General features: G+C 43.1%; 5 protein-coding genes across 10 annotated transcripts in view; 1 reads left to right on the top strand and 4 right to left on the bottom strand.

The window, feature by feature from the left end:
* Positions 1-3,870, bottom strand: part of LOC124004362 (interferon-induced GTP-binding protein Mx3) — a 4,665-nt gene extending 795 nt beyond the window's left edge. Inside the window, exons 1-11 of the mRNA XM_046313204.1 lie at positions 3,498-3,870; positions 2,566-2,703; positions 2,206-2,360; positions 1,959-2,097; positions 1,664-1,862; positions 1,399-1,477; positions 1,177-1,299; positions 820-961; positions 483-641; positions 205-281; positions 1-54 (exon numbers count right to left, since the gene is read on the bottom strand). The exon at positions 1-54 is cut by the window's left edge and continues 192 nt beyond it. Of these exons, the coding sequence (XP_046169160.1) occupies positions 1-54; positions 205-281; positions 483-641; positions 820-961; positions 1,177-1,299; positions 1,399-1,477; positions 1,664-1,862; positions 1,959-2,097; positions 2,206-2,360; positions 2,566-2,703; positions 3,498-3,687 (1,455 nt within the window). The 5' untranslated portion in view covers positions 3,688-3,870. The remainder of the gene's footprint in view (positions 55-204; positions 282-482; positions 642-819; positions 962-1,176; positions 1,300-1,398; positions 1,478-1,663; positions 1,863-1,958; positions 2,098-2,205; positions 2,361-2,565; positions 2,704-3,497) is intronic.
* Positions 3,871-17,387: 13,517 nt separating this feature from the next.
* Positions 17,388-28,866, bottom strand: LOC124004361 (interferon-induced GTP-binding protein Mx2). The gene is made up of 12 exons (XM_046313203.1): positions 28,588-28,866; positions 24,941-25,078; positions 24,612-24,766; positions 24,320-24,458; positions 23,997-24,195; positions 21,019-21,097; positions 20,779-20,901; positions 20,556-20,694; positions 20,083-20,241; positions 19,499-19,575; positions 19,082-19,366; positions 17,388-18,982 (listed from the first exon to the last, which is right to left on the bottom strand). The coding sequence occupies exons 1-12, from the start codon at positions 28,775-28,777 to the stop codon at positions 18,758-18,760; spliced, it is 1,908 nt and encodes a 635-aa protein (XP_046169159.1). The 5' UTR covers positions 28,778-28,866; the 3' UTR covers positions 17,388-18,757.
* Positions 28,867-37,161: 8,295 nt separating this feature from the next.
* synpra (synaptoporin a) lies at positions 37,162-84,279 on the bottom strand. The gene is made up of 6 exons (XM_046312238.1): positions 84,145-84,279; positions 83,917-83,982; positions 40,017-40,144; positions 39,274-39,472; positions 38,881-39,072; positions 37,162-38,787 (listed from the first exon to the last, which is right to left on the bottom strand). Exons 1-6 carry the CDS (start codon positions 84,160-84,162, stop codon positions 38,530-38,532), a joined length of 861 nt encoding a protein of 286 aa, XP_046168194.1. The 5' UTR covers positions 84,163-84,279; the 3' UTR covers positions 37,162-38,529.
* A 16,247-nt stretch (positions 84,280-100,526) lies between these two features.
* On the bottom strand, positions 100,527-119,696 carry nampt2 (nicotinamide phosphoribosyltransferase 2). Its single transcript, XM_046312195.1, has 11 exons — positions 119,438-119,696; positions 115,937-116,075; positions 113,787-113,890; positions 113,495-113,623; positions 111,243-111,401; positions 109,383-109,513; positions 108,975-109,200; positions 106,737-106,856; positions 106,500-106,640; positions 101,075-101,200; positions 100,527-100,911 (listed from the first exon to the last, which is right to left on the bottom strand). The coding sequence occupies exons 1-11, from the start codon at positions 119,483-119,485 to the stop codon at positions 100,738-100,740; spliced, it is 1,497 nt and encodes a 498-aa protein (XP_046168151.1). The 5' UTR covers positions 119,486-119,696; the 3' UTR covers positions 100,527-100,737.
* Positions 119,697-141,117: 21,421 nt separating this feature from the next.
* Positions 141,118-144,179, top strand: part of cadpsa (Ca2+-dependent activator protein for secretion a) — a 150,755-nt gene continuing 147,693 nt past the window's right edge. For 5 of the 6 annotated variants that reach the window (XM_046311415.1, XM_046311414.1, XM_046311413.1 and 2 more), the window contains exons 1-2: positions 141,118-141,252; positions 141,540-141,903. In XM_046311415.1, the coding sequence (XP_046167371.1) occupies positions 141,565-141,903 (339 nt within the window). In that variant the 5' untranslated portion in view covers positions 141,118-141,252; positions 141,540-141,564. The remainder of the gene's footprint in view (positions 141,253-141,539; positions 141,904-144,179) is intronic. The other variant, XM_046311411.1, reaches the window with a different exon arrangement.

Below are 144,179 nucleotides of genomic sequence, written 5' to 3'. Positions count from 1 at the left end.
CAACATGGACTCAGCTGTAGACTCATTCACCTGCTTAATGGCCTCAATCTTTGTCTGTAGTTAACAAAATACAACTCAGTCATTCAAAAGAAGATAAATATAGTTGGTGCATGTCAGCCATCTCATTCACATACAGTTTGATGACCAACTGTGGGAATATCAGGGATAAATGGTGACATTAATATTGCATGGTGTGAGATAAACCTTCGCTGATTTCAGGAGGTTAGGAAATCCAGTGAAGCTGCTCTGAGCCAGCAGTAAGAACACCTTCCTAACGGCATCTAGAGAAGGGAAGAAACACCATAACATCACTCTGACACAGGACTCACAGATAGATTACATTCTTGGATTGAAAATATACATAAAGCATCTTGGCTTTATAGTTTTGCAAATAGGCTCCCATATTAAATAATATACTTGGTTTTAGTATATGTAAAAAAAAGTGGGAAAAAAAGAAGAACCTTCTCAAAAATATACTATACCTGAAATCTCCTTCAGTTTCTTGACTGCTGGTTCCTCCAGTTGTTTGATCTGGTCTTTCACCATCACCTCAAAGGTCTTGTAGTTGATGAACCCTGGGAGCTCCCTTCCACGGTACGTCTTCTCATAATCAGCCACTTCTCCCTCAATCCTCTGGTTAACTGCAATATACAAAAGGATGTCATTATGTTGCATTACACTAAATAAGCAAGTGTGTGAGCCTTCCATGTCAAATAAAAATTTTGTACATCAATCTCAATTCACATAGCTATTATTTGTTATCTAGCACGCTGAAATGAGCCATTGTTTTCAATGGGTGTGTGATAATAGTACACTCACAGTTTTCTCCAGAGCGATCCAGGTGTAGCTTCCATTTCCCAAACTCTTGCCTGAGTGTGGAAAAGACATTGAGACGAACTCCGCTTTTCAGCTCCTCCCCGGTGCTCAGGTTGATGGCATCCTGGGTGAATGCAGTCACTTTCTGAGACACAGAAAGAGAAGTTATTAGATACTTGGGAGGGGTAGATGTGTAAAGAGAAACAGCTATGGATAAGATTTCATCAACTTTCAAATGCTTTCCTGAATTGACAAGTTTTGCTAACAAAGACAAACATGGCTGTTGTGAGTTTGGGTCAAGGCCAGAGCTGAGTGAAGGAGAGGGTAACTAAATCATCTGTTGCAGGCTGGGGAGCTCACATCGATCAGGAAGTACATCCTTTCTGCCGAGTCCTCAGGGGGTCCGGTACCATATCTTTCCAGCTCGGCATGTGTCTCTGCCAGCTTTGCCTCAATCTGCTCTTCTAGACGAGGCAGGGATTTCTAAAGGGCACAACGCAGAGTCATGGCTTATAGCAACAGTCACTCAGTAACAAATGTATAGGATTTTGTGCAGTAACATGTAATGGAAGAAGAATTTACCTCGATATGATGCACCAGTTCAAGAGTTAATTTCTCTGCCAGTTTAGGGATGGTGGCATGGCCCTCATCATAAAGTGTGCTGCAGAAAGGTTAGAAAAAACAGGTGTTCACAACATACCAAGAAGTTTGGTTACCACACAGGTACACAATTCAATTAAAAACTAACACACTTTGAGTGTTTAAAATGGGCACTGGATCAAATTTGCTTCATGCTTTCCAAGACAGCTTTTAAAATCTGAGGCACACTTCAACCCAGAGGACCAACCTGAGATGAGCGTGCTCTTTGAAGAAAGCCTTCTCCCTCTCTGTGGCCTCGGTCAGTGAGACCCGCTCCATGATCTCTTTCTGTCCCCTGCACTTGACTATCATGTAGCCCTTAGTCAGGTGGATAACCTCATTATGAATTATGTCCACCACCGTCTCCTCTGTGCCTTTGTCTACCAGGTCAGGCTTGGTCAGGATGCCTGTTCAATGGGAAACGCACACAAGACTAACTCATTAAAGTCAACACAAGTCAACATGGTCCATAATAGTTGAGTAAATAATAAAAGGGGGATTACCTAATGTCCTTTCCCCTTCAGGGTCCACCTCTTGTGCCATCTGCAAAGCTTCTGTGGTTGCAATGTCAACGTTGCATGGCACAACCACCAAGTTGATTGTTTCTTGCTTCATGATGAACTTCCGTATCAGTCTCTTAATCTGAAAATGTCATATATTATACATAACATGTCGTGGGGGGACTTGGTTTCTGGGTTAAAAAATGCAGTGTATTCCCACTAACATTGTGGGTGGGGTGGAGGTATTTACCTGTTCACCAATGTTCTCAGGTTGACCTTTGACAGCTACCCGGGCGATGCCTGGCAGGTCGATGAGTGTGAGGTCTGGGACGTCAGGGGAGCCAATCTCTAGGCTGATGAGGTCATCACTGATACCCACCCCCACACCTGCCATTTCATCCTGGGCTGAAGGGAGGAATAAGAATACAGAACACCGTTGCTAGAAACAACCAGGGTTCCAACAGCACAATAGTAAAGTGGATCAAGTTATCTTTTTTATTGGCATTTGGGTATTTAGTACTTATAGGTGTGCTCTCTTATGGATTGGAGAACATAGTTTAGACTTTAGAGACTTTCATCTTTGCCATGATCAGCAGACCAATGACCACACCTTCACGAATTTTCTTCTCCACATCAGAGGGGTCCTCAATCTCCTCCTCATGGTCTTGGTAGCTGATTTTTCCATGCCATTCTTCTCCTTCTTTCTTCCTCTTCATCTTCAGCTCGAGAGGGCATCGTGTTACAATACCTGTCAGAGTTGACAGAGGAATTAGAAACCATGAAAGAGATTAAATTAAACTGTAAGAAACACAGAAAAAACAGTCCATATACAACATTTTCCCAGTACAATCATATTAAATTGTGAAATATTCTATCTTTCTGTGCTTGTAGTTGATCCCCAAAAACATTTGACATCTTGTTTTAAAGAAAATTGGTAGTCACATTTTGCTCAGTCATCAATCATTGATCATAATGCATTATGAAAATGTATCGAAAGCATGTTAGAAAACGCTCCAAACCAATTCTGAATGATGTCTCGGCACAAAAAATATAAATACTGTATAATGTTCCACTGTCCCATAAATCCATATTTGTGTTGCTGTTGTAAAGAGCATCATTCAAACATGGATTCATGGCACAGTTGATTTATTTTGTATTTTTATGAGTGCAGAGACATCATTCAAACTCAGAATGGGATTTTGATGTAATAGTTGGTGTGGAGTGTTTTAGTGTTTTCTAATATGCGTTACACATATTTGCATATTGCAATACAGTCAATGGCAAGTGATGACTCAGCAAAATGGGAAGTATAATTCTCTGTAATAAAAAAATAAATATATATAATACAAAAAAACATTGGGGAATCAATCACAGAAAATGTTAAAATAAAGCCACATATAAAATGGGTGAACTTCCTCTTTAACATGTTAAATTAAGAGATCAAATGATAACCAAATCAATACAGATTCACTTGTTAAACCTCCCTGAGACATTGATAGATGATAAATACTTGTTACCTCAATTCATCAAACTATCACTCACCACTCCCCCTTGGCAAAGCCACCCCAGACAACGCCTCCAGCACCGAGCTCTTTCCCGAACTCTGGTCCCCTATCACGGCGATGGCAGGCAGCGCAAGGTCCTTCTCCACACCAAGGGAGCGCAGGGAGTCGATAAGGTCGATACAGGGCCGCACCTTCTCCTCATAATGTTGGTTTAGAGTGTTATTCATGGTGTATTATTATTTAGTGATAACATTAAATAAAAAGCTACGTGTTCTGCTCTCTGATGACCACTGCGTGTCCCTTTTCTCCGATACAGGAGATTTTACGTCTCGATACGTTTTATAATGGGTGAAACAACCGGTTCCGTGTGTTCAGTGTCATCCCTGGGAATCGAATCTTAAGCGGTTGTTCCCACTTTCATTTCTTCATCGAAAGTTAGTGCGGAAGCTGGAAGCTGCACCCAAACTGAACCAAACGACATGTGAGACATGGCGTCATTTATAGGCTACACCATTAGATGTCCCTGTCTCACTAGATAAGTTATAGACTATTTTATGTTTCTTGTGTGGCCTGCCTGACGTGGACTGATAAAGAGCGCAATGCATTTGACAGCTCAAAACGGTTTTTAATTTTCACATCTTTTTAATTTTGACAATAGATTAAACAATTGGTTTAACACTCCAACTAAATCCAAATAGGTCAACCTAAACTGTGAGGCCATTCCAACTGGGCACCGACGTAATTTCAACGTCTAGTTTTGATGTAGTTTTGGTTGCGTTGTCAACTAACGTGAATTCAACTTGAAATCAAGAAAAATTATCACCCCTTCATTGGATTTAAGCTATTTTTCACCATAGAAATTCAACTTTATAATAAAGGATTGAATGCCTCTATCATCACCTTTTCAGGCTAATGCAAGCCTACCATTCCTAATGTGATTATTAGATTGGATAGTGGTAATTTAGGCTATTAACCCACATAGGTTTATAAGCTACAGTTGAAGTCTGAGGTTTACATAAACTTAGGTTGGAGTCTTGTTTTTCAACCAGTCCACAAATTTCTTGTTAACAAAATATAGTTTTGGCAAGTCGGTTAGGACAGACAGATTATTTAACTTATAATTCACTGTATCGCCTACCTTCAAACTCGGGGCCTCTTTGCTTGACATCATTGTAAAATCAAAATAAATAATCCAAGACCTAAACAAAAAAAAATTGTAGACCTCCACAAGTCTGGTTCATCCTTCGGAGCAATTTCCAAACGCCTGAAGGTACCACGTTCATCTGTACAAACAATAGTACGAAAGTATAAACACCATGGCCGTAATACTGCTCAGGAAGGAGACACGTTTTTTTCTCCTAGAGATGAACTTACTTTGGTGCGAAAAGTGAAAATCAATCCCAGAACAACAGCAAAGTCCTTGTGAAGATGCTGGAGGAAACAGATACAAAAGTATCTATATCCACAGTAAAACGAGTCCTATATCAACATAACCTGAAAGGCTGCTCAGCAAGGAAGAAGCAACTGCTCCAAAACCGCCATAAAAAAAGACAGACTACGGTTTGCAACTGCACATGGGGACAAGATTGTACTTTTTGGAGAAAGGTCCTCTGGCCTGATGAAACAAAAATAGAATTGTTTGGCCATAATGACCATCGTTATGTTTGGAAGGTAAAGGGGGGAGGCTTGCAAGCCGAAGAACACCATCCCAACTGTGAAGCATGGGGTTGGCAGCATCATGTTGTGGGGGTGCTTTGCTACAGGAGGGACTAGTGCACTTCCCAAAATAGATGACATCATGAGGAGGGAAAATTATGTGGATGTACAGAAGCAACATCTCAAGATATCAGTCAGGAAGTTAAAGCTTGGTCGCAAATGGGTCTTCCAAATGGACATTGACCCCAAGCATACTTCCAAAGTTGGCGCAAAATGGCTTAAGGACAACAAAGTCACGGTATTGGAGTAGCCATCACAAAGCCCTTTGAGGGCAGAACTGAAAAAGCATGTGCGAGCAAGGAGACCTACAAACCTGACTCAGTTACACCAGCTCTGTCAGGAGGAATGGGCCAAAATTCACCCAAGTTATTGTGGGCTACCCGAAACGTTTGACCCAAGTTAAACAATTTAAAGGTAATGCTACCAAATACTAATTGAGTGTATGTAAACTTCTGACTCACTGGGAATGTGATCTGAGAAATAAAAGCTGAAATAAATCATTCTCTCTACTTTTATTCTGACATTTAACATTCTTTAAATAAAGTGGTGATCCTAACTGACCTAAGACAGGGAATTTTTACTAGGATTAAATGTCAGGAATTGTGAAACTGAGTTTAAATCTATTTGGCTAAGGTGTATGTAAACCTCCGACTTCAACTGTATATCAGAGACGTTTCCTTTGAGCGTGAAAAATATGTCCCTTGATAAACATTTCATGCAATTCTACTACACTTTATATGACAGAATAATGGTAGCCTAGGCCTTCTCTACTGACAACAGATCCCCAAAAAATACTTGTATTGAATGCAGCCATGTAATCTAGGTCTATGAAAAAGGGCTTGGCTAAAAGGGATCCAGCTTTTGTCAAATTGTCATAAGTAAAATAATAATAATAATTGCGTTTTAGCTAACCCTAACTCTTTTCCTAAAATTAACACAATTCTCCTAACCTGCTACGAAATGTAAAATATGACGTTAATTTGACAAAAGCTGGATTCCTTCTAGCCATGACCATGAAAAGGGGGAAACGCAACATTGTTGTCCAAAAAAACTCCAGTGGTATCATTATTGTAATGACATGGCTAGATCATAAATGAACAAATGAGTTTACGAATTCCCGGTTTATAAACAGCCTACTGTTTGGCCGTAGCCCACGCCAAATAAATCAAGGATCACATTATAAAATAACAGTGACCATCTCTTCATAAGACAAAACCTAAGAGAGAGAACAATAGCTAAGCATGGTCTTAAACTTGCGGCAAAGATGTTCTAAGATTGGATGTGGTCTATCGTTTCCTATGGAAGCAAGTGAGCCGAGTCGGTGGGATCGTGTGTCGAGATGGGTTCTTCAAAGTCACGTTGTTAGTCTATCAGATGTCAGTCAGTTGGCTTAGTGACGTCAATAAAAACATCGTCATCATATTCGAATTAGGTTTATGAGATGCAGACGTTGGACTGGAGATTTGGAGAAGAGGGACTTCAACATATGTTTTGATGTATCTAACGTTAAGTAACTATTCGTTGTTGAGCCTTTTATAATGCCACCAAGATAGAAAAGTAAGTTAAAAATATATAGTTTCATGTTATACAAGTTATATAAATTATTACTTAAACTTTTTGTAGTGGGCGTTAACTGTTTGGCTAGCTATTTTCCGGTAACATGCTGAGGGACAGTAACGGTAAATTAGCTAACAGTTATTAACGTTAAATTAGCTGGGCTCCGAACATGCAAGAAACTAGCTGAGGACTAGTTAACAGTTGTCATTTTGCTAACCAATACTGAAGATTATTGGTAAAATATAATTGAGTGAGGTTATTAATAGCTAACCTGTTACTCTTCTCTTAAAACTTGTTGAGGATAGGGGGCAGTATTTTCACTTTGGATGAATTGCGTGCCCATAGTGAACTGCATCAAACTCTGTCCTAGATTGCTAATATATGCACATTATTATTACTATTGGATGGAAAACACTCTGAAGTTTCTAAAACTGTTTGAATTATGTCTGTGAGTATAACAGAACTCATAGGGCAGGCAATCTTCCAAACAAGGAGTGAAATTCTGAAAGTTGGAGCAACTTTGACGTCATCGCCCCCTCCTTTCCCAACAAGATATGGATCTGGAAGCACTTCATACGCCTTCCACTATATGTCCTCATTCAGTAGAAAGTGTAATGGAGCACTTGCTGTGAACTTTGACTTAATGGGAGGGAAAATAGTCAGTGTCGCAACAAAATGCCATTTTGCTGTGGCGCATTTCTCTGTGGCTGCTACAGCTGTTCCATTCAGCCCCAGATGAAAACGTATGATCCGGTTGGAACGATATTGGATATATATGATAATAACATCCTGAAGATTGATTCTCTACTTAGTTTGACCAGTTTATTCGACCTGGAATATATCTTTTGGAAGTTTTCGTGCGAGTTATCTTGGACCAGCAGTCAGTTTTTGGGCACGTGAGCTGAAAGTGATCGCAAATGCAGCTACTTGGACACTAGTATTGGACATTATGGAACAAAACAATGATTTATTGTGGAACTAGGACTCCTTGCACTACATTCTGATGAAAGATCATCAAAGGTAAGGGAATATTTATGTTGTAATTTTGTATTTCTGTTGACTCCAACATGGCGGTTACGTCTGAGCGCCGTCTCAGATTATTGCAATGTTAGGCTTTTTCCATAACGTTTACAAAACATCTGACACAGCGGTTGCATTAAGAACCAGTGTATCTTTAGTTATATGTAGAACATGTATCTTTAGTCAAAGTTTATGATGAGTATTTCTGTTATCTGGCGTAGCTTTCTATAATTCCTCCGGATATTTTGGAGGAATTTCTGAACAAGGTGTCAATGTAAACCGAGATTTGTGGATATAAATCTGATGAAGATTTTCAAGAGGTTAGGCAGAGGTTAGGCAGGCCTCGAACGCTTGACCTTCTAGTCCGAAGTCCAGCGCGCTATCAACTGTGCCGCAAAAAGCATGCTCGAAAACTAGCTAGTTTAGCTAGCTAATCATTCAGGACCGCACATCAGAGTGAACAGAACGTAAGTTATTTGTTTACTCAAAGAGCTAGGAACAGCTAGAACATAGAGGTTGATGAAATCCGAGCAAGGGTAGCATTCCAGAGAGACATCAGAGACTGTAACGTTCTTTGCTTCACGGAAACATGGAAACATGGCTCACTCGAGAGACGATAACGGAATCAGTGCAGCCAGCTGGTTTCTTCACGCATCGCGCCGACAGAAACAAACATCTTTCTGGAAAGAAGAGGGGCGGGGGTGTATGCCTTATGATTAACGAGACGTGGTGTGATCACAACAACATACAGGAACTCAAGTCCTTCAGTTCACCTGATTTAGAATTCCTCACAATCAAATGTCGACCGCAATATCTACCAAGGGAACTCTCTTCGATTATAATCACAGCCGTATGTATTCCCCCCAAGCAGACACATCGATGGCCCTGAACAAACTTTATTTGACTCTTTGCAAACTGGAAACCACATATCCTGAGGCTGCATTCATTGGAGCTGGGGATTTTAACAAGGCTAATCTGAAAACAAGACTCCCTAAATTGTATCAGCATATCGATTGCGCAACCAGGGCTGGTAAAACCTTGGATTATTGCTATTCTAACTTCCGCAACGCATTTAAGGCCCTCCCCCTCCCTCCTTTCGGAACAGCTGACCACGACTCCATTTCTTTTGCTCTCTGCCTACAGACAGAAACTAAAACAAGAAGCTCCCGCGCTCAGGTCTGTTCAACGCTGGTCCGACCAATCTGATTCCACGCTTCAAGACTGCTTCGGTCACGTAGACTGGGATATGTTCCGCATTGCTTCCAACAACAACATTGACAAATATGCTGATTAGGTGAGCGAGTTCATTAGAAAGTGCATTGACAATGGCGTTCCCATAGCAACGATTAAAACATTCCCAAACCAGAAACAGTGGAATTTAACCAGGGAAAGGTGACCGGAAACATGACCGAATACAAACAGTGTAGTTATTCCCTCCGCAAGGCAATCAAACAAGCTAAGCGTCAGTATAGAGACAAAGTAGAGTCACAATTCAACGGCTCAGACACAAGAGGTATGTGGCAGGGTCTATAGTCAATCATGGATTACAAAAAGAAAACCAGCCCCGTCACGGACCAGGATGTCTTGCTCCCAGGCAGACTAAATAACTTTTTTGCCTGCTCTGTGGACAATACAGTGCCACTGGCACGGCCCGCAACCAAAACCTGCTGACTCTCCTTCACTGCAGCAGACGTGAGTAAAACATTTAAACGTGTTAACCCTCGCAAGGCTGGAGGCCCAGACGGCATCTCCAGCCGCGTCCTCAGAGCATGCGCAGACCAGCTTACGGACATATTCAATCAATCCTTATCCCAGTCTGCTGTTCCCACATGCTTCAAGAGGGCCACTATTGTCCCTGTTCCCAAGAAAGCTAAGGTAACTGAGCTAAACGACTACCGCCCCGTAGCACTCACTTCCATCATCATGAAGTGATTTGAGAGACTAGTCAAGGACCATATGACCTCCACCCTACCTGACACCCTAGACCCACTCCAATTTGCTTACCGCCCAAATAGGTCCACAGACGATGCAATCTTCCAGTTGAAGCTCGCATCCGCTACAAGACCATGGTGCTTGCCTACGGAGCTGTGAGGGGAACGGCACCTCAGTACACCTCCAGGCTCTGATCAGGCCCTACACCCAAACAAGGGCACTGCGTTCATCCACCTCTGGCCTGCTCGCCTCCCTACCACTGAGGAAGTACAGTTCCCGCTCAGCCCAGTCAAAACTGTTCGCTGCTCTGGCCCCCCAATGGTGGAACAAACTCCCTCACGACGCCAGGACAGCGGAGTCAATCACCACCTTCCGGAGACACCTGAAACCCCACCTCTTTAAGGAATACCTAGGATAGGATAAGTAATCCTTCTCACCCCCCCCTTTAAGATTTAGATGCACTATTGTAAAGTGACTGTTCCACTGGATGTCATAAGGTGAATGCACCAATTTGTAAGTCGCTCTGGATAAGAGCGTCTGCTAAATAACTTAAATGTAAATGTAAATCTCAACCACACTGTACACTGCCCTAACCCATCTGGAAAGAGGAATACCTATATGAGAATGCTGTTCATCGACTACAGCTCAGCATTTAACACCATAGTGCCCTCCAAACTCGTCATCAAGCTCGAGACCCTGGGTTTCGACCCTGCCCTGTGCAACTGGGTACTGGACTTCCTGACGGGCCGCCCCCAGGTGGTGAGGGTAGGTAACAACATCTCCACCCCGCTGATTCTCAACACTGGAGACCCACAAGGGTGCGTTCTGAGCCCTCTCCTGTACTCCCTGTTCACCCACGACTGCGTGGCCATGCACGCCTCCAACTCAATCATCAAGTTTGCGGACGACACTACAGTGGTAGGCTTGATTACCAACAATGACGAGACGGCCTACAGGGAGGAGGTGACATACACTCCAAAACTGACACTCCTCTGTGAGACACCACCTTAACAACCATCACCTGATTAGCAACACCTCCAAAAGTACATATTATAGAATAAAGACCCACACATTATCCTGTCCTATGAAACATTAGAATAAAGACCCACACTTTATCCTATGAAGCATTTTCAATTGCTGCCCTCTTAAACCGGATTGATCTTTTGAAGCTCTGCTCTCGTGGAACTTGTTCAGTTTGTCTCAGTTGTTGAAACGTATGTTCATACAAATATTTACACATGTTAAGTTTGAAAATAAACGCAGTTGACAGTGAGAGGATGTTTCTTCTTCTTTTTTGCTGAGTTTATATAGCTATATCCTATTATAATCTATATTTTGTTCTCTCCTATTGCAACCGAAAATACAAGGATAAAGTTCACATTATCATAGGAGAGTTTGATGGTTACCTGCTCGGTGACAGAGGGTACCCCTGCCAGCCCTATTTGCTGACCCCTTACCCTGAGCCCGGCCTGCAGCAAAGTTATAACTTGGCTCACTGCAGGACACGAGCCAGGGTAGAGGACCATTGGAATGCTCAAGGCCCTGTTCCAGTGCCTTCATAGGCTCTGGGTCACCCCAGAAAGGGCACGTGACATTATTTTGGCATGTGTGATTCGCCACAACATTGCCACAATTAGAGGAGAACAATGTCCTACTCAACCAGTGAACGGTCTTGATAATGATCCTGACCACCCCGCTGACACACGAGATGGAAGAGCATTCAGAGATACAATATGCTACCATCATTTCTGATTGACCCATCACCTCCCCAATGTCAAATAAAGACAATATGCCTTTCTTTTTATGAAGTCTTTATTTCCTGCTAGTACAAATGCAGTATAGTAGTTCATAGTTTTGTTGTTCAAACAAGTAAAATCATTTACCTGTGGGCACCTCACTCACCTTTAACTGATGTTCTACCTGTGGACACCTCACCACCTTTAACTGATGTTCTGCCTGTGGACACCTCACCACCTTTAACTGATGTTCTACCTGTGGACACGTCACCACCTTTAACTAATGTTCTACCTGTGGACATGTCACCACCTTTAACTGATGTTCTACCTGTGGACACCTCACCCACCTTTACTGATGTTCTGCCTGTGGACACGTCACCACCTTTAACTGATGTTCTACCTGTGGACACCTCACCCACCTTTACTGATGTTCTGCCTGTGGACACGTCACCACCTTTACTGATGTTCTGCCTGTGGACACCTCCCCACCTTTACTGATGTTCTGCCTGTGGACACGTCACCACCTTTACTGATGTTCTGCCTGTGGACACCTCACCACCTTTACTGATGTTCTGCCTGTGGACACCTCACCACCTTTAACTGATGTTCTACCTGTGGACACCTCACCACCTTTAACTGATGTTCTGCCTGTGGACACGTCACCACCTTTAACTGATGTTCCAGCAGTTGTATTTCTATTTTTATCTTTTGCATCTGCAGCCTCATGTGGTCAATTTCTAAATGACATTTTCCAATTTGTTCCTCTAAGTACAACTTGTACAGCTGTTTCACAGGGAGCTATAGTAACACAAAAGAAATACATTGAATTTCACAGTGCCAGGTCTACTTAGTTTCATTGTAAGTCATGGGCCAATGCTGAACAACATCTTAATGAGGTAAGTTCTGCTGTGGAGCTGGATGGACCCTCTTCCTCATTGTAATTTCCAGCATTGCTCTGTTAGAGAAAAAGAATGTGCAAGTTTTATTATGGTACAACACTATCATCAACTGTTAGATGTGATTTTTAAGGCATAACCCTCAATAGGCCTCTCTGTATCTTCCCTCTCTGTGGCAGCTGACAAGGTGTCTTCATCATCATCCTGTTATGAAAATTTACAATTTTGGTGTTCTACTGTAACCATTATGAAAAATATGTGGAGTATTAAGAGTACTTACAACTGCATGGAGGTCTGTTATGGCAGAAGGCTCCACCAGACAGATGACACCATCAGTAACTGGTAGAAGATTAAACAGTTAAATTATAACTTCCCCCAGAAAAGTGCCCCGCCTAATTTGAAGTTGTGTCTAAGATGGATGGGTGGGAGTCACTGAGGTAACACTGGCAAAAGGATGAATGTAAATACATAATTAATTTGGATAACTAACCTCTTATGTAGACACTTGTGTCCTGTGGGGTGGTTGGGTCAGATGAGCTTCTTCTAGAGATGCCTTCAGCAATAGGTTGCCCATTGTTTTGACTGAGAGCCATCTCTTCAGCCTCTGTGAGTGGTGGTGGTGGACCCCCCGCACCTGTTTTTCGGCCCTCAGCCTTTTTTCTATTGGCTATAATGGAGGTCCAATTTGAACGTGTCCAGTAAGCACAAATTTGGAGACTGGTATGTATGAAGGGATTTAGGTGTTACTTTCAAAGAAACAGTATTTAATCCTGGCAGTGTTGGGATGGCTGAAAATTGTACTTTTTTTTGCTTCAAAAATGTCACTAACTACTTAAATATATCACATGTTGAATGTAGCCACTTAATGCTGTTTAATTAGGAAGGGTAGGCTAAACAACATCACAATGTAATGAAATTATACCTCACCTGTTTGAAGTATATTTTTATACTTCATCTTCAGTTGCTGACAAGTACATTTTGTGGCTGTTGGGTTGCACCTGCATATATATATATATATATATATATATATATATATATATATATATATATATATATATATATATATATATATATACATATGCGCACGCACACACACAAAAATAGATATGTGTGTGTGTTGAATAAGTGGAACACTCGAGATAACTTTTTTTCATTTTTTTCAGTTAATACTCATACATTGACTCGGTCAGCAATCTTCTGCCATGCCAGTCCACATTCTTTTGCTGCTGCTAATGTATTGCTTTTTTTCTTAAATATATACTCATATTTGCTTTGCTTTATCTTGGCTAGGTCGCAGTTGTAAATGAGAACGTGTTCTCAACTAGCTTACCTGGTTAAATAAAGGTGGAAGAAAAATAATATATAGATATATTCTGCATATGCGTTCATTAAGATTTCTTACTCCACTGGTGAGAAGTAGGAGGTTTGAGCCCTTTTTTCTCCTGTTGCCATGATGAATCATGTTCTCTGCATTCCATTGATGAGGGCTTTTTATCTCCCCATGCACATGCTTTACTCAGGGTTAACTTAACTCAGAGTTGATTGAACTAATTGTTATCACCTGTTCTGAAACTGAAAACTCTGAGTTTGACAGCTCAGACAGAGTTAGTTAACTTAGAGTTCAGGTTTAAACTCAGAGTTTGTTAAACCTGCTTTCTGAAACAGGGCCCAGGTGAAATATTTAGTCAGATTGGCTAGTTACTTGTCATTAAAAGCCTAAAGGGGATATCAGCAGTTTCTAGATCCATCTTTGGACTGTTAAATTAATGATATGTACCCATTGATTCTTGAAGATATAACTTATAAAATACCTTATGAGCTTAGTTCAACCGTCATTCAACCGCCACTAGAACCCCAAATAAAAGCTTGTTTTACTCCAATGTTTGTAAACAAAGTAAGTGTAAACAAACACAGTATAGCCTCAAACTATAGCATGGATGGTCAGTCCTTGCATCCATAGCTCTGGCTATGAATTTGAGAGTGGTAACATTTCTCCAGCCCCGTCCCATAGCTTTTTACCCAAACTGGAACATGGAAGATGCTTTACTGTTTCTACTGCTGATTGCAGCTTCAAGTGCTTTTCATTTGCTTCATATTGTAACCTGCAATAGGCTCGATGTGAGTGCAGTATAATGAAAAGACTGGCTCCTACTACACTGACCAAGGGCTTTTGGTCTTGCTGGCAAAGGCTAATTACCTTTCAGTTAGACCAAAAGGCCTGACGGCTCTTATTCATAGCGCAACAGTTTGTCCGAGAATTTGGTCTTTCCTTTGCAGGTAAAGTACTATTGAAAAACAGATTAAAAGTAGACAATACGGTTGCTGTGTTTCTTGTTTTCCTAAGCATATTTACCATAAATACCAATAATAATAATTAGGTGGGCGCTTATACTTGTCGTATATTGTGTCATTCTGCACCATGTTATTTTAATTGTTCATAGGTATAAACACAACTGGACCACAGAAGGGTGGGAGGAGCCCAGCAGATCTAATTCTGGCAGTTAAAGACGTCTTCAATTCTAAATGTAATATGTTTTAGTTTAAAGTGATTTCCTTTCTGACAATAGCAAACAGCAGATTCATTTAGTCACATCAATAGATTATAGATACATTTTGTCACATCAATAGATACCAGATACATTTGGTCACATCAATTATTGCAGACTAAACGTAATTGTATTGTTTAGTGTTACCAATAATGTAGTATATAACATTTGATGTTTGATATCTACAGTATGTATGTATGTATGTATGTTATCCATGCCAAGTTCTCTGTATCTACCCTGTTAGATGAATGTGGTGGAAAAGATCAGGTTCCCCTACCGCTCTTTTGAGGGGATCATCGTCATGTCTGGGGCATGAGTTTACCATCAAGAGACCGTGATCTTTTGGAAAGAAGCAGCTGGAAGACATACTGGCAAAGGGCAGGGGACTTCAAATTTGAAATTAGTAGGTGTAAATTAGTTATAATAAAACATTTATTATAACACGAAGAGAGCGGTATGAGATCTCTCTCAACAATGGACAACAGAGTGCAGCAGGAAATGTCAAGGTAACAGACGTCTAAACCCCTTCACTGCCTGGGTTCCTATCTGGTGTATTTGGAATGGTATGTGTGTGTGCGTACTTTCCCCAAATCTTCCCGTACCTTCCTAACATTCCCTTTCCCTCACAATTTCCTGTACAAAGTCGACAACATGTCGATAAATGACTCAGAATGGCCTTTAGGGTTTATAGCAGCAGTCATCATTTCGTTGTCACTTAGGTTACAGGCAAGTGCTGGAAATTGCACCCCAGTGCTGATGTCTAATGGAAGCTCTCTGCTTGCCCAGTTGAAGTCAGTGCCCTTTAATGAGGCAGGTTGCTTGAATAAAACACAAAATGTATGTATTAAAAAAATATCTTTGTGTGTTGTATGAATTACCTCCATATCGCACATTACCAATTTCCCACAACTGGTTGGGAGTGCAGTTCTGCTCAGTGCTCTGTGGATGGTAGTTCCATCCCTCTGTGAATGAGTACAGGTCTGTCTGAAGGCGTGACAAGTACACATACTCTTTACGTTATAATAAAAGTTTTAACCAAGCATGTTTTTATTGAAATTACACATTGAATAACACTGCAATCAATCGAAGCTGTTGTTGTCAACATATTTTCCACTCCATTGTTACATTTTGCAATTTAGCTAAGCCTAACAAATAACACATTTATCACAGCCTTTAACATGTTTGTAATTATTTACAACCAGCAAATTATACAAACAACCTTTGCGGTGAGCTTTAACTCTGATTTAATAGATTGTACTACAAAACTGACTCCTAGTTTAGTCTCTTAACTTCTTCAAAAAAAAAATTAACCACACAGGACACCCACTTCGACATTGGCCCCTTTCAGCCTGGATGAAAATTGGCGTTCTGCAATCAAATAACTTTTTCTGAAAATGTAAAAGATATTTGAGCTGTGTTCTGGTGAGAGAAACCAAAATCGCATTGGCCAGCACACAAACAGTAAGTGTGTGTCATATACTAACAATTACTTGTTTCCATCACAGACTCTCAGAGCTCTTTGGCTGTGGCAGGATCTGGTGCCAAGACAGCCTGCTGTTGATAGGGAGGCTGTGAAGGCTGGGCCTGCTGGATGGCAGTCAGCAGAGAGGGAAACCAGATAAGCGTGTCCATCTTCACATAAAATGAATGACCTTAAGTGACTGATTAGATAGAGGACTATTAAGGATGATCTGAAAGGTGCCTCACTAAGGACTTTTGCAACAGGAACAGGGACGTAAGGGTAATAGGATGCCACAGCTGGGACAGAGGAGTGTTGGCAGCTGTGTAAACAATTAAAACAATTACATTTCTACACTAAACTTGAGAAGAAAATCAACACTTTCATGTAATTTCAGTGTACAAGTAAGCTAACTCATATTGTAACGGCTTTCCTCCTCCTCTTCTGAGGAGGAGTAGCAAGGATCGGACCAAGACGCAGCGTGGTAAGTGTCCATGATACTTTAATAATAATAATAATAATAATAAGTATGATTCTCAATCAGAGACATCTAATGACACCTGCTTCTGATTGAGAACCATACCAGGCCAAACACAAAACACAACATAGAAAAACGAACATATTACAACCCACCCAACTCACGCCCTGACAATACTAAAATAAAAACATAAGACCCCACTCCATCATACTCTTTACCCGCTTCTTAACCCGCCTCCGTGGTGCCTTTCGAGCTGCGACCCTTGCCGCCGACCTCAGACTGGGGACCCTGGCAACAGCTCTGGTGGACATTCCTGCAGTCAGCATGTCTATTGCACACTCCCTCAAAACTTGAGACATCTGTGGCAATGTGCTGTGTGACAAAACTGCTAATTTTAGAGTGGCCTTTTATTTTCCCCAGCACAAGGTGCACCTGTGTAATGATCATGCTGTTTAATCAGCTTCTTGATATGCCACAACTGTCAGGTGAATAGATTATCTTGGCAAATGAGAAATTATCGCTAACAGGGATGGAAACCAATTTGTGCACAACATTTGAGAGAAATAAGCTTTTAGCGCATATGGAACATTTCTGCGATCTTTTATTTCAGCTCATGAAACAAACACTTTACATGTTGCGTTTATATTTTTGTTCCGTGTATAATCCATGGTATACAATGATGTACCCTTATTATATTGGGACATTCGTTGGGACCTCTTCATCTGCAGACAGGTTTAAAATATAAAAAAATCCATCTGTCTCCATATATCAAGAGATGGCATATGATGTTTCTGTGAGATACCCGATTGGTTGGATGATGCTGTTCTTGTCAATTATCCTGAAAAAACAATCAATCCTGCATCGTTAACACTATGGAAAGGTCAAATACTTTATTATCTAATCAAATCAAATTGTATTTGTCACATGTTTAGCAGATGTGTAGCTAAATACTTGTAATCTAAATGTTGAAAGAGTGTGGGCGACAGAGAGAAACAAAATGGTGCCATTTGAGGTGGGCGCTGGAGATGAGGGTGTGAACAGGTGAGTGGGGTGATGTGAATATTTGTGAGTCCGAATGTTTTTGTTTGTTTGTGGATGTTTTGTATTGTTAGAAAAAACAATGGGAAAAAAACTAGTCCAATATAGGATTCCAATAGGATTCTGGTAGAGGTGATACAAAATCATATAGGACTGCAATAATTGTATAGGGTCTGATAGGATTACTTTTGATTCCCAATAGGAAAAAACAGTCCAATATAATTCCAATAGGATTCTGAATGCACCAATTTGTAAGTCGCTCTGGATAAGAGCGTCTGCTAAATGACTTAAATGTAAAATGTAAATTCTAATACAGGTGACACAACATCCTATAGGACTGTGAGAATCCTATAGAATCCAATATGATTACTTGTTTATTTCCAATAGATTCTAATAGGATTCTAAAAGGATTCTGATAGAGGTGACGAGATTCTATTGAAAAAAATCACTAATCCTATAGGATTTTTTTCACAAGGGCTGAAATGATGTAGAAACAATGTTGATTCAAACAGTTTTTGCCCAGTGGGTAAGTTGATGTTCTGTGATCCCCACAGGCCCATCCAAACATGATAAAGAGGAAGCACGTTAAATAATTAAACATATTTTTTCAGAAATATAAACTATAAAACACAAGTGAAAATATCAGAAATAAATTATACATTGCCTATTAATAAAAAGATTGCACTTCCTTCTCTGTTCCGAAATGCTATCAGGCAGCTTTCCACTCCACCAGGTAGGCTAGCTGCATTTGAGTTTAATATTATAATCCAAAAAACGATAACAAAGAACTTGACTGCATAGTAACTTTATTATAACTTAGATAACAGAATCTACCCCAAACCTCAATGCCTACCTCCATTAACCAACCTATCTGAAGTTAGACAAGACCATCCTAAATGTTAACAAGCAGCTGTCCATACTAGAACTCCACTAGATAGTTGCGTGCCCTCTTCAGGCGTTTGAGCTTGCTCTGCAGTGCAGCCCTCTTGCTGCCGATGTCGATGTCCTCCTTCAGCAGCTGCTCAATGTTGTCCTTCTCCTGCAGAGTCTGAAGCATCTCCCTCTGCAGCTGGGAAGCAAACTCCTGCAGCACCAGGTAGCGGATCACCATGGGAATCTGATCAGCCAGACGCTGACTGGCAATCTGGCAAAGAAAAAAAAAAGAACAGGAGTGTATCAGCTCTTGGGCATGAGACAATGAACTTCTTTTAACAGTAGCCTGCTGTAAATCCTCCTGACTTACATGATAATAGGACTTGAGGTGCAGCATCATCTCCCGTAGGGTAGCATGGGTGTCAAGGCCGTTGACAGTACTCCTTACAGAGACAACAGAGAACCCTTTCTGACTCCCTAAATGATTTTTAACTAACTCTCCCTCCTCCAATTCTTCCTCCTCCCTTTTCCTCTTCTTCAGGCTGGAGCTGTAGGTGCTGTCCTGTGTGTACACTATCAGCTCCATCTTGAACTGAGTCCTCAACGTGGACTCAGCCATAGACTCCTTCTCCTGCTTGATGGTCTCGATCTTAGTCTGAAGGCCCAAGAACGAGTTATTCAATGTGTTATCTCCGCATCTTGTTTAGGTTTAACTTGATGGCCAGCTGTGGCAATATATATGGAAAAGTATGGGAAAGTATATAGAAACAGTTATGAAAACAGTTACCTTTGCTGTTTTCAGAAGGATAGGGAAACCTGTGAAGCTGTTCTGAGCCAGCAGTATGAACGCTTTCCTAGCAGCATCTAGAAAAGGTAAGAAACACCACTGTGATACATACAGATGTAGGATCTTAATTTGATCACTCTTTTGTTGCTAAGAATTTTCCTGCACTGCAGGAAATGCAGATGAGCTTCATGATTTACATAAATCCACTGAAAACACACAATAACACAAGGTTATATTAACCGTATTGCATACACACACATAATTGTTTAATTGTATTGTTTGTATATTGTTGTATTTAACATTTCTGTGACTGTCCTTGTTTATCAGTGTATCACTATTTTGTTACTTGTCATATTATGTGTTTCTTATGGACTGCAGGAACATTTTGCTGCGACAATACTGGTCAAACTAAGATCTGACATCAGTAGGACTCAAAACTACTACCAAACTCAAAGATAGACTACATTCTTGGATGTAAATCATTTTGGTGGCTTCATGGTTGAATCAAACCCAATGACTGGGTTTCAGGATAAGTTAAAAAATATATATATATTTTTAAAAGATCTATGTACTCAATACTATACCTGAAATCTCCTTCAGTTTCTTGACTGCTGGTTCCTCCAGTTGTTTGATCTGGTCTTTCACCATCACCTCAAAGGTCTTGTAGTTGATGAACCCTGGCAGCTCCCTTCCACGGTACTTCTTCTCATAATCATCCACTTCTTTTTCAATCTTCTTTTTAACTGCAATATGAGGCATCCACATTATCCTGTTGTTTAACCTAAACGTGTGAGTGTCAGCATTCAATGTGATTTTAGATTCACAAGAAAGATGCTATGAGGCTACATTATTTTTATACATCTATGTTTACAATCTACAACTTTGATATGATATTTTGTTTGTCTTGAAATATCTGGGCACTACATTTGACATTTTGATGATGGATAACACAGGAAAAGAAAACATTTTGATATAAATGGCAACTCTCGGTTCCCAAACTTCCTGACCCAGTGTTTATGGCCAATGTTTGATTGGTGTATGAGAATTGTGTACTCACAGTTCTTTCCAGAGCGATCCACGTGTGCCTTCCATTTCCCGAACTCTGTTCTGAGTGTGGAGAAGACATTGATGTCTCCACTTTTCAGCTCCTCCCCAGTGCTCAGGTTAATGGCATCCTGGGTGAACAAAGTCACTTTCTGCCACACGGAAAGAGGAAGTATCACGTGTCAGTGTATCCTAAGAATGAGGAACTATGATTGCTTTGAGCTTCAGGGACTCACATCGATCAGAAAATACAGCCGTTCTTTTGGGTCTTCAGGGGGTCCGGTACCACATTTCTCCAGAGTGGTGCGTGTCTCCTCCAGCTTTTCCTCAATCTGCTCTTTTAGACGAGGCATGGATTTCTAAACACAAAGAAAGACATTCAAACAAGCATATAACAATACACCCTGCAAATAATCACGGTATATTCACATAAAGCCAGAGAGGTACAGGGACATCATAATGTAAGAATAATTCACCTCGATATGTTGCACTAGTTCAAGAGTTAATTTCTCCGCCAGTTTAGGGATGGTGGCATGCCCCTCATCATAAAGTGTGCTACATAAAGGATAGAGAAAATGTGAAAAAACAATGCAAACCTTTCAGAAAATGTTGATGCATTTGTCAGACAATAAGACAACAACAACAACAACAACAACAACCACACAGATCTGAAAATTATAGGGGAGACAGCCTAAAAACACACCGGTAGGATTGTCAGACGTTTTCCATCAACAATACTTAGCAACTCTGAACATAATGTCACAGTCAATCTCTTTTGTGCTCACACAGCAAAGACCTTGAAGTCATTAACCAGTCAGAATTGTTCAAATAACTCAAACCAGAAGGCGGCAATAGTGTTGCTTGGAAATGCATGTCTGTGTGTGTTGCTTTATGGTCTAGTCCAGGTATTCCCAAACTGGGGTACGCGCAATGCCGTTGGGGGTACGCCAAATAAAAATGATTGATTAAAAAATATATATATAATTCTTCACATTTTTAAACAGTTATATTTTCCAACAGGGCTATACATTTGGGTAAGGTTTTTTTCTCGCCTGAGTAGCCTCATTTCACTGCCAAAAATTTAATTAAACCATCTAGTAAACCATCTAGTTTAACTTTGTTAAAGCAAGGCCCCTGAACTCTCATGTGTTTTCTGCACAATGCAATGATATGGGCAGCGACCATGTAACGCTTTTACAATGTAAAAGTGTGCTGGTTATCAAGGGGCAAAGTATTGACACGTTATTTTGAATTGAGAGACGAGCTTAAAGTTTTCTTTACTGACCGCTTGCATGATGTTGAGTTTCTCACACGACTGGTCTATCTGGGTGATATTTTTTCGCCTCAATGATCTGAATCTAGGATTACAAGGACTCTCCACAACTATATTCAATGTGCAGGACAAAATTGAGGCTATGATTAAGAAGTTGGAGCTCTTCTCTGTCTGCATTAACAAGGACAACACACAGGTCTTTCCATCATTCTATGATTTGTTTGTGTGCAAATGAACTCAAGCTCACAGACAATGTCAAATGTGATATAGAGAAACACCTGAGTGAGTTGGGTGCGCAATTACGCAGGTACTTTCCCGAAACGGATGACACAAAAAACTGGACTCGTTATCCCTTTTATGCCCTGCATCCAGTCTACTTACCGAGACGTGAACAAGAGAGCCTCATCGAAATTTCAACATGCGGTTCTGTGAAAATGTAATTTAATCAGAAGCCACCACCAGATTTCTGGATTGGGCTGCGCTCAGAGTATCCTGCCTTGGCAAATCGTGCTGTTAAGACACTGATGCCCTTTGCAACCACATACCTATGTAAGAGTGGATTCTCGGCCCTCACTAGCATGAAAACTAAATACAGGCACAGACTGTGTGTGGAAAATTATTTAAGATGGAGACTCTCTCCAATACAACCCAACATTGCAGAGTTATGTGTATCCTTACAAGCACACCCTTCTCATTAACTTGTGGTGAGTTGTTCACAATTTTCAATTAACAAATAAGGTTTTATATGTAAGATGGTGAAATAAAGAGAAAAATTATTGATTATTATTATTTGTGCCCTGGTCCTATAAAAGCTCTTTGTCACTTCCCACGAGCCGAGTTGTGACAAAAATTCACACTCATTCTTATGTTTAATAAATGTATAACATATTGTGTGTGTGGCAGGCTTACAATGATGGCAAAAAAACAACATTTGAGAGTGCGCTGACCCTGGTGCTAGATGGGGTACGTAGCCGGAGGTTGAATGTTTGAAGGGGTACAGGACTATAAAAAGTTTGGGAACCACTGGTCTAGTCAATAGCTAGCTGCGCTAATGTTGCTATTGTTGTAGAAAGCCCTTGTTGATACTAGCCAGATGGCACCAGCTAGATAACTAGCTAGCAATATTTTAATTCACTCTCCATAATTGCATAGTGCCCATAGATACATTTTTAGCTACCTGGCTAACGTTAGCTAAATTGTTAGCATGATTCGCTCGCTACCTGTTGTGCTAGCTAGGTAAAGTAATGACACTGCATTGATATTCGGCATCCAGCTACAGGCAGCTGCTTCATGGAAACATATCCATTGTGATTTAATTATAATGTTACTGACTATAGTGGCCAGATAGCTAGCTTGGTAAAGCATTTAGTGTTATGCGCATTGTGCTGCACTTATTACCACTCCCTTAATTTCATATGAGGTGTGTGTGACTGCCTTTCTCAGTTAGGAAGCTAACTAATAAGCTAGTGCACATTGTCAAACCTAACAACAACAACAAAACTCCTTTGTTTTTTGTGCTTGAAGAACAATTCTCATGAAAAGGGTGGATGAGACTGGAAAAATTGCCCTATTTTTTCTTTTTTTCTTGTCACTCCCCTCACAAGAAACTATAGCAGTTTTGAAACGGCAGTAAAAGTGCAGTAACTGTAGTATTTTGGACGCAGTCGTTACAGAATAACTGCAGTGTACTGCACTGTAACTGCAGCTGCATTGAAAAATTACTGCAGTAAAAAAACGGGGTTATTTTGAACGCAGTATTTGCAGCATACTGAAGTTATACTGCACTCTGACTACAATCGTTCTTCGTAAGGGTCCAGTCGCCTCCCCCACGTGGAGGTCTGTGCTCTCTGATTGGCTCAAAGTCAAGCTGTTGGCCACAGCTGAGCATTGCAATTCTACAAGTAGAAACTGCAGTTTCATCGGTACCAGGTCGGTACACAGCAGGTACGAATTTTATTCTAGCAAGAGAAGGAAAGGCCTCATACTGTGATCAGTACCTATCGGCAGTCTCAGATTCTCAGTGTGTTTCATGCTTAAGATGGTCTGGCTCGATGGCTGGAATCTTTGGTAAATCTTGTTATCTCGTGGGGTAAAGAGCAATAATTGGCCACAGAATGTTCATGACTAATTGTCAGCCCTCTGTATACCAGACTTAAGCACACTTCAACCCAGAGGACCAACCTGAGATGAGCGTGGTCTTTGAAGAAAGCCTTCTCCCTCTCTGTGGCCTCGGTCAGTGAGACACGCTCCATGATCTCTTTCTGTCCCCTGCACTTGACTATCATGTAGCCCTTTTTCAGGTGGATAACCTCATTATGAACTATGTCCACCACCGTCTCCTCTGTGCCTTTGTCTACCAGGTCAGGCTTGGTCAGGATGCCTGTTCAATGGGAAACACACACAAATCTCACTCATTAAAGTCAACACAAGTCAACATGGTTTATAATCACCATTACACAAGAGCTTGCTTCATAATAGTTGAGTAAATAATAAAGGGGGATTACCTAATGTCCTTCCACCTTGAGGGTCCACCTCTTGTGCCATCTTCAAAGCCTCTGTGGTTGCAATGTCAACGTTGCATGGCACAACCACCAAGTTGATTGTTTCTTGCTTTGTGATGAACTTCCGTATCAGTATCTTAATCTGGAAATGCCAAAGATTATTATACTGTACATAACGTGTGGTGGTGGGGGGGGGGGGGTACGTGTCATTTTGGCTTCTGCTCTAAAACTGGGGTGACAAATGAACAGTGTATTCCCACTAACATTGGGGGTGGGGTGGAGGTACTGTATGTACCTGTTCCCCAATGTTCTCAGGTTGACCCTTGACAGCTACCCGGGCGATGCCTGGCAAGTCGATGAGTGTGAGGTCTGGGATGTCAGGGGAGCCAATCTCTAGGCTGATGAGGTCATCACTGATACCCACCCCCACACCTGCCATTTCATCCTGGGCTGGAGGGGGGGAATAAGAATACAGGTGCCTTAGAACTAGTTTACTGTACTAACAGTTAATGATATTTTGAATGGTTTTAGGTATACATGAAAAGAGTATGTTAGTGAAGAATAATGACTCAGTTTAGACGCTTGAAGTAATGAGATTGGGTCAATGACAGTGACCACACCCACCTTTCCGAATTTTGTTCTCCACATCAGAGGGATCCTCAATCTCCTCCTCATGGTCTTGGTAGCTGATTTTTCCGTGCCATTCCTCTCCTTCTTTCTTCCTCTTCATCTTCAGCTCGAGAGGGCATCGTGTTACAATACCTGTCAGAGTTGACAGAGGAGGAGTGTAAAAGAGATTAGATGACTCTGCATGAAACCCAGAGAAAAACAGCCCATATACATCACCCTGTCAGAGAGTTCATTGGAAGAAGAGGAGTGAGAGAGAGAAGAACAAAAAGAATATCAACTTACAGTGCCTTCGGTGTTGATATGTTACAGCCTTACACTAAAATGAATTACATTTTTTTTAAATCCTCAGAAATCTACACACAATAACCGAAATGACAAAGCGAAAACAGGTTTTTAGACATTTTTGCAAATGCATTGAAAATAAAAAACAGAAATAGCTTATTTACGTAAGTATTCAGACCCTTTGCTATGAGGCTCGAAATTGAGCTCAGGTTCATCCTGTTTCCATTGATCATCCTTGAGATGTTTCTACAACTTGATTGGAGTCCACCTATGGTAAATTTGATTGATTGGACATGATTTGGAAAGGCACACACCTGTCTATATAAAGTCCCACAGTTGACAGTGTATGTCAGAGCAAAAACCAAATGATCAGGTCGAAGGAATTGTCCGAAGAGCTTCGAGACTGTATTGTGTCGTAGGCACAGGTCTGGGGAAGGGTACCAAAAAGTGTCTGAGCATTGAAGGTCCCCAAGAACACAGTGGCCTCCATCATTCTTAAAATGGTAGAAGTTTGGAACCACCAAGCCTCTTCCTAGAGCTGGCCGCCCGGTAAAACTGAGCAATCGGGGAGATCAGGCCTTTATAGTAGAGTGGCCAGACGGAAGCCACTCCTCAGTAAGGCACATGACAGCACTCTTGGAGTTTGCCAAAAGGCACCTACAGACTCTCAGACGATGATAAAAATATTCTATGGTCTTACGAAACTGAGATTGAACTCTTTGGCCTGAATGCAAAGCGTCAGATCTGGGGGAAACCTGGGACCATCCCTAAGGTTAAGCATGGTGGTGGCAGCATCATGCTGTGAGGATGTTTTTCAGTGGTAGGGACTGGGAGACTAGTCAGGATCAAGGCAAAGATGAACGGAACAAAATACAGAGAGATCCTTGATGAAAACCTGCTCCAGAGCACTCAGGACCTCAGACTGGGGAGAAGGTTCACCTTCAAACAGGACAATGACCCTAAGCACACAGCCAAGACAATGCAGGAGTGGCTTCGGGACAAGTCCCTGAATGACATTGAGTGGCCCAGCCAGAGCCCAGACTTGAACCTGATCTAACATTTTTGGAGAGACCTGAAAATAGCTGTGCAGCGATGCTCCCCATCCAACTTGACAGAATCTGCAGAGAAGAATGGCAGAAACTCCCCAAATACAGGTGTGCCAAATTTGTAGCATTATACCCAAGAAGACTCGAGGCTGTAACCACTGCCAAAGGTGCTTCAACCAAGTACTGAGTAAAGGGTCAGGATACTTATGTAAATGTGATACTTCAGTTTTTATTTTTAATACATTAGCAAACATTTATAAAAACCTGTTTTTGCTTTGTCATTATGGAGTAATGTGTGTAGATTGATGAGAGAAAAAAACGATTTAATCAATTTTATAAATGGCTGTAATCTAACAAAATGTGGAAAAAGTCTAGGGGTCTGAATACTTTCCAAAGGCACTGTACATATAAACTATAACATCAGAAACTAAAACATAGAAACTAGCAAACACAATTGCATTTTATCGATGGCAAATTTAATGCACAAAAATACAGTGATGAGATCCTGTATCTGTGACCAACAGATGCATATCTTTATTCCTAGTCATGTGAAATCCATAGATTTGGACCTAATTTATTTATTTCAATTGACTGATTTCCTCATTCGAACTGTAACCCAGTAAAAATCAATGAAATTGTTGCATGTTGCATTTATATTTTTGCTCAGTAAAGTTGATTGCAACATACTGGCTGCGTACTCATAGTATTTATTGGATTACATGCCATTTAGGGACCTACTTTCCCACTGCCCTCATCTCTTTTTTTATATATTTTTTATTAACAACAATAACAATACAGAGGGAACACAAGAGGGAACACAAGTATATATAGATTATATACAATGGACAATTGAGCTAGGGGGTACAATATCACATTACACAAAGACCTTTAATCAGGGACATACATACACTTATAATTCTAACAGCTTTTTTTTAATAGAGTATTTCATTGTCTTAAAATACAGTTCAATTTATTTTTGTAGGGTAAGAAAATGTGTTTTTTTGTTTGTAAATTTACATTTGTGAATATGAAATTTGCCCAAAAGAATAATGAAATGAATTACATAAAAATGTTTCAGCTTATTCCCATCGTAGGTAAAGAATCCAAGCAGTACATCTCTCCACAATAGTGTGAGACCTTCATAAACGTGTTCAATTATAAATCTACTGATGTCTTGCCACCGTTTTCTTACATGAATACAATGACAAAAAAGATGCAACACTGTTACTGGGTGGTTACTACAAAAGGAGCAATTTGAGCAATTCTTCATATAGTGGTTGGCAGGATAATATTTATTAATAATTTTAAAGGAAACTTCCTTAATTCTGTTAACAAGTGTGTGTGTGTGGCAACGTCCTTGGGGCGGCAGGGTAGCCTAGTGGTTAGAGCAAGTTCAAACCCCCAAACTGACAAGGTACAAATCTGTCGTTCTGTCCCTGAACAGGCAGTTAACCCACTGTTCCTAGGTCGTCATTGAAAATAAAAATGTGCTCTTAACTGACTTGCCTCGTTAAATAAAGATAAAAATCCAAACTTTTTTCCAACAGATACTATCAATAAATCCAGTCCAATAAGTCATGACATAAGGTCCTGACATACAACATCCTGCTGAAACAAGGTTGGTATTGCTCTGTTATTGAATGGACCAAAAGAGAAAAACACATATTTCCTACTGATGAGTCAACAGGGACAATAGAAGGCTGGCTCCGAGGGTCAGGTCTTGACACGTTCCTGAATAATAGAGCAACACCTGAGGGAATGGCATCTAAAACAATTGCAAGATCTTTAGGTGTTACACGGACCTTGTAAAGTGATATGAATTCCTTATAACTGAGTAAAATAACCTCCGCATTCACCAGTTGGCTCACCAATATGATATTATTTTGGAACCAATATTCTAAAAACCACTGCCCTCATCTCACCTGTTTCATCAGAATCTAAGTAACTTTTATTCGCCAAGTACACTTACATGGGGCGGCAGGGTAGCCTAGTGGTTAGAGCGTTGGAGGTTGCTATATCAAATTCCCGAGCTGACAAGGTTAAGAAAAATCTGTCTTCTGCCACTGAACAAGGCAGTTAACCCACTGTGCCTAGACGTCATTGAAAATAAGAATTTGTTCGTAACTGACTTGCCTAGTTAAAAAAAGGTACAAAAAATTTGACACGATGAAGCCACAATAAACACATAATTTATAATAATTTACACTATCAACATGTACACTACGTAGAAAAACAACAACTACAGGCACTGTTAACACTATAAACTACACGATAAATTATGCACGTACAGAATGTTCATGAATTATCACTCACCACTACCCCTTGGCAAAGCCACCCCAGACAGCGCCTCCAGCACCGAGCTCTTTCCCGAACTCTGGTCCCCTATCACGGCGATAGCTGGCAGCGCAAGGTCCTTCTCTACGCCAAGGGAGCGTAGAGAGTCGATGAGGTCAATACTAGGACGCACCTTCTCCTCATAATGTTGGTTCAGCGTATAATTCATGATTTGCGATTAATACACTGAAACTGACTACACTGCAACTGACTACTGACTGTACAGGATCTGTAGAAATAGTAATCCCCGGGAAACGATTCTTAACCATAATAGAGTTTCACTTTCAGTTCTTCAACACCGAGGTAACCTGAGTTTCATCTCACTCGATTTTACATACATTTTTTCAAATTTCCTCTGGAGGTGCAGGTGTAGAGGGACCTCGAACTGATGCTAAAGTTCGCACCGGACAGACGCGGGAGTCTATCCAAATCTTGTGTCATTAGTAAGCATTTGAAATAATCAATCATATATTTTTTTAGTTTTAATGGAAATGTAGGTAACAAAAAGTGTCTTTTATGGTCGTCACAATTGTGACCAGTGGGATAATGTGATGTATACTGAATTAACATATTTCTCCTATGCAGTCATGAACATGCTTATATATCCCAGCTGTCACGCCCTTGCAATAGAGAGGCTTTTTATTCTCTATTTTGGTTAGGCCAGGGTGTGACTAATGTGGGCATTCTATGTCCTTTTTTTCTATGTTTTGTATTTCTAGGTCTTGGCTTGGTATGGTTCTCAATCAGGGACAGCTGTCTATCGTTGTCTCTGATTGAGAACCATACTTAGGTACCCTTTTCCCCCACTTGTTTTGTGGGAAGTTAACTTTGTCGTTGTTCAGGGCACATAGCCCAAAGTGTCACGGTTTGGTTTATGGTCTTCATTTGTCGGCGTCATTTTGAATAAAGAACAAATGTATGCTTACCATGCTGCACCTTGGTCCAGTCCTTCAGCCAGCAGTTTTTGATGTCCCATTGGTAGGATATTCATGATCGTACCTTGTCTAATTTATTGTCCAATGATTGCATGTTGGTGAGTAGTATTGACGGTAATGGCAGCTTTCCCATTCGCCTTCTCCAGGTCCTGACCAGGCATCCAGCTTTATTCTCTGTACTTCCTCTTGCAAATAACGGGGATATCGGCCCTTAGGGTTGTTTGGAGAATGTCTTGTGCGTCCTCCTTGTTGTAGAAAAAATCTTTGTCTAATCCAAGGTGAGTGATCGCTGTCCTGATATCCAGAAGCTCTATTTGCCGTGAGATACGTTTGCAGAAACATTATGTACAAAATAAGTTACAAATAACGCAACCCCCCCCCACACACACACGCACACACATAATCGCAAAATTGGTTGGGCGCCCGTAAAACTGCTGCCATTTCTTCGAGCGCCATTTTGAGCTTGATCTTGCTTGATCTTGAGTTTCAGTATGAATACAACTGCTCTGCTCCCCTCAATGCTCTGAAGAAGAAGGATGTGTCTTGGGCTTTTGAAGACTTGAAAGAGGCCCTAACCAAAGCACCAATGGTACTCTCCCATGGCTTCTGCCTGCCCAAAGTACAAACAGATGCCAGTGACATCGGACCTGGTGCTGTTTTGACAAGAGATTGATGGCAATGAGTGAGTTATCGCCTATGGATCAAGACTGTTGAACTCTGCCGAGAATAATTACTCTTGTCTCTGAGCGAGAGTGCCTAGCAGTCATTTGGGCGGTGGAAAAGTGGCAGTCTTTTCTTGAAGGGAGGAAATTCAAGGTCATTACTGACTACTCAGCCCTGGCCTGGATGTTCCACCATCCAAAGCCCAATTCAAGACTGATAGATGGATGATAATACTACATTTTGACTTCCATGTCACCTACAGAAAAGGACAGTGCAACATTGTTCCGGATACTCTCTCCTGCACCCCGGGTTGGGAGGCAGAAGCATGCTGGGACTGGATATCATGGGCCCTTGACTATTGTAGCAAATGGGTTGAATTGTTCCCCATGCGAGAGGCGAAGACCTCGAAGATAGCCTCCATTCTCACTGATGAAATATTCACCAGATGGGGAACGCCAGCATATCTCGTCTCGGACAGAGGAGCACAGTTCACCTCCATTCTTCTCAAACAGGTTTGCCAGCAATGGGGTGTTGTCCAAAAGCTCACTACACTGTACCATCCATAAACAAATCTGTCAGAACACATCAATCGCACATTGAAGACCATGATCACAACCTTCGTGAAGGACAAGCACAACACTTGGGACAGCTGGTTGCCTGAGTTCCGCTTCTCCATCAACACTGCCTGGCAGGAGTCAACAGGTTTCACACCTGCAGAAATTGCTCTCGGGCCGAAGCTGAAAGGTCCGCATGAAAGGCTCATCAGCAAGTCAGCTGATCCTGACCAGAATGCCTACTCACTGCTCGAGAGGCAACAGCTAATGCTGAAATAGGTTAAACGCAATGTCTCTAAATGTCTCCATAAATTGTGAAGCTGTGGAACCAAACCCGAAGTGTTACTGGTTTTCATTAGTAGTTCAATTATTTGTTGAATAAAGCGCTAAAGAAGAAAAGTAGCATTATAACAACTGCAGGCTCAAGGGATTCACCTTGGGTGGCTTGCTGCCAGACCATATAGTGGGCTCGAAACAGGAAACCACAGGGGAGCTCGAGGGTAACTGTGTAAAAAGCACACAAAAGGAGTACTAAGTATCTATAGTTTGTTCTTACTCAGACGAAGTGCCAAACCCCTGCTTTCAGCAAATAATTTATTTCAAGAAATGTGTTTTAGTTTAAATCCTATACCCAGGACTTAACGAATGTGACTCACACATAAGGGTGTTTTCCGGTCAACTAGAAAGAGAGGACCAGCCGCTAGCAGGAGTGTCTGAGATTATGCTGCGTTTATAAAAAATGGTTTAACCCCGTGGCTGAACGTATTCAGCGTGAACAGCGAGATAACACGCAGTAAGAGCCAGGCCACGCCAAAATAGTACAGAGCGGAATATAAATAAATATTACATTTACATTTACATTTAAGTCATTTAGCAGACGCTCTTATCCAGAGCGACTTACAAATTGCTGCATTCACCCCATGACATCCAGTGGAACAGTCACTTTACAATAGTGCATCTAAAACTTAAGGGGGGGGGTGAGAGGGATTACTTATCCTATCCTAGGTATTCCTTAAAGAGGTGGGGTTTCAGGTGTCTCCGGAAGGTGGTGATTGACTCCGCTGTCCTGGCGTCGTGAGGGAGTTTGTTCCACCATTGGGGGGCCAGGGCAGCGAACAGTTTTGACTGGGCTGAGCGGGAGCTGTACTTCCTCAGTGGTAGGGAGGCGAGCAGGCCAGAGGTGGATGAACGCAGTGCCCTTGTTTGGGTGTAGGGCCTGATCAGAGCCTGGAGGTTAGATTGCTCGTTGGTGTTGTACACAAAAATAGCCCCCTCTGACATGTAGTGTACCGTGTCACAAATGACCCGCAGTGTTAACAGTAGAAAGAAGTGAGCTAATTTATGTGGTAAGCAGGGATAGACCAAGAGGGGTGACCCGAGTTGATAAAGTGAGGGCTCCACTGCTAACTCAGCTTAGGATAGGAAGACAGGGAGGCCCCCTCACTGGGAAAGAGGCTCATACTGCAGGATAATCCAGGCTTACAACATGTGATGGGAGTTGACCCACCCTGTGTGGTCAAGAGAAGATCCACAAGCAAAGACAACTGGTGCATGAGTGAACCTAGTAGGTGAACCTAGTAGGACCGTCTGGGAGACGGACCACACTAGTTGGTTTGATTTTGTATGCCATCTGTTTTATTTGTTAAATGTGCAAAAAAATCCTTCTATTAGCGGCGTTGGATTTAGTGCTTACCAACTGTTAGAACCATACCAAACGTAACTTATCATACTAATTTGAGTCTTTTATTTTAATTTGACTTAACCTTTATTTAAATAGGCAAGTCAGTTGAGAACCAATTCTTATTTACAATGACTGCCTACCGAAAGGCAAAAGGCCTCCTGCGGGGACGGGGGCTGGGACAAATAAAAATATAAAAATATAGGACAAAACACACATCACGATAAGAGAGAAAAACACAACCCTACATAAAGAGACCTAAGACAACAACATAGCAAAATTATAATAATAATATGCCATTTAGCAGACTCTTTTATCCAAAGCGACTTACAGTCATGTGTGCATACATTCTACGTATGGCAAGGCAGCAACACATGACAACACAGCATGGTAGCAACACAAAATGACAAAAAATATGGTAGCAACACAACATGACAAAAGCACAACATGGTAGCAGCACAAAACATGGTACAAACATTATTGGGTACAGACAACAGCACAAAGGTGCCTGGATATACTTTTACTATATTACGTCTAGTCTATGAGACCAGGCTGCAATAACCAACAGGTTTTTAGGTAGGCTGTCCTCCTTTTATACCTCTAGATGTGCCTATCTCAATAAATAAGGGACAAGTCTGGTTTTTCTATCAGTAGAATAGCCTGGACTGGAACAGATACAATATATATTTAAATGGGTGATCAAGAAAATACATAGCCTTTTATTCTTTAATTTAGGTCCTGCTGCTGAAAAGTGTAATATCTTGCAATTGGATGTCTAAAGTTGTCTTGTATGTAGACAAATCAGTATAAGGATGAAAAATAGTATTTATACTTGAATGGTGTATTTTCATCAACTATTAAATACATTTCCATTGCTTTTTATGGATTTTGTGTCCATGACTCGTGTGCAAAACAAATTCCCATTAAGGGCATACAGGTTTCATTAACATTCATTTATTTAAAGGGATTACTTTTATGTATACTGAACTAAAATAGGAACACAATTTGTAAAATGTTGGTCCCATGTTTCATGAGCTGCAATAATAGATCTCAGTGCTGAGGAGTATTTTTGTCTGTAATAAAGTCCTTTTGTGGGGAAAAACTCATTCTGATTGGCTGGGCCTGGCTCCACAGTGGGTGGACCTGGCTCCCAAGTGGTGGGGTCTATAGATTAGGGCCTAATGAATTTACATTGACTGATTTCCTTCTATGAAATGTAACTCAGTAAAATCTTTGAAATTGTTACATGTTGCGTTTATATTTATGTTCAGTATATATCAGCCACCCCTGGCACTGAATATCATTATTGTCCCTGAATAGCGTTAGAATAGCATTTGCTTCTGTTGAGTAAGGGGGGGGGAGAGGGTGGCTGTATGATTCACTTGATGTCATTATAAGACAGTTCCATTGAGTCACACTGTAGAGACAATTGGGAGCACCCTGCTGCCTGGAAATTGACTGAGATGCCGTGTCTTCAAAGGAAAGAACATTGGCAAGTTAATGAGCTATAGAGATGAAGCATAATTTACTAGTGCGTGCACCACACTCAATCAACTGACTGCATATCACTGTCTTGTCTCTATTGTGTAAAGCAGCATATTGCTTCATAAAATGCAGTCTTTTGTCATTGTAACTTTATTTATTTTCATGTTTGCCTGTCTTGGACCTATTGAGCAAATACTGCATGTTGTTTATACAGTAGGGTATGTTGGTTGTGTAGTAACCTTGACTACAGTGTAGCTGTCCGGATCTCTGGCAGCAGATCTGAAGTGACAGACACGCTGATGATGAGGAGCAGAACGTCTTTGAGTGCTATCCTCCGCTCCCTATCTTCCTCCAGTTCATCATCAATCTCTTGTACTTTGGCTTCAACTCTTGACTGTGCAAGAGACGACACAATGCTAACATTATTGAACATGCTGGAACCCCCTCTGTCGTAAATAAATCAATGATGTTCCTTGAGTGAATTTAGGAGATTAGGCCTATATGATTTGCTACGTTTCTGTCCAGTCATTACAGTGTTTACACTGTCACAGATGTCTCTCTGGATATAATTATTTTACCCTGAAACAGACACACCCTGACATCGGAGAATATACATGTTCTATTCTATACATATTCTATTCAGAATCTCAGATGTCAGGGTGTGTTGGGATAAAAGAGTGATATCCAGAGAGAGACATCAGTCTTGTGAAGAGAAGAGATTGCAGAGAGGAGTTAACGCCTCTTGGCTGGTGTGCATTGGTCCTGTTTTTAATGGCCACAGCCTGTTGGAGCAGGGAGACAGGCACAGATACAGCACCACACTGCATTTAGGCAGAAAGGCCTCGCTACTAGCTCAGTGTTCCCTTTTCCCTCCCCCCAAAAACTCCAGAGATGCAGTGCACCTCCACAACCACAGCAGGGCACTCGGATGCCTTGATGATGATGGTGGTCAGAGGGTAGTCACTCCATGACCATGCTAGAATGGACCTAAGACTTAGTATAGTAGTCTGAACTGATGAGAAAATACAGGTGCTCAACTGGAGTCACATTCTTTTGAGTCAATATTTTTTGTTCAGTATAGATGTACTCACACAGTTTCAGGCTTTTACCAGGGTAAGAGAAGTTACTCACAGTTTCATGCTTTTAACGGGGTAAGAAAACAGAGGGCACATGACTACAGCCCTTCACTCTCACTGCACTAAAGTGCTTTTACCAGTTTCTTGAATTTCTCTAGACACATTCTCTTTGGGAAAGCTTTTCTTCCTTTATTTCATATTCGTACCATTCAATTTCTTAACGCAACATGTAACAATTTCATCCATTTTCTGTTACATTTCATATGAGCAAATCAGTCAACTGAAATGAATACATTTGGCCTTTATCTATGGATTTCTTATGACTGGGAATACAGATATGCATTTGTTGGTCACAGATACATTAAAATATATGGGCCTCACAATGGACCTCAGGATCTCGTCACGATATTTATGTGCATTCAAATTGCCATCAATAATATCAATTGTGTTCGTTGTCCGTAGTTTATGCCTGCTCATACCATAACCCAAACGCCACCATGGGGCACTCTGTTCACAACATCAGCAAAACATTCGCCCACACGACACCATACATGTGGACTGCAGTTGTACGTATTGCCAAATTCTGTAAAAGGACATTGGAGGCGGCTTATGGTGGATAAATTAACATTCAATTCTCTCTTAAATTCTTCCTGCAGTCAGCATGCCAATTGCATGCTCCCTCAAAACTTGAGACATGACAAAATTGCACATTTTAGAATGTCCTTTTATTCTCACCAGAACAAGGTGCACCTATGTAATGGTCATGCTGTTTAATCAGCTTCTTGATATGCCATTACCTTGGCAAAAGAGAAATGCTCACTAACAGGGATGCAATCAAATGTGTGCACAACATTTGAGAGAAATTGTTCATGCGATTTTTGTGTGTATAGAAAATATCAGGGATTTTTATTTCAACTCATGAAACATGAGACCAACACTTTACATTTTGTGTTAAGTGTAATTACCCTGGTAAAAGCCTGAAACTGTGAGTAACTTCTCTTGCCCTGGTAAAAGCCTGAAACTTGGTGAGTAACATCTCCCTGACCACTCCTCTGTTGACCCGGGAGAGCTGTAAAAAGAGCAGCACAGAGAGAGAGACCCCCAATCAAACAATTGTTTGATTTCAGATGCAGCAATAAAAACACATAAGCTTACAGTAGCTGAGTGACAACGAGGCAGCGACCATACTGTACCTACCTTCAGTGGAGGACAGCTGTTTGGACACTTTAACCCTGTTTCAAAGAACCAGGAACAGATAGCAAACTGATAGCAATGGCACAATCCCACATAGTCCGACATGGACACTGGTATGGAAAGTTGAACATGTAATGGTACAATAGGTTCACTTACCTGTTTGACACCTTGGAAGCTGTATTGACTAATGCTTGAAATCCTATTTTACTTGTGTTCTTTGGTTTAATGTTGAACCACCCAAATTAACAGGAATCTTTAGTGTAGAACAGGTAACTTGGCAACAGGTGTTCTTAGGCAAACATTAGCCTTACTGTGACCAAGCCCGCTTAGGTGCTGTTTGTTAGGGCCAAAGTAATAGTCAATCTGAGCTCCAGAGTGGATCATCTTAAATACGTAAATTCTGTTCCCTGAGAATAGCAATAAGGAATCTCTGTTGTCAGGTCAGATGCTCATTGTTAGATTCCCAAGTGAAACTAATACATTCAGCCAGATACCTTTCATTCCAAAGCTTGGGGACAGATGACTGCTGGACTCATTACCCAGGGATTCCTGTCTGCTGATTCAGGTTTACTGGATACGGATCATTTTCTTTATTGAGACATAAAGTCTGGGATTAGGTTTGTTTGTTTGCTAGTAGAATTCCTTCAGTCTGGTAATGGTAAACAAAGGGCCACAGACTTAACTGCCTGCCTCTCTCTGGGAAAGGCTGTTTCTGCTCAACAATCTGACAGACATTCATTGCCCATCCTCCCATCCCTATGGTAACCAAGCTGAGGTGTGTTTAAAGGTGGTGCTCTACCTGGGGCATTGGGTCAGGGCAGGGTAAGGGGTGAATCAGGTACCTCAGGTACCTCTGTGCTGGAGTCAGCCTGGCCCATTAGGGATACTGGCCTGTCTACCCATGTCCCCTAAGACACTCTTTGTGCAACTGTCTGAGAGAGAGAAAGAGAACATACCATGAATGGATTTGTCCAACATCTTTATTAGCATTATTTGAAATGCTTGTAAAATATCCTCCACCCTCAGTAATCATAAACAGATTACAAATACTGGTAAATGGTTTTGAAATTGTTCAAATTATAATGTTACACGGACAGAAGAGCAAGTACATACATGGAGTTTTTTTACCACATGCTTTGACACTCAAGACACATAGTTAATTCATTATGATCATCAATATCAGACACCATCTCATTAGACTTATTTTTATTCATTGCACAAACTTTCCAAAAGTTGTACAAACCTGAATGACTTTGTTTATAGAATTCAAGACAGAGAAAACATGACAGATAACATGGAGGGTGTTCAGGAATGGTTATACAGACAAGCTTGGCTGAGCTCACTGTTTTAATAGTTTTATTCTGGCCCTTTTTCACTGGGGCCTAGCTAGCTAGCTCCAGGATGTGTATGAAATTATTCTTTCATTTAAATCAAGAGCAACCATTTGTAAACAGAGCGGGTACAAACACTTTTCCATTTACAATTGTTAACAACAACATCAAAAACTCCCCACAAATCAATACATAAAACCCATTTATGATCAAGGGCATCTTGTGTTTTCATGGCAGACAGCGAACAATTCTTCCTTAGTGCAGTGAAATAAAAATTGATACAATTTAAATAATCATTCTAAATATATAAAATAAAAACACATGTATTAAAATATAGTGTATACTATAAAGGATGTCTTGAAAAAATATAAATAAATACAAGCAATGAAATAAAATTCTAATAATGAGGAATAAACTGCTACTGTTACCTTGCTGTAACGCTGGGATTAAATCCTGCCAGTTTCATAATTAGAATGTGCACAAACAAGCATAGAAACACATAGCACAACTTCATGCACTTTGTCAAGACTATATAGGAAACTTCAAGAATTATACAATTGTAGACCACATTTCTCTTCCACGACAGTACAAACCAGTTTGAAAAAGATGTCTCGTTAAAAAGGTCTGTGGCATTGCACCGAGCACAGAAAAAGATAAACTGTAAACAGACTCAAGCCACAGGCAATACAACATTCACGAAAACAACATCTAAAAACGTAACTAAAATCTAGATTTGTACAATACTTCAAAATACAACGCGTGGAACTGTATCAAATTGACAATTTACCTTTTCTGGCACCAGAATATTCTTACCTAAGAACTGCATGTAGGTCATTTGGACACATTTTTTAAATGTTTTTGCACAAACAGGACACCAACAACGTGATGCATCAGAGGATCAAACTGAGCTAGCCCCTCATGACCCCCCCCTTCAACCCTTTCCTTCCTTAACCCCTGATTGAATTTGCCCTTATAGAACACTGATGTGCCAATCAGACTGAAAGGCTACATCTGATTGGAGTAGGAGGTGGGTTCACCCACAGGACTGTATTCTGATGCCTGCTCCCGGTCTCCCTGGCCGCTGTAGCCTCCGGACTGGTCGAAGCTGCCCTGGTTGTAGGGCTGCTGCTGGCTGAAGGTCGCGGCCTGTTTTTCGGGTGGCGCTCCAGCGTACCGAGCAGGTCCTCCCTTATGCCAGCCAGTCTCCTTGAAAACAAACCAGATGTTTCCTGCCCACAGGACGAAGTTTAGGAAGCCAAACACCTGGGGAGAGACAGAGTATATCACAACAAAACAAACCATACATGTGGTGTGTGTGTTGTGGTGTGGTAGTGTGTGGTTCACAGTCTCTCGTACCACAGAGGTGTTAAGGCCTGACCAACGGGGTCCTTGCACTGAGCCACACTTGTTGGTCATGACCTTACAGGCAGATATGAGCTCCTGCACCTCATCTGGATCTGTGGCGACCTTGACGTCTGACAAGGCCTGGGCCCAGGCCGAAGAACTGACCAGCCACATGAAGGCGAACACTACGGTCACTATGAAGTCCTGAAAGGGGAGGGGGACATGTTACTGAATAGTGATCAAGTTGCTGTTGGCACAACCAACAGATGTGAAAGGTGCAGGGACTGGGTACATTATACAAAATATATTGCAGCATGGAAGCAGTACAAACACATAGCATACTATCTTATTCAAAAGGAAATATAATCAGTGGAGGTTTGAACATGGAAAAGGTGAGCAGCTCACGATGAGAGGGCCTCGGTTGTTCTCTCGGTACTCGTTCTGGAAGAAGATGTAGACTATGGTGGCCATGAGGGAGTAGAGGAAGGCGAACACAGCAATGGTGACGAAGAACTCAGCTGAGGAAGAATAGTCCCCAATGAGGAAGAGACTCTCCCTCCTCCTCCCATCACACAGCGGAGCCTCAAAGGACACCTGGTGCAACCTGCCACAGAGTGGAGAAAAGAGGAGTCTAAAACACCTGTAGCCACTCTTTAAACAATGGAGAGATTAAGTCTGTTAAAAGACATCAACAGACTGCTGATGACCTTATTTTGTGTGTCTTGAGTGAATATTAGCAAAGCCACCACTGAAAGCATTTTAGACATCTTGTCTGGTGCTCATCACTACCCCTTTGTTTGGTTGCATAATAGCTTTCAGAGTGCCACACAGATGGATCTTAATTGGCTCGACTAAATCTTGCATATGGTGTTAGAAATTACATCTCAAATTGTCTCAAATATTATCCCGCTAGGCTGGTGTTGAAAAACACATGTGTGCACACACACACATACACACAGAAACACAGACAGCAAAGGAATTTGAATGAGGAGCAACAGAGTTGGAGATGGCTCCTAATTTCTTTGTGTTCATTAAACATTCATGGGGCTGCGCTGGAAATTGAGAAAAAAATGTGCTTGTCCTCGAGTTGCATTACTATTATTTATGTGTCTTAAATGTTACTAGAAAGTGTCTAGAAAGGGTCTTACCTAAAAGGATAGGCAAAATTGATGCCAATACTGAGGTTGCTGCTGGCCTTGTCAAGCTGACAGTCAACGCTAACCCGCAGCTGTCCACTGTAGCCTCCACATGTTGCAAATGCAAAAATGGCAAAAAGCTGTTGAGAGACAAACAAACAAAAACAACAAAATTATTGAATTGGATTAGTAGTTCAGGAGTAATTAGCCTGATTATTTAAAGGCCCAATGCATCTGTTTTTTTTATTATCTCAATATCAAATAATTTCTGGTTAACAATTATATACATGTACCTTACTGTAATAGTTTTCCATTAAAATAGTCAAAAATAAATAAATAAATAAAATATTAGCTGTTTAGCAGAGGCTTGGCAGAGGCTTGGAACTGTCTTTATTGGTCCATTAAAGGCCTAGTGCAGTCAAAGATGTTTCCTGTGTGTTATATATATTTCCACATTGAGGTTGGAATAATACTGTGAAATTGGGAAAATGATGGTAATGTTTTTTTGTGTAAGAGCTGTTTGAAAAGACCACCTGAAATGTCAGCCTGTTTTGGTGGGATGGAGTTTTGGCCTGGATGGTGACATCACCGGGCGGGAAATTAGTTAGACCAATAAGACAGAGATCCAAACCTCTCTGGCAATAACAGCTGATTTTCAGTTTTCCCCTAACTAGTGTTTGCGCAATGATTGGAAGTCTATGAATATCTGCATGCTGCAAACGCTAGTTAGCATTGGCTCGTGAAACTCCACGACTTCATCTTATTCTGGGGAAGTAGATAATGGGCCTCAGTGCCAAAATCCCGAAGTATGCCTTTAACTGAAAATGATTTGATATGGAGATTAAAATAGCTGCATGGCAAGACAAAACTCCAACCATGCAAAACCTGCTGGTTAGAAGGTCCTGTGTAAATTGTACTTTCTACCAGCAACTATGAGGACATAACACTGATCAAATGTTCACACTTTTACAATGTTAGTTTCATCAGCCGTTGTACAATATGATACAGAACACAGGAAAAACAGCATTTTGAATGCAATGGGCTTAATGACTCATCTGTTGAAAGTCTGAGAGCGTATTGTGATCACTAAGAACACAAGGGCCTTGTTGTAATTTCCTCCCAATTATTTATGCATCCATCAGTTGTTAAGTCAAAGATAAACAAGAACACCAAAGCGTGCAGGTCTAATCCCTCCCAAGGATTTTGTTGGTCTTCCAGCAGGCAAAGCAGTGCTCAATTTCAATTAGGCCCCCTCCCACACATACAGGTAATTCATATCCATATGGATTCTCACTGCAGTTAGACAAAGAGGCAGTGACATGGCTACGGCTACTGACAGCAATGTCTGGAGTACCCACCCACCAAAGAGCGAGACAGGTTGAGAAATAGGGAGAGAGAGAGAAAATAAACCATTTTCAACGTGAACGACCTCTGTAAGTTACAGGCCTGATGAAGTATATTAGCCGAGCACTGAGAACAGAATGGGCTCATACTGAGAGGTTAGGACTCTCACCGCCTGCTTGCAAAACTAATACAAAAGCAAAGTCTCATCATGAGTGGGAATTAGATTTCAGTAGATGACTCAGATGCCAATGTTCCGTTATGAAACAAACAGACACAGAAGAATTATTAACACTTGGACCTGGACTATTCCAGCAAGGATAATAGGGTAACAACATGCGGCATAAAAAACAGCTGACAATATCAATCGCTCAAATCAGCTATCTGCTCCTTCAACCTGTAGCTACAGCTATAGTTCCAGACACGTCAGGTGTCTGGACACATAACATGCAATAACAAAATACATTAGGTTTCTTTCACAAGACACCCATATAGCAGACGGCAGTCATTAGTACTGTACTGACAGACTGGAGAGAGAGAGCAGTCAGCGTGACAGAGACATCCTCTGTAGTCCTCTTGCGCCCAATGATGACCTCATCACCCGCAGACTCAAGAGAAATTCCTGGACATCATTAGACTTCCGCTCCACTTGGCATGCCCACAATAGGACCACAACTTCTCCTCTCCCAGGGGTGGCTGCAGAGACTGTAGATCTATCTCTGAAAAACGACTAGTGCTATGGAGACATGCATACACGGCCACACATACACATGACATAACATGCATATACACACACACACACACACACACACACACACACACACACACACACACACACACACACACACACACACACACACACACACACACACACACACACACACACACACACACACACACACACACACACACACACACACACACACACACACACACACACACACACACACACACACACACACACACACACACTTGTCCAGTCTGTTGGCTGAAATATATATCAGGTTTGTTTCTATGGGGATCCTCCAAACAGAGCCTGAGAAATAATTCCCATGCTGCAAATGAGCCAAACACTCAACTACCATGAGAACTAGGAAACTTAGATTCACATGTATAAGCACTACTCATCCATAGTCTCATTTTCAGCCCTGCATCCAGAGCTCTGGGAGCAGTAATAGTTATCATTAGCAAGCTCATAATATAATTTGTCTGCGCAGACTGAATGATCCTCTATGTCTAACGTTTTGTTAAAATGAACCCACCAGTAGTAGAGCAGAGGAAAGGAGAGAAGGGAAGGATTGAGAGAGGCTCACTGTAAAGGGCGGCAGGGTAGCCTAGTGGTTAAGAGCATTGGACTAGTAACTGAAAGGTTGCAAGTTCATTTCCCCGAGCTGACAAGGTACAAATCTGTCGCTCTGCCCCTGAACAGGCAGCACTGTTCCTAGGCCGTCATTGAAAATAAGAATTTGTTCTTAACTGACTTGCCTACTTAAATAAAGGTTAAAAAAATAAATATTATCTTGGTCAGAATGGATGAGTAAAGGCACTGATGAGAGTTTATAGGCTGTAATTAGGCTAGAGCAGGGTTTCCCCCCCACTAGGTGCACATTTGTTTTTTTTGCCCTAGCACTACACAGCTGATTGAAATAATCAAAGCTTGAATTTGTAATTATTTTACCTTTATTTAACTAGGCAAGTTAGTTAAGAACAAATTCTTATTTTTAATGACGGCCTAGGAACAGTGGGTTAACTGCCTGTTCAGGGACAGAATGACAGATTTGTATCTTGTCAGCTCGGGGATTTGAACTTTCAACCTTCCGGTTACTAGTCCAACGACGGTTACTAACCACTAGGCTACCCTGCCGCCCCAGCTGTGTAGTGCTAGGGCAAAAACCAAAATGTGCACCTAGGGGGCCCAGGAGTTTGGGAAACCCTGGGCTAGAGAGAGCAAGTCATGATGGAAAAGCTCATCACTGCCTGCACTGAGAGAGGGTTATTAGTAAGCTCTCATATCTAGTCACTTCAAAGGACAACACAGGCATTTCTCCTCAGAAAGCCATGTAGTGGGACAGCAAGTCAAACCAGGAAGATAATGTAACAAACGGCAGTCAGGGAAGTGAACCCAGGTCTCTGGCGTGAAAGGCAAACACCCTAAACATCACGTCAATAGGGTTAACACACCTGGTGGGAATTGTAATGTGGCTCATATAGCGAGGATCGCTACAATATCTTACAGACCAATGTGAAACTGATGCTGGATTGAACAGAAGTGTCGCACTAAGAATTACACATCTCCATTTACATTGCACCAACTTTAGTTGATCATGCAGAACATTACACAGCCTAATCACTCTGTCAACTTATCTAAATCTCAACAATTTTGCAATTATTTCTTAAGGGAGAGGCATGGTATTCTCTTATCATTAGGACCTCAATGCTGAAATACATTTGTTGAATTTCATTAAACATTTTGTAACTGAATATCTGACCACACCTAATCAACTGCAGTATGTAGAGTGTATGAAAATGTAACTTACCGGTGCAAATATAACCATACACATTTGAAAAGAAAATTACAATCCAACTTTGTTACACAAAATGTTTTCTAGTAGCTCTCACTCTCATCCCGTGAAACCGAAGAAGATGCTCCCCAGAGACTGAGCAGGGTTGTGTGTTTTCTACCTCTCTCTCTTTCTCCCTCCCTCCCTTTTTCATAAAGTAAAACAACGAATATTGTGAGAGAGAAAAGTGATATGAAAAAAGCGAGACACGGGATAAAAAGAGAGAGATATGGATATGATGTCACACCTATCAGTTTCTTTATTCAGTGTGTTCTCTTCTTATCCCAGCTGAAGATAGGACTCCACACACACACACACACACACACACACACACACACACACACACACACACACACACACACACACACACACACACACACACACACACACACACACACACACACACACACACACACACACACACACACACACACACACACACACACACACACACACACACACACACACACACACACACACACACACACACACACACACACCTAGCTATAATGTACACAAAACCATACCACAGGAAACCCCAGAACATGCCATAAACAACCTCACAACATCGATAACCTACACAACTACAACATTCTGAGCACCACCAGCTAACGTTCTCTTCCAATGACATTGATGTACAGTACCAGTCAAAAGTTTGGACCCACCCTACTCATTCAAGGTTTTTCTTTACATATTTTGATTTGTTTAACACTTTTTTGGTTACTAAATGATTCCATGTGTTATTTCATAGTGTTGATGTCTTCACTAATAATCTACAATGTTGAAAATAGTACAAATAAAGAAAAACCCTGGAATGAGTAGGCGTGTTCAAACTTATGACTGGTACTGTAAGTGCACAGAAACACCACTCAAACCAGACCTAAATGAGTCTGAGGAAATGCTGCCATTAGAGAAAACAATATCCGTAATCACAGACCCAACAGGGTGAGTTTCATTAGGCAAGAATTATAATTCTGTAGCAGTTGAGGAAGACCAGCTAGAGTGGGGCTTGACCCAGCAACCCTGCAGTAACAGGGCAATCACACAACCTACGCCATAAAGATCCAGACCTCTTGCCAGCGGCTGTACTACGCTTACGTACTTAGGTGTTACAAAACTGTGATGTCTAAGATTGAATCATTGAGGGAGATATGAGAGTTAGTAGGGAGTGGGGAAAGAAGCCATTTTTTTACAGGGAAATATAGTATTCTTTCTAACAAAGATGTCTCCATATACACTACATGGCCAAAATTATGTGGAGACCTGCTCAATGAACTTCTCATTCCAAAATCATGGGCATTAATATGGAGTTGGTCCACCCTTTGCTGCTCAAACAGCCTCCACTCTTCTGGGAAGGCTTTCCACTAGATGTTGGAACATTGTTGCGATGACCTGCTTCCATTCAGCCACAAGTGCATTTGTGAGGTTGGGCACTGATGTTGGATGATTAGGCCTGGCTCGCAGTCTGTGTTCCAATGAATCCCAAAGGTGTTTGATGGAGTTGAGGGCAGGGCTATGTGCAGGCCAGTCAATTTCGTCCCCACCGATCTCGACAAACCATTTCTATATAGACCTCACTTTGTGCATGGGGACATTGTCATGCTGAAACAGGAAAGGTCCTTCCCCAAACTGTTGCAACAAAGTTGGACGCACAAAATCATCTAAAATATAATTGTATGCTGCAATTCCCTTCACTGGAACTATAGGGCCTAGTCAGAACCACGAAAAACAGCCCTTGACCATTATTCCACCTCCAACAAACTTTACAGTTGGCACTATGCATTGGGGCAGATAGCATTCTCCTGGCATCCTCCAAACTCACATTCTTCCGTCGGACTGCCAGATGGTGAAGCGTGATTCATCACTCCAGAGAACGAGTTTCCACTGCTCCAGAGTCCAATGATGGTGAGCTTTACACCACTCCAGCCGACGCTTGGCATTGCACATGGAGATCTTAGGCTTTTATGTGCCTGCTCGGCCATGAAAACACATTTCATGAAGCTCCCGACAAACACTTATTGTGCTGACGTTGCTTCCAGAGGCTGTTTGGAACTCGGTAGTGAGTGTTGCAACAGAGGACAGACGATTTTTACTCGCTACAGCACTTCAGCACTCGGCGGTCCCATTCTGTGAGCTTGTCTGTCCTACTACTTCGCGGCTGAGCTGTTGTTGCTCCTCAACGTTTCCACTTCACAATAACAGCACATACAGTTGACCGGGGCAGCTCTAGTAGGGCAGAAATTTGACGAACTAAATTGTTGGAAAGGTGGCATCCTATGACGGTGTCACGTTAAAAGTCACTGAGCTCTTCAGTAGGGGCCTACTGCCAATGTTTGTCTATGGAGATTGCATGGCTGTGTGGTCAGTAACGGGTATGGCTCGAATAGTCAAATCCACTAATTTGAAGAGGTGTCCACATACTTTTGGTCATATAGTGTATTTCAGGATGTTGTGTATCCCTGAAAATAATCAGAATTAATGTTAACAATACAGTTTTGAAAACATAGCTTGTCCAAAGAAAGAGGTCTCTTGGCACAACTTACCTCAGGCAATGGGGCAAATTAAGCTGCAGGACAGGGTAAGTTACACTGCCTACACATTTCTGTAATGAATGAAATTGTAGGGACCGACACTGGAGATGAGAAGCAGGTACGGGAAGTCAAACATTTAATCAGGAACAGACATGAAACAAGACAGGAGCAGGTCCCAGCTTTGATGCACCTGTACTGACCTTGCCTTCTGGATGATAACGGGGTGAACAGGCAGTGGCTCGGGTGGTTGTTGTCCTTGATGATCTTTATGGCCTTCCTGTAACATTGGGTGGTGTAGGTGTCCTGGAGGGCAGGTAGTTTGCCCCCGGTGATGCGTTGTGCAGAGCTCACTACCCTCTGGAGAGCCTTACGGTTGTGGGCGGAGCAGTTGCCGTACCAGGCGGTGATACAGCCCGCCAGGATGCTCTCAATTGTGCATCTGTAGAAGTTTGTGAGTGCTTTTGGTGACAAGCCAAATTTCTTCAGCCTCCTGAGGTGGAAGAGGCGCTGCTGCGCCTTCTTCACGATGCTGTCTATGTGGGTGGACCAATTCAGTTTGTCTGTGATGTGTATGCCGAGGAACTTAAAACTTGCTACCCTCTCCACTACTGTTTCATCGATGTGGATAGGGGGTGTTCCCTCTGCTGTTTCCTGAAGTCCACAATCATCTCCTTAGTTTTGTTGACGTTGAGTGTGAGGTTATTTTCCTGACACCACACTCCGAGGGCCCTCACCTCCTCCCTGTAGGCCGTCTCGTCGTTGTTGGTAATCAAGCCTACCACTGTTGTGTCGTCCGCAAACTTGATGATTGAGTTGGAGGCGTGCGTGGCCACACAGTCGTGGGTGAACAGGGAGTACAGGAGAGGGCTCAGAACGCACCCTTGTGGGGCCCCAGTGTTGAGGATCAGTGGGGTGGAGATGTTGTTGCCTACCCTCACCACCTGGGGGCGGCCCGTCAGGAAGTCCAGTACCCAGTTGCACAGGACGGGGTCGAGACCCAGGGTCTCGAGCTTGATGACGAGCTTGGAGGGTACTATGGTGTTAAATGCCGAGCTGTAGTTGATGAACAGCATTCTCACATAGGTATTCCTCTTGTCCAGATGGGTTAGGGCAGTGTGCAGTGTGGTTGAGATTGCATCGTCTGTGGACCTATTTGGGCGGTAAGCAAATTGGAGTGGGTCTAGGGTGTCAGGTAGGGTGGAGGTGATATGGTCCTTGACTAGTCTCTCAAAGCACTTCATGATGACGGTAGTCGTTTAGCTCAGTTACCTTAGCTTTCTTGGGAACCTGTGTTTGAGACCAGGTGAGTCCAATAATCGCTGATGCGTGTGATGGGGGGGAAGGCAGGTCTGCGTAATGATGATGGCAGGAGTGCGTAATGCTGGGGAGCCTGGCGCTCAAGCGGGAGCAGGCATGACAGAAATATTACCAGTAGCTTTTAAAAACCATGTCTCTCCTTATTTCCCAAACACAATTCAACACAATCACAATAGTTTTTGTCTTAATCATATTAAGCATATTTTAACACAGGCTTAACACCTAGCAATCACTTTGTACTTTTGTTTTTACACTTGTAACTTAGGCCCTGTTGTTACCTCATATCCTAGCGATAATGCCTAGAATTACGCCTTGGAAGAAAACACTTCAATTTTCTTAACTTGCCATTGGCGCAACATACCCCATACCATTGGCTCAGTTTACCCCAAGGCAAAGATTTTGAGTATATTAGCCCACACAGCTACAATGATGCACTTTCATGCTAGGTTCAGGACCTCATATTGAAGCTTATAGAAACTCCAACTGCTAAATAGAACACTCTTATCTACTTTGGTTTATACACAAGCATCATGAAACCTCTAACACAATCAATTAATTTGACTTGGTGAAAATACTTTTTTGGGACCTTGCTTACCACTTTTTCCATGTGGTTTTCTTCCTTCACAGACTCCATTAAATGATGACTTCTTCCTAAATATTTGGTCAAATTATAAATTTTTGTGTATGGTTTCCGAGAAGCAACTTCCCCCTTTTGCTCAACTTACCACACTCTCCCCTATTGGAGTACCTTAATATTCATCATCATCATCATAATAATAATATAACCTAAGGGAGTTGTTGGTAGAATGAGAAACAATAACATTTAATGTGATTTAGCACACATCCTGTCCTTATAGTAGTAATGCAATAGCTTTTTGTGCTCCCAAACCCTACGGCCCAGGGGACTGCAGCAGAGGAGGCTGGTGGGATGAGCTAGAGGAGGACGGACTCTTTGTAATGGCTGGAATGGAATTAACGGAATGGAGTCAAACGTGGTTTCCATATGTTTGATGTATTTGATTCCGTTCCAATGATACTTCAGCCATTCCAATGAGTCCATCCTCCTATAGCTCCCCCCACCAGCCTCCACTGGATTTCAGATATAAAAGGGTGGCTGAATCTGCTTTAAAAAGAACAAAGAAAGTTTCAGGAAACTAAAAATTGTCCTTCATCTGAGGCCAGGACTAATGGGGTGTTACCAACTCTATCTGGGACTATAGGGAGAAATCACAGGCTGTGACAAATGCAGGTCTGCAGTTTAATATCACATAGGTTATCATTGCCATTGTAAAAATACAAACCCTCTGTGGCAATGGTAGAAGAGAATCCTACAGCTATAGGGGAAAAACTGTGGTTCCATGTATTGATTGGTATCGGGTATATTTCATGACGTAATGACAACTATATTAAAGACAGAAAGAAAGCAAAAGCCCCCCTCCAACATCACAAGACCATCTCTTTCCTAGAACCAACGAGGGAAACTGAAAAAAAAGGGCATCCACGGAACACATGTTGATGGAAACTTGAATCAGGCATCAACAAATCAGACATAGGATGGAAGAAATCAGAGAGAACTGCCCAGAACAGAGTGTGATGGACACTCGTTGAATTATTACTTTGTTTCTGCCTCCATGGTTTGAAGAAAGTATATTGTACTACTTCAGATATGCACTGCCCAAAAAAACGTTGATTTCATGTATTCATTTGTATCTGGTATATTTCATGACAACAAAATGAAAGACAGAAAGCAAAACATCAAACATCCCTTTGAAGGAACATCTCTCTTTCTGTAGTTCTCCAGTGAGATGCTTTTTAATACCTATGAAAAGGTATATAGAAGTTAAACCTCACGAGACAGATTAGTGTTAAAAAAATTGGACTTGGCAGCTTGAAGGAAGTTATATCACTACCTAGTAGTCTACACCACTGCACACAGAAGCTCTGCTCCAAACTCAGCCTTGAACATCATCTATCATCTCACGATCTGTCTCAGACCAGGTACAGTATATGTATCCAGATCCAATGATAAATTATGTAACACATTTCCTCTGCCATCACATTACAATCTACCTCCCATGAAAGTACAGAAGAGAATGACCATTAGCTGCTGTGGGCCTGCAGGTCTGGAATTGGAGGTGAGGGCCGAGGGCTGAGGGCAAAAGATATGGAGCCTGGGGAAAGAAAGTGTGTCAAGCTCTCCTCCTACAAAGATATTGATCTTGAAGAAAGTTTTTCACAATGTATAATGAACAAGGAGATTTTCTTGGTTTAGAGTAACAGGTGAGTACAATATATTGTAAACAGAAGGAGAACTAGCTACATCCCAAACATCCCATTTTACTTCACCCTGGCTGCCTCTTCTAATTGAAAAACGTATCTTCGAGGATGTCAGGGGGAGAACATGTGTCACGGATCAGACATACTCTCCAAAAGCCCCCCTCCAACATCACAAGACCATAACTTACTTGGAATCCACAAGGGGAATGGAAAAAGAGGCCGCCCACGGAACACATGTTGATGAAAGGTGGAATCGGGCATCAACAAAACAGACATAGGATGGAAGAAATCAGAGAGAAATTCCCAGAACAGAGTGGGATGGACAGTAGTGGTCCATGGCCTATGTTCCCTGAGGAGCAATGGGCCTATAACTTGTTGGATTATTACTTTGTTTTTGCCTCCGTGGTTTGAAGAAAGTGTGTTGTACTACTTCAGATATGCACTACAAAGACGCATCTCAATAGTTCTTTCCTTGTATCCTCTCCTTCATACACACTGATCTGAAAACGTATGACTGCATCAACTGCTCGCTGAAGGAGGGAAAGAGGTACAGTGCCTTCAGTAAGTATTCAGACCCCTTGACTTTTTCCACATTTTGTTACGTTACAGCCTTAACCTTAAGATGCACTAAATAAATAAAAGTAATCAGCAATCTACACACAATACCCCATAATGTATTGTCCTGAATCTTCGTCATAGGAATCACTCGGATTGCCTGCTTCTGGAGAGGGGACGATATTTCCTGCATCAAAATGGGCGCTCAGGTCTTGGGATCAGTCGATGTGATGACGCTGCAGAAGCGTGGGGGACACACAACAAATTGCAGCCTGTACCAATGTTCGCTCTAATTCTTTTCGGCACTGAGCAAATTTCAGGTCCGCTGAGCGCAAACTTGAACATTGTGAAAATTTTGTGAACACTGTGGCTGTAACCACCTTATGTTCCAGTTTTAACAGTGGCCAAGTAGGCTACTATGGCTATTTAATCATAATGTAGGCCTACCAGAGTGGCCAGTAGTGAAAAGTACTAAAGGAAAAATACTTTAAAGTAGTACCTAAGTAGTTTTTTGGGGTTAATTTACTTTACTATTTATATTTTTTACAACTTTTACTTCACTACATAACTAAAGAAAATGATTTACTTTCTACGCCTTACATTTTTCCTGACACCCAAAAGCACTCGTGACATTTTGAATGCTTAGCAGGACAGGAAAATGGTCCAATTCCCCCACTTATCAAGAGAACATCCCTGGTCATGCCTACTGCCTCTGATCTGGCAGACTCATAAAACACAAATAAGGTCACAGTTATAAAAACTAAGGACACTAAAGAGGCCTTTCTAATGACTCTGAAAAACCCCAAAAGAAAGATGCCCAGGGTCCCTGCTCATCTGCGTGAATGTGCCTTAGGCATGCTGCAAGGAGGCATGAGGACTGCAGATGTGGCCAGGGCAATAAATTGTAATGTCCGTACTGTGAGACGCCTAGGACAGAGCTACAGGGAGACAGGACGGACAGCTGTTTGTGTAACAACACCTGCACAGGATTGGTAGATCCGAACATCACACCTGCGGGACAGGTACAGGATTGCAACAACAACTGCCTGAGTTACACCAGGAAAGCACAATCTCTCCATCAGTGCTCAGACTGTCTGCAATAGGCTGAGAGAGGCTGGACTGAGGGCTTGTAGGCCTGTTGTAAGGCAGGTCCTCACAAGACATCACCGGCAACAACGTAGCCTATGGGCACAAACCCACCGTTGCTGGACCAAACAGGCAAAAGGTACTCTTCATTGACGAGTCGCGGTTTTGTCTCACCATGTGTGATGGTCAGATTGCGCGTTTATCGTCGAAGGAAAGAGCGTTACGCCGAGGCCTGTACTCTGGATCGGGATCGATTTGGAGGTGGAGAGTCCGGTGGAGAGTCCGTCATGGTCTGGGGTGGTGTGTCACAGCATCATCGGACTGAGCTTGTTGTCATTGCAGGCAATCTCAATGCAGTGCGTTTACAGATAAGACATATTCCTCCCTCATGTGGTACCCTTCCTGCAGGCTCATCCTGACATGACCCTCCAGCATGACAATGCCACCAGCCATATTGCTCGTTCTATGCGTGTTTTCCTGCAAGACAGGAATGTCAGTGTTCTGCCATGGCCAGCGAAAAGCCCGGATCTCAATCCCATTGAGCATGTCTGGGACCTGTTGGATCGGAGGGCGAGGGCTAGGGCCATTCCCCCAGAAATGTCCGGGTACTTGCAGGTGCTTTGGTGGAAGAGTGGGGTAACATTTCACAGTAAGAACTGGAAAATCTGGTGCAGTCCATGAGGAGGAGATGCAAAGCAGTACTTAATGCAGCTGGTGGCCACACCATTTACTGACTGTTACTTGATTTTGATTTTGACCCCCCTTTTGTTCAGGGACACATTATTCCATTTCTGTTAGTCACATGTCTGTGGAACTTGTTCAGTTTATGTCTCAGTTGTTGAATCTTGTTATGTTCATAGAAATATTAACACACGTTAAGTTTGCTGGAAATAAGCGCAGATGACATTGAGAGGATGTTTAAGGAATTTGAAATGAATTATACTTTAACTTTTGATACTTAAGTATAATTTAGCAATTACATTTACTTTTGATATTTAAGTATATTGAAAATCAAATAATTGATTCTGTTCTGTGAAAATGTAATCAGAAGCCACTGACAGACTTCTGGATTGGGCTGTGCTCAGAGTATTCCGCTGTTAAGACACTGATGCCCTTTGCAACCACATACCTATGTGAAAGTGGATTCTTGGCCCTCACTAGCATGAAAACTAAATACAGGCACAGACTGTGTGTGGAAAATGAATACAACCCAACATTGCAGAGTTATGTGCATCCTTTCAAGCACACCCTTCTCATTAACCTGTGGTGAGTTATTCACAATTTTCGATGAACAAATAAATATGTAAGATGGTTAAATAAAGAGCAAAATGATTGATTATTATTATATTATTATTTGTGCCCCCGTCCTATAGCTCTTTTTCACTTCATACGAGCCGGGTAGTGACAAAAACTCACAGTCATTCTTATGTTTAATAAATGTATCTTATAGTGTGTGTGTGGCAGGCTTACAATGATGGCAAAAAACAACATTTGAGAGTGAGCTGACCCTGATGCTAGAGGCGGTACGTAGCTGGAGGTTGAATGTTTGAAGGGGTACAGGACTATAAAAGGTTTGGTAACTACTGCTCTACACTACACTAGTTTGTTTAGTCACATAAAACTGAAATTAGGCAGTTTTAGCAACCAGGAAATGGTGGACCGATTTCTGCATAGTGTCACTTTAACAAAACGGGAAAACTCTAGAAAGTTGAGTGAAGTTCAATCTTGTGCTTCTCTGAGCAGGCTGATATTTATTCTGCACGGCAGTCCGAGGGAAGAGGAACATTGGCCCTGTACCCTGATGTCATTGTTTGCATGGCAACACTGTGCATGCGCACCATTGGTCGGAGCAGACAGCAAGCCTTCCGTGAAGGGGCGGGACGTTACCTTATGGACTGGGAGAGATTGGTTCTTCTTCCATTTCCCCCACTCTTGACAACCATGTGTCTAAATGTGGAGAAGGGACAACTTTCATCAAACTCACATACGGGAGACACAACACTTTTGACACCCGTGAAGACTGCTTCAAATAATAAGCTGCATGGATTTACTCTGTGTGCAATAATAGTGTTTAACATGATTTTTGAATGACTACCTCATCTCTGTACCCCACACATACAATTATATGTAAGGTTCCTCAGTCAAACAGTGAATTTCAAACACAGATTCAACCACAAAGACTAGGGAGATTTTCCAATGCCTCGCAAAGAAAGGCACCTACAGTACTGGTAGATTTCTTAAAAGAATAGCAGATATTTAATATACCTTTGAGCATGGTGAAGTTATTAATTACACTTTGGATGGTGTATCAATCCACCTAGTCACTACAAAGATACAGGCCTCCTTCCTAACTCAGTTGCCGAAGAGGAAGGAAGCCGCTCAGGGATTTCACCAATGGTGACTTTAAAACAGATACAGAGTTTGTGGTCCTTCTGTAAGTAGAGCATGGCGCTGTATAGTGGGTTCGATCCCGGGAAAACTGTATGCACACATGACTGTAAGTCGATAAACAAATGGCATTATAGTTTAATAGCTGTGATAGGAGAAAACTGAGGATGGATCAACAACATTATAGTTACTCCACAATACTCACCTAATTGACAGAGTGACAAGAAGGAAGCCTGTACAGAATATAAATGTTCCAAAATATGCATCCTGTTCACAATAAGGCACTAAAGTAATACTGCAAAATATTTGGCAAAGTGCTTAACTTTTTGTCCTGAATATAAAGGGTTATGTTTGTGGCAAATCCAATATAACACATTACTGAGTATCATGTTATGGCTATGCTTGTAGTCATTAAGGACTGCGGAGTATTTCAGAATAAAAAAGAAACAGAATGGAGATAAGCACAGGCAAAATCCTAGAGGAAACCCGGTTCAGTCTGCTTTCCACCAGACCCTTTCAGCAGGACAATAACCTAAAACACAAGGTCAAATCTACACTGGAATTGCTTACCAAGACAGTGAATGTTCTTGAGTGGCTGAGTTTTGACTTAAATCTACTTAAAAATCTATGGCAAGACCTGAAAATGGTTGTCTAGTAATGATCAACAACCAATTTGACAGAAATTGAGAATTTTTAAAAGAATAGAGGGAAAATGTTGCACAATCCAGGTGTGGAAAGCTCTTAGAGACTTACCCAGAAAGACTCTGTAATTGCAGCCAAAGGTGCTTCTACAAAGTATTGACTCAAGGGTGTGAATTCTTATGTAAATGAGATATTTCTGTATTTCAATTTCAATACATTTACTAAAATGTCTAAAAACCTGTTTTGACTTCGTATTTGTAGAGTATTGTGTGCAGTATTTAAAAAAAATGTTTTCAATAATTATGAATTCAGGCTGTAACCCAACAAAATGTGGAATAAGTCAAGGGGCATTTCTGAGAACCATTCAAACTTCAGCAAACAACATCCAGGGGGTGAGCATGCTCTACCACTAAGGGACAGTTAAGTTGGTGCAACGTAAGACAGTCTCATGTTCCAATTCATTGTTTTAATAGCGTGAATCGTTCCTCTTCATGCAAATGTGGTCGAATAATTGAAGAAATTTTTTATTTTATTTTTTATTTCACCTTTATTTAACCAGGTAGGCTAGTTGAGAACAGGTTCTCATTTGCAACTGCGACCTGGCCAAGATAAAGCATAGCAGTGTGAACAGACAACACAGAGGTACACATGGAGTAAACAATTAACAAGTCAATAACACAGAGAAAAAAGGGGAGTCTATATACAATGTGTGCAAAAGGCATGAGGAGGTAGGCGAATAATTACAATATTGCAGATTAACACTGGAGTGATAAATGATCAGATGATCATGTACAGGTAGAGATATTGGTGTGCAAAAGAGCAGAAAAGTAAATAAATAAAAACTGTGGGGATGAGGTAGGTGAAAATGGGTGTGCTATTTACCAATAGATTATGTACAGCTGCAGCGATCGGTTAGCTGCTCAGCTAGCTGATGTTTGAAGTTGGTGAGGGAGATAAAAGTCTCCAACTTCAGCGATTTTTGCAATTCGTTCCAGTCACAGGCAGCAGAGTACTGGAACAAAAGCCGGCCGAATGAGGTGTTGGCTTTAGGGATGATCAATGAGATACACCTGCTGGAGCGCGTGCTACGGATGGGTGTTGCCATCGTGACCAGTGAGCTGAGATAAGGCGGAGCTTTGCCTAGCATGGCCTTGTAGATGACCTGAAGCCAGTGGGTCTGGCGACGAATATGTAGCGAGGGCCAGCCGACTAGAGCATACAAGTCGCAGTGGTGGGTAGTATAAGGTGCTTTAGTGACAAAACGGATGGCACTGTGATAAACTGCATCCAGTTTGCTGAGTAGAGTGTTGGAAGCAATTTTGTAGATGACGTCGCCAAGTCGAGGATCGGTAGGATAGTCAGTTTTACTAGGGTAAGCTTGGCAGCGTGAGTGAAGGAGGCTTTGTTGCGGAATAGAAAGCCGATTCTTGATTTGATTTTCGATTGGAGATGTTTGATATGGGTCTGGAAGGAGAGTTTGCAGTCTAGCCAGACACCTAGGTACTTATAGGTGTCCACATATTCAAGGTCGGAGCCATCCAGTGTGGTGATGCTAGTCGGGCATGCGGGTGCAGGCAGCGATCGGTTGAAAAGCATGCATTTGGTTTTACTAGCGTTTAAGAGCAGTTGGAGGCCACGGAAGGAGTGTTGTATGGCATTGAAGCTCGATTGGAGGTTAGATAGCACAGTTTCCAATGACGGGCCGAAAGTGTATACAATGGTGTCGTCTGCGTAGAGGTGGATCAGGGAATCGCCCGCAGCAAGAGCAACATCATTGATATATACAGAGAAAAGAGTCGGCCCGAGAATTGAACCCTGTGGCACCCCCATAGAGACTGCCAGAGGACCGGACAACATGCCCTCCGATTTGACACACTGAACTCTGTCTGCAAAGTAATTGGTGAACCAGGCAAGGCAGTCATCCGAAAAACCGAGGCTACTGAGTCTGCCGATAAGAATATGGTGATTGACAGAGTCGAAAGCCTTGGCAAGGTCGATGAAGACGGCTGCACAGTACTGTCTTTTATCGATGGCGGTTATGATGTTGTTTAGTACCTTGAGTGTGGCTGAGGTGCACCCGTGACCGACTCGGAAACCGGATTACATAGCGGAGAAGGTACGGTGGGATTCGAGATGGTCAGTCACCTGTTTGTTGACTTGGCTTTCGAAGACCTTAGATAGGCAGGGCAGGATGGATATAGGTCTGTAACAGTTTTGGGTCCAGGGTGTCACCCCTTTGAAGAGGGGATGACTGCGGCAGCTTTCCAGTCCTTGGGGATCTCAGACGATATGAAAGAGAGGTTGAACAGGCTGGTAATAGGGGTTGCGACAATGGCGGCGGATAGTTTCAGAAATAGAGGGTCCAGATTGTCAAGCCCAGCTGATTTATACGGAATCCAAGCCTTACTTACTTATCACCTTTGGAGGCACGGATTTCATGGCCTTGTCAGGCGTGATTGTAGATCCTTCAACCAAAGTTGTAAGAGTGCAACTTCCCCCATGGTATGTTGTACCGAAGTTGACTAACTGGAAGGGAAACATACTTTCTTTCTCCATGACAGAGGTAGAGTCCCCCCAAGAGGTAAAAAGAGAAGCAGCAGTACTTCCCCTACAAGTCCCTCTCCCTGCCTGTCAGCAGCACACACCATTTCCTCTTCTCTATCTTGGTCTCTCCAAGCCCATTTTCCATATAAAGCTCTTTGCCTGCAGGCTCCTCAAAACCATGATCACCATAATCAGAGCTGACACCTACGTAGTATGCAGCTCCAGTCTGCCATTACAGGCAGCTGGATGGCCAGTTTACCAAAAGGAGGCGAGGTTACAGTTTGATGTCAATGGCGTTCAACTCCTGGAGGGGCTAATTACATTTGGTATGCCATTATCAGATTATGCAGCTTGACCTCACACATTCATATGGGTACGAGCATCAACATTGACTTACACGTGCACACCTACAGAATATGAGTCACATATAAACATGCACAAGTGCAAACATGCACACACATCTGCACACATTCATACACACATACAGTAACAGTCAAAAGTTTGGACACACCTAGTCATTCAAGGGTTTTTCTTTATTTGTACTATTTTCTATATTATAGAATAACAGTGAAGACATCAAAACCGTTAATAACACATATGGAATCTTGTAGTAACCAAAAAAGTATCCACCCTTCGCCTTGATGACAGCTGTCAAAGGATGGTATATGTTTTACATTATTATTATTATTATTATTTTTGTTCTTTATTTAACCAGGTAGGCTAGTTGAGAACAAGTTCTCATTTGCAACTGCGACCTGGCCAAGATAAAGCATAGCAGTTTGACACATACAACAACACAGAGTGTCATGTTTTGTCATTAATTATCATGTCTTGTCCCTGTGCTTCCCCTTCTATTCGTTTCCCTCTGCTGGTCTTATTAGGTTCTTTCCCTCTTTCTATCCCTCTCTCTCCCCCTCCCTCTCTCACTCTCTCGCTCTCTCTTCTCTCTATCGTTCCGTTCCTGCTCCCAGCTGTTCCTATTCCCCTAATCAATCATTTAGTCTTCCCACACCTGTTCCCGATCCTTTTCCCTGATTAGAGTCCCTATTTCTCTCCTTGTTTTCCGTACCTGCCCTGTCGGATCCTTGTCTATATTCACCGTGCTGTGTCTATGTTTTGCCCTGTCGTGTCGTGTTTCCCTCAGATGCTGCGTGGTGAGCAGGTGTCTGAGTCTGCTAGGTTCAAGTGCCTTCCCGAGGCAACCTGCAGTTCTTGATCAAGTCTCCAGTCTGTTCTCGTCTTTACGAGTAGTATTATGCCTTTTGTTTTGTTAAGTATCTTACTGGATTAAAAACTCTGTTTTCGCCAAGTCGCTTTTGGGTCCTCATTCACCTGCATAACAGAAGGATCCGACCAAGGAATGGACCCAGCGACTACAGAGGCTCGTAACACTGCCGTCAAGATCCAAGGAGCCATGCTCGGCAGACACGAGCAGGAATTGTCTGCTGCTCGCCATGCCGTGGAGAACCTGGCCGCTCAGGTTTCCGACCTCTCTGGACAGTTCCAGAGTCTTCGTCTCGTGCCACCTGTTACTTCCTGGCCTGCCGAGCCTCCGGAACCTAGGGTTAATAACCCACCTTGCTACTCCGGGCAGCCCACGGAGTGCCGCTCCTTTCTCACCCAGTGTGATATTGTGTTCTCTCTCAACCCAACACATACTCTAGCGAGAGAGCTCGGGTTGCTTACGTCATTTCACTCCTTACTGGCCGGGCCCGAGAGTGGGGCACAGCTATCTGGGAGGCAAGGGCTGATTGTTCTAACAATTACCAGAACTTTAAAGAGGAGATGATTCGGGTTTTTGACCGTTCAGTTTTTGGTGGGGAGGCTTCTAGGGCCCTGGCTTCCCTATGCCAAGGTGATCGATCCATAACGGATTACTCTATAGAGTTTCGTACTCTTGCTGCCTCTAGTGACTGGAACGAGCCGGCGCTGCTCGCTCGTTTTCTGGAGGGACTCCACACAGTGGTCAAAGATGAGATTCTCTCTCGGGAGGTTCCTTCCAGTGTGGAGTCTTTGATTGCTCTCGCCATCCGCATAGAACGACGGGTAGATCTTCGTCACCAAGCTCGTGGAAGAGAGCTCGCGTCAACGGTGTTTCCCTGCTCCGCATCGCAACCATCTCCTCCTCTGGCTCAGAGACTGAGCCCATGCAGCTGGGAGGTATTCGCATCTCGACCAAGGAGAGGGAACGGAGGATCACCAACCGCCTGTGCCTCTATTGCGGATTTGATGGACATTTTGTCAATTCATGTCCAGTAAAGGCCAGAGCTCATCAGTAAGCGGAGGGCTACTGGTGAGCGCTACTACTCAGGTCTCTTCATCTAGATCCTGTACTACTATGTCGGTCCATCTACGCTGGACCGGTTCGGGTGCTACATGCAGTGCCTTGATTGACTCTGGGGCTGAGGGTTGTTTCATGGACGAAGCATGGGTTCGGAAACATAACATTCCTTTCAGACAGTTAGACAAGCCTACGCCCATGTTTGCCTTAGATGGTAGTCATCTTCCCAGTATCAGATTTGAGACACTACCTTTAACTCTCACAGTATCTGGTAACCACAGTGAGACTATTTCTTTTTTGATTTTTCGTTCACCTTTTACACCTGTTGTTTTGGGTCATCCCTGGCTAGTATGTCATAATCCTTCTATTAATTGGTCTTGTAATTCTATCCTATCCTGGAACGTATCTTGTCATGTGAAGTGCTTAATGTCTGCCATCCTCCCATTTCTTCTGTCCCCACTTCTCAGGAGGAACCTGGCGATTTGACAGGAGTGCCGGAGGAATATCATGATCTGCGCACGGTCTTCAGTCGGTCCCGAGCCAACTCCCTTCCTCCTCACCGGTCGTATGATTGTAGTATTGATCTCCTTCCGGGGACCACTCCTCCTCGGGGTAGACTATACTTCTGTCGGCTCCCGAACGTAAGGCTCTCGAGGATTATTTATCTGTGTCTCTTGACGCCGGTACCATAGTGCCTTCTTCCCCTCCGGCCGGGGCGGGGTTCTTTTTTTTAAGAAGAAGGACGGTACTCTGCGCCCCTGCGTGATTATCGAGGGCTGAATGACATAACGGTTAAGAATCGTTATCCGCTTCTTATGTCATCAGCCTTCGAGATTCTGCAGGAGCCAGGTGCTTTACTAAGTTGGACCTTCGTAACGCTTACCATCTCGTGCGCATCAGAGAGGGGGACGAGTGGAAAACGGCGTTTAACACTCCGTTAGGCATTTTGAGTACTCCTGCGCCAGCTGTTTTTCAGGCATTAGTTAATGATGTTCTGAGAGACATGCTGAACATCTTTGTTTTCGTCTATCTTGAATATCCTGATTTTTTCACCGTCACTCGAGATTCATGTTCAGCACGTCGTGTTCTACAGCGCCTTTTAGAGAATTGTCTCTACGTAAAGGCTGAGAAGTGCTCTTTTCATGTCTCCTCCGTTACTTTTCTCGGTTCCGTTATTTCCGCTGAAGGCATTCAGATGGATTCCGCTAGGTCCAAGCTGTCAGTGATTGGCCCGTTCCAAGGTCACGTGTCGATTGCAGCGCTTTTTAGGTTTCGCTAATTTCTATCGGCGTTTAATTCGTAATTTCGGTCAAGTTGCTGCCCCTCTCACAGCTCTTACTTCTGTCAAGACGTGTTTTAAGTGGTCCGGTTCCGCCCAGGGAGCTTTTGATCTTCTAAAAGAACGTTTTACGTCCGCTCCTATCCTCGTTACTCCTGACGTACTAGACAATTCATTGTCGAGGTTGACGCCAGAGGTAGGCGTGGGAGCCATTCTTTCCCAGCGCTTCCAGTCTGACGATAAGGTTCATCCTTGCGCTTATTTTTCTCATCGCCTGTCGCCATCTGAGCGCAACTATGATGTGGGTAACCGTGAACTGCTCGCCATCCGCTTAGCCCTAGGCGAATGGCGACAGTGGTTGGAGGGGGCGATTTGTCGTTTGGACAGACCATAAGAACCTTGAGTACATCCGTTCTGCCAAACGACTTAATGCCCGTCAAGCTCGTTGGGCGTTGTTTTTTGCTCGTTTCGAGTTTGTGATTTCTTACCGTCCGGGTAGCAAAAACACCAAGCCTGATGCCTTATCCCGTCTGTTTAGTTCTTCTGTGGCTTCTACTGATCCCGAGGGGATTCTTCCTTATGGGCGTGTTGTCGGGTTAACAGTCTGGGGAATTGAAAGACAGGTTAAGCAAGCACTCACGCACACTGCGTCGCCGCGCGCTTGTCCTAGTAACCTCCTTTTCGTTCCTGTTTCCACTCGTCTGGCTGTTCTTCAGTGGGCTCACTCTGCCAAGTTAGCTGGTCATCCCGGTGTTCGAGGCACTCTTGCGTCTATTCGCCAGCGCTTTTGGTGGCCGACTCAGGAGCGTGACACGCGCCGTTTCGTGGCTGCTTGTTCGGACTGCGCGCAGACAAGTCGGGTAACTCTCCTCCTGCCGGTCGTCTCAGACCGCTCCCCATTCCTTCTCGACCATGGTCTCACATCGCCCTAGACTTCAACTGCCTTTGTCTGCGGGGAAGACTGTGATTCTTACGGTTGTCGATAGGTTCTCTAAGGCGGCACATTTCATTCCCCTCGCTAAACTTCCTTCCGCTAAGGAGACGGCACAAATCATCATCGAGAATGTGTTCAGAATTCATGGCCTCCCGTTAGACGCCGTTTCAGACAGAGGTCCGCAATTCACGTCACAGTTTTGGAGGGAGTTCTGTCGTTTGATTGGTGCGTCCGTCAGTCTCTCTTCCGGGTTTCATCCCCAGTCTAACGGTCAAGCAGAGAGGGCCAATCAGACGATTGTCGCATACTACGCAGCCTTTCTTTCAGAAACCCTGCGTCTTGGGCAGAACAGCTCCCCTGGGCAGAATACGCTCACAACTCGCTACCGGGTTATCTCCGTTTCAGAGTAGTCTGGGTTACCAGCCTCCTCTGTTCTCATCCCAGCTTGCCGAGTCAGCGTTCCCTCCGCTCAAAACGTTGTGAGCGCACCTGGAGGAGGGTGAGGTCTGCACTTTGCCGCTACAGGGCACAGACTGTGAGAGCCGCCAATAAACGCAGGATTAAGAGTCCAAGGTATTGTTGCGGCCAGAGAGTGTGGCTTTCCACTCGCAACCTTCCTCTTACGACAGCTTCTCGTAAGTTGACTCCGCGGTTCATTGGTCCGTTCCGTGTCTCCCAGGTCGTCAATCCTGTCGCTGTGCGACTGCTTCTTCCGCGACATCTTCGTAAGCCCTTTCTTCGCACCCCCGTTCGTCTTCCCTCCCCCCCTCCCGTCCTTGTCGAGGACGGGGTCACCAATACTTAGTGGATTGGGAGGGTTACGGTCCTGAGGAGAGGAGTTGGGTTCCGTCTCGGGACGTGCTGGACCGTTCGCTTATTGATGATTTCCTCCGTTGCCGCCAGGGTTCCTCCTCGAGTGCGCCAGGAGGCGCTCAGTGAGTGGGGGGGTACTGTCATGTTTTGTCATTAATTATCATGTCTTGTCCCTGTGCTTCCCCTTCTATTCGTTTCCCTCTGCTGGTCTTATTAGGTTCTTTCCCTCTTTCTATCCCTCTCTCTCCCCCTCCCTCTCTCACTCTCTCGCTCTCTCTTCTCTCTATCGTTCCGTTCCTGCTCCCAGCTGTTCCTATTCCCCTAATCAATCATTTAGTCTTCCCACACCTGTTCCCGATCCTTTTCCCTGATTAGAGTCCCTATTTCTCTCCTTGTTTTCCGTACCCGCCCTGTCGGATCCTTGTCTATATTCACCGTGCTGTGTCTATGTTTTGCCCTGTCGTGTCGTGTTTCCCTCAGATGCTGCGTGGTGAGCAGGTGTCTGAGTCTGCTAGGTTCAAGTGCCTTCCCGAGGCAACCTGCAGTTCTTGATCAAGTCTCCAGTCTGTTCTCGTCTTTACGAGTAGTATTATGCCTTTTGTTTTGTTAAGTATCTTACTGGATTAAAAACTCTGTTTTCGCCAAGTCGCTTTTGGGTCCTCATTCACCTGCATAACACAGAGTTACACATGGAATAAACAAAACATACAGTCAATAATACAGTAGAAAAAAAAAGAAAAAGTCTGAAATTAAGATATATCTAGGACATACATAACCTTGGGAAATCAAATTGGTCAATTAATACCTCCATGTTACCATTCATTTGAATTTCATGACAATGTCACATACACTTCCCTTGGATTTTTAATATTCACTTTCATTGAAGATACACACATCTGTGGAGATACCACTTCTGTCATATACTGCATCTCTTCTGGCTAAAAAACTATTGTAGAGTGGCTTGTGCAGGAGATCTGTATCAGATTCATCAGGCCATTTCGCTTTAATAAGCCTAAATGAGGCATTCAAAACTGTTACAAACGAGAGTAAAAATGCATGCTTGAACTGATGTATAATAACTGAACATCTCATATACTGTACACTACCACAGCCATTATTATCTGGTGATCTGTGCACCTTGTGGTGGTAAATGGACACTGAGGAAAGGTATTTGGAGGCGTAGTAGGTACACTGGACAGTTCAGCAGGGTTTCCAGTAATGTGTTCCTGGTTAGGCCCCTGCCTGAGACAGCCTAATCTCATCTCCTTCTTTTAATTAACTGAGCTGCTCATAGCCATCCAGCTACTAATGCTTCATATATACACAGTGTGTGTGTGCATGTCAAATCAAATCACATTTTATTTTTCACATCTGCCAAGTAGAACAGGTGTAGTAGACCTTACCGCGAAATGCTTACTTATAAGCCCTTAACCAACAATGTGGTTCAAGAAATAGAGTTAAGAAAATATTTACTAAATAAAATAAAGTACACAAATATATATATATAATCAAAAAGTAACACAAGAAAATTACATAACAAGAAAATTACATAACAAGAATGAGGCTACATTTATTTAATTTGATTTTGCCTTTATTTAACCAGATAGGCCAGTTGAGAACAAGTTCTCATTTACAACTGCGACCTGGCCAAGATAAAGCAAAGCTGTGCGACAAAAACAACAACACAGAGTTACACATACACAAACATAGAGTCAATAACACAATAGAAAAATAGATGTACAGTGTGTGCAAATGTAGAAGAGTATGGAGGTAAGGCAATAAATAGGTAAAATAATCACAATTTAGCGTTAACACTGGAGTGATAGATGACGATTTGCAAGTAGTGATACTGTGGTGCAAAATAGCAAGTGGATAAATAACAACTGAGGTAGTTGGGTGTGCTATTTACAGATTGGCTGTGTACAGGTACAGTGATCGATAAGCTGCTCTGACAGCTGATGCTTAAAGTTAGAGGGAATAAGACTCCAGCTTCAGTGATTTTTGTAATTCGTTCCAGTCATTGGCAGCAGAGAACTGGAAGGAAAGGCGGCCAAATGAAATGTTGGCTTTGGGGATGACCAGTGAAATATACCTGCTAGAGCGTGTGCTACGGGTGGGTGTTGCTATGGTGACCAGTGAGCTGAGATAAGATGGGGCTTTACCTAGCAAAGACTTATAGATGACCTGTAGCCAGTGGGTTTGGCAAAGAATATGTAGTGAGGGTCAGCCAACGAGAGCATACAGGTCACAGTGGTAGGTAGTATATGTGCCTTTGGTGACAAAACGGATGGCACTGTGATAGACGACATCCAGTTTGCTGAGTAGAGTGTTGGATGCTATTTTGTAAATGACATCGCCGAAGTCAAGGATCGGTATGTCCTATACTTTGCACTCCAGTACCGTTTGCTGTGCGGTAGCAGAGAGATCAATCTGTGACTTGGGTGACTGGAGTCTTTGACTATTTTTTGGGCCTTCCTCTGACACAGCCTAGTATATAGTTCCTGGATGTCAGGAAGCTTGGCCCCAGTGATGTACTGGGCCATATGCACTACCCTCTGCAGCGTCTTACGGTCGTCAAATGCCGAGCATTTGCAATACCAGGCGGTGATGCAACCGGTCAGGATGCTCTCGATGGTGCAAATGTCAAACTTTTTGAGGATCTGGGGACCCATGCCAGTCTCCTGAGGGGGAAAAGGTGTTTTCATGTCCTCTTCACAACTGTCTTGGTGTGTTTGGACCATGATAGTTCGTTGGTGATGTGGACACCAAGGAACTTGAAACTCTCAACCCGCTCCACTCTCAGGGCTGTTGATGTTAATCGGGTCTGTTCGGCCCTCCTTTTCCTATAGTCCACAATCAGCTCCTTTGTCTTGCTCACATTGAGGGAGAGGTTGTTGTCCTGACATCAACCTCTCACACACGTGTGTGTGTGCGTGTGTGCACGAGTGAGAGAACCCCCAATCACCCAATCACAATTACTAGGATCATGAAAAAAGACATCCAAATTCCACAAACTTGTCCTTAATGAATCAAAGCAGGATAAAGGTAAAGCTCCAGTTAGGCCATCCCATAGCTCTGCTCTCTGTCCTGACCACGGCAGCCCTGCTCTCTGTCCTGACCACGGCAGCCCTGCTCTCTGTCCTGACCACGGCAGCCCTGCTCTCTGTCCTGACTACGGCAGCCCTGCTCTCTGTCCTGACCACGGCAGCCCTGTTCTCTGTCCTGACCACGGCAGCCCTGCTCTCTGTCCTGACCACGGCAGCCCTGCTCTCTGTCCTGACCACGGCAGCCCTGCTCTCTGTCCTGACCACGGCAGCCCTGCTCTCTGTCCTGACCACGGCAGCCCTGCTCTCTGTCCTGACCACGGCAGCCCTGCTCTCTGTCCTCTCCATGACAGTACAGTGTGCTAGCTGCTGTGACGCATTTTGGATTCTCCCTGGGGTGGCATGGCATCAGTGGAGCACAGACTGCCCAGCATAGCAGAGCAGGATGCTAGGCTAGGCTAGAGAGGCCATTCCAGAGCACAGCTACACTATACTGGGTCAGGGTCTCTCCCTTCTCTTAACACCCCATTACCCCAAGTATACTGTCAGTCTCTTCTCATTTCCTAATCTCAAGCACAAAGAAACACAGCAGGAGGGCATAAGCAAATATATTCAGTGCTTTTAAGTATGATATTGCATTTAACGCTCACATCACACTGTTTTGGTTGAGAGGGATAAGGGGATTATAAAAAGCAACATGCACGCACACACGCACACACACACTTACACATTTTACATTTACACACACAAACACAACTGAGAGAGGGAGAGACAGAGAGAAAGAGAGAGAGCGCAATTCCAACATAACATCACATTACCCTCCCTCCCTCCCTCCCTCCCTCCCTCCCTCCCTCCCTCCCTCCCTCCCTCCCTCCCTCCTCCCTAACCTCCCTCCCTAACCTCCCTCCCTAACCTCCCTCCCTAACCTCCCTCCCACCCTCTCTCCCCTAACCCCCTCCCTAACCTCCCTCCCACCCTCTCTCTCTCTCTCTCTCTCTCCCTCTCCCTCTCTCCCCTCCCTCCCTCCCTCCCTTTCCTGCAGCTGCTTCCATTCCCTATGTTTACCCCTCTCGTTTATGGTGGAGGCCTTTGAACAGGAGAGCGTGGCATTGTGAAGGGGAGTGTGTGCTAAGCCCCGCACCCCTGTGTGTTTATCTGCCTCTCCCAGCTGGGCTCCTGGGGGAGGGATGAGGCCTGGGAGAGAAGCTGGGATGAAGGCTAGGATGGAGACTGGGAGAAAACTGGGGAAAAAAGCTAGGATGAGGCTAGGACAAGGGCTGGGGAATGATTATGTTTTTGTCCTTCTAGCGGAAATTCTATCCTCACAGATCACCACAGTTAGTTACACATACACACAACAAGGTACATCCCTCAACCCCATGAAAACATACATGAGATATATAAATTATAATGAGGGCTGGGATGAGAGCTGGGATGGACTCAACGAGAATGAAGAACGAAAGGGAGAAAACAGAAAACAAGGAGAAGTGAAAGTGAAATGGTGAGAACTGAGGAGAGAGCGAGTGAGCGTAAGAAGGAGTGTGGGGGTTGGCAAACAAGGAAGTGGTAGATGGAGAGGGATCAAGTGCAGAGTAAAGATGGAGATCATGCTAAGGACACTGTGTATTCAGTCAGCCTCACTGAGGAGCCTCAGCACAGCATTCATCAGCAACACTTATGTTCCCTCAGGCACCGTAGACGCTGCTATCCACCTGCTCTATTCAAGACGTAGGCGTCGCAGCATGAAGTACCCACTTGGGGAACCAAAAGCCTGAAATCTTCTCTCTACAACTGCAGAAATCTGGTACAGTCTTTATCAAGAGGAGGAGAGGGAAAGAGAGGACCATGTCTGCAGCCCATTAAATGTTTTAAACCACCATTACAATAGTCATATAAAGGGTCTACACAACCACCCTGAGAGCCAGGAACCCAGCTATTACAACGTTATTACCACTGGGCTTAGAAGAACCAAACAGGGACATGATCCTTGCTACAGCACCTCTCGCCTACTTTTACAGCACACTTCAGTGTAACACACTCAAGCTGTTGTGTTTGGTAAGTGTCTATATGAGTATGTGATGATAAAGCATAGCCTCTGAAGAAAGTACAAACAACACTACTGATCAAGGGCTTTCCCCCTCCAGTGATACTGTGTCTGTGTGTGTGTGTCTGTGTGTGTGATAAAAATATCCCTTCTCCACTCGAGTGGAAGCATTATCTACAATGCAGTTTCCTCCTACATGGTCCGTCAGTGTGGTAACATGAGCAATGTTAAGCTAGCTAGTTACAAAATAAAACAGCAACCGTCTTTCAAAAACTGTCAGAGACAACAGGGAGAATAAACTAAATCACATTTACGCTTGGGCTTAATCAAAGACAAATGCCCAATGTAGAAAGCTACAAACAGATCTGTTTTGGAAAAACACTTTTTTCTGCCTTTAAATGGTCTGGACCATGGTGAGCCTCCATTTTCAATGAGGTCCTTTTTGTTCATAGTCCTCTTATTTATACCAATTTAGCCGTAAAAGAGGACAATCTCAGATATGCAATACTGTACTTCAAAGTGATTCAGTGACATAACTAGTCCAACATACACTGTGAAAACAATCTGATCAAGACATTATGGTAGAATCAAGTTATCATGGAAGTTGATTGTGCTACATGGTGAATGCTTTGTGCCCTGCTTAACCCATGCATCTCTCCTCCCCTCCCCTCCCCTCCCCTCCTCTCCTCTCCTCTCCTCTCCTCTCCTCTCCTCTCCTCTCCTCTCCTCTCCCTCTCCTCTCCTCTCCTCTCCTCTCCTCTCCTCTCCTCTCCTCTCCTCTCCTCTCCTCTCCTCCTCTCCTCTCCTCTCCTCTCCTCTCCTCTCCTCTCATATTTCTGCAAGCATGACTGACCACAAGCAAGCAGCAAATCTCAATTTATTTTATAACAGTGCTTCTTCATGCTCCTCTTCTCCTCGTGGGGTTTCCATGGCTACTTGGTCAGGTGACCTAGCTGGAGCCCATCCCCTGCCCTGCAGTCACTGTCACAGCAGTTAGTCAGCCTCGGCCACACAACAAGGAAATGTTACGACTGTGTGTGTGTGTGTGTGTGTGTGTGTGTGTGTGTGTGTGTGTGTGTGTGTGTGTGTGTGTGTGTGTGTGTGTGTGTGTGTGTGTGTGTGTGTGTGTGTGTGTGTGTGTGTGTGTGTGTGTGTGTGTGTGTGTGTGTGTGTGTGTGTGTGTGTGTGTGTGTGTGTGTGTGTGTGTGTGTGTGTGTGTGTGTGTGTGTGTGTGTTAGTTATTTTTTTTGCAAACATATATACACACAGTAATAATATATATTTTTAAAAGATATTTTCCTTTATTATTTTCCCCTAACCCTACCCCCCCTCCCCAAAATGTAGGCTTCTACTTCCAGCTTATACATAATATATTCATTTAATGACACAATGTATTTTACAATAGCATTTTACAATAGTCATCCTTCAGCTACCGTCAACCCCTCCCATCTATCTCTGAAGACCATCCAGTTTGATTTATATTTGCCATATATTTCTAACTGTGTTGTTTCACAAGTTCTGAACCCATATACATTTTATGGGCACAGTATATTTTGCATTAGTTATCTTGTTGTTTTTAGTCCCACCCTTCAGCTCCACTCAACCCCTCCCATCTATCTCTTAACACCATCTATTTTTGTCTTCTTTTTGCAATATATTTTTCAACTGTGCTTTAATGTTTCACAAAGGTTCTGTCACGTTCTGACCTTAGTTCTGTTATTATATCTTTGTTTTAGTATGGTCAGGGCGTGAGTTGGGTGGGCAGTCTGTTTGTTCTTCTATGTTGGTTTTTGAGTTTGGCCTAGTATGGTTCTCAATCAGAGCTGTCAATTGTTGTCCCTGATTGAGAATCATACTTAGGTAGACTGGGTTTCACTTTTGGGTTGTGGGTGTTAGTTTACCGTGTGAGTGTTTGGTCCACACTGTACTGTTTTCGGTTTTGTATTTTCACGTCATCGTTTGTTGTTTTTGTTCAGTGTTCTATTGTCTTTATTAAAAAACATTACGGACACTTACCACACTGCGCATTGGTCCTCCGATCCTTCTCGCTACTCCTCCTCAGAAGAGGAGGACGAGAACCCTTACAAGTTCTGAACCTTTCTATTCTCATAGTTTCTACAGATTGTACATGAAAGACAACAGCAGTGATTTGTGTGTGTGTGTATGTGAAAGTTAATATTAGTGCAAAAACCTATGAGTGAGAGTTCCAGTAATTGTATTATATGTAAGAGTGGACACTTTTAGCAGAATTACACTTTACATTCATATTACTGGGCATGTCAAATTCTCTCTCTTTACTAAAGAGATGAGACACAAAAGTGTGGTGTTCACACCTAAAGTATATGCCAACTGGACCCAGATGTCAATTCAATGTCTATTTCACGTTGGTTCAATGAAATTTCATTCAAATGAAGTGGAACCAACGTTGATTCAACCAGTGTGTGCCCAGTGGGTGTTCACCTTGATGAGGCTGTTAATACTATTTGCTTTTAACACAATGGTATATGATGTTACAGAGCTACAAACATTCCACAAATAGAGTGCTTTTTGGGTAGTGTAATTTTGATTTCAAATTTTTTTTTTAAATAGTTATTTCACCTAATTAAAACATTCTGTTATAAAGAGCGTAAAGAGCATAAAAAAATGTTTTCACTTACTATAGTAAGTGCCAAATAAAGTAACAGGGTTGACCGTAACAGGGTTGACAATTGTATCTTAAATCAGCCATAAAGTCCTTTGTGATGGGAGAATGGAGGCAACAGGGAGGGGCAATTGAATGCTAGCGTCACAAAAACGTTCAATTGTAAAAAAAGAAATCCTGCCTATCTATCTATGGGTAACAGTGCTGACGTGTTATGCTTGACACACAGTTTTCCACCAGGAAAAAAGCTCACCTGCTTTAACACTATGATTTGACTAATAGATGTTCGATGTGTCTTCTGAAAAGTTTTTTTTAAAGAACAGCTTCACTATATTAAAACAATAGTTCCGTTCACGTAACAGGGTTGACCTGAGGAACAAACGTAAATGAATCACTAATCACATTAAATAAACAATCATCTTCAGAAATTATTTTATCAAAGCAACAAAAGAACTAGGGCTTTACGATGACGGTGAAAACTTGGGAAAATGTTTGGGGTGGTAGGTTAAAATCTTCCTAGAAGACGGAAAAGGGCCACATGGCAAATTTGCAGATTTTTTGCATTTTAGCAAGTCTTTATTCATACAAAAAAATATATATATATTGAATTTGACCAATCTCATCCGAACTTTTCACATCAGATCTTTTTCAGAGCTGATCTGATTGGTCAAAAGACCAATTAGTAAAACAAATATATCAGACTTTGACTTCCTGTGTAAATGCAGCCCAAGTGGTTTATATTAAAGGGACTTCATTTAATAAAACAGGCTTTAAAAATTCAATATTGGTGCATAATTTCTACTCTAGACCATTAGACTACACTCGCCAACCTTTCCCTTGTAGGGTTTCACTCGCTGATCGATGTTGAGAAGAATGGCATTGGGCATGATCTCTGCTCCTCGCTTCGACGAGAGGCTGTGCCAACAATAAGGAAGGGACAGGCCAACCTTCTCCTGCCTGACCTAATTACAGAAACCTAATTACAGCCTATCTGGTGAAACTACACAGAGACAGGAACAATCACCCACGAAATACACAGCGAAACCCAGGCTACCTAAATACGGTTCCCAATCAGAGACAACGAGAATCACCTGATTCTGATTGAGAACCGCCTCAGGCAGCCAAGCCTATACAACACCCCTACTCAGCCGCAATCCCAAATACTACAAACCCCAATACGAAAATACAATAACTAAACCCATGTCACACCCTGGCCTGACCAAATATAAACGAAAACACAAAATACAATGACCAAGGCGTGACAGAACCCCCCCCTAAGGTGCGGACTCCCGGACGCACCTCAAAACCATAGGGAGGGTCCGGGTGGGCGTCTGTCCATGGTGGCAGTTCCGGCTCGGGATGTGGACCCCACTCCATTAATGTCATAGTTCCTCCCCTTCGCGTCCTGGGATAATCCACCCTCGCCGCCGACCATGGCCTAATAGTCCTCACCCAGAACCCCACTGAACTGAGGAGCAGCTCGGGACTGAGGGGCAGCTCGGGACTGAGGGGCAGCTCGGGACTGAGGGCTCTGCAGCCCGGAACTGAGGGGCAGCCCGGAACTGAGGGGCAAGCCCAGTACTGAGAGGAAGCCCAGTACTGAGAGGAAGCCCAGTACTGAGATGAGAGCTCAGGAAGCAGGCAGGTAGTAGGCTCCAGTAGATCCTGGCTGGCTGGCGGATCTGGAAGATTCTGGTTGACTAGCAGATCTGGAAGAGACTGGTTGACTGGCAGATCTGGAAGAGACTGGTTGACTGGCAGATCTGGAAGAGACTGGTTGACTGGCAGATCTGGAAGAATCTGGTTGACTGGCTGATCTAGAAGATCAAGGCTGACTGGCGGATCTAGCTGCTCTATGCAGACTGACAGCTCCTTGCAGACTGACAGCTCTGGCAGCTCCATGACTGACAGCTCTGGACTGAGCTCCATGCAGACTGGCAGCTCTTTGCAGACTGGCAGCTCTGGCTGCTTCATGCAGACTGACAGCTCTGGCTGCTTCGAACAGACTGACAGCTTTGACTGCTCCATGCAGGCTGACAGCTCTGGCTGCTTTATGCAGACTGACAGCTCTGACTGCTCCATGCAGGCTGACAGCACCCTGCAGACTGGCAGCTCCTTGCAGACTGACAGCTCTGCAGACTGACAGCTCCTTGCAGACTGGCAGCTCTTTGCAGACTGACAGCTCTGGCTGCGTCATGCAGACTGACAGCTCTGGCTGCGCCATGCAGACTGACAGCACCCTGCAGACTGGCAGCTCCTTGCAGACTGACAGCTCTGGCTGCTTCATGCAGACTGAGACTGAGACAGCTCCCTGCAGACTGTCAGCTCAGGCTGCTCTGAACAGGCAGGAGGCTCTGGCAGCGCTGTAGAGGAGGAAGACTCTGATAGCGCTGAACAGACAGGAGACTCCGGTAGCGCAGGAGAGGAGAAAGGCTCCGACAGCGCTGAAGAGGCGGGAGACTCCGACAGCGCAGGAGGGAAGGAAGGCTCTGGCTGTGCTGAACAGGCGAGGCGCACAGAAGGCCTGGTGTGTGGTGCTGGAACTGGTGCTACAGGATCGAGGACACGCACAGGAAGCCTGGTGCGGGGAGCTGCTACCGGAGGACTGGTGTGTGGAGGTGGCTCTGGATAGACCGGACCTTGCAGGCGCACTGGAGCTCTTGAGCACCGAGCCTGCCCAAGCTTACCTGGCTCGATGCCCACTCTAGTCCGGCCAATACGAAGGACTGGTATGAACCGCACCAGGCTATGCACCCGCACTGGAAACACTGTGCGTTCCATAGCATAACACAGTGTCTGCCCGGTCTCTCTAGCCCACAGGTAAGCACAGGGAGTTTGCGCAGGTCTCCTACCTGGCATAGCCATACTCCCATTAAGCCCCCACCCAATAATTATTTTGGGCTGCTTTTCGGGCTTCCATCCGCATCGCCGTGCTGCCTCCTCATACCAGCGCCTCTCCGCTTTTTGCCCGCCTCTATTTCCTCCTTGGGGCGGAGATATTCACCAGGCTGAGCCCAGGGTCCTTTTCCGTCCAGTTCCTCCTCCCATGTCCAATTCTCCAAGTGGTGCAGCCTCTCCCACTGCAACTGCTCTTCACGATTAACAGGGAGAGTAGGCTCAGGTCTGACTCCTGACTCAGCCACTCTCTCTCTGAGCCCTCCCCCAATACATATTTGGGGGTGACTTTCGGTTTTCGCTCTGCGCCGCCGTCTTTTTTCCGACTCCATTCGTCTATAGCCCTCTTCTCACTGCTCCAGCGAATCCCAGGCGGGCTCCGGCATTCTCTCTGGGTCGGCCGCCCACCTGTCTATTTCTTCCCATGTCGTATTCTCCAAGCCTCTGCTGTCCATAACGTCCTCCCTTCGCTGTTCAAGCTGTCACTGCCTGTTAACACGCTGCTCGGTCCGAGTGTGGTGGGTGATTCTGTAACGTCGTTCTCCGTTTGTCGAAAGAGAGTCGGACCGAAATGCAGCATGGTGGTTACTCAGGTCTTTAATGAAGAAAGCGATACATGAAATAACTATTACAAAATACAAAACAACAAACGGAACGTGAAACCTAATTACAGCCTATCTGGTGAAACTACACAGAGACAGGAACAATCACCCACGAAATACACAGCGAAACCCAGGCTACCTAAATACGGTTCCCAATCAGAGACAACAAGAATCACCTGACTCTGATTGAGAACCGCCTCAGGCAGCCAAGCCCATACAACACCCCTACTCACCCGCAATCCCAAATACTACAAACCCTATAAACAGACTTTCAACTCCCTCCAATAATTTTCTATGGGGTTGAGATCTGGAGACTGGCTATGCCACTCCAGGACCTTGAAATGCTTCTTACGAAGCCACTCCTTCGTTGCCTGGGCGGTGTGTTTGGGATCATTGTCATGCTGAAAGACCCAGCAACGTCTAAATCTCACGATACATGGCCCCATTCATTCTTTCCTTTACACGGATCAGTCGTCCTGGTCCCTTTGCAGAAAAACAGCTCCAAAGCATGATGTTTCCACCCCCATGCTTCACAGTAGGTATGTTGTTCTTTGGATGCAACTCAGCATTCTTTGTCCTCCAAACACAACGACTTGAGTTTTTACCAAAAAGTAATATTTTGGTTTCATCTGAACATATGACATTCTCCCAATCTTCTTTTGGATCATCCAAATGCTCTCTAGCAAACTTCAGACGGGCCTGGACATGTACTGGCTTAAGCAGGGGGACATGTCTGGCACTGCAGGATTTGAGTCCCTGGCGGAGTAGTGTGTTACTGATGGTAGGCTTTGTTACTTTGGTCCCAGCTCTCTGCAGGTCATTCACTAAGTCCCCCCGTGTGGTTCTGGGATTTTTGCTCACCGTTCGTGTGATCATTTTGATCCCACTGGGTGAGATCTTGCGTGGAGCCTCAGATCGAGGGAGATTATCAGTGGTCTTGTATGTCTTCCATTTCCTAATAATTGCTCCCACAGTTGATTTCTTCAAATCAAGCTGCTTACCTATTGCAGATTCAGTCTTCCCAGCCTGGTGCAGGTCTACAATTTTGTTTCTGGTGTCCTTTGACTGCTCTTTGGTCTTGGCCATAGTGGAGTTTGGAGTGTGACTGTTTGAGGTTGTGGACATGTGTCTTTTATACTGATAACAAGTTCAAACAGGTGCCATTAATGCAGGTAACGAGTGGGGGACAGAGGAGCCTCTTAAAGAAGAAGTTACAGGTCTGTGAGAGCCTGAAATCTTGCTTGATTGTAGGTGACCAAATACTTATTTTCCACCATAATTCGCAAATAAATTAATAAAAAATCCTACAATGTGATTTTCTGGATTTTTTTCTTCTTATTTTGTCTTTCATAGTTGAAGTGTACCTATGATGAAAATTACAGGCCTCTCTCATCTTTTTAAGTGGGAGAACTTGCACAACTGGTGGCTGACTAAATACTTTTTTTGCCCCACTGTACAGTGTGTGCAAATGAAGTAAGATTAGGGAGGTAAGGCAATAAATAGGCCACAGTGGCAAAATAATTACAATATAGCAATTAAACACTGGAGTGATAGATGTGCAGAAGATGAATGTGCAAGTAGAGATACTGGGGTGCTAAAGGAGAAAAAAAACAATATAGGGATGAGGTAGTTGGGTGGGCTATTTACAGATGGGCTATGTACAGGTGCAATGATCTGTAAGCTGCTCTGACAGCTGAGGCTTACAGTTAGAGGGAGATGTAAGACTCCAGCTTCAGTGATTTTTGCAATTCATTCCAGTCATTGGCAGCATAGAACTGGAAGGAAAGGCGGCCAAAGGAAGTGTTGGCTTTGGGGATGACCAGTGCAATGTACCTGCTGGAGCGCGTGCTATGTGTGGGTGTTGCTATGGTGACCAGTGAGCTGAGATAAGGCAGGGCTTTACCTAGCAAAGATTTATAGATGACCTGGAGCCTGTGGGTTTGGCAACGGATATGTAGTGAGTGCCAGCCAACGAGAGCATAGTGGTCGCAGTGGTGGGTAGTATATAGGGCTTTCGTGATAAAATAGATGACACTGTGATAGACTACATCCAGTTTGCTGAGTAGAGTGTTGGGGACTATTTTGTAAATGACATCGCTAAAGTCAAGGATCGGTAGGATAGTCAGTTTTACGAGGGTATGTTTGGCGGATTGAGTGAAGGAGGCTTTGTTGCGAAATAGGAAGCCGATTCTAGATTTAATTTTGGATTGGAGATGCTTAATGTGAGTCTGGAAGGAGAGTTTACAGTCTAACCAGACAGCTAGGTATTTGTAGTTGTCCACGTATTCTAGGTCAGAACCGTCCAGAGTAGTAATGTTTGTTGGGCGGGAGGATGCGGGCAGCAATCGGTTGAAGAGCATGCACTCAGTTTTACTAGCATTTAAAAGCAGATGCAGACCATGGACGGAGGGTTATATGGCGTTGAAGCACATTTGGAGGTTTGTTAGCACAGTGTCCAAAAAAGGGACAGATATATACAGAATGGTGTCGTCTGCATAGAGATGGATCAGAGAATCACCAGCAGCAAGAGCGACATCATATACAGAGAAAAGAGTTGGCCCGAGAATTGAACCCTGTGGCACCCCCATAAAGACTGCCAGGGGTCCGGACAACAGGCCCTCCGATTTGACACACTGAACTCTATCTGAGAAGTAGTTGGTGAACCAGGCGAGGCAGTCATTTGAGAAGCCAAGGCTATTGAGTCTGCCGATAAGAATTCAGTGACTGACAGAGTCGAAAGCCTTGGCCAGGTCGATGCATACGGCTGCACAGTATTATCTTTTATCGATGGAGGTTATGATTTCATTTAGGGCCTTGAGCGTGGCTGAGGTGCACCCATGACCAGCTCGGAAACCAGATTGCATAGCAGAGAAGATACGGTGGGATTCGAAATGGTCGGTGATCTGTTTGTTAACTTGGCTTTCGAAGAACATGGAAAGGCAGAGTAGGATAGAGATAGGTCTGTAACAGTTTGGGTCTAGAGTGTATTCTCCTTTGAAAAAGGGGATGACCTCGGCAGCTTTCCAATCTTTGGGGATCTCAGAAAGAGAGGTTGAGCAGGCTAGTAATAGGGGTTGCAACAATTGTGGTGGATAATTTTAGAAAGAGAGAGTCCAGATTGTCTAGCCTATCTGATTTGTAGGGGTCCTAATTTTGCAGCTATTTCAGAACATCAGCTATCTGGATTTGGGTGAAGGAGAAATGAGGGAGGCTTGGGCAAGTTGCTGTGGGGGGTGTAGAGCTGTTGACTGGGGTAGGCATAGCCAGGTGGAAAGCTTGGCCATCCGTAGAAAAATGCTTATTGAAATTCTTGATTATAATAGATTTATCGGTGGTGACATTCCTAGCCTTAGTGCAGTGGGCAGCTGGGAGGAGGTGCTCTTATTCTCCATGGACTTTACAGTGTCCCAGAACTTTTTGGAGTTTGTGCTACAGGATGCAAATTTCTGTTTGAAAAAGCTAGCCTTTGCTTTCCTAACTGACTGTGTATATTGGTTCCTAACTTGCCTGAAAAGTTTCATATCGCGGGGGCTATTCGATACTGATGCAGTATGCCACAGGAGTAAAATAAGGCTGCAATGTAACAAAATGTGGAAAAAGTCTGAATGCGCTGTATGCTTTGATTGAAACAAAATACAAGCAAGGCTAATAGTTTGTTATCATCTGCTCTAAGTCACTCACAAAACATTAATTCAAGAAGATCAAAATGCATAGGCTATTCCTATGAAACTGATTGAGATCAATCTAATGATTGGCATGCAAGTGCAAATATTACATTTTATTGAGACAATATGTGTGGGCATAGGTAACATTTTAATTGGAGGATTACTTTTTGGCATTTCTACAACAGGGCTCTCCAACCCTGTTTGTTCTTGGAGAGCTACCACCATTTAGGTTTTCATTCTAACACTTATCGAGCGCAACTGATTCAAATAATTAGCTGGTTTATAAGATGAATCGGGTTAGTCTGAAACCCTACTGTAACGAGTGCGCTGAGAGTCGGGAAGCAAGTACAGGGAGTGAGTGTTTTAGTAAAGAAACAAAACAATAAACACGATACACAAACAATGCACCGACATGAAACAAAGTCAATAACACCTGAGGAATGAACCAAGGGGAGTGACAGATAGAGTAAAGATAATCAAGGAGGTGATGGAGTTCAGGTGAGTGATGGAGTTCAGGTGAGCAGGTGCGCAAGACGATGGTGACAGGTGTGTGAGATAATCAGCCACCTGACGACCTAGAGGCCGGAGAGGGAGTATAAGTGACACCTACAGGACAGTAGCACTCCAGGAACAGGGTTGGAGAGCCATGATAGGCTATTCAATAAGCTACTGTTGGTAGAAACTTTGATTGAGGAAATGATGACGTCACTTACATATTTTGTGCGCTCCCTCATCTAAAAAATAGGCACTACACCACTGCAAGTAAGATCTGTAGCTGTAGCGTGATGCTGTCTGTATGCTGCATGTGTTCCCTGCTGGCTTCATCCATCTGAGCAGAATCCAAAATGCAACTGTCACTTGCTCATTACGAACAGGGTAAATAAAGGACCTTGAATGCAACTGTCACTTGCTCATTACGAACAGGGTAAATAAAGGACCTTGAATGACAGCACCATAAACAACTCCTCCTTTCACCGGGAGACTACTCCTAACACGTCTTAGCCTTCCTCTCCATTTACATTGTGTCGTAGCCTACACTTGGATTAGCCATACGCTGTAATTCATTAAACTGGACTGGATTATTTTACCACACCTGCATTTGCAATCCAATGAATGCACAATTTATGCAATAAACAAATATATGCTACAGAAGACTATGTAGGTCCACTAATACAGGACTAGTAAAGTCCCAGTGCACTACTTTTGTGATTTAAAAAAAAAGTTTATATATTTGTATTTTTCAGGGGGTGCTGCAGCACCCTCAGCACCCCTTGGCAACAGCTAATGGGGATCCTAAATAAATACTCAATACTAAATACATGGGCCTTATTACAAGCTCTACTGTCTCTGGAAGTCAGTGGATTTGCATTCTGTTGATCTAGTAAACTTGAACTCAGAGCGTTGCTTGAACTATTGATTTTTTTTTTTTTACATCAGCTCTGTATGCAAATATCCTTCGGATAGGAATGATATATCTCCAACAGCAAATTATCTTCCAGGGGGGTAGTCATCAAAACAAGTCCAACAGTACAGTCACTGTAGTATTGAAGACTGTGGGGAGTAAAAACAGACCCAAACCACAACGTGGTCAGTACAAGGACGTGATTGCACCCACATGTGTTTCCCGGGTGATAAGCCTCGCATGCAGAGAGAGGGGGGAGATTCATTCTCCCTAGAGAAGTTGCATCTCTTTTCACCAATCCCCTGGCATTCAAAAGCAAAAATTATATGAAATGATAATTCCTCTTTTGTAGTACTACCTCATTTGCATAACAATGGCGGCTTTTTGGCTCCTCTCTCCCACTCTACTCTGCTCTATAAGAGGCAGTGGACCGGGGTCAATCTCAAAGAGTAGATGAAAATTTGACATATGAACTTTGTAGCATTGCCATTCTGAACAGGTGTCGATTAGCAATGCCAGGTTTGAGTGGGAATGCATGCCGAGTGCAAAGCTTGTGATTTGTGAAACCAAAACAGCGAAAGCCCAACTTCCGTTATGGTTCTGTTGGTGTATCAAGTTTCACAGTCACACGGAAGTCACAGATCCTATACTGATATCTGATGTGACAAGCCATACAAATCCATGTTAGAACATTTTGCAGTTTTGATGTTGTTATTATATCTGAGCAAATAACAGCATTAGCCATGGCAAAATACATAGAACTGCAGGAAATTATCTTTAAAATTGCAACATTTACTTCAGCTCCACAGCAAAATGTGTAGAATTGTATCGAATTAGATCTAAAACTTCACAAATGTCTCTCATCTCCATGGAGAAATGTGTAGAATTGCAGGAAATTGCCTTAAAATACAAAAATGTCTCTACACCGCCAAGATGGGGCCTCTAAAATGCAGCCGCGACAACAGGCCAACCCCACCACCTAAGCCTTTTTTTATCCATAAAAAACACTGCACTACACTTACATATACATGACACACGACACACGCACGTACACAGAGACAAACACAACAAGGAGCTAGGGCACATCTTAAAGCGCAGCTTCTGCATGACTTGAGAATGGGAAGCTTACAGGTGTTTGGAGAATTGTCCGCCACATACTGACAACGTGCCAGAGAGCCAGAGCTGCAGCTTTGGAAATGCATGGGAGATGATTATTTACCATAAAGTAGTGTGAAAGTATCAGGTTTTGATGACTAGATGCCGCCGTTCCTGCTATACCAACACACTCTTTTGTCCATTTTGCTGGTCTCTTGTGTTTATTAAATAGATCACAGCATTTATTTTGCAACTTTGGGTAGAACACGAATAGATGTGGCTCATGATTGGTACCCTAGGGCTTCTGAGTGGCGCAGCAGTCCAAGGCACTGCATTTCAGTACTAGAGGCATCACTACAGACCCTGGTTAAATTCCAGGCTGTATCACAACCGGCTGTTGTTGGGAGTCCCAGGGTTGTGCACAATTGGCCCAGCATTATCTGGATTAGGATTTGGCTGGGGTAGGCTGTCATTGTAAATAAGAATTTGTTCTTAACTGACTTGCCTAGTTAAATAAAACAGTGTGTGGTCATCCTCACAAGTCCTCCATGAAAGCAAATACTTCTGTCCTTCTCTTAGCAACCTAATACTGACTGACTGCTGAGGGCCCTATCTTGGCAAACAAGGACATCTGGGGCAAAAATACGTTCCATAGCTTTCAGAAGCATAATAATGCACTTCAGTACAATTAAACTTCTTCCTATTTTGATGATCTTTGAATACATTTGGACATATGACTTGAGTAATAGATTATCACACACTTCTCAGGATTCAATGTTGTGCAGAATGAACTGCTCATAAGAGTCCGTAATAGTAAAGGTACTGAAGATTACTTGGTTTTACTTACATCTCGGTCATCTCTTTTTTTCTGACTCTGGCCACTCATACTAATTAAGCTGAACCAATTTAACCACTCTGAGCATCCGAGTGTGTCAATGGGTTAGCTGTCTCTGTGTCACTCTGCTCCTGATGGGAAAGATGCTGTTTCCTCCTCTATTCCTCTGCATTATTTCAACACATTCATAGAGTGAAACTATCATCTCCATGGCACTGTGACACCACTACATGCTCAGATCTCTGTCAGCCATTGCCCCAGAAGCCACCAATTTCAAGCTGTTTGTGTGTGTGTGTGTGTGTGTGTGTGTGTGTGTGTGTGTGTGTGTGTGTGTGTGTGTGTGTGTGTGTGTGTGTGTGTGTGTGTGTGTGTGTGTGTGTGTGTGTGTGTGTGTGTGTGTGTGTGTGTGTGTGTGTGTGTGTGTGTGTGTGTGTGTGTGTGTGTGTGTGTGTGTGTTCTGCAAAGAGTCACCATATACTGAAACATCAGTCAACCAATGACTGCCTACTGTTATATAAAAAAAATACTTCAATTCAACAGCTGACCCCTGTGCCATGTCACTGTTGTAATTTAGATAAGTAGGCCTAAATAACACTGAAATGAAATTGTAGGCGACATATGATAATTTGATATCACTTCATGCTTTTATATTGTTGATATTTGTAAATAAGAGGTAAAGATGCATAACTGACCCAATATCAGAATTAGCCTCTAATCTATAATCAATGTAGTATTCCGCCATACTATCCGGTAAGGGGTGAAAATGTCAACGTCAGTGTCTAGGGTCATCATACTCTTGTCTGTGATTGTGACTTCACCGTGCCTAGTAGTGATTTTGTCAGTGGCTTGGCCTGTTAATCTCATCAGGGACAGTTTTGGAATAGAGGTGAGAGAAAGGACAGCCTGGTGTGGCCCATAGTGCCGCTGCTAGGAATGTCATGATTGCCAAGCTATGCTAATTCCAGTGCTTACTATCAAGGTCTTATTCTAGTGTGTTTTGGCTTTCAATACCAAGATGTTGGAGTAGCTAATGCCTTGAAAAATATTTGAATGGAACAGTTCACTCCAAAGAACCTACAGTTGAAGTCGGAAGTTTACATACACTTAGGTTGGAGTCATTAAAACTTGTTTTTCATTCACTCCACAAATTTCATGTTAACAAACTAGTTTTGGCAAGTCGGTTAGGACATCTACTTTGTGCATGACACAAGTCATTTTTCCAATAATTATTTATAGACAGATTACTTCACTTATAATTCACGTATCACAATTCCAGTGGGTCAGAAGTTTACATACATTAAGTTGACCTGCCTTTAAACAGCTTGGATGTCATGGCTTTAGAAGATTCTAATTTACATAATTTGAGTCAATTGGAGGTGTACCTGTGGATGTATTTCAAGGCCTACCTACAAACTCAGTGCCTCTTTTCTTAAAGTCAGAAATCAGCCAAGACTCCAGAAAAACAAATGTAGACCTCCACGAGTCTGGTTCATCCTTGGGAGCAATTTCCAAATGCCTGAAGGCACCACGTTCATCTGTACAAACAATAATACGCAAGTATAAACACCATAGGACCACGCAGACGTCATACCGATCCAGAACGCCGCAGCCCGTCTGGTGTTCAACCTTCCCAAGTTCTCTCACGTCACCCCGCTCCTCCGTTCTCTCCACTGGCTTCCAGTTGAAGCTCGCATCCGCTACAAGACCATGGTGCTTGCCTACGGAGCTGTGAGGGGAACGGCACCTCAGTACCTCCAGGCTCTGATCAGGCCCTACACCCAAACAAGGGCACTGCGTTCATCCACCTCTGGCCTGCTCGCCTCCCTACCACTGAGGAAGTACAGCTCCCGCTCAGAACAGTCAAAACTGTTCGCTGCCCTGGCCCCCCAATGGTGGAACAAACTCCCTCACGACGCCAGGACAGCGGAGTCAATCACCACCTTCCGGAGACACCTGAAACCCCACCTCTTTAAGGAATACCTAGGATAGGATAAGTAATCCCTCACCCCCCCCCCCTTAAGTTTTAGATGCACTATTGTAAAGTGACTGTTCCACTGGATGTCATAAGGTGAATGCACCAATTTGTAAGTCGCTCTGGATAAGAGCGTCTGCTAAATGACTTAAATGTAAATGTAAATGTAAATTGACAAATTATTTAATGCCACAGCCTCCCATGATTACAATGGAATTATGGAAACCAAATATATACCAGTGACTTGCAGTGTTTTGACGTGAACTCCTAATAATGACAGCTTGCTGTTGAAACGTTGGTCAATACATTACTGCATCAAAGCTACTAGAGTGCTGCTTTTCCTTTACTGTGTATCCATATGTGACAGGATGAAATGTGTTCCATGAGAGCACGCACGCACACACACACACACACACGCACCCACACACACACACACACACACACACACACACACACACACACACACACACACACACACACACACACACACACACACACACACACACACACACACACACACACACACACACACACACACACACACACACACACACACACACACACACACACACACACAAACGAGCTCTGACTGACTGAACGTTTTGGATCACCTGCCTGCTATTTTAGACTGACCCATAAATATCACCGTGAATAACCGTTACACCTAAACAACCAAAGTGACCAACCTCCCAGTGAAGACAGTAGCCACACTAGCCTTATGTAATAGAGCAGCAATTCATTACATAAACTTGAACCATTTGGTCAATGTAAAGCGAATTGTTCACACGCTGATTGAACATGCGCTGGGATGGTTCCTCATCAGAGAAAGTGGAACATCACTATACACGACATAGAACGCAATTATGAAAATAAAAAGTTTCTCCTGAGAGTAATGGAAATGAATGAAAACAAAACGTACAGGATAGCCTAACGCTACTCTCAAAAACACAACGAGCCCGTTTAGGTAGGCAAAACAAACACGCAATTATGAAAGCGCACAGGGGTTCAGTGAGCAAATGCAAATACGACTGTACAATGTATACAGCTGGGCTGTATATCGGCAGACACTAATAGATAGGATCAATAAATTGACTTCCTACTGTAGACATATTATCGTTCAGTTAACTCAAACAAAACAAATAAGTGTTTCTGCAAACACTCGACTTACCCATTCCAAAACGCGGATAAATCCAAGGGGTAATTTAAGCACTTGAAACGTTCCAACAGATACGAGCTAAGGGAATAATGACAACAACAATGACATGGAAACAAAAACTATATTGTTAATCAAATAGCCATAACTATTAGTATATAATTTGACAAATTTGAATAATGGCCTTTTAACGCACATTATTTTGAGACCTGACCAAACACCATTTACAATCAATAAACATACCTGGTTAGCTGATTCCATTTTCAAAATACTTATCTACCTGTTTAGTAAGACGTAAACAATTTTTACAGTGCTACCCAAACCGACTGATGTCTGTGCCTCGCGTAAAAGACTCTCGGCTTTAATTGCTACTGCACGGAAAAACCCGAGCTCTATTCGGCTTGTTGAAAAATAAAACACCATAGAGACAGACTGGGATTGGCTACACGGAAATAAACGATGGCGTCCACATTTGCCGATTGTAACGGCCTCTCCTCTGTCACATATGCCAAATACAACAGGTGTAGGTAGACATTATTATTATAGTGAAATGCTTACTTACAAGCCCTTATAACCAACAATGCCGTTTTAAGAAAATAAGTATTATGTAAAAAAAATACATACACTACCGGTCGAAAGTTTTAGAACACCTCCTCATTCAAAGATTTTTATTTATTTGTACTATTTTCTACATTGTAGAATAATAGTGAAAACATCAAAACTATGAAATAACACATATGGAATCATGTAGTAACCAAAAAAGTGTTAAACAAATCAAAATATATGTTATATTTAAGATTCATCAAATAGCCACCCTTTGCATTGACGACAGCTTTGCACCCTCTTGGCATTCTCTCAATCAGCTTCATGAGGTAGTCACCTGGAATGTATTTCAATTAACAGGTGTGCCTTCTTAAATGTTCATTTGTGGAATTTCTTTCCTTCTTAATGCGTTTGAGCCATTCAGTTGTGTTGTGACAAGGTAGGGGGTATACAGAAGATAGCCCTATTTGGTAAAAGACCAAGTACATTTTATGGCAAGAACAGCTCAAATAAGCTAAAATAAACGACGGTCCATCATTACTTTAATACATGAAGGTCAGTCAGTCAATACGGAACATTTCAAGAACTTTGAAAGTTTCTTCAAGTACAGTCGCAAAAACCATCAAGCGCTATGATGAAACTGGCACTCATGAGGAATGGAAGACCCAGAGGTACCTCTGCTGCAGAGGATACGTTCATTCGAGTTACCAGCCTCAGAAATTGCAGCATGAATAAATGCAACACAGAGTTCAAGTAACAGACACATCTCAACATAAACTGTTCAGAGGAGACTTTGTGAACCAGGCCTTCATGGTTAAATTGCTGCAAAGAAACCACTTCTAAAGGACACCATCAAGAAGAAGAGACTTGCTTCGGCCAAGAAACACGAGCAATGGACATTAGACCGGTGGAAATGTGTCATTTGTTCTGGAGTCCAAATGGAATATTTTTGGTTCCAACTGTCATGTCTTTGTGAGACGTGGTGTGGGTAAACGGATGATTTCAGCATGTGTATTTCCCACCGTAAAGCATGGAGGAGGAGGCGTTATAGTGTGGGGGTGCTTTGCTGGTGACACTGTCTGTGATTTATTTAGAATTCAAAGTACACTTAACCAGCATGACTCCACAGCATTCTGCAGCAATACGCCATCTCATCTGGTTTGGGGTTAGTGGGACTATCATTTTCAACAGGACAATTACCCAAATCACACCTCCAGGCTGTGTAAGGGCTATTTGACCAAGAAGGAGAGTGATGGAGTGCTGCATCAGATGACCTGGCCTCCACAATCCCCGACCTCAACCAAATTGAGATGGTTTGGGATGAGTCAGACCGCAGAGTGAAGGATAAGCAGCCAACAAGTGTTCAGCATATGTGGGAACTCCTTCAAGACTGTTAAAAAAGCATTCCAGGTGACTACCTCATGAAGCTGGTTGAGAGAATATAAAGCTGTCATCAAGGCCAAGGGTGGCTACTTTGAAGAATATAAAATGCATCATATATTTTGATTTGCTCAACAGTTTTGTGGTTACTACTTGATTCCATATGTGTTATTTCATAGTTTTGATGTCTTCACTATTATTCTACAATGTAGAAAATACAAAAAATAAAGAAAAAACCCTACAAACCCTACTACCCTTGTGACCATCACTCTAGCCCATTCAAGATGAGCCTGTCATCTTCTGCCAGCCTCAAATTGCTGTACTTTGTGCAGAATAATAACACCCAAATCACCATGGCTCTAAAAGCCTCAAAAGTGACTATATATACACTTAGTATACAAAACATTAAGAACACCTGCTCTATCCGTGACATACTGACCAGGTGAAAGCTATGATCCCTTATTGATGTCACTTGTTAAATCTACTTCAATCAGTGTAGATGAAAGTGAGGAGACAGGTTAAAAAAAGATTTTTAAGCCTTGAGACAATTGAGACATGGATTGTGTATGTGTGCTATTCAGAGGTGGAATGGGCATGACAACATGTTTATGTGCCTTTGAACGGGGTAGTATATGCCAGGCGCAACAGTTTGTGCCAAGAACTGCAATTCTGCTGGGTTTTTCACATTATATTTAGGCAACTTCTATTAATTATAGGCTACATATATTATGTGGATTCTTATAGAGTTTGACAAATAAACCTAAATTGCCCAGAATTAAACATTCAGAGAGCATTGCAGATAGAAATTGACTAGATGTGATTCTCTATATACCAATTGTACGTGCATGGTTCTGAGAATTCTGTGGTACTGAAGGATCCCCTGTTTGAAGCCCAGGCAAACAGTCAGCATGGCTGTCGGCTTAACACAGCCCAAGGGCCAATAGGAACGTGACTCAGACTCACTGAAGCCATAATGTTATGTAATGTGGAGCAGGGACTGTTTCCAAGACTGAGTTGTACTCCTGTTTAGTCACAGTGTACAGTCATATTTAAATGTATGGGTGAAATATATTTTGCCTGACATAAAAATGTGTTTGATTCTCTGTGTGTGACTATTGTGATGAAACAGAACCCTGTTTTTTCTTGTCTTTTTCTGTTGATATGATCATACCTTTCTATGCGATAGCCATTCCTAGCCAGCCCGCTGGAGGTTGAGCCATTTGTCTTCTAATTAGCCAGCCGAGGCAGAGAGAAGAGAGCTGGACTGTAAACTACCTGCAGGCAAGATGATAGTGAGCGAGGATTCCTGATTCTGCCACAGAGATTATAATTCCAATAGAGATGAGTGAAAACCAAGCGACAGCGTGGCTAATTTTACAACATCTCTTCTCTCACTCCAACCCTCCTTCTCCCCTTGTTTTACTCTCCTGCTCACACACATCCCTCTCTTCTCATCTCCTTTTCTCCTCCTTCTCTCCCTCTCTCTCTCACGCTCTCTCTCTCTGCCTGCCTGAAGTGCTGTCCTAGCGATTAGGAAACTGTGAGATCTGATTGGCTAATCTTCGCACCACAGAAGATCTAAAAGAAGTCAGCAGGAAGAATAGAGGATCTCATGCATACTTTATCCATTTAGTTGGATGTGATTGTTTTCATGAGCCAAGTCACAGACAGCTGTTTCTGGAAGGGATGCCTGCCATTCGTTTTTAGATGTTGAGAATTTTACAAGCTCGTCAGGGTCAGTAAAACAATGGTCAATACAATGATTGACCATAGGGAGATATTGATGTTGACTGATATTAATTTAGATAATCTCTTATCCACAGAGCACAGGTGCCTAGTGGTTAGAGCATTGGACTAGTAACCGAAAGGTTGCAAGATTGAATCATTGAGCTGACAAACAAAAAACTGTAGTTCTGCCCCTGAACAAGTTAACCCACTGTTCCCCGGTAGACTGTCATTGAAAATAAGAATTTGTTCTTAACTGACTTACCTGGTAAAATACATTTTTTTACAATCACTTTGGCACTAATTTTGGGACCTCGATGTCATTTTTCAAAACTCTAGACACAAAACTCACAAGCAATGATCAAAATGCAAATTTTTCAAAACTCTTAACACTTTTTCCAATTGCTTGGATACAATACACATAAAGCTAAAATAATTTTTTCATTGAACTAAAATCACCTGTTCAAAATGACACAACTTAAAATCAAAGTATTAGCATTTCAAAATGAAATTCAGACATTACATCTGAGATGACTGTCTATTCCTTTCATTACAATGATCTAACTATCAATTGATACAACTGCTCAAAATGATAAGTAACTGTTGCATTAGTCTTAATGCATAGTTTTACGGAAACTGATGAACAATATTCTATGTTTAGATCATGAAAGTTTCAGGATTACGAGATCCATTGATGCCAATTACCGTGGAATATGAACCAATTGGACTACATTATCTGTGGATGTAATATTTTATCATCATCCTTTATCAAACACTGTTTCTATGGTCCCATGTACCACTTTTCCAGACCATGTTTTCAGATTTGACATTACTGTACACTCACTGGCCACTTTATTAGGTACACCTATCTAGTACTGGGTAGGACCCCCTTTTGCTTCCAGCATGAATTATTCACGGTGTTGTACGTTAAGAGATGCCCTTGTGCACACCACTGTTTTAAACAGCTGTTATTTGAGCGTTTGTGGCCTTTCTGTCAGCTTGAATGTGTCTGGAGATTCTCCTCTGACCTTAACAAGGTGTTTTTGCCCACAGAACTGCCGCTCACTGAATGTGTCTTGTTTATCGCACCATTCTCTGTAAACTCTAGAGACTGTAATGGGTAAAAATCCCAGGAAGGCAGCTGTTTCTGAGATGCTGGAACCACCATGTGTGGCATCAACGATCATACCACGGTCAAAGTTGCTAAGATTACTCATCTTGCCCGTTCTAATGTTTGGTCGAACAACATCTAAAGCTCTCTATACTATATACTCTGTATATTGAGTTGCAGGCAGCCACATGATTCGCAGTTCGAATGTAACCTTCCATGATGAGCTAAATCAGGTCTGTAGAGCTGATGGCATGACCTATGTCATTGTGTGGGATAATGTCAGGTTCCACCATGCTCAAACCGTGCAAGCATGGTTTCAGGCCCAACCACAATTTACCACCCTGAAATTATCCCCATACTATCCTTCTCTAAAACCTGAGTGTCAGGCATGGATTCGCCCGAAGATTCTTCCCAAGATGTTTGGCTAATGAAAACATCCATTGTGATGTGGATGAGAACCTGTGGCCAAATCCACAAAACAGAGCTGATGGAAATATAGAAGTACAGTAATCAATCTTTTGTTTTTCTTTTTACAGTAAGCCAGGTGAGGAACACTGCAGTTGATGTTTTACTGTCGTTTTTTTCTTGTTTTGTAGCTAATTATTTTTGCTTTGATTCAAAGAAACCTATGTTTGATTTCATCAATGAATTTCATATTTTGTTCAATGATTCCACTGTGTCTGTAGCATTCTCTCTACTAGTCCTTCTACAGTGATGTATTTACGTGTAGTACCATAATAAAACATGTATCACATATTTTGTACTGCAATATTTAATGATCGTACAAAAACTACACAGTGAAACTGTCGGTATCTTGTGTGTGGGTGATCTAAATGAATGTTCCTATGGTATTTCATGATAAATTAGTTCTTTGAACCAATGATTCTGCAAGTGCAAGGTTTCATTAAAGATATGAATGCACAATGCAATGTTTTGAACATTGGACAGCCTGTGTTACAAGTGATGACCGTTTTGAGTTTTGTGTCTAGAGTTTTGAAAAATGACTGGTTCTGAAATTAGTGCCAACGGGATTGTAAAAAACTGTAATATATATATTCAGTATATATATATATATATATATATATATATATATATATATTTTTTTTTAGATCATTACCAGACCAGACCACAGTCTCCAGAGTGGTCATGTCACCACCTGAAGATTCAGAGGGGCTTTTTCCCCCCAAATGTGAAAATGGACGTTTTGCCCCCCTCAGGAAGAGCCACTGTTCATTTGAAGGAGGCTGCATGTGACCGTTCCAAGGTCAACTCGCATCGCTCTACCAGCACATAGTGCCACCACCCCTCAGAGAATGCTGGGAAAAGGCTGCAAATAGATGCAAAGCAACTGAAGGAATTTTTTGCAGGGATCGCAGCTGTGTCCGCTCACTCACACTCGATTTCTTCCTGCACGTTAAGATTCTGAGAAGAGGTGAATAGGGGTGATTCTGTGCCATGATAACTGTCATGTTAAAGTGATGCCCACCTACTGTCTACTGTAGCTCTTATGGGGAGTTGTCTTATCCCTGTCAAAATCCTCTTGGGGTTTTAGGGGAGACTCCTTGGTGCTGGAACAGCATCCTTTCGGTCCCCCTGGATGGGAGTATCAAGAAGAATCTGTCACACACACTGGCAGGTGTCCAAACACATCACACATACCTTGACAAACTGCAAATGTGCTGCAGAGGCAGAAACGAGCACACCTGGGTTTAGTACCTGGGGGACCAGAGAGTGACAGTGTGTGTGTGTGTGTGTGTGTGTGTGTGTGTGTGTGTGTGTGTGTGTGTGTGTGTGTGTGTGTGTGTGTGTGTGTGTGTGTGTGTGTGTGTGTGTGTGTGTGTGTGTGTGTGTGTGTGTGTGCGCGTGCGCGTGTGCTCGCGCATGCATGTGTGTGTGGGTGGGTGATAAGAGAGAGGGAGAGTAAAATTTGATCATTCAGATACTGGTGGGATTGTTATAACCATGTTAATATTAATGCTGACTTGAAAACAACTGGCAACTAACTTCTACTACAGTAGTCAAAATGACTGGAAACATTGTTTGTCAATTCCTCACGATAAGGGCGGAGCAAACATATTAAGGTTTAATTAGAAATGAACCAGCCACAAGGATCTACACCTCTGTGTCTCGAATCAACATTTGCCTATGCAGGCAGTAGATTAGATCTCCAATTAAAGTGTTAATAACATAAAAGCTAAACTAATTGATCATATAAAGCTTTGACCAGTGGCAGTGTGGGGTGTCTTTGTCACCATAGTTACAGTGTCTCAATTAACCCAATGTCAAGAAGACATTACAGTCATAACGCCCCCTGTTGGTCACACAAAAAAGAGGTGGGAAAATATCAGAGGCTTTAGTTGAATAGCTGGGGATTATACAGACTTAAAATTGTTTTTCTTCAGCCTAAGAAAGAGTCTGTAAATGTACAGTTATAATCCTGGGATGACGATGGAAAAGCAAAAATATCCCTAAAAGGGAGTTATGTCAAGTAAATGTATTAAGAGTGAAGGATTATGTTGTGTGTTCCTCTCTGGTTTTGGGCAGGCAGTATTATAAGAAAATACACAGTATCCATTAGTCCAGTTTGGTCACGTCCTGTTCAGTTTAGTCTCATCTTCCTCTAGGGCAATAGACCAGAAGTGTGTTTTAGCACATGTGCTGACCAGCCACAGCACAGCACTCACACCTGTACCCTAACACGTGTAGCCTACTGGAGAAAAACAAATCAGTCCTGCCCCCATAACCACACCTGATACAGCAACACATGTATCATCAGAGACATGAAACCATTATTTTTCATTGATTTAACCATAATCTAGAGATCTGACAAGAGGTATTATATTCATATTCATTGAGTCTCTACTGTGGAGTACTGTTATGTTCATCATACAGGCAAACAAACACACACAAAAAACAACTGTAAGGTTCTAATCTCGGTTAACCCAGAAGTAAAATCTTGTGTAATTTGGTCAACTTTGCAGAATCTGCCCATGAGAGATGAGTACTTTGATTTTGCTCTTCCATCATCAACATAGAGTGGAAAGTCCTTATTTTATATATATTTTTTTACTCCAGACAACTGCACGATATAAATTATATACAGGAAACTGTCAATGAATATCTCCCTCGACCCATTGCCTATCTGAATTAGGATCTCTTGCTGTTGAGTTTCCTAGACACTAGGTGGCAGTTTTACTGTACGGTGTGCTACGTTCAGGGCTGCTTACCTTTATAGACCCCTGCAGAAGGCCTTACATGCAACTATCATTTTCCCCATGAAAAGTAACCGTTAACATACGTTTTTCCTGAAAATAAAACAAAGGTGTGGAAGCATGATCACATACAACACAGCATCTCACACACTAGGAGTTTGTCATGAACTGTTACCTACTTTTAAAGGCCCACCGCAATCAAACATTGGATTTTTCTGTGTTTTATATATATTTCCACGCTATGAGGTTAGAATAATACTGTGAAATTGTGAAAATTATGATAATGCCCTTTTAGTGTAAGAGCTGTTTGAAACCTGAAATTTCAGTCTGTTTTGGTGGGATGGAGTTTTGGCCCACCTGGAGACATCACCAGGTGGTAAATTAGATAAAAGACCAATAAGAAAGAGAGTTCCAAACCTCTCTGCTAATAACAGCTAGTTTTCAGTTACCCCCTCCCCTTCAGACCACTCCCAGACAGTCCTGGAAAAATTCATGTTTCTTTTGGACCATTTGAATTGAAAAGAATCATCGTATGGTACTTTATTGTTACCCAGAAATTGAGATAAAAATGGCTGCATTGGATCTTTAAATGGCAGACCTACCACCACTGATGCCCCCGTTTTCTCAGGAATGCAATGCTTCACATTCTTAAAGCAGGTCATCATGTCTTACCTAGCTATCATTGTAACTGTTCAAGAGACACCCAGAACGACCAACGGAGAAAGTGTTCATTTAAAAGGGAAAGTGTGTCCTTTTTTCAGATCTCTCTCTGTGTGGGTGAGGGATGTAACGAAAGACAGTTCCAGAGCAGGCCGCGTTAAGCTGCTGGAGCACAGAGCAGTGTTACACTCTCTGGGTGTGGATGGAGCAGACAGCACAGTGACACTGGGAACAATTACTGTTCTTCTCCTCTGTTTAAGCCTCTTTCATATTGCACATATTGGAGGATTTATAGCAGAGAGCAGGCCAGTCACTTATCCAGAGCAACAACTGTACAACTGGCCGACGTCCCAGAGCACGTCCAATGTTTACAATATTGCATAGTCTGTCTCTCGTTTCCAATGGTGAGCTTTGCGGTCAATAGTATATTTTGATGAAGATCAGAGGAGCATGTATTTGATAGTCCCTCTGCTTGTCTCTGTCCTTCCTCCCCTCTCCTCTGTGTGAAACCACCGTTTTTTCCTCTATTCTTTTCATAGGTATTAACAAAGTTCTGTGCATTGCCTTGAGGCGTTCATGGTCTATATAGTAGTGTTTGATGGACTAGTATCTGAACACCTGTGTGTGCTTTGCTGTTTAACAGTCTCACTACATTTTTATTCATAGGAGAATGGGAGATACAGTATTTGGCCTCTGACAGGCTTGATGCTTTTTTGCTTATTTTCTGCAGTGAAATGTCATGGCTCAGTCATTTTGGACACCATCACATTTTTCATAGTTAGTTGTCAAACCTACAATCATGCGCCTGCAAAAACACAAAGAAATGAAACACAATTAGACACTGAAACAAAAGCCGGGCATTTGGAAATATGTCTGGTTAAATGGCATTAACCCTGGTCTCATTCTGCACCAGTAAAACAGCGTACATAATCAGGAGTAACATTAGCACGATAGGGAAAACACTGACAGAGAGAGAACGAGAGAGAGGGAGAGGAGGGGGAGCTGTAAGCACAGTCTATGATGATGGCCTCAAACTAAGATATTGGTGAAATGAAATACTCATAAACAAACATGTGCATTCAACCACAAACACATACACACATATTACAGTAGACCCACAGTCATTTCCATATGCCTCTGAGTAGACCTACACAGGTCATTTGAGCTCTTGCCACAGATTGAAATACAGTGAAAACAGTCAGGTTAAAAAATCTGAATGGCTTACCCAGATGCCTCTGATAGACAGAGCTGTTCCCACATCTGTCATTGGTCAGTAGATTGCTTCTGAGGGCACCAGGAGAAGTCTACTCTATGACAACAGGTTTAGCCCACATGTTGCTAGGCAACTAATCCAGTGGGGAAGGAATGGGTCTATTCTCGTGACAATGACGGACAATTATCGGATGCTTATCTCTTTAAAGACGTTTTCCAGTGCATTTTTTGCAATTAAACAAAATGCATTTATCCTAATACTATTCTTTACCTGACAATATGCACTTTTTCATGTCACAGAATATTTGATTATTGGCTTTCAGCTTTGGGCCATGACTATGGTCACTTTCAAATTCTAATAATGAGATTAGATGAGTTTATTAGTGACATGCACAGGGTCACAGATGTAATTGCAGGGTACAGTGCAATTCTTAAACTCAGAGCTCCAACAGTGCAGGTAAAAAAAAGGAGAAGTGAATGAAACAATAATACAAATAATAATAAATACATATTTACAACTGTAGCAATGATAAATGTCTATTGGGGGTTTGGGGGATGGGGGAGCATGTAGCTTGTTGGTGGCTATTCAGCAGCCTGATGGTCTGGGGGTAGAATCTAATGGCCAGTCTGTCAGTTTTTGGCATGATGCGCTTATACTGCCCCCGTCTGATTGATGGAAGTGGGGAGAACAGGCTGTGGCTCAGGTGACTGAGGTCCTTGATGATCAATCTTCTTGGCCTTCCTACGACACCAGTGTGCACCCAATGGTGTGTTTGGTTGAACGTAGCACCCACTGTAGAGCCTTTCTGGTCAGTGGTGGTGAAGTTGATGTACCAGACTGTGATGCAGCCCGACAGTATGCTCTTGATGGTGCTCCTGTATAACACTTCGATGGCCCTCGGGGACAGGGAGGATTTCTTCATCCTCCATCAGGGTCTACATCAGAGAGATGTAAGCTCTATAGTGGGAAATGATCACTGGGTCTTGATGTTCAGTGATTGTTTGCTTTGTTTGTGTGACATCAAATGGAGCAGCAGAATCTTCTGAATCCTTAGTTATAAATGACCATGGAAACTCTCTGCTGCTGACCTCTTCATTGTTTTGATGTCAAATTTCTATTTTGGAATGTACGGCTTATGTCTGTACTGGACTGGCTGTATAGTTGTCATCCAGCCATGGTGCACCAATGGCATAAAGTACTTAAGTAAAACACTTTGAAGTACTATATTTTGGGTATCTGTACTTTAATATTTATAATTTTCACAACTTTTACACCACTACATTCCTTATGTACGTTTTACTCCCATACATTTTCCATAACACCCAAAAAGTACCTGTTACATTTCGAATGCTTGGGCAATATGGTCCAATTCACAGACCTATCAATATAACACATTGTCATCCCTACTGCCTCTGATCTGGCAGAATCACTCAACATAAATACAGCATTAGTAAATTATGTCTGAGTGTGAGAGTGTGCCTCTGTCTGTCTGTACATTTTTTTATTAAATGGTGGAGTATTTTATTAAGGGTAACTTTTAATTTTACTTGCGTAATTTTCTATTAAGGTATCTTTACTTTTACTGAAGTATGACTGTTGAGTACTTTTTCCACCACTGTTCTGCACCTTGAAGGACCCATGATGTGGAAATGGCTTTGCACATGACAAGATGCATTTGTAGGCTCAATGCCAAATGGGGTATGAAGCCACCTGGGTGAACCCTGCTGCCAGTGTACAACTGCATGTCAGCTATCACATCGTTTTATGTATCCCTTAAAGCATTGTTCAATCACATCATTGGGTAAAAAACAGCACTAAATCTTCAGAAATAAATCAACTAGATGTTTTCCAGTGATCAACTGCAGATGCCAGAGAGGCTCGTCCTTCCTAACTCCAATGATTTTTATTATATATTTTTTTTATGTGGTTATCTGCTGCTGTCAATCTCCATCTGAAATTAGCGCTGGGAAACATACAACTACCAGAGCCTCTATCTACTCTGCAGGTATCAGGAGATGGGAGGCCAGATAGAGCCTACCCTGTGACTCCAGAGCACTGATAACCTGGAGACAGGCTGCCAAACACATCCAGTCAAAAGAAAGGGTGGTTTTCCTCATCAGCTGTACTCCCCATCTTCTCCCCACACAGCCAGTTCTGTTAGCTGGATGCACATCAACACACTGCTTATTCAGTCTGGGAACAGAGACTGTGTTAATTAACTGACTGAGGAGAATCACAGAGGGAGATTGGGGTGGTATTGCGAGCTTTGGTATCATCAATTCAATTCATCCCTCAAACATAAAGATGGTAGCTAGAGAAGTAGCCCAATGTCACTCACTCACTCACTCACTCACTCACTCACTCACTCACTCACTCACTCACTCACTCACTCACTCACTCACTCACTCACTCACTCACTCACTCACTCACTCACTCACTTACTGTACATTTTATTTCACAACGGTGGATAGGTTTACTATGAATTATTTAATGACAAAAATGTGCTTAGAAATATGGCAAATATTGAATAATTATATATTTCTGACAGAATAGAAGGATAAGGAATAGGGAGTGTAATTTTTACTTGGAAATAACAGACCAGTAGGGGCTCCCTCTCATTACCTAGCATATAACATTTACATTTACATTTACATTTAAGTCATTTAGCAGACAGCGACTTACAACTTGGTGCATTCACCTTATGACATAGTGGGACAGTCACTAACAATAGTGCATCTAAAACTTAGGGGGTGGGGTGAGAGGGATTACTGGTATTCCTTAAAGAGGTGGGGTTTCAGGTGTCTCCGGAAGGTGGTGATTGACTCCGCTGTCCTGGCGTCGTGAGGAGTTTGTTCCACCATTGGGGGCCAGGGCAGCGAACAGTTTTGACTGGGCTGAGCGGGAGCTGTACTTCCTCAGTGGTAGGGAGGCGAGCAGGCCAGAGGTGGATGAACGCAGTGCCCTTGTTTGGGTGTAGGGCCTGATCAGAGCCTGGAGGTACTGAGGTGCCGTTCCCCTCACAGCTCCGTAGGCAAGCACCATGGTCTTGTAGCGGATGCGAGCTTCAACTGGAAGCCAGTGGAGAGAACGGAGGAGCGGGGTGACGTGAGAGAACTTGGGAAGGTTGAACACCAGACGGGCTGCGGCGTTCTGGATGAGTTGAAGGGGTTTAATGGCACAGGCAGGGAGCCCAGCCAACAGCGAGTTGCAGTTGTGTAGTAGCTACTATCCAACAGTAGAAAAGGATTCCATGACAATAATGTATATTTCCTCAAAGTCCCTCTTAAGCCAACTCAAATATGTGCCTGTCCTACCCCCATGGATAGGCTTAGTCATAGTATTGCACACCATTCTGCAGAGACAGTGTTTCATCGTGCTGAGCTAGAATCTTACTGTAACCTGAATTGAGCATGCTGATTGAAGTCTATCATTGGCAACAATTGCTAAGATGGGACAATTTTGTGTGAAGAAAAGGTAGTCTATCCTGGGAACCAACACTTCTGAGAGAGGAGTCTTGAAACACACAGGCCTACATGGTTTTAATAAATGGGAAATTATTATTCTTTAAGGTCTGTCTGTGCTGGTGGAACAAACCAGGGGATGGGTTTGATGCGGTTCTCTCGCCTCTACAGAGCACACAGGTCCAGCGCAATGAGTATCTCCCTGTGGATATGATGTAACTCATATTTACTGTAAGGGCAGTGTGCTGAATACAGGCTCTGGGATTCTCTCTCTAAAAGGATCTGTACAAAACTACCAATGGACATCCTCCTGACCTGTCCTTCTCCAGCGAGTTCATTCACACAACGCAAACACACACACACACACAGACAGCATGCTGGCGTCTACTGAAAGTGAGGCAGTTATTACCTCAACCATTCCCTTAAAGCACAGGCTGTTGTGTGGGAATTTGTTTCCCAGTACAATTTTTTATGCATTCACATTTTGATCTATCGCTCTACAAATGTGTTTTGGTGGGAATTCCAATGCATGAAAGTGCATCAATCATAAGCAAGTATGATGAATGCTTGGTATGTCCAAATAGAATGACTGACAGGCTTCATATCATTACATTGTCATCAAATCATGTCTATAAATGGATTGATCTCTGCAGGTGGTACAGTTTGTTCTGTGGGTTTAGGGAAGCTTGGTCTCGCACTCAGTAAACATGGTTGTTGTCACATCAAATATAAAAAGTAGGACTTCTCTGGACTGAGGTCAAGTTAGCTTTTGCCACATCCGGTATGTTCCCTTTCACCTGATCACTGTGAGAGAAAGCAGTAAATGAAACTACAAGTCTAGCAAGGGCAAAATTTAAGTTGGCACCAGTTGTCCTAATACATATTCAAGTCAAGTGGCTCTCTTGTGAACACACAGTCATGTTCTATTTCAGTTCAACCTTTGGTAATCTGGCATAGGCATGACAAACACTCCTTAAAAGACCTTTGGCTGAAATTGGAGACATGCTGGTACTCCCAGGGCTACTCTCTAACGATTGATGTTACAATGCTTTGACTGCTGGGAAACCAGAGGCATTTTCCCTAACCATCACATCACGTGCATCAACATATTACACCAATTTACTTTGATCAACAGTAAAATTATATAATTATGATTGGTTGGTTATTATTACAGCTTGTATGGCCTTTTAAAAAGGAGTTCACGTAACAGAAAAAGCTTCATAATTTGGGGTGAAAAATGCTCCCTGGGGAGCTTGCACACTCCTTTCCTGAAGAGGCTTTTTTAGGCTCCAGTTCTCTAGAGACCCCTGTTACAACAGCTGTGCAGTGTCATAGGGCTAACCAAAAGGGCACCCCTCTATTTATATCCAATCAAGAGCTGGGAGCTAAGCAAGTAGCACTCGTTAAGCTTGCTGGACCTCTTACCATCTAATACCAGATTTGTTCACGTGTTAAATAGACCTTTAGTCTTGTTGAAACGATCATAGCTTGTGGGCTGGGATGGTCTAGTGGTTAGGGCTGCAGCCTTCACTGTACAGTCATGCCCAATGTCCACCAGATGATTATGCATATTTATTTTGCCAGATGTCTAGCCCGCATTTTCCATACTTGACCCACGTGCTTTGCTTTCAACTATTAAAAGCTATCTAGTTGGGAGTCTGTGTGTACATCCGTTGAATGCATGCCGTACACAGAACGCACAGCAGCCTAGTGCGACACCCCCAACGAGGTGTTACGGGCCTCGCCACTGAAATTTAATGACTTCCGCTGGAATGCAACGTTTAATGCATCTGGTGGACACGAGATAGTAGGTTTGAATCCAGCCCACTACTGCACCATTCCTAATAATAAATAACTAGTCAGGTAATTACTGTACATGATTTACCAGTTTTCACATCTTGGAAACCTTAAGGAACAAACATCAGTAAACTGGTGAAATACTTGGTTGGTGTTATTTAAGAGCAATATCATAGGGCAGAAGAAAATACTAAATCATTTTCAGTCAAGAACATTTTAGTCAAGAGCATATTTATTTTTTGTCATACAATATACATTTAGTAAAACTCAAAAACAAACTAATGCTGTCACATTTAATGAACTTAAAGCAGACCACACTTTTCTGAAGTTATTTACACAATAACAATATTATACCATTAGTATCAATCTTCATGGACAGTAACAATATAACTTATATAGAAAAAGAGGTAGGGTCAATTGCTCTTGCCGAATTAATCAGAACACTAAAATTATTTTTGCTTCAAATAATATGGGTCTGAAAAGGGTTAAAAGCTATAAACCACAGCATGGTCTTAATTAACCTGGGTCTCCACCAGACTGAAGAGCAGTCTGGGACAGCACCAGTCACGCAGACCAGCAGTCTGGGACAGCACCAGTCACGCAGACCAGCAGTCTGGGACAGCACCAGTCACGCAGACCAGCATTTAATGTACATCACATAAAGGCATCCGAAGCAAATCGATTCACAAAAGAAAGTACTTCATTTCAAGCTGAATTTGTACAGAGAATGGGGATTCAAATGGAAAGGAAAATCAAAACCCAAATGACTGATTCGAATGGCAATGGTTCCAAAGGCAGGAGAACAAAAATTTGTAAGTCGCTCTGGATAAGAGCGTCTGCTAAATGACTTAAATGTAATGTAAATGTAAGTCTGGAGCCCATACATTTCAATAGTCTTTGATGTAGTCTTAGGAAGCTTATGGTCAACATAAATAGTATAACACACGGTTATATCAATCAATTAGAACAAAAAACCCATCACGTTTCTCTTACAGAATCCCAATTTGAGACCCACGTGCATAACTACATTTGCATGTATACAACACATGCACATCAGTCCTAGTGACAACACACTAAAGTCGGAGTTAAAAATTAAGATGTCAAGTTAGGATTCTGCAAAGTGCAGCATTGCTATCATGGCAAAAAAATGTCAAACAGAATCAGTTAATGTACTACAAAAATTCTGCTTAACAGACTAAAAACAAGGATCAATCGATTCTAAAACCAACTCTACCTCTAGTGAAATAGAACAGTAATATCAGCTCTTCAAAGCCTGCTATAGAGCTTAATCAGATGAAGCCTTCCACTCAACAGGTGTTGCCATGAAATGCCCGATATCATATGCTGCCTGATTACACAAATAGTGATGCATATTATGTGCTCTTCAGACAAACATAACAGTACAACAAAGACTCATGGTCTAAACCATGAGACAGTAGGTCAGTCATTGGTCCAATGGGCTGAAGTGTTGAACAAGGAATTACATTTAGGTTGATGATCAGTAGTCCATTATGTGACTCTAGTGTGCTGAAGATTACTGCATCCCCAAAAAAACAGTTTGCTTATGGTGCAGCTCCAATAACACCATTCTTATGTCCGCTGACAATCAGAGCACTCCTCTAATGGTGAACTGTAGTAGGCCTTCTGGCAATGAGTAAACCCAGTTCATTATACGTTATGCCTCCAGTTTTCAGACAGTTAGTGCATTGCTTTACAGGTGGGTGTGTTGGTTGCTTAATGCACCCCGTTCATTATGTGTTTTTGGTGTAGCTCCAGGCTCTTGGGCTCGTCCTGGTTGTGTTGGGAAGGGGCGATATAGTCTTCTTGGAGCCGAGCATTCTTCCGGATCTCCTCCAGAGTGTACTCCTGCACGATGGAGCCATTCTCAAACACAATCACCAGCATGTCCTGAGAAAGACACACCAGAGAATCAGTGAAACATGAGACTGCGAAAGAAACGTGTGTTATACAATGTAGACTTAAAAAACTGTTGATACAGTAATCAAACAGAGGTGAGCATGTGTGCTCTATTCCTCCCAAGTGAAACATCTTCCCCTATTTAAGGCCTCACCTCCTGTGGCTTGCCCACCCCTCGCTCCACAGTCTCAATGTAGTCATCAGAGTTTCTCCTAAGTGACAGAAGACCTCTCTTTGACCCCTTGGACGGGTCGGTCACAGGCTGCTTGTACACATCCATCTAGACAAAACACAAACACACCAGATGGAAACATGTTAAAATCACCTTTGTTCAAACTCTTTTGAATGCTTAAATTCTTTGATTTGTGAGAGTTGTTTGTAAACACAGAAAATCAGTTGTTGTGACTGAGCTCATTCTCAAAAAAAGACTGATTCCCAGGACAGGTTTCCTTTGAGCATTCCACAATCACTACAAAGGAGTGATTGAGGTATGAGGAGTTATTCCATATTAGATCAAATGAAAGGTTTAGTGGGTAAAAATGGCTGCTTTTCATCTTCATTCAAGCACTTAGTGACTTCAGTGTTCACACCCCTTGACCTTTTCCACATTTTGTTGTGTTACAGCCCGAAATTAAAATGGATTAAATTGAGATTTTGCATCACTTGACACAATACCACATAATGTCAAATTAGAAATATGATTTTAGAAATGTTTACAAAATAATAAAACCTGAAATGTCTTGAGTCAATAAAAAGTTCAACCCTGTTGTTATGACAAGCCTATAGTTCAGGAGTAAAAAAAATGTGCTTAACAAGTCACATAAGTTGCATGGACTCAATAAGTGTTAAACATGATTTTTTTTTAAATGACTACCTCATCTCTGTACCCCACACATACAATTATCTGTAAGGTCTATTAGTAGAGCAGTGAATTTTAAACACAGATTCAACCGCAAAGGTTCAGTGGCGTGTATTCATGGATGCCGAGGGAAGCCAGGCTTATTTGACTGACTTTTTGCTCTCATAATTTGCAGTCAATTCGGAAGTAGCTGAATCTCACCGGAGAAATTCAGAGCGAGGGAAACAGTGCCCTTCTGTCTCAGTATGTGTAGCCCATGTATCTTATGTGGTCTGGACCAAAAGAATATGACATGTGGCCGTAGCATTTGATTGATTGATGCCAACAAGCATTTGGCCTCCCTTGATAAAACAATTAAAATAATTAGCATTGAGCTCAACTGTGGGTTGACCTGGTGCAGCGTTCAACTAGTCTACAAGTAGGATGAGTAAAAAAAAAAAAACATGTTTAGCTCACAACACACAATATTTAGCAACATTGTTTTTTCTATCTTGCAGTTAGTTTTCAGTGTATTAAACTAAGCAAGCCTTGTTAATTTGATGATTAACAAAGCGGGCAAAAATAACTTTTTTGCCCGCTTTGAGGACTATACAGTGCCACTGACACGGCCTGCAACGGAAACATGCAGTCTCTCCTTCACTGCAGCCGAGGTGAGTAAGACATTTAAACGTGTTAACCCTCGCAGGGCTGCAGGCCCAGACGGCATCCCCAGCCGCGCCCTCAGAGCATGCGCAGACCAGCTGGCCGGTGTGTTTACGGACATATTCAATCAATCCCTATACCAGTCTGCTGTTCCCACATGCTTCAAGAGGGCCACCATTGTTCCTGTTCCCAAGAAAGCTAAGGTAACTGAGCTAAACGACTACCGCCCCGTAGCACTCACTTCCGTCATCATGACGTGCTTTGAGAGACTAGTCAGGACCATATCACCTCCACCCTACCTGACACCCTAGACCCACTCCAATTTGCTTACCGCCCAAATAGGTCCACAGACGATGCAATCTCAACCACACTGCACACTGCCCTAACCCACCTGGACAAGAGGAATACCTATGTGAGAATGCTGTTCATCGACTACAGCTCGGCATTCAACACCATAGTACCCTCCAAGCTCGTCATCAAGCTCGAGACCCTGGGTCTCGACCCCGCCCTGTGCAACTGGGTACTGGACTTCCTGACGGGCCGCCCCCAGGTGGTGAGGGTAGGCAACAACATTACATTTACATTTAAGTCATTTAGCAGACGCTCTTATCCAGAGCGACTTACAAATTGGTGCATTCACCTTATGACATCCAGTGGAACAGCCACTTTACAATAGTGCATCTACATATTTTAAGGGGGGGGGGTGAGAAGGATTACTTTATCCTATCCTAGGTATTCCTTAAAGAGGTGGGGTTTCAGGTGTCTCCGGAAGGTGGTGATTGACTCCGCTGTCCTGGCGTCGTGAGGGAGTTTGTTCCACCATTGGGGAGCCAGAGCAGCGAACAGTTTTGACTGGGCTGAGCAGGAACTGTACTTCCTCAATGGTAGGGAGGCGAGCAGGCCAGAGGTGGATGAACGCAGTGCCCTTATTTGGGTGTAGAAGAAGAGAGAAGAGAGGAGGGGATAGGGTCAAGCGGGCAACATCTCCTCCCCGCTGATCCTCAACACGGGGGCCCCACAAGGGTGCGTTCTGAGCCCTCTCCTGTACTCCCTGTTCACCCACGACTGCGTGGCCACGCACGCCTCCAACTCAATCATCAAGGTTGCGGACGACACAAGTGGTAGGCTTGATTACCAACAACGACAAGACTGCCTACAGGGAGGAGGTGAGGGCCCTCGGAGTGTGGTGTCAGGAAAATAACCTCACACTCAACGTCAACAAAACTAAGGAGATGATTGTGGACTTCAGGAAACAGCGGAGGGAACACCCCCCTATCCACATCGATGGAACAGTAGTGGAGAGGGTAGCTAGTTTTAAGTTCCTCGGCATACACATCACAGACAAACTGAATTGGTCCACTCACACTGACAGCGTCGTGAAGAAGGCGCAGCAGCGCCTATTCAACCTCAGGAGGCTGAAGAAATTCGGCTTGTCACCAAAAGCACTCACAAACTTCTACAGATGCACAATCGAGAGCATCCTGGCGGGCTGTATCACCGCCTGGTACGGCAACTGCTCCGCCCTCAACCGTAAGGCTCTCCAGAGGGTAGTGAGGACTGCACAACGCATCACCGGGGGCAAACTACCTGCCCTCCAGGACACCTACACCACCCGTTGTTACAGGAAGGCCATAAAGATCATCAAGGACATCAACCACCCGAACCACTGCCTGTTCACCCCGCTATCATCCAGAAGGCGAGGTCAGTACAGGTGCATCAAAGCTGGGACCGAGAGACTGAAAAACAGCTTCTATCTCAAGGCCATCAGACTGTTAAACAGCCACCACTAACATTGAGTGGCTGCTGCCAACACACTGTCATTGACACTGACCCAACTCCAGCCATTTTAATAATGGGAATTGATGGGAAATGATGTAAATATATCACTAGCCACTTTAAACAATGCTACCTTATATAATGTTACTTACCCTACATTATTCATCTCATATGCATATGTATATACTGTACTCTACATCATCGACTGCATCCTTATGTAACACATGTATCACTAGCCACTTTAACTATGCCACTTTGTTTACTTTGTCTACACACTCATCTCATATGTATATACTGTACTCGATACCATCTACTGTATGCTGCTCTGTACCATCACTCATTCATATATCCTTATGTACATGTTCCTTATCCCCTTACACTGTGTATAAGACAGTAGTTTTGGAATTGTTAGTTAGATTACTTGTTGGTTATCACTGCATTGTCGGAACTAGAAGCACAAGCATTTCGCTACACTCGCATTAACATCTGCTAACCATGTGTATGTGACAAATAAAATTGGATTTGATTTGATGTTTTACTGTTTAAGTTGGAATGGTGCCGAAATAGAGGAGGCAGTGCTCCTGTGGTCTTTGTGCTGACCTGAGGTAACCAGTGGTTCTAAAATCAGTAGTTGTTTAGTAAACTGTCAAAAACATTAACTTGCTTGACCATATTGCAGGTCATATAAGTGTTTGTTACATGTAATATTTTCTTTGTGGACAGAAGTTGCTCTCTGGTTTTGTGATTAAAACACAAGTATGTGTCGTTGAATTTATTTTGCCACTGTCTGGACACTTTTTTTTGTTGTCACGGCCTTATTGTATAAATCAGTGGAATATGAACAAATGGGTTTATAGAGCAAAAATTTCAATTTTCACAGCATAGGTTGTAATATGGATGTTTTACTGGTTCCACTTGCTCAGTGATTTTACCCACGCACTGCTACTGGGGAGGTTATCCAAAGCAGGGTAGTTACTGGTAGATGGGTAAAAATAAAAGACGCAGACCGTATCCCTTTGAACATGGTGAAGTTTTTAATTACAATTTGGATGGTGTATCTAATAGATGGGTTAACTAACAACGTCACTAAAACGATGTGCACGCTTCCATGGGGCAGAAGTCAGCGTGTTGTGATTCTGGATGGCCATTTAGCTAACAAGAAGAAACCGCCATGTGGGGAATCATAAGTGGCTTGTTTCAGCTCGTTCCACCTTGTTCATGATACCATGTCTTGTTTTGACTCATTTCATGGCAGTGCTAATATGGCTAAACATTTGCTAGCTAGTTTATCAACAACCGTAATGATTTACATTTGAGATTTAAGTCATTGTGCAATTAGACTGCTGAACAATTAGTAAAATCACCACCAGACAATTTACATAGACCCCCTTTTGTACAATGCTGCAACTACTCACTGCTTATTATCTATGCATAGTCACTTCACCTGCACCTACGTGTACAAATTACCTCAACTAACCTGTATCCCGAACACTGACTCAGTACCGGTGCCCCCTGTATATAGCTCGTTAGTGTTACTTTTTAGTATTACTTTTTATTTTAGTCTACTTGGTAAATATTTTCTTAACCCTTCTTGAACTGCACTGTTGGTTAAGGGCTTGTAAGTAAACATTTCATGGTAAAGTCTACACAACTTTGTATTCAGCGCATGTGACAAATAAAGTTTGATTTGATCTATACACCCAGTCACTACACAGATAAAGACGTCCTTTCTTAACTCAGTTGTTGGAGAGGAAGGAAACAGCTCCCAGATTTAACATCGAGGCCAATGGTGGCTTTAAAACAGTTCCAGCATTTAATGGCTGTGATAGGAGACAACTGAGGATGGCTCAACAACATGACACACTGAGAAGAAGGAAGCATGCACATGTTATTGGTAAGCTTGTCATCGGCAAGACTAAGGAGTTTTTTAGGATACAAATAAAATAGTGCTAAACAGGCAAAATCCTAGAGGAAAACCTGGTTCAGTCTGCTTTCCAACAGACATTGGGAGACAAATTCACCTTTCAGCAGGACAATAACCTAAAACACAAGGCCAAATATACACTATAGTTGCTTACCAAGATGACATTCCTGAGTGGCCTAGTTACAGTTTTGACTTAAATTGGCTTTAAAATGTATGGCAAGACTTGAAAATGTCTGTCTAGCAATGATCAACAACAAACTTGACAGAGCTTGAAAAATAATGTGCAAATTCAGGCTGTAACAAAAAATGTAGAATAAGTTAAGGGGTATGAATACTTTCTGAAGGCACTGTATGAAAGTAAATAAGTGAGTAACGTACCCCCTTCCCATTGATCTCCACATAGCTGCATTTGAAGGCACAGTTGAGTGTGTCTCTGTTGAGCTTCTGAAGGAGGGCGCTCCCACAGCCAAAGAACACGTTCTCAGCACTCCAGCCTTCGTCACTCAACTTCTCCAGGATCTACAGGCAGAGATGGCAGTTAAACAATGTGGTATATGCAATAAGGGTATATCCAGAGGGGTGTTCATGGGCGGTGTGTGTAAATTATTTTCTTACCTCATCCACTGAGTTTAGATCAATGCCGTCGCCCTGGATGATACGCAGGTAAGATGGCAGCACCTTGAAGCCTTGAGAGTTCAGAGAGCAACCAAAGCACTCCTCCAAAATCTTTATCACCTGGGGAGGGAATAGGTAGTCAAGTACTGCATCCAAACTTTGAAACTTGAGTCGAAGAGACAATAATAGGCAACTGAAACTCCCACACAGACAAGTGACATTTCGAAGGGAATCAATAAGACCTAAGTGTATAGAGCACACCAAGTATGTAGGGCCCAAGTGTGACACTATGGAACCTGAAATCCAATCTGAACAAGAACGTAAATTTGTCTTAGAAACAATAAAACATAAAAGAACAGCCAAGAGCAACTTAAAACTGCTCTTTTCAAAACATTCCTTGCAGTAGACCCATTGTCAAGAGAAGTAGACTTTGGATGAACTTGGATGGAAACTGAAAATTAACTAGTGGAAGTCAGAAGTTTACATACACTTAGGTTGGAGTCATTAAAACCAGTTTTTCAACCATTCCACAAATTTCTTGTCCTAACCGACTTGCCAAAACTATAGTTTAACATCTACTTTCTGCATGACACACGTCATTTTTCAAACAGATTAATTAACTGTATCACAATTCTATTGGGTCAGAAGTTTACATACACTAAGTTGACTGTGCCTTTAAATAGCTTGGAAAATTCCAGGCAATTATGTCATGGCTTTAGAAGCTTCTGATAGGCTAATTGACATCATTTGTGTCAATTGGAGGTCTACCTGAGGATGTATTTCAAAGCCTACCTTCAAACTCAGTGCCTCTTTGCTTGACATCATGGGAAAATCAAAAGAAATCAGCCAAGACTTCAGAAAAAAAATTGTAGACCTCCACAAGTCTGGTTCATCCTTGGGAGCAATTTCCAAATGCCTGAAGGTACCACGTTCATCTGTACAAACAATAGTACGCAAGTATAAACACCATGTGACCACGCAGCCGTCTTACTGTCTCCTAGAGATGAACGTACTTTGGTGCAAAAAGTGTAAATCAATCCCAGAACAAAAGCAAAGGACCTTGTAAAGATGCTGGAGGAAACAGGTACAAAAGTATCTATATCCACAGTAAAACGAGTCCTATATAGACATAACCTGAAAGGCCGCTCAGCAAGGAAGCCACTGCTCCAAAACAGCCATAAAAAAGCAAGACTATGGTTTGCAACTGCACATAGGGACAAAAATAATACTTTTTGGAGAAATGTCCTCTGGTGTGATGAAACAAAAATATCACTGTTTGGCCATAACGACCATCGTTATGTTTGGAGGAAAAAGGGGGAAGCTTGCAAGCCAAAGAACACCATCCCAACCGTGAAGCACGGGGGTGGCAGCATCAGGTTGTGGGGGTGCTTTGCTGCAGGAGGGACTGGCGCACTTCACAAAATAGATCATGAGGGAGGAAAATGATGTGGATATATTGAAGCAACATCAAGACATCAGTCAGGATGTTAAAGCTTGGAACCCATGTTCCACTTTCTCAGGTAAATCACTTCAAGTGAACAAACGTCATGTGATTTCTTTCAGGCACTTTGTTGAACAATGCAAAAGATGAATCCTAGTAGATGGGTCTTCCAAATGGACAAAATTGTGGCATAATGGCTTAAGGACAACAAAGTCAAGGTATTAGAGTGGCCATCATAAAGCTCTGACCTCAATCCTATAGAAACATGTGGGCAGAACTGACAAAGCGTATGCGAGCAAGGAGGCCTACAAACCTGACTCAGTTACACCAGCTCTGTCGGGAGGAATGGGCCAAAATTCCCCCAAATTATTGTGGGAAGCATGTGGAAAGCTACCTTTTACGTTTGACCCAAGTTAAACAATTTAAAGGCAATGCTACCAAATACCAATTGAGTGTATGTAAGCTTCTGACTCACTGGGAATGTGATGAAAGAAATAAAAGCTGAAATAAATCATTCTTTCAACTATTATTTTGACATTTCACATTTTTAAAATAAAGTGGTGATCGTAACTGACCTAAGACAGTGAGTTTTTACAAGAATGAAATGTCAGGAATTGTGAAAAACTGAGTTTAAATGTATTTGGCTATGGTGTACGTAAACCTCCGACTTCAGCTGTATGTACCTTGTGTATGGCCAGCCAGACCCACACCACAACCCAGACCTGTGATACTTGTAGCGAGATCATACTTGACTATGAGGGATCCCAAAAGGAAGGTAGGTGAGTGTGTTTCCCCACCTCGATGAGGGTCTCAGCGGGGTCTCCCGAGTCAGGCCGGATGATCAAGCAGGAGTCTTCGCTCCGCTCTATCACGCGCTCCTTCAGCTTGTCCCCCCAGATGTTTCTACAAGCCTTGAAGATGTCGTAGCTGTCACTGACCACTGACACCGGCCCTGTCGGGAACTGGTCCAGCATGCTCTCGAAGGCCTCCTTCTCCCTGCTCCGCCCCCACGAGATGATCGTACTACAGGGAGAAGATGAAATTGGTTTTAAGAAACTGATTCAGTCTGCTGGACTGAAAACCTCTTATCCCTACACCCAGGGTTGCATGTTTGCTGTACAAGTCAAAAACCACAAAGCAAAATGTGTGATGCTACATGTGAAAGGGAATATGTGAGTGAGTGTGTATGTGAGCATGAGTCTTACCTATGCTCTGCTGCAGGCATAGAGAAGCCTGCCATGGGACAGCCGTAGTATCGCTGGGCCATCAGTAGCCCTGCTACAGTGTCTGTACTGCAGAAATTCACCAGGTGGGCCGCCCCGCCTAATGCCGCAGACTGATAGGGATAAAGAAGAGAGGGAAAATCGTCAGTTTCAAATTGTCACACAGACAGAAGTGTGCAACTGAAAGAAAAAGTCTGCTCCAAATCCCCAGCCCCTTTCCCGTTACCTAAGCATCATCCTTGAGAACAGCATTTTGACCAGTTTCTGTTCATTCTGCTTATAGTCACAGTAATGCTCCAGAACATAGTCAGCAATAATCTGCTACAATAAATATATTCATAGTGGGAGGGACATCTCAAACTATACTGAACAAAAATATAAACACCTATGCCCACCCATGGCTGCGCCTCTGCCCAGTCATGCAAAATCCATCGATTAGGGCCTAATTCATTTATTTCCATTCATTTATTTCCAGTTCCCTTATGTGAACTGTAACTCAGTAAAATCATTGAAGTATAGCTTGATATGTCCCTCCCACTATGAAGATATTTCTTGTAGCAGATTATTGCTGACTATGCTCATTAGTATTCAAAGGAGAGACAGAGTCTTTAGGCCTTGCTGGAACATTACTGTGACTATAACCAGAATTAACAGAAACTGGTCGAAATGCTGTAAATGGAACTACACTGAACAAAAATATAAATGCAACATGTAAAGTGTTGGTCCCATGTTCCATGAGCTGAAAAAAAAGACATTTCCCACATACATTTCTCGTTTGCCAATATAATCCATCCACCTGACAGGTGTGGCATATCAAGAAGCTGATTAAACAGCATGATAATTACACAGGTGCACCTTGTGCAGAGGACAATAAAAGGCCACTAAAATGTACAGTTGTCTCATAACACAATGCCGCATATGTCTCAAGTTGAGGGAGCGTGCAATTAGCATGCCGACTGCAGTTCCAGGGAGTTGAATGTTAATTTCTCTACCGTAAGCCGTCTCCAACATCGTTTTTGAGAACTTTGCAGTATGTCCAACCACCCTCACAACCGCAGACCACGGGTATGGGCAGGCATAAACTACAAACACAATTACAATTTAGGGATGGCAATTTGAATGCACCGAGATGCCATGACGAGATCCTGAGACCCATTGTCATGTGAATCATCCGCCGCCATCACCTCATGTTTCAGCATGAAAATGCATGGCCATGTCGCAAGGATCTGTACACAATTACTAGAAGCTGAACATGTCCCAGTTCTTCCACTCACCAGACATGTTACCCATTGAGCATGTTTGGGATGCTCTGGATCGACGTGTACAACGGCGTGTTACAGTTCCTGCCAATATCCAACAACTTAGCACAGCTATTGAAGAGGAGTGGGACAACATTCCACAGGCCACAATCAACGAAGAAAAGGAGATGTGACGCGCTACATGAGACAAATGGTGGTCACCCCAGATACTGACTGGTTTTCTGGTCCACATTCCTACCCTTTTTAAAGGTATCGGTGACCAACAGATAAATAAATATCTGTATTCCCAGTCATGTGAAATCCATAGATTGGGGCCTAATTAATGATTTCCTTATATGAACTGTAACATTTTTGAAATTGTTGCATTTATATATATTTTTTCATTGTATATGCATATTTTAATGCTAGACTGTTGCTCTTCATCAAATCTATTTTAGAAAGCCTTTTTTGTTTTACATCAGAAATTGTCAAAGTACTTTACAGATGCCCAGCCCTAAACTCCCAAGAAGGCAGAAACCTAGAAAGAAACCAGGCTCAGAGGTGTGACCAGTCCTCTTCTGGCTGGGCTTGCCATGGGTCTTACCTCCTGCGAGGAAACCCCTCTGTAGCCAAAGTCATGCAGTTTGAAGTCCAGGCCCTCCAGACTGCCTGATGTGGCCTTCAGGTGCTTGGCCAGGATCTTCTTAAACTCCCGGGAGATGGTCGCCACACTAATGGGATACCACATCTGGACCAGCATGGTCTGTGAGAGAAAAAGAGAAACACAGACCGAGATCGCTAAAACACAATTTGATTTGAGGAGAAGTTGATTTTGTTCAGAGACGACTTCTAAAACCATGACAATGGGACGTGGCTGTGCCATTGGTGCTGGAAGGAAAGTAGAAATGGGTGGGGGCTGGATAGCAAAAGCTGTGGCTGGTGTTGGGCTCAGTGCCGGCAGGCTAAGCTATCCCATGAACAGAAAAAAGGCCAGAGTGACTGGGTGGAATCATCCTCATTGACCTGATTAGGGGAATTGCAATGGTTTCTTTGACCTCATGACATTGTCCCCAACAAAACAGAGAGATTTAAAAAAAAATGTTTTTTTAAAGAAGATAAACAACAAGGAATAAAGTTCAGATTTAATGTCAAATGCACCACAATGCAATACAATAATAAAATAAAAACACAAGAAATAAGAAGAACACAAAAAGTAAGTAACTTTAAGCATACTATATACAGGGTCAGTTTCATTACCATATATGCAGGAACACTGGAGTGATGGAGTTAGAAATGTATAGGGGTAAGGTGACTATGCATCAGGATATGATTGTTACGGATACAGGTATCCTGTGTGTGTGTATCCTGTGTTATTTTCTCTCCTTCTCCCCTCACAGGTGAAAATCATCACTCCCCAATCAGTCAACAATCAATCATCAATCAGAAGACACACCTCCTCCTGTTTCCTACCCAATCACAGTTCCTTTCCCTTGGTTTAAAAACCCCATCAGTTGTTTGCTCTAGAGCTCAATCTCTCTGTAAATGCCATGTCTGTAGGAATCTGTGTTTCACGCTCTCTTTGTGTATTAACCTCTCTTTTGTTTGAGCACCTCCATAGCACTTTTTCATCACCTGTAAGTATTGTTATGGTGTTTGTTTGTTTGCTGGTGGGAAAAGGGGAAACCAAGACAAGTCGCCCATGGGCATACACTACCCGTAGGTAGACTTTTATACACTAGTTAGAACTGGGCGGACCACCCACTGTATTTTTGGTTAGCTATTGTTAAAGTAGGCTAGTCTAGCTTAGGGGTGTTTTTGAATACTTATTGTTTCTTTCCTTGGGTCCAGCTCAGCCCCTTTTCCTGCTCCCCCCATTACCGTGTGTTTATTAATAAACCCTGAGTTTGACGGTAGATTTCAGTTGTCCTTAACCATAAACAATTAATGAACATGTACAACAGTCGTTAAGACACTAACAGCTTACAGACGGTAGGCAATTAAGGTCACGGTTATGAAAACTTAGGACACTAAAGAGGCCTTTCTACTGACTCTGAAAAACACCAAAAGAAAGATGCCCAGGGTCCCTGCTCATCTGCGTGAACATGCCTTAGGCATGCTGCAAGGAAGCATGAGGACTGCAGATGTGGCCAGGGAAATACATTGCAGTGTCTGTACTGTGAGACTCTTAAGACAGCGCTACAGGGAGACAGGACAGCTGATCTGGAGCTGTCAGAGTGAACATGTACCGAACATTGATGATCGGAGGGCCTCTGCCTAATATTTCCAGCCTCCTGAGGGGGAAAAGGCATTGTTTTGCCTTCACGGCTGGGTTGGGGTGTGTAGACAATGATAATTCCTTAATGTGGACATAGGAACTTGAAGATCTCGACCCGCTCCACTACAGACCCGTTGATGTGGATGGGTGTGTACTTTGCTCTTCGTTTCCTGTAGTCCACTATCAGCGGCCCGTTAAATTCCAGGATCCAGTTGCAGAAGGACGTGTCAGTCCCAGGGTCCTGCGCTTAGTGGAGGGCACCATGGTGTTGAACACTAAGCTATAGTCAATGGACAGCATTCTCACGTAAGTGTCCTCTTGTCCAGGTGGGAGAGGGCAGTCTGGAGTGCAACAAAGACTGGATCATCCGAGTGTCTGAGAGCAGGGACAAGCCCTGGACTACTGCCCAACATGGTCACAGCTCTGTTCTGTCTGACCAGTATCTGATACAATCCACCTGGTGAGGTGTGTGTATACACACACACACACACAGGGTTTAAGAAATGTATGCTGTATTAGAGAAAGGAAGTACAACAAAATGACAATGAAAGGGATACTAAGGGGGAAATTAAGAGAATTACCTCAATATAGTTGGTGAGCCAGAAGAAATCTGGGTCTGTGTTTTCCACTGTGAAGAGGACGTTTCCTCTGGGAATGATCTTCCCCTCAGGAACCGCTTTGATTCGAATTGGGAGACGGCCATCATACTTCTGATGAAACAGCATCAAAATCTACAATCAACCTCTGTGTGTGTGTGTTCATATGAACATCTTACAGAGAGCAGCCTAACAGTTGAGACTGAATCAGTAAAATAGACTTCATTGAAAAGCTAAAATGAGTGCGTCTAGTCTTTGATTGAGACATCCCACTTACCTCCAGCACTTTCCTCCAGCCTTCCTCATCAAACACAGTCTGTCTAAAGTGCATCTGGTAAAAGACTTTGGCTTCCTGAATCTTCTCTTCAGTGATGACTTGTCCTGATTAGGGGAGACAATGGGGAAAAAGTAATTAATGAATCAAAATGAACACAGACAGAAACAAACAAACCAAAAACTCACTAGCCCACATTTGTCAGGCAACATTTGAACTATCAGTGTAAAAGTAGATCTGTCCCACCCCCACTTACTGCAATTCCCTTTCATTCAGTCAAGATTGAGTGTCAGTGGGTGATCAAGTGCCACAGAAACACAGTCAGTGGTGGAGAATGGTTGACTAATATGGCTGGAGGAGACTCTCTGATTGGATAGAGGAGTGAAACCCTAGCCTAGAGGAGGACCTCAGCAGTCAGAAACAAACCCCTCAGTGGTCCTCTCAGGGGTGATAGGTCACTGTTCACACATTCCACACATGACTGCATATGGGACCAGATACAAACACTGCCGACTGCCATGTCTGGAAACCCTAAAATTAGATGAGTTGAAGTTGGTCCCTTTTTATTTATTTTTAAACATACTTTATCTAGGCTGTCATAGTTGCATGGATGTGGCCATTTGATTGCATTTGCAAATGTTCCATTGAGGTTGAGTATGAAATCTTCTGTAATCTGAAGTTTTTCAATAACCTTCACCAAGTGACTTAGTGGGTCATACATGCACATCATGTGACAAATGACAATACTGGTGGTAAATAGAACTGCGACGTACCACGGAGTCACATCAGTGTGTGGGCTGAGGTGACCTCTAAACACTGACTAGTGTTTAGAGGTCTGACTAGAAGGAAGAAACTAGAAGGAAGAAACTGACTAGAAGGAAGAAACTCAAGAATGGAACTCTAAAAGAATGGAGATGAAAGAAGCAAGTGGAATTTCCTTACAAGGTTATAGTCCAGACTAGAGGTCGACCGATTAATCGGAATGGCCGATTAATTAGGGCCGATTTCAAGTTTTCATAACAAATCTGTAATGAGTATTTTTGGACACCGATTATGGCTGATTACATTGTACTCCATGAGGAGACTGCGTGGCAGGCTGACTACCTGTTATGCGAGTGATTTAACAAAAGCACAATCGTTGCACAAATGAACCTAACCATAAACATCAATGTCTTTCTTAAAACCAATAAACAGAGGTATATTTTTTTAACCTGCACATTTAGTTAAAATAAATTAATGTTAGCAGGCAATATTAACTAGGGAAATTGTGTCACTTCTCTTGCATTCATTGCACACAGTCAGGATATATGCAACAGTTTGGGCCGCCTGGCTCATTGCGAACTAATTTGCCAGAATTTTACATAATTATGACATAACACTGAAGGTTGTGCAATGTAACTAACAGCAATATAACTGTAACAGCAAGACTTATGGTGTGTTTTATCAGTGACTACTACGATCAAGAGATTACTTTGTTCTGCGCTTGTCCTCCAGCAATCAAGTAATGACTAAATATTTACATTTTTAGTCATAGCAGACACCCTTATCCAGAGAAACTTAGTTTTTCATAGGAGCAGCAGGCTCGTAAGCATTCATTCAAACAGCACTTTCCTGCATTTGCCAGCAGCTCTTCGCAATGCTTCAAGCATTGCGCTGTTTATGACTTCATGCCTATCAACTCCCAAGATTAGGATGGCAATAAAGTACCTATTAGAACATCCAATAATCAAAGGTATATGAAATACAAATGGTAGAGAGAGAAATAGTCCTATAATAACTCAAACCTAAATCTTCTTATGTGAGAATATTGAAGACTCATGTTTAAAGGAGCCACAAGATTTTATGTTATGTTCTGAGCAAGAAACATAAACGTTAGCTTTTTCACATGGCACATTTTGCACTTTTACTTTCTTCTCCAACACTTTGTTTTTGCATTATTTAAACCAAATTGAACATGTTTCATTATTTATTTGAGACTAAATTGATATTATTGATGCATTATATTAAGTTAATAAGTGTTCATTCAGTATTGTTGTAATTTCCATTATTACAAATATATATAAAAATCTGCTTTATTTTGGTCCTCCAGTAAATCGGTATCAGCGTTGAAATATCATAAATCGGTCACTCTCGTACAGGCAAAATGGACATACCTGAAAGATACTTCTTCAGGAGGTACTGAAGGCCAAAAAACACAATCTCACTGAACTGGGTGCCCCCCTTTTTGCGGCGGCACTCAAAGTAGGAGTAGACCTTGCTGACATTGGGAGGGTACTGCTTGTAGTGTGTGATCTGTGGAAGAGGAGAGTTTCAGTTAAAATAGGCTACAAGGCTAAGGGAGTCAAGGGAAAAGACAAACTAACTGGAATCAAGAGGTCATGTTATTAACGACATAATAAGCCAGGTCAGTGAAGAGATGAGGTGTAGGCCCATGATGAGAAAGGCACATTTCATGTTCCTACGAGAGCTTAGTCCTGCAAAATTAGATCACAAACTGTGACTAATCTCAAAGCTGTTTGTTTCAGAGCAAGAATGAACCTTAATACACTGGAAGATGTTCTAAGCACTTCTCTTATACATTTAGAGAATGACCTGTTTTGTATCGTATACAACTGATTAGTGCACATAAAAACAGCATTATTTCTGAGTTTTATTTTCAAAGGGTTCACCCCGAATGTGCCAAGAGGGAAAGTGGAGCGAATGCAAAAAAGCCCCTAAGTTAGGCTAAGTGAAGAACTTAGTGTGCAACGTGATGCTTTGTACAGTACCACATCTCTCTCTGCCAAACATGAGCTCCAGTGGGTGGGGGTGTGCTCCTCATTCCAGTTCAAAACACAGGTCGGCCTTTGTGAGCACAGGGTCAGAAATTAAATAATTGAGAGCAACTACCCTTCACTTGGAAATGTACAATTTGCACAAAGAGGCAGGGGTGAGCAATATTAACGCCATCTTTCTCCAAGCTGCTCTTTCTCCCTTTACCACACTTTCTCTCCCTCTACTTCTCACTCACCCTACCTCTCAGAATCTCCTTTCCCCTTGATGCTGATCTTGAAGTCATAAGGTTTTGGCTCATGATCTTAGCAATAACAAATCAGATGTTTTGCAAACATTCCAGCTGAGGCTGTAGTGAGTGCCAGTGCATGAGATGTGATTACATGTCACATGACTGGAATTCTGGGAGTGTCAGGTCTGGAGGAATGGGAGTCATCACAACCAGGGACAAATCGAGAAAAAAAAAACTTGAGATGCCCATATGTTGCGCTGTTGCCTTCATCTTCCCATAATGGGTGAGATGGTGTTTAGGAAAGGTTAACAGGTGATGTTAGTTTTCACAGTGAAAACACAAGTCAATCTGGGCCCTCAATGTTCACACAAAAGAAGGACCACAAAGTCAACCAAAAGTAAGCGAAAGCATAAACATGATTATGCAACAACAGAGAGAGCCATTGATGGGAGAGGACAGCAAGAGGATGGCTAACCAGGATTGTATGCTGTTATGGAAGGTTGTTGTATATGTAACCATTGTTCAGATTTGGGGGATATCCATAAAGATATTTAGCGCATCATATTCACCTCGACAGTCTCATGATGCACAGATTCAGGATTCTCAGAAGGGATTGTACAAGGGCTATGCCTACATACAGTAAGATCATCCCCTTGACCACATCTAATCAATAAATATAAGTGTGACTACTGACTACCTTTCCAGGTGCTGTACTGAAGGATGGAACATGGCAATATGCCAGATAGGTAGACATAACAAACCTAATAAGGATTTCAGAGGAACACAAAACACATACCATTCATATGCATACCTTGTGACTGTCTGACTGGCATCACCATCCACCCAACTGTGGACCTCCACTTATGTAAGAGGGATAATTTCTATCATGAGCCTACGAATGACATAATGTAGGTATACATGCCATGACTAGGCAATGTGCAAACCAAACCCTGGAGACAACTGCGTTGTAACTGGAGGGGAAAAAAAGGGTGCCATGCACAGTGCTCGACTTTGGCAAGAGCTCACCGTAGCAGAGTACCGGAACCTCACATGTTCGACTGCTTGAGCTCCTGTTCCTTTTCTAAAATATTAGCTCAAACTATTATGGAACTCCTGCACCCAAATATAATACAGTACTGGAACCTACTTCAGGTTCAAAACACTCATTCAGTATGCTACAGTTATTATTCCTAATGTCTTCATTCATTTGACAACATATCTAAATTTGGTAGGAATTACAACACTGTTCTGATCGGTATGAAATCAATACAATAATAGGCTTACCTAGTGGTAAAGCCATGACTGATCCTTAGGCTAGAAATCAAATCAATGGTCTATAGCAGTGTTTCCCAAATCCAGTCCTTAAGTACCCCCTCAACAGCACACATTTTTGTTGTAGCCCTGGACAGAAACATTGGATTCATAATCAAATGTTATTTGTCACATGCTGCAGAATACAACAGGTGTAGACCTTACAGTGCAATGCTTACTTGTCAAGGGCTTGATTATTAGTTGACAAGTATAATCTGGTGTTCTTGTCAGGTGCCACAACAAAAATATGTACTGTCGGGATACTCGAGGACAGGGAAACACTGGTCTGTAGCAGCGTCTCCCAAACTCGGTCCTCGGGATCCCAAGGAGTGCACGTTTTGGTTTTTGCCCAAACACTACTCAGCTGATTCAAATAATCAACTAATCATCAAGCTTTAATTATTTGAATCAGCTGTGTAGTGAATCAGCTGTGTAAAACTAGGACCACGTTTGGGAAACGTTGGTCTAAAGGATTAAGACTGACACTTTTACATAGAATGTATGCACACATGACTGTAAGTCGCTTTGGATAAAAGCGTCTGCTAAATAGCATATATTACTGACTGATTAGTTGGGGGGGTCGCTACAAACTTGAAGTCATCACGCGGACCCTTGCCATTTGGTAGTGACATTTATTGAACCGGGCTATTGCCCTCTGGTAAAGTTTGGCCGTATGCACTCAGATGTAGTTACCTAGCTAGGCTTGAGAAAAAGTTGAATACATGCAAGTATGCCCCCCCCAAAAAAAAACAATCTATTTGTAGACAATTAGTACCAAACTAGCTTTTAGCAAATGGGGCTAGTATTAAGTTAGGGCTAGCAAAACACCATACAAACTAGTTAGCATTTCACCTTTATTTAGCATTAGCTGTCAGATATGGTTGTTGATTCCACTTAGGTAGCTAGCTAGCCAGGCTACGTTTTGACCTCTATTGGTAATGTATTTGTCAGGCGTCAAATTGCTAGGCTATTCAGTATGAGTTGTTTAAATTAGAAATAACGATTGAGGGCGGCACACCAGCCATGGTCTTAATAATTTTGCTAGTTACTTTGCATTATTTCGGTTTGGTTTATGTAGCTAGATTCGTGGCATTTTCTGTATATAATGTAACGTTAGTTTCTTAATACTAGTTCTTGAAATAAGGTCCCCTCGAGTGAATGTCAGCTTAACCAGGCGCACTTCCACAACATTTCGTCAACCATTTCTGGGAAGGAAGAATATAACTGATGCAAATGCTAAAATGTTGCCAGCTTCAGCTTGCGTCGCGTATCGTATTGGTAACATAATGCTACTGCTGAAAGTAAGTAACTTCTAGTTAGTGGCGATCATAACACTCACCTTGTATGAATCTGTCGCCAGTAAAATATTAAAATCCTGGGCTGCCATGGTTATGATTGAACGAGATGAATGCGACTGTGCTCTACTTCGTCGCTATTTATCAAAATCGAAAGCTGACTAGGGCGGAGATAGCCGTACTTTGTTATTCCTCTGTTATTCCTCTGTTGTTCCTGTGTTACGTCTTTCTAGTAGTGAAATTAGCCCGTCCCTGAAACTGACCGCCCAGAGAAGGATAATTCCGGGGTTGGGTTGAGGGGGCGGATTTGATAACATGTCAGAAAGCACGTAGTCAATGCTCCCCCTCTGATATTCTCATGCACGGAAGAGGCGTGGTCACTCTGTTTTACAAGTTTCATTTCAGCACTGTGCTGGTTATCATTTGCCTGAAAGTTTCACTTTCCCGGAAAGCATTGACTTAAGGGAATGGTGCTACGTTTCTGATTTATAGGCCTAGTGCAGTGGTTTCCAACCTGGGGAACATGAGAAGACTCGTGAGTCTATATGGTTACATGGTAAAATACTAATGAGGGAATAGTTTTAAGGGTACTCTGGTCAGAACAAAATTCAGTTGGAGGTAAGGTAACCGAAAAAGGTTGGGAACGACCAGCCTAGTGAGTGGCTTGTCAAAAGTTCTGATATTGCCACTAGGTACAGATGGGATTGCAAATGTTCATAAACGATTGCAAAACAAACCACTTTCCAAACATGGAAAAGGCTATAAGGACATGCCTCACTAATGCACTTGTGGCTGAATGGAAGCAAGTCCCCGCAGCAATGTTCCAGTGGAAAGCCTTCCCAAAAGAGTGGAGGCTGATATAAAAAGGGGGACCAACTCCATATTACTGCCCATGATTTTGGAATGAGATGTTCGACAAGCAGGTGTCTACATACTTTTGGTCATGTAGTGCATTTTATATGGTATTTAGACACTCACATAATGATATAAAATGTAACTTTATGTCAGGTTTCTCAGTAAAACTAAGTTTATTGCGGGGACAGGAAGAAAGAACTCCCTGGGAAAAACAGAGATGGAGAGGTATGTCTCGTGATTAACAAATCCAGGCTGTATCACATCCGGCTGTGATTGGGAATCCCATAGGGCAGTGCACAGTTGGCCCAGCGTCATCCAGGTTTGGTCGGGGCAGGCCGTCATTGTAAATAAGAATTTGTTCTTAACTGACTTGCCCAGTTAAATAATTAAAAAAATTGTGGTAACGTACAGGAACTCAAGTCCTTTTGTTCTCTCGATCTGGAATACCTGTTGGGGAATAATCAGAATTAGTTGGTAACATTGGTAAGATGTTTTATATTCATCATATGTTTGTAAGTTACTTCTCATCAGAATGTTTATTTTTGTATAATACTGTGGCCGGGTTTGCAGTTATCTGTTCTCTTTCAGGACTAAGTTACTAGGGCCGGAGAGAGGGGAGAGGTCAAGTGTGTATCTCTTGGCTCTACAATGTCTGTGTGCCAGTCAATGTGTCTCTGTGATCTTGTCAAGATAGGGTAGATTTGATATATGCCTGTTGATATGAGGATTTGTTTTATGGTTCTGAGTGTGAGAAAATAGCATAGTTTAGGAGACAAAGCTGAATGATAAATTATGGCCAATGCTGTCTGGCTATGTGAGTCTTTGCTATAAAGGATCTCAGTTGCAATATGTAAGGGACTCTGAGAGAATTCATTTATAGACACTGAATTGATCCGAGAGTCACAGGGTTGTGATGGAGCTCATATAATTAAAGATTGACTTTGTGATAACTCTGCCTTGTGTGTGGTTTGCTCTCATGATTTGGTAAATTCAGGAAATTTCCACGACATACCTCACCATCAAATGCCAACCGCATTACCTGCCAAGATTATAATTTTCTTTTGTCATTGTCCCTACTACATGTATACCCCCCCCCCCCCCCAAGCCGACACTGTGACAGCTCTCAAGGAACTACACTGGACTTTGTGCAAACTGGAAACCGCATATCCTGAGGCCGATTTTATTGTAGCTTGGGACTTTGATAAAGGAAACATTCCATAAATTCTATCAACACATCTCCTGGACTACACTCAGAGAACACGCTTTACCATTGTTACTCTCCCTCCGTCCTGCTCCTCCCCGCCTATAGGGAGAAACGTTTTAGCAGGAACCACCCGTAGTAAGGACTGTTCAACATTGGTCTGACCAATTGGAATCTAGACTGGAAAATGCTCCGGGTCACCTTTGATGATTGTATCGATGTACACACTGACTCAGTGACTGGGTTCATCAGGAAGTTCATAGTGGATGTTTTTCCTACTGTGACGATTAGAACTTATCCAAACCAACTAAACCAAAAACCGTGGATAATTTGAACATGAACCACTGCATTTAACCACGGCCAGGTGACTGGGAATATGGTTCTGTACAAACAACACAGCTATGACCTCCGAAAGGCAATCAAAGAGGCAAAATGACAGTACAGGGACAAAGTGGATTCTCAATTTAATGGCTCAGACACGAGAAGCATGTGGGTGGGAATCCAGACAATCATGGATTATAAAGGGAAAGCCAGCTAAACACCTTCACCTGCTTTGAACAAAACAACACAGAGCCGCCGACGTGGGCTCCCTCCGCTCACGAGGACTCTGTGCTCCCGATCTCTGTGGTCAACGTAAGTAAGATATTCAAGCTTGTTAATCCTTGTACGGCTGCTGGCCCAGACGGCATACCAAGCGGAATCATCTGAGCATGTGCAGACCAGCTGGCTGGAGTGTTTACTTACATTCAATCTCTCCCTATCCCTGTCTGTTGTCCCCGCTTGCATCAAGATGTCCACCGTTGCTCCTGTACCCAACAAAGTGAAGGTAACTGAACTAAATGACTATTGCCATGTAGCACTCACTTTTTGGAGTCACTTTTACTGTAAATAAGAATAGAATGTGTCAAAACATTTCTACATTAATATGGATGCTACCATGATTATGGATAATCCTGAATTAATTGTTTTTACCTATCTGCCAATAGGTGCCCTTCTTTGCGAGGCATTGGAAATCCTCCCTGGTCTTTGTGGTTGAACCTGTGTTTGAAATTCACTGCTCAACTGAGGGACAATACAATTATCTGTATGTGTGGGGTACAGAGATGAGGTAGTCGCTCAAAAATCATTTTAAACACTATTATTGCACACAGAGTGAGTCCATGCAACTTGTTGAGCACATTTTTACTCCTGAACTTATTTAGGCTTGTCATAACAAAGGGGTTGAATACGTATTGACATTTCAGCTTTTCATTTTTAAAACATTTCAAAACATTTCTAAAAACACAATTCCACTTTGACATTATGGGGTAATTGTGTCTATGTCAATGACACAAATTTGAACATTTAATTAATTTTAAATTCAGGATGCAACGCAACAAAATACAAAAAATTCAAGGGATATACACACCATTCACATGCGTATACTGAATAAAATAATAATTGCAACATGCAACAATTTCAAAGATTTTACTGAGTTACAGTTCCTATAAGGAAATCTGTGAATTTAAATAAATACATTAGGTCCTATAATCTATGGATTTAGAGTTGATCAGACTGTTGACTGTGGCCTGTGGAATGTTGTCCCACTCCTCTTCAATGGCTGTGAGAAGTTGCTGGATATTGGCGGGAACTGGAATACGCTGTCGTATACGTCAATCCAGAGCATCATTGGATGACGTCTGATGAGTATGCAGCCCATGGAAGAACTGGGACATTTTCAGATTTTTTTTTCAGAACATAACAGACAACGAATGACACCTGCCTTTGATTGAGAACCATACTAGGCCAAACACATAGAAATATAACAACATAGAAAAAATAACATAAACTACCCACCCCAACTCATGCCCTGACCAACCTAACACAAAGACATAAAAAAGGAACTAAGGTCAGAACGTGACAGTGGAACAGACCACACTGGGCTGTGCTGGCGAACCGGGGACAGCGTGCATAGGGCTGGTGCCATATTTACCCCGGGCCGAGGAGACGCACTGGAGACAAGATGCGCTGAGCCGGCTTCATTTCTCCTGGCTCGATGCCCACTCTAGCTATGCCTACACACTGGGAACACCGTGCGCCTCACGGCATAACACGGTGCCTGACCGGTCCACCTCTCGCCACGGTAAGCACCCCCCAATACATTTTTGGGGCTGCCTCTCGTCCCTGTTGCGCTGCTGTGCTAACTCCTCATAATGCCGCCTCTCGGCTTTGGCTGCCTCCAGCTCTTCCCGGGGGCGGCGATATTCCCCAGCCAGTGCCCAAGGTCCCCTGCCATCCAAAATCTCCTCCCAAGTCCAGAAGTCCAGAACCCTCTGCTCCTGGTTACCACGCTGCTTGGTCCGGTTGTGGTGGGTAGTTCTGTAACGGATCTCTTCGTCGTCTGACGACGAGTATGAAATATCGGACCAATGCGCAGCGTGGTAAGTGTCCATGTTAACTTATTAGCTGAACACACAAAAACAAAATAACGAAGTGAATGGAAGAAACGGAATAGTTCTGCAAGGTGACATACACTAAACAGAAAACAACTACCCACAAATCATAGTGGGAACACAGGCTACCTAAGTATGATTCTCAATCAGAGACAACAATTGACAGCTGCCTCTGATTGGGAACCATACCAGGCCAAAAGCAGAAATACAATACATAGAACAAAAACATTGAATGCCCACCCCAACTCATGCCCTGACCAAGCTAAAAACAGAGACATAAAAAGGAACTAAGGTCAGGATGTGACACCATGTGTATGTGACCAATAAAATTAGATTTGATTTGATTTTTACTTACGTGTCGTTCCCCAACAATGAAGAGTTAAAAAGTAAGAAAATGTGCAAATAGAAAATAGTAACACAATAACGAGACTATATACAAGGAGTACCGGTAACAAGTCAATGTGCAGGGGTACGAGGTAATATTAACATGTAGGTCGGGGTAAAAGTGTTTTGGCACTCTGGATAGAGTAGAAGCAGTGTGTGTGAAAATGTGTGGTGTGTTGGAGTGTCAGTGTAAGCATGTGTGAGCATGTGGGTAGAGTCCGTGCAAGAGAGTGAGTGAAAAAAAGGGTAAATTCAATAGTCCAGGTAGCCATTTGATTAACTGTTCAGCAGTCTTATGTCTGAGGAGTAGAAGCTGTTATGGGTGCCTTTTGGTCCTGAACTTGGCGCTCTGGTACCGTTTACCATGTGGTAGCAGATTGAACAGTCTATGGCTTGGGTGGCTGGGGTCTTTGACAATTTTCCGGGCCTTCCTCTGACACTGCCTGGTATAGAGGTCCTGGATGGCAGGGAGTTTAGCCCCATGTACTGGGCCATCCACACGACCCTCTGTAGTGCCTTGCGATTGAGCGCTGTGCAGTTGCCATACCAAGTGGTGATGCAGCAAGTCAAGGTGCTCTCGATGGTGCAGCTGTAGAACACTTCGAGGATCTGAGGGGCCATGCCAAATATTTTCAACCTAAGGGGGAAGAGGCACTGTTGAGCCTTCTTCACAACAGTGCTGCTGTGAGAGGACCATGTTAAGTCCTTAGTGATGTGGAACTTAAAGCTCTCGACCCACTTCACTACAGCGTTGTCAATCTGTTTAGGAGATTGTGCTCGCCCCTCTACTTCCTGTAGTCCACGATCAGCTCCGTTCTGTCTTTCTGACTTTGAGGGAGAGGTTGCTGTTGTTCTGGAACCACGCTGCCAGGTCTCTGACCTCCTCCCTGTAGGCTGTCTCATCGTTGTCGGTGCTCAGGCTTACCACTGTTGTGTAATCAGCAAACCTGTTGATGGCGTTGGAGACATGTGGCCACACAGTCATAGGTGAACAGGGAGTATAGGAGGGGACAAAGCACACACTCCTGAGGGGTCAGTTTGGCAGATGTGTTGTTACTAGGGCTGGGAATTTCCAGGGACCTCACGGTATAATATTATGAAGATCACGAGATCTTACAATTGTCTGCTGCAGAGGAACAAGAGAGAGCCATGAGAAAATGAGTTTTGATCAGTCATGGAAAGAACTGCTGAAAACAAATTGGCTACCTATTTAAAAAGATTAGAAAAAGCTACAGTATGAATAAAAAATACTGGTGTTTTGGTGCAGGTACAGCCGACTACTACTGCGCTGTAGTTAATGAACGGCATTCTCACATAAGTATTCTTCTTGTCCAGGTGGGAGAGAGCAGTGTGGAGTGCAATAGAGATTGTGTGATCTGTTGGGGTGGTATGCAAATTGGTTTCGGTCCAGGGTGTCTGAGATGATGGTGTTGATGTGTGCCATGACCAGCCTTTCAAAGCATTTCATGGTTACAAATGTGAGCGCTACGGGACGATAATCTTTTAGGCAGGTTAAATCAAATCAAATCAAATTGTAAGACAAACAAAGTAAGAGATATTCACTTTGTATGTTGTCTACCTCACTTGCTTTGGCAATGTTAACACATGTTTCCCATGCCAATAAAGCCCTTGAATTGAATTGAATTGAATTGATAAGAATAATAAAGAGCAGCAGTAAATAACAATAGCAGAGCTATATACAGGGGCTACCGGTACAAAGTCAATGTGCGGGGGCACCGGTATCAAGGTAATTGAGATAATATGTACAGTGTGGAGAACAAGTATTTGATACACTGCCAATTTTGCAGGTCCAGAAAATCACATTGTATGATTTTTAAGTAATTAATTTGCATTTTATTGCATGACATAAGTATTTGATCACCTACCAACCAGTAAGAATTCCGGCTCTCACAGACCTGTTAGTTTCGCTTTAAGAAGCCCTCCTGTTCTCCACTCATTACCTGTATTAACTAAATCTGTTTGAACTTGTTACCTGTATAAAAGACACCTGTCAATACACTCAATCAAACAGACTCTAACCTCTACACATTGGCCAAGACCATAGAGCTGTGTTAGGCCATCAGGGGTAAAATTGTAGACCTGCACAAGGCTGGGATGGGCTACAGGACAATAGGCAATCAGCTTGGTGAGAAGACAACAACTGCCGGCTCAATTATTAGAAAATCGAAGAAGTTCAAGATGACGGTCAATCACCCTCGGTCTGGGGCTCCATGGAAGATCTCACCTCGTGGGGCATCAATGGTCATGAGGAAAGTGAGCGATCAGCCCAGAACTACACGGCAGGACCTGGTCAATGACCTGAAGAGAGCTGGAACCACAGTCTCAAAGAAAACCATTAGTAACACATTACGCCGTCATGGATTAATATCCTGCAGCACACGCAAGGTCCCCCTGCTCAAGCCAGCGCATGTCCAGGCCCGTCTGAAGTTTGCCAATGACCATCTGGAGGATCCAGAGGAGGAATGGGAGACGGTCATGTGGTCTGATGAGACAAAAATAGGGCTTTTTGGTCTAAACTCCACTTGCCGTGTTTGGAGGAAGAAGAAGGATGAGTACAACCCCAAGAACACCATCCCAACCGTGAAGCAAGGAAGTGGAAACATAATTTTTTGGGGATGCTTTTCTGCAAAGGGGACAGGACGACTGCACCGTATTGAGGGGAGGCTGGATGGGGCCATGTATCGCGAGATCTTGGCCAACAACCTCCTCCCCTCAGTAAGAGCATTGAAGATGGGCTGGGTCTTCCAGCATGACAACGACCCGAAACACACAGCCAGGGCAACTAAGGAGTGGCTCCATAAGAAGCATCTCAAGGTGGCCTAGCCAGTCTCCAGACCTGAACCCAATAGAACATTTTTGGAGGGAGCTGAAAGTCCATATTGCCCAGCGACAGCCCCGAAACCTGAAGGATCTGGAGAAGGTCTGTATGGAGGGGTGGTCCAAAATCTCTGCTGCAGTGTGTGCCGACCTGGTCAAGAGCTACAGGAAACGTATGATCTCTGTAATTGCAAACAAAGGTTTCTGTACCAAATATTAAGTTCTGCTTTTCTGATGTATCAAATACTTATGTCATGCAATTAAATGCAAATTAATTACTTAAAAATCATACAATGTGGGGGGATAGGAGGGACGCCATGTGCAACTGACGTGTTTTCCGTTTGCTCCCGTGGTATTCTTAAAGTTTATGTGAATTTTGCAGCAGAACCGTATTTATTTTCAAATATTAATTTGGTGATCCCTTTCCATAAAAACCAAGACTACTTTGCATCCGAATGTCAGCATGTCGACCAAACATAAGGCCAAAAGCATGACTTTGAGAAAACCCGGCCTACAAGACCCGGTCTCATCACCGCCCTCTCCTGAGTCTGATGGCCCGGGGATGCACACTGATGGCCCGGGGGTGCGGCTTGGCCTGGCGGAGCTGAAATGAACATTCTCGAGGCCATCAAACTACTACGCTCTGAGATAGTTGAAATGAAAACACAGGTGGTTGCTACGATTGAGGCCAGAATACAGGATGTTTCTGATACTTTAAAAGCAGATTTAACCATCCTGCGGAACGAGACTGTGCCAGCAATCACATTACTCAAAACAACAACTGCATCACACACTACAACGATTGCAGCACTGGAGACCTCCGCTACTAATGTCTCCGACTTAACTACATCCCTGGAGGCTGAAGTTAAACGCCTAGCTGCGGATTTGAAAAAGGTGAAGGAGAGCTGTGTGAGTTTAGAGGAATTCTCTCGCCGCAATAATCTGAGACTTGTATCGGTCCCAGAGTCAGCGGGAATGTATAGCGCCACGGATTTCATTTCAGGGCTCCTGAAGGATGTTCTTGCCTTAGATGAAAAGCCCCTGATTGATCGAGCCCACCGTTCTCTGCGCCCAAAGCCCTGGGATGGGGAGAGGCCCCGTGACATTCTTTGAGTGCACTTTTTTCATGAGAAGATGGAGATCCTCCGACAAGCCCGCAATACCACTCTGAGCTTTCAAGGACAGAGCTTCTCCATCTACCAGGACTACTCCCCCACTGTTTCCAGGCAGCGCGCAGCTTTCGGACAGGCCAAACGAGTACTTTGGGACCATCCAAGTGTGAAGTATGGACTGCGATTCCCGGGCCCGTTTATGGATATCTCATGAGGGTAAAGACTACACATTTGAATCTCCGTCACGTTGTCACATCAAGAAGTCTTGAACATACTCACAGTTCAGCAACTGTTGCTTGCGAACTGTGGATAGTAAGTAACCCACCTGTGGTACAATTATGTTTAGATATAACAGGCTAGTCTTGTATAGTTGGCGAAACTATTCAGGCTTACGTTCCCGTTTTAAACAAGATAGTTTGTCACGAAAATATGCTCGACTATGCAGGTAATTGACAGCTTTGGAAAGAAAAATCTCTGACATTTCCAGAACTGCAAAGATATTAGGGACTGTTGCTAGGGACTCTCCTGGAAGAAGCTAGCTAGCTTACAAAGAATAACAACAAAAAATATCTAGTTAACAGAAGAAAGGAAGACAAAATAAGGACAAAAGAAGGACAGAAGAAAAAGGAAAAGAAAGAGGACAACAAAGTGAAACAGTCAGCACTTCTATTGCAACTTCGTATTTCGTCGTCCTAACGTAGTCTACACTGCTATCTGCCCAGCAGCTAGCCAGCTAGCAAACGTCCACCGTCTACCGAATAGCAGCACTGTAGAAACTATTACACTCAACTGAACGACTTGATTAGTGTAGTGTTAGCTAGCGACATAGTTGTCTTTGCTGTCTTCGTATCCAAGATAATTGTGTAGTTTAGAGCGTGTAGTCTTAGAGTGATTATCTTAATTTACCGAGGTTAGCTAGCCAGCTATTTGTCGTCCTTAACGTAGGAGACACTGCTAGCTAGCCAACAGCTAGCCAACGTCTACTGAATAGAACTTCCGCACTCAACAACCCGGTCGCATTCCGCTTCGCTCCACAGGTAGTATCACATTTTTCATTTCATTTCATTACAGCACAACGGTTTGATTTGTTTGATCGTAGCTAGCTACATAGCTAGCTACATAGCCGTCTGTGTATCAAAGATAATTGTGTAGTCTAGAGCGATTTTCTAGGTTAGCTAGCCAGCTATTGTCGTTCTTTTAACGCAACGTAACGTAATCAACACTGCTAGCTAGCCAGCTAGCCCCGAATAGCAGCACTGTAGAAACTACTACACTCAACGGAACGACTTGATTAGTGTAGTGTCAACAACGCAGCCACTGTCAGCTAGCCTACAAAGTCAACAACGCAGCCACTGCCAGCTAGCCTACTTCAGCAGTACTGTATCATTTTTAATAATTTTAGTCAATAAGATTCTTGCTACGTAAGCTTAACTTTCTGAACATTCGAGACGTGTAGTCCACTTGTCATTCAATCTCCTTGCATTAGCGTAGCCTCTTCTGTAGCCTGTCAACTATGTGTCTGTCTATCCCTGTTCTCTCCTCTCTGCACAGACCATACAAACGCTCCACACCGCGTGGCCGCTGCCACCCTAATCTGGTGGTCCCAGCGCGCACGACCCACGTGGAGTTCCAGGTCTCCGGTAGCCTCTGGAACTGCCGATCTGCAGCCAACAAGGCAGAGTTCATCTCAGCCTATGCCTCCCTCCAGTCCCTCGACTTCTTGGCACTGACAGAAACATGGATCACCACAGATAACACTGCTACTCCTACTGCTCTCTCTTCGTCCGCCCACGTGTTCTCGCACACCCGAGAGCTTCTGGTCAGCGGGGTGGTGGCATAGGGATCCTTATCTCTCCCATGTGGTCATTCTCTCTTTCTCCCCTTACCCATCTGTCTATCGCCTCCTTTGAATTTCATGCTGTCACAGTTACCAGCCCTTTCAAGCTTAACATCCTTATCATTTATCGCCCTCCAGGTCCCCTCGGAGAGTTCATCAATGAGCTTGATGCCTTGATAAGCTCCTTTCCTGAGGACGGCTCACCTCTCACAGTTCTGGGCGACTTTAACCTCCCCACGTCTACCTTTGACTCATTCCTCTCTGCCTCCTTCTTTCCACTCCTCTCCTCTTTTGACCTCACCCTCTCACCTTCCCCCCTACTCACAAGGCAGGCAATACGCTCGACCTCATCTTTACTAGATGCTGTTCTTCCACTAACCTCATTGCAACTCCCCTCCAAGTCTCCGACCACTACCTTGTATCCTTTTCCCTCTCGCTCTCATCCAACACTTCCCACACTGCCCCTACTCGGATGGTATCGCGCCGTCCCAACCTTCGCTCTCTCTCCCCCCCGCTACTCTCTCCTCTTCCATCCTATCATCTCTTCCCTCTGCTCAAACCTTCTCCAACCTATCTCCTGATTCTGCCTCCTCAACCCTCCTCTCCTCCCTTTCTGCATCCTTTGACTCTCTATGTCCCCTATCTTCCAGGCCGGCTCGGTCCTCCCCTCCCGCTCCGTGGCTTGACGACTCAATGCGAGCTCACAGAACAGGGCTCCGGAAGGCCGAGCGGAAATGGAGGAAAACTTCCCTGCGGACCTGGCATCCTTTCACTCCCTCCTCTCTACATTTTCCTCCTCTGTCTCTGCTGCTAAAGCCACTTTCTACCACTCTAAATTCCAAGCATCTGCCTCTAACCCTAGGAAGCTCTTTGCCACATTCTCCTCCCTCCTGAATCCTCCTCCCCCTCCCCCCTCCTCCCTCTCTGCAGATGACTTCGTCAACCATTTTGAAAAGAAGATCGACGACATCCGATCCTCGTTTGCTAAGTCAAACAACACCGCTGGTTCTGCTCACACTGCCCTACCCTGTGCTCTGACCTCTTTCTCCCCTCTCTCTCCAGATGAAATCTCGCGTCTTGTGACGGCCGGCCGCCCAACAACCTGCCCGCTCGAACCTATCCCCTCCTCTCTTCTCCAGACCATTTCCGGAGACCTTCTCCCTTACCTCACCTCGCTCATCAACTTATCCCTGACCGCTGGCTACGTCCCTTCCGTCTTCAAGAGAGCGAGAGTTGCACCCCTTCTGAAAAAACCTACACTCGATCCCTCCGATGTCAACAACTACAGACCAGTATCCCTTCTTTCTTTTCTCTCCAAAACTCTTGAACGTGCCGTCCTTGGTCAGCTCTCCCGCTATCTCTCTCAGAATGACCTTCTTGATCCAAATCAGTCAGGTTTCAAGACTAGTCATTCAACTGAGACTGCTCTTCTCTGTATCACGGAGGCGCTCCGCACCGCTAAAGCTAACTCTCTCTCCTCTGCTCTCATCCTTCTAGACCTATCGGCTGCCTTCGATACTGTGAACCATCAGATCCTCCTCTCCACCCTCTCCGAGTTGGGCATCTCCGGCGCGGCCCACGCTTGGATTGCGTCCTACCTGACAGGTCGCTCCTACCAGGTGGCGTGGCGAGAATCTGTCTCCTCACCACGCGCTCTCACCACTGGTGTCCCCAGGGCTCTGTTCTAGGCCCTCTCCTATTCTCGCTATACACCAAGTCACTTGGCTCTGTCATAACCTCACGTGGTCTCTCCTATCATTGCTATGCAGACGACACACAATTAATCTTCTCCTTTCCCCCTTCTGATGACCAGGTGGCGAATCGCATCTCTGCATGTCTGGCAGACATATCAGTGTGGATGACGGATCACCACCTCAAGCTGATCTCGCCATCACGGTTGACAACTCCATTGTGTCCTCCTCCCAGAGCGCTAAGAACCTTGGCGTGATCCTGGACAACAAACTGTCGTTCTCAACTAATATCAAGGCGGTGGCCCGTTCCTGTAGGTTCATGCTCTACAACATCCGCAGAGTACGACCCTGCCTCACACAGGAAGCGGCGCAGGTCCTAATCCAGGCACTTGTCATCTCCCGTCTGGATTACTGCAACTCGCTGTTGGCTGGGCTCCCTGCCTGTGCCATTAAACCCCTACAACTCATCCAGAACGCCGCAGCCCGTCTAGTGTTCAACCTTCCCAAGTTCTCTCACGTCACCCCGCTCCTCCGCTCTCTCCACTGGCTTCCAGTTGAAGCTCGCATCCGCTACAAGACCATGGTGCTTGCCTACGGAGCTGTGAGGGGAACGGCACCTCAGTACCTCCAGGCTCTGATCAGGCCCTACACCCAAATAAGGGCACTGCGTTCATCCACCTCTGGCCTGCTCGCCTCCCTACCACTGAGGAAGTACAGTTCCCGCTCAGCTCAGTCAAAACTGTTCGCTGCTCTGGCTCCCCAATGGTGGAACAAACTCCCTCACGACGCCAGGACAGCGGAGTCAATCACCACCTTCCGGAGACACCTGAAACCCCACCTCTTTAAGGAATACCTAGGATAGGATAAAGTAATCCTTCTCACCCCCCCCCTTAAAATATTTAGATGCACTATTGTAAAGTGGTTGTTCCACTGGATGTCATAAGGTGAATGCACCAATTTGTAAGTCGCTCTGGATAAGAGCGTCTGCTAAATGACTTAAATGTAAATGTAAATGTAATATTATCTGTGAGTGCCCCAGAACTAACGCTACAGGCGAAACCAAGATGAAATTTCATACAGGAAATGGTCCAGATTTTTGAATGCGCAGACAGGGTTGTCCAACTCTCCCCCTTGTTGTTTGCATTGGCAATCGAGCCTCTCGCCATTGCACTACGCTCTAATGATGCCATTCAAGGTATAATCAGGGCGGGCTGGGAGCAGAAAGTCTCGCTATATGCTGACGACCTCCTTTTGTTTATCTCCAACCCCGATACCTCATTGCCACATGCCCTATCTGTTCTTAAAAAGTTTGGATCAATCTCAGGGTACAAGCTGAATCTAGGCAAGAGTGAGCTTTTTCCGGTAAACAAGGCTGCTTTAAAGTGCTCTTTTACAAGTTCTCAGTTTAGGATTGTCCGGGATCAATTCACCTACTTGGGAGTAAAAGTGACAAGGAAATATTCAAATTTGTTTCAGGAAAACTTTGTTGCTCTAGCAGACAGCTTGAAACAATCTTTTACTTTTTGGAATTCGCTACCCCTTTCTCTTATCGGAAGGATTAATGCCATTAAAATGAATGTGTTGACCAAATTTTTATATTTATTTCAATGTTTACCCATTTTTATTTCAAAATATTTTTTTGTTTCACTGGATCAAACATTCATGCATTTTATTTGGGATGGCACGGTACCACGGATTGGTAGAAAACATTTACAGAAGCCTAGGTCATTGGGGGGTTTAGCTCTACCAAATTTTCAGACATACTACTGGGCTGCAAATTTCAGAGCCGTTCTGTACTGGCTGCAGACTGATCCTACTGGCCCTAGACCACTCTGGGTACAGATGGAGTCTGAATCGTGTAAACCTGCAGCACTTTCCTCTGTGTTGTGCTCGTCTCTCCCAGTGTCCCTAGGCAAAAAGGCGTGTCAACCCATATGTAAAGCAGTCTCTTAAAATTTGGAATCAGTTCTGTTTAGCTTTTAGCCTCCAAGGCTTTTCTCTATCAGGCCCAATCAATCAGAACATTTTATTTCCTCCATCTTTAAATGATGGGGCTTTTGGCATTTGGCACTCACTGGGCCTCTCCTCGCTAGCCCAATTATTATTTGATGATACATTTGCCTCTTTTTCTCTTTTTCCGCTATCTCCAGACTAGAAACTTTGTCAGAGCTAACACACCTGGATTTCTCAATAGGCCTGCGAATACAGCTATAGAGAGCATCTTGGAGTTGAACAAGCTTCCTAGGGGCGCAATTTCAGATGTATATGCAATCATTCATGACTTACAGAAGCCTTCTTTGGTACCTTTAAAGACTCGATGGGAAAAGGATTTGGGGGAGGAACTTGGGGAAGACGCCTGGGAATCTGTGCTGCACAGGGTGCACTCGTCTTCTTTTAGCACCAGACACAGCCTCATTCAATTCAAGGTGGTTCACCGTATCCACTGGTCGGGGGCCAAACTTGGAAGAATATTCTCTGATTTTGATCCTACCTGTGTCAGATGTAAAGTGGAACCAGCCACACTGTTGCATATGTTTTGGGGCTGTTATAAACTGTCAGGTTTCTGGGAATTAATATTTAAACGTTTCTCTGATATATATGACACTGTTATAGATCCGTCTCCCCTTACAGCCCTTTTTGGAGTACTGCCCATGGGTACCCCCCTATCAAGAATCCAGTCGGACACTGTTGCTTATACAACTCTTTTAGCTAGACGGCTAATACTACAGAACTGGAAGATGGCAGCTCCCCCATCTTAAAATATTGGGTGAGAGATGTGTTGTGCTCTCTGAAACTAGAAAAAATTCAATTCAATTCACGTGGGAACCCCAAACTGTTTAAAGAGGCTTGGGCTCCATTCCGGTCTTACTTTAAACAGTCCATCCTCTGATGGCATTCCACTGTATCACAATTTCATTGGGTCAGAAGTGTAGATACACTAAGTAGACTGTGCCTTTAAACAGCCTGGAACATCCCAGAAAATGATGTCATGGCTTTAGAAGCTTCTGATAAGCTAATTGACATCATTTGAGTCAATTGGAGGTATACCTGTGGATGTATTTCAAGGCATACCTTCAAACTCAGTGCCTCTTTGCTTGACATCATGGGAAAATCAAACACAATTAGCTGTCTTGACGTTGTATTAGTTAATGTGATGACTGTTGCTCATCGAATGATTAAAGTTTTCTAATTGCGTGATTAAATGAATGAAGCAATTATTAACTCATTAACCTGGGGCACCATGGGGAAATTAGTTCAAATTAACTCAAAGAATATCAGAATATCGATTTTACAACAGTCACTAATTAATCAGTTTCCTCTACAATCTCATTCTGAACGTCGCATAATCCGGGAATCTGCACAGACCCGGGTCCCACCAATGGGTTCTTACCACACCAATCTTAGTGGATTATTGATTTACTAGAAAGCTAAAATGATGATAAAAAATACACATACACAAAACACAGTCTAGGCTATTGATTAGAACTTATTATAACGGGCCAACACACTATGGCGCGTGTTACCCAAAATGGGGATTTAAAAGAGAGAGAAAAGGAGAAAGTACACGAGAGAAATATACATTTGGGTGCATTTGTCAGTTATGCTTATTTTAACCCTAGCCTTGCCCCGAACTGCCTCTCTTATGGGTCCGAATATAATGATGTAATTACGTGTGGGAGATCTCAGATGGAATGCTCCGCGTGGATCGTTTAGGCTTCTCAATTACACACTTCTCCGGCGCAACTCTCTGGTCGTCCTCACGATGTCAGTGTCCTTTTGGTCTGATTCCTCGCCCTTGCTCTGGGAGGGGTCTTCTGAGGACAGACAGCTCTGTAGCTCAGAGCTCACAGTGTAGGAATGAAACAGTGTAGATACCACGATTCGATGGAGAGTGGAGGTTAGGTGGTCCTGCTTGAATTCTCCCACTTAAACACAGCTACTCATCATGGGCATGGGTAGAAAAAATATTTATTTGTTTTCAACCTTGTGTTGCGTTTTGGGTTTGTTGACTTTTTAGACCTTGGCTGCAGCTTGGGTCACTTAGTCTGATCTGTTTATTCTTAATTCACAGTTCTTATACCCTTGGGTCAGAAGTGGGCGTAACCGCCTTTAGGGCAATTCTCTGGGCGTACCAAGTTAAGAGGCAAGGTCTAGATTTGACTCAAATCCAATTTTAGACAACTAACTTCACATTTCATCTTTACCAAAACATTCTCTTTCATTTGGACATTTTCCACACAACGTACAATGTATAATCATCAAGCATATCCTATGAAAACTCTTACAGTTACAATGTTTTCATAATAACATCTATTAACCTTTAATAACAAAACAAACATGACATACATTTCCATATTCCATCTATCGTCATGACCACCATTGTGACTGAAGGAAACCATTGTTCCAAAGTCCCGTTATTGCATGTTTAATGTTCTGAGGCTGGTTCTCCATAGTAACAGGACAAATGAATGTTGTCTGTGGCCTAAGATTTACCATGGGCGTGAGGGGTCATAAAACCCCCACATCTTCAGACCCCTAGATCTCTCCTCTCCTCTGTTGTGGGTGAGAGATAATCTGTAGGGTTGTGGTCTCCTGTAACCTGACCTGATCAGGACAGTCATGACATAGCCAAGACCTCAGAAAATAAATTGTAGACCTCCACAAGTCTGGTTCATCCTTGGGAGCAATTTCCAAATAACAATAGTACGCAAGTATAAACACCATGGGACCATGCAGCCATTATACCGCTCAGGAAGGAGACATTTTCTGTCAACATACTTTGGTGCAGAAAGTGCAAATCAACCCCAGAACAACAGCAAAGGACCTTGTGAAGATGCTGGAGGAAACAGGTACAAAGGTATCTATATCTACAGTAGAAATGAGTCCTATATCGACATAACCTGAAAGGCCGCTCAGCAAGGAGGAAGCCACTGCTCCAAAACAGCCACAAAAAAGCTAGACTACAGTTTGCAACTGCACATGGGGACAAAGATCGTACTGTTTGGGTAAATGTCCTCTGGTCTGATGACACAAAAATAGAACTGTTTGGCTATAATGACCATTGTCATGTTTGGAGGAAAAAGGGGATGCTTGCAAGCTGAAGAACACCATCCCAACCGTGAAGCACGGGAGTGGCAGCATCATGTTGTGGGGGTGCTTTGCTGCAGGAGGGACTTCACAAAATAGGTGGCATCATGAGGTGAAAAAATTATGTGGATATATTGAAGCAACATCTCAAGACATCAGTCAGGAAGTTAAAGCTTGGCCACAAATGGGTCATCCAAATGTACAATGACCCCAAGCATACTTCAAAAGTTGTGGCAATATGGCTTAAGCACAACAAATTCAAGGTATTAGAGTAGCCATCACAAAGCCCTGACCTCAATCCTATAGAAAATGTGTGGGCAGAACTGAAAAAGTGTGTGTGAGCATGGAGGCCTACAAACCTGACTCAGTTACACCAGCTCTGTCAGGAGGAATGGGCCAAATTCACCCAACTTATTGTGGGAAGCTTGAGGTAGGCTACCCAAATGTTTGACCCAAGTTAAACAATTTAAAGGCAATGCTATGAAATACGAATTGAGTGTAAGTACACTTCTGACCCACTAGGAATGTGATGAAAGAAATAAAAGCTGAAAGAAATCATTCTGTCTACTATTATTCTGACATTTCACGTTCTTAAAATAAAGTGGTGATCCTAATTGACCTAAGACAGGGAATTTTTACTAGGATTAAATGTTTACTAGGATTTGTGAAAAACTGAGTTTAAATGTATTTGGCTAAGGTGTACATAAAACTTCAGACTTCAACTGTAGGTAGAGTTATTAAAGTGACTGTGCATAGACAACAACAGAGTGGCAGCGGTGTAAAAGAGGGGGGGCAATGCAAATCGTCTGGATAGCCATTTGATTTGGTGTTCAGGAGTCTTATGGCTTAGGGGTAGAAGCTGTTTAGAAGCCTTTGGACCTAGACTTGGCGCTCTGGTACCGCTTGCTGTGTCGTAATTTTTAGGGCCTTCCCCTGACACTGCCTGGTATAGATGTCCTGGATGGCAGGAAGCTTGGCCCCAGTGATTTTACTACCCTCTGTAGTGCCTTGCGGTCGGAGGCCGAGCAGTTGCCTTACTAGGCAGTGATGCAACCAGTGATGCTCTCGATGGTGCAGCTGTAGAACCTTTTGAGGATCTGAGGATGCTGTTACGGAAAGCTTAGGGTCCAATTCATGCACTTATCAAGGGACATCCCTGGCGGACTCCCTAAACACAAATGCTTTGTTTGTAAATTATGTTGGAGTGTGCCTCTGGCTCTCCGTAAATAAATCAACTGAAAATCGTGCCTGGTTTTCTTAATATTGTCACATTCTGTCCTTAGTTCATTTTGTTTTGTCTTTGTTTTAGTATGGTCAGGGCGTGAGATGGGGTGGGCAGTTTGTTCTTTTTTCTATGATTTGGGATTTCTGTGTTTGGCCTGGTATGGTTCTCAATCAGAGGCAGCTGTCAATCGTTGTCCCTGATTGAGAACCATACTTAGGTAGCCTGTTTTCACCCTTGAGTTGTGGGTTATTATTTTATTTTTTGTGTCTGCACCAGACAGAACTGTTTCGGTTTCATTTCGTTCTCTTTGTTGTTTTATTCTTTAGTGTTCTGAGGTATAATAAATATAATTGTCACGTTCTGACCTTAGTTCCTTTGTTTTGTCTTTTGTTTTAGTATGGTCTGCCTTGGTCTTAGTATTTTGTGTTTTCTTTAATTATTTGCTCAGGCCAGGGTGTGACATGGGTTTATGTTGTTGTATTTCGTATTGGGGTTTTTGTATTATTGGGATTGCGGCTGAGTAGGGGTGTTGTATGGGCTTGGCTGCCTGAGGCGGTTCTCAATCAGAGTCAGGTGATTCTCGTTGTCTCTGATTGGGAACCGTATTTAGGTAGCCTGGGTTTCGCTGTGTATTTCGTGGGTGATTGTTCCTGTCTCTGTGTATTTTCACCAGATAGGCTGTAATTAGGTTTCACGTTCCGTTTGTTGTTTTGTATTTTCTATAGTTATTTCATTTGTCACTTTTTCTATTAAAGTCATGAGTAACCACTACGCTGCATTTCGGTCCGACTCTCATTCTACAAACGAAGAACGCCGTTACATGGTCAGGGTGTGAGTTAGTTGGGTTGTCTATGTTAGTTTTCTATGATTTGCCATTTCTGTGTTTGGCTTACAGAACCACCCACCAAGAAAGGACCAAGCAGCATGGTGACGAGAGGCAGCGATACCTGGAGAACTGGACTTGGGAGGAGATCCTGGACGGCAAAGGACCCTGGGCACAGGCTGGGGAATATCACCGCCCCAAGGCAGAGCTGGGGGCAGCGAAAGCTGAGAGGCGGCGGTATGAGGAGGCAGCACGGCAGGGCAGCTGGAAGCCCGAGAGGCAGCCCCAAAAATGTATCGGGGTGGCACATGTGGAGTGTGGCAAAGTCAGGTAGGAGACCTGCGCCAACTCCCCGTGCTTACCGTGGAGAGAGAGGGTCCGGGCAGGCACTGTGTTATGCCGTGAGGCACACGATGTCCCCGGTGCGTGTGCATAGCCCGGTGCGGTACATTGTAGCGCCTCGTATCAGCCAGGCCAGAGTGGGCATCGAGCCAGGTGCCATGAAGCCGGCTCAGTGCATCTGGTCTCCAGTGTGTCTCCTCGGGCCGGTTTACATGGCACCAGCCCTACGCATGGTGTCCCCGGTTCGCCAGCACAGCCCAGTGCGGGCTATTCCACCTTGTCGCACTGGCCTGGCTACGGGGAGCATTCAGCCAGGTAGGGTTGGGCAGGCTCGGTGCTCGAGACCTGCAGTGCGACCTGCAAGTCTGTCTCTCCGTCTCCTTCCTACAGGTGCTCCCGTCCAGTGCTGGCAGAGTCTTCCTCCTGCCCAGCGCTGTCAGAGTCTCCCGTCTGTCCTGAGCTGCCAGAGTCTCCCGTCTGTCATGAGCTGCCAGAGTCTCCCGTCTGTCATGAGCTGCCAGAGTCTCCCGTCTGTCCTGAGCTGCCAGTCTCCCGTCTGTCTTGAGCTGCCAGAGTCTCCCGTCTGTCTTGAGCTGCCAGAGTCTCCCGTCTGTCTTGAGCTGCCAGAGTCTCCCGTCTGTCCTGAGCTGCCAGAGCCGCCCGCCAGTCAGGAGCTGCCAGAGCCGCCGGTCAGCCAGGAGCTGCCAGAGCCGTCGGTCAGCCAGGAGCTGCCAGAGCCGTCGGTCAGCCAGGAGCTGCCAGAGCCGTCGGTTAGCCAGAAGCTGCAGAGCCCGTCCACCCAGACCCTCCCCTATAGGTTCAGGTTTTGCAGCCGGAGTCCGCACCGTTGGGGGGGTACTGTCACGTTCTGACCTTTTGTCTTTTGTTTTAGTATGGTCAGGGCGTGAGTTGGGTGGGTTGTCTATGTTCGTTTTCTATGATTTGCCATTTCTGTTTTTGGCCTGGTATGGTTCTCAATCAGAGGCAGCTGTCAATCGTTGTCCCTGATTGAGAACCATATTTAGGGAGCCTGGTTTCTATTGTGTTTGTGGGTGGTTGTTTTCTGTTTTTGTGGGACAGAACTGTTTCGGTTATTTTCTTTGTTGTTTTGTTATTCAGTGTTCAGTTTACATTAAAAAAGATGAACACGTACAACGCTGCGCATTGGTCCTCACCTTCTTCCCAAGACAGCCGTGTTTTATTTCTGATAGTGGATATAATGTTGAAGATCTTGTGTTGTTTCAAAGGTACAAATTCAACATACATAAGGTTTGTGTATGTTGAAAATTGATTACCATGATGACACACTCCTGTGGTTGAAATTTCATCCTTAAAACAGCAGTTTATGTTTTTTTTTTTTTTCAAATCTAATGTATTTTTAACAAAACGTTGACAATTACTCCAGGGCCAGGTATCATGCTGTCAGCATTGAAGATTGATGACAACCGTGGAGATGTGTAGGCTAAATGTGTTTTCTATAACGCATATATGTCATCACCATACTGATTTAATTTTGCAGCTCAATTCTGATACGTAGGATATAGGCCCTATAGGCAATATTACCCTAGGCCTACTAGAGAACAATGCAACATAGGCACTATAATATACAAACATATAGGAATTAATAGTCGATTAAATCATGCACTTCAAGTCTGACTATTGACTATTCCATGTATCAAATTCAGAATAGGGCAATAAGTGGAGTTTGCGGAAATAATATTGAATATTGGGAATAAATAAATACTGATGTGGGAAAGGCGTAATTGGTGAGAATCTCCATTGGAGATGTCTCAGATCATCAGGTGGATGTAGTAAATGGGTTGTCGCGTCAACTGCGCTCCCACCACCCGCTATAATTCGCCTTTATATTCAGAACCATGGTCAGTTCCCGGTACCTTCCCCATCCGCGCGTTGCTTAGCAGGCTACTGAAAAGCGTTCTTTATCGTCTTTCATCCGACCCCACCCCTTTTCATAGCATCCTAGCAAATCCACGGCGGTGACTGGAGAGTTAAACGCTGAAAACTCGTAGGGTAAGCAACTACACATTTATTTTGTTCGAATTCAATAGCTTTTTGTGCAGAGTTTGACCAGCCCAGGCCTACCTTCTTTCTACATCAGTATTGGGTTTTCGTAATTCCTCTCAACTGACGTTTCCTGGTTTACATCGAGTTTATCAGTATTTTTTCTACTCATCCCCCCCTCCCCCCTCTAGCGTTGCCAATGCAACACAGATAGCAGCTGTCTCTGAACACCGTCGTTCTTGAAAAACCTGTGGCACTAATATTATTTTTGATCTCCGCTTTCTCACTCTGTCTAGATAGTCTCCATCCAAGACCACCAACATGTTGGACCCATCTTCCAGTGAGGAGGAAGCGGATGAGATGGTAGAAGAAGAACGCAAAGAGGTGTTGGCACCAAATACCGGGGGCGCACGGGTGTCACCCAGCCGGACCACCGAGAGTTCTGGTGGGCTCCAGCCCTCAAGCCGGGGAAGCAGTGCTCGCCCATCCAGCCCTAGCCCCTCGGTGGCCAGCGATAAGGAGAAAGATGATCTGGAAAAGATGCAGAGGGAGGAGGAAGAGCGAAAGAAGAGGCTCCAGCTCTATGTCTTTGTAATGCGCTGCATTGCCTACCCTTTTAATGCCAAGCAACCCACCGACATGGCCAGACGACAGCAGAAGGTAAGACCACTGTAAATAATAAACACACAACAGTGACTACATACTTTTTTAAAGTAATTCAAATATATCCTATACTGTAGTATATCATGAAACTAGTCTTCTGACATGGGATTAATGGTAGGGTAGTCATTATTAGAAGGGAACCACCCTTGTATAATGTTAACTAATAGAGCTCTAATGATGGGGGGCGGTTTGAGTGCAGCCCCCACTCTTCTGATACTGGTGTTGGAAAGAAGCAGGTCCAGTAAAGGCATATTTCAATAGCAGCAAAACTATATCAGTGACATGTCTACCAGTTGCACAGTCACATAGTTTCCTTTAAGTGCATCTCCTGTTGAAATGTAGTCTAATTCAATCACACGGAAGTGCCATATAGCTGTAAATATTGTGGGTAATTGTGTTTTGTGTTTGTGGGTAATTTAAAGTGCCACCTTCATCTCACCCACTGCCTGTCAGTGACTCTGCTCTGGTGCCCTGCCCAATGTAGTAGCACTTCCATAAGTCTAGCCTCCAGGGAGGATAATCATCCTTCTGTTCCTACATGAATCAAGTAAAGCTTGTAAGGCTTTTGCACGAACGACCTCTAACACCTGACTAATTGCTTATTTCACAGAGTAGCATTTCTATTGTTGTCTACAGGAAATGTAATGTAGGCCTATATTTCATCTGACAGATGAATTTCCACTGCATCTAGTACATTATAAAATGTAGCCTAGTCATGGTCAAGAAAATTCACACACACACCTGCTAGTGGAAACCTATTGGTCATGTAGAGCTTTGATCTAAGCTACCTGAATAGTAATGTGCCCAGCTCCAGGAGATGTTACAATCACATCAGCCTCATTTACATACTGTATTAGCTTTGCATTTTTCAGCATGAATAACGTTGTCCATCTCCCAAATAATTAAAATGTATAGACTGGCTTAATTCAAGATAATGTTTTTGCTAAAAGTAACATATTATTTCCTTCTCTCAAAGCCCTTAAACGTAAAATGAGTAACATGTCCATCTAATATCCTATCCAGTGGGCAGCATATGAGGCCATTTTTAATACATGCAGATTTAATCCAATTTTTTTTAATACAGCGGCCATTGTGGTGACAGCAAAAAGTCAGAGCAGTGATGACATCCATCTGGATATCTCCATTATATATTTTTTAAATGGTGAAGTCAGAAATAGACTAAATAAATCTAATCAAATAACATTTTATTGGTCACACATACAAGGTTAGCAGATATCATTGCGAGTGTAGTGAAATGCTTGTTCTAGTTCCGACAGTTCAGTAATATCGCACAGTAATCTAACAATTCTACAACAACAATCTAATACACACCAATCTAAGTAAAGGGATGGAATAAGAATATATACATATAAGTATATGGATGACCGAGCGGCATAGGCAAGATGCAATAGATGGTATAAAATACAGTATATAAACTCAGCAAAAAAAGAAACGTCCCTTTTTCAGGACCCTGTCTTTCAAAGATAATTCGTAAAAATCCAAATAACTTTTCATCTTTATTGTTTCCGATGCTTGTTCAATGAACCATAAACAATTAATTAACTTGCACCTGTGGAACAGTCATTAAGACAGCTTACAGACGGTAGGCAATTAAGGTCACGGTTAGGAAAACATAGGACACTAAAGAGGCCTTTCTACTGACTCTGAAAAACAACAAACCAAAGATGCCCAGGGTCCCTGCTCATCTGTGCGAATGTGCCTTAGGCATGCAGCAAGGAGGCATGAGGACAGCAGATGTGGCCAGAGAAATACATTTCAATGTCTGTACTGTGACATGCCAAAGACAGCGCTACAGAGAGACAGGATGGACAGCTGATCGTCCTCGCAGTGGCAGACCACGTGTAACAACACCTGTACAGGATCGGTTTATCCAAAAATCACACCTGCAGGACAGGTACAGGATGGCAACAACAACTGCCTGAGTTACACCAGGAATACACAATCCCTCCATCAGTGCTCAGACTGTCCGCAATAGGCTGAGAAAGGCTGGACTGAGGGATTGTAGGCCTGTTGTAAGGCAGGTCCTCACCAGACATCATCGGCAACAACGTCGCCTATGGGCACAACCCCACTGTCGCTGGACCAGACAGGACTGGCAAAAAGAGCTCTTCACTGACAAGTCGCAGTTTTGTCTCACCAGGGGTGATGGTCGGATTTGCGTTAATCGTCGTTACAAAAAAGGAAAGAGCGTTACACTGAGGCCTGTACTCTGGATCGGGATCGATTTGGAGATGGAGGGTCTGTCATGGTCT

This window comes from Oncorhynchus gorbuscha, linkage group LG18 (genome assembly GCF_021184085.1).
Source record: "Oncorhynchus gorbuscha isolate QuinsamMale2020 ecotype Even-year linkage group LG18, OgorEven_v1.0, whole genome shotgun sequence".
NCBI classification, from domain to species: Eukaryota; Metazoa; Chordata; class Actinopteri; order Salmoniformes; family Salmonidae; genus Oncorhynchus; species Oncorhynchus gorbuscha.
Note: the sequence above shows the minus strand (reverse complement) of the source record. Positions and strands in the feature narration are given on the sequence as shown.

Excerpts from the sequence above, each read along its gene's own strand:
- nampt2 (XM_046312195.1), bottom strand. The coding sequence starts at position 119,485 with ATGGCAGCCCAGGATTTTAATATTTTACTGGCGACAGATTCATACAAG. Across the intron at positions 116,076-119,437 it reads TGGCGACAGATTCATACAAG|ATCACACACTACAAGCAGTA; the intron begins GTGAGTGTTATG and ends CCTCTTCCACAG. Across the intron at positions 111,402-113,494 it reads GGCTCACCAACTATATTGAG|ACCATGCTGGTCCAGATGTG; the intron begins GTAATTCTCTTA and ends TTTCTCTCACAG.
- synpra (XM_046312238.1), bottom strand. Across the intron at positions 40,145-83,916 it reads TTATCCGCGTTTTGGAATGG|CTTTTTGCCATTTTTGCATT; the intron begins GTAAGTCGAGTG and ends GTCTCTCAACAG. Across the intron at positions 39,073-39,273 it reads ACAACCGAGGCCCTCTCATC|GACTTCATAGTGACCGTAGT; the intron begins GTGAGCTGCTCA and ends CTCCCCTTTCAG.
- LOC124004361 (XM_046313203.1), bottom strand. The coding sequence starts at position 28,777 with ATGAATTATACGCTGAACCAACATTATGAGGAGAAGGTGCGTCCTAGT. Across the intron at positions 24,196-24,319 it reads TCAAGGTGGAAGGACATTAG|GCATCCTGACCAAGCCTGAC; the intron begins GTAATCCCCCTT and ends CCCATTGAACAG. Across the intron at positions 19,367-19,498 it reads TCCTTCTGAAAACAGCAAAG|ACTAAGATCGAGACCATCAA; the intron begins GTAACTGTTTTC and ends TTGGGCCTTCAG.